This window comes from Photinus pyralis, unplaced genomic scaffold (assembly GCF_008802855.1).
Source record: "Photinus pyralis isolate 1611_PpyrPB1 unplaced genomic scaffold, Ppyr1.3 Ppyr1.4_LG10, whole genome shotgun sequence".
Lineage (NCBI taxonomy): Eukaryota > Metazoa > Arthropoda > Insecta > Coleoptera > Lampyridae > Photinus > Photinus pyralis.
The window spans coordinates 13761094-13905272 of record NW_022170250.1 but is presented as its reverse complement, the minus strand read 5'-3'; the positions used below and the strand labels follow the sequence as shown (position 1 = coordinate 13905272).

The window sequence follows — 144179 nt, the reverse complement described above, 5'->3', positions numbered from 1 at the left end:
AATGGATTAATTTATAACAGTAATTATTATTTATCACCTAGAATTTATAACACAACACAAATGCATTGAACTTGAAACCTAACTAAAAATCGCTACAATTCGCTTAGAACGCTTCGGAATGTTCTAGAATGAACACGTCATTTCCCCCGCATTCGCTCTTTATCGCCGATGACCAATCTTTCATGGAGCCTCAATGTCTATCGGGATTTCTGGAATATTCACCACAGTATACTAGTAGTAGATACCATTTTCTATTAAATGTCATACGACCATAGATAATAGCGCATTGGGAGCAAGAGAATTCGCGAAAGAATAATACGACGGTAGTTCCACGAAAGGAAAGCCGCACGGAATTCGCAGTAAATGGGGTAAATTGCTAATTAATAGGAATCCAATCTACCCTGTTATTTCTGTTGATTAATGTTCTCCCATTGGAACTAATGAAAGATGGATAAATCTCCCGAGATTAGAAATGATATAATTTTCCCCGTACCTTTAAAATTATGAACTTAACTCTCGGAGGAAGGGAAAATCCGACAACCTGGATGAAGAAAATTAACCATAAATCAAATTAGTGGCCAAGTTTAATTTTCGACCAGAAAAAAATAGGCGGATACGTCCACCGTTCTTCTGGGGTGCGTAAAGAATCGCGATGGAGCAACAGGTATTTAATATTAACCACGCAGTTTTTTCCTTAAGGATAAAATCGAACGTGCCGGTTTGACGTTTTATTACCGTAGTATATGGACTAGTAGAATCGTAATCTAAACCCTATGAATGGCACCACCCGGCTCCATATAGATCCTGTAGTTATATTCCCTAAAGTAAAGGGAACGAGGAATTGCTGAGAAGTCAATCTTTACTATTAGGCCTTTATAGGGCTCATAAGTTCTACGTAATATAGAAATTATTGAGTATACGTTTTATGGTTATCTATGTTTTCGATCGCATTTCTTACTGGTCCGCGTTTAGGAGGTATAAAAACGGACGTTTCCAATTTTATTCGTTTTACACACACACTCGCCCGTCATTTCTTGCAAGCATAGCAATTTTTCACTAAAATGTGTTCCCTCCAATTTTCCTTATCGACCAAATTCATTTAAACAAAATCCAAAGCAATTGATCAAGTAAAAATATCATCGTGCATTTTTGAGAGTAAAGATCGAATGTATGCTTTTCGAATTGTGGTTAAAATCTTAATTCAAAGCTGATCAACATTGTCCGTATGAATTTGTACCGTCTAACTAACACTTAAAAAGTAAGAAGTGTTTCGTCCCTTCAAATAACTCGAGTGCACTGGGTAGCATAACTCAAATTACGCCTAATTAATGAATAGCAGTCTCAGGGCACGCTAGTCACCCTCTAAACCGCACCTTACGGTGGCTTGAGCGCGTTTCTTCTCTAAAGTGTAGCCGCGAGAAAAGATGGGGTATTAATCTAATTTTGCTTTTGTTTTACAACCCGCGTTCGGTAAGTTCGCACTCGGCAAATAAAGTTCCGCAGGCAGCGAAGCGTAAAATTGCAGCGTAATGATTGATTTTATACAAATAGCAATAAAAAGAAAACGAGCTGGAAAGGAATTTTGCCTGATCCCCGGAAAACCGCACTCTATATTAGATTTAAAAGTTACAGTACGGCGTTTTCAGACGTTTTTAGTGCGACGGAGCTGGATTCGATCGGGTTAAATCAAAATAGCACATAAACGTTGGCATAAGTAACACCATTCTTGACACGTGAGAACGTACCCAGCATCACAATTTCAACGGAAAGTAGTATACCAGACATCGGGGCGTCAGCATGCACCATTAAGTAGATAATAGATCAGTCACCGGCGATAAGGACAGAAAGCCGATGCGGCACATTCTTTTCTTGAAATATGACACGCCTTCTGGACTCAGAGAACGTTCGGAGATTTTCTAGAAACTTTAAGTTTGCTATATAAACAAATTGAAACGTGTTTAATAGCAGTTCCAACATCGACGCCGAAGTGATTATTAGTGATCTTCAAATTTATACGTGAGAAATTTGCGTACAAGAAGTATAAATTCATTCATAATGAATTGTAAAAAAAAGATAAATATTGTAGTGATTTTTTCATGGTTTAGACAAGAAAATGCTGTACAGTGTTTTCTTGTGACGCTAGGTAAATGGCGAGAAAGTCTGAGTCGTGAGCTCAAGCAAATTAAGTGCCTGCTATGTCAGAACGATGTAATCCGATACAAGAAGGCATAACGATTCGTGGCAGATCGCGGCGCAAGCAAATGGAAATTCTTCCAAAGAATTTATTTTCCAAACGGACCTCCAACAAAGGATTCGCTTAACTAGATTTCCCCCCTTTATTCGCCCACTTCCGTATGTTGCGGATGATTTTACTTTACAATTAAATTATAGAAAACCGGTTCAAAAGCCGAATCGTATCCGGTAATGACAGTTATTCTCCCTTTCGCTGGTTTTCGTTTAATGCCACTTTAATTGTTTCCTTAGTTTTATTCGCCTTTTCCTTCGTACGGCGGCGGGGCGGTACGCGCGGGGACGATCGTCGTAAAAATTAAAAACTTCTGAAATCGTCCTTTTGTGTGTTATCAAAGGGATCGAGACCGAAAAGTATATTGTTGCCCCTTTATGATCCCCTTTTCCTGATGCCCAAACGATGACACATAACTTCGGCCTCCGTAGTGAAACTGTCAGGCCATACGCGAAAAAATGTGGAAGAGAACAATCGGGAATGAGAGTTTTTCATTTAAGTTCTACTTTTTTACGTTCATTTGCGGTTTAATTAAGGAATCCGAAATTTGCATACGTCAACGCAAAAACGTTTTTTGCGAATATTATTTCGGCATCAAGTTCTGTATGACACGAGCCGGCGAGAGTGAAGAGTTACATATTTAATGATATATCGCAGAAATGCACTAATAACTAATGCTATTATTGTGGTGAGAATATAATTGCTATTTCATTTCAGTGAACGCATCTGCGGTAATTAGAAGTAATTGCGTTTATTAAGGAAGCATATCTACCACCCTCTGGTAATAGGTACGCGAAAAGTCCTGAAAACTAAACGTGAAAAAATGTGAAAGACATCAACAGCAGTTTAAATACGTTAAGGCACAAGTACATATGCCAGCATTATCGATGCATTTAAAACTTTGTTCGTAAGATGCTCCCTATGCATCCACAACTTTTCATATTCTTTATAATGGGCTTTACTGGATTTAGATTTTGCACCTGCCAACTTTTCTTCTGCTTTTGCAACAAGCCATTGAATTATCATTTTCAACCGAAGTCAACACCTCTTCTGAGTCCATAACCTGACGTAATAACTAATAGAAACTCGCAATGTGTTAATAATACAGGAGATGTAATCAGAAGAAAAAGACAGACAGACCAGACAGACACATAGAGAACAAAAGCGATTGAAGTTGAATGATGAAATTCCAATTTGCGTAGATTTCCAGATATCTTTCTTTTCAAAACAAGACTAATAATTCGAGCACGCATAATAATCGAAGGTAGACGTAAATATTTAGAGAAGTAACGTTTTTATTTCCCGAAATCCACCCCGATAGATACAATCTCTCATGCAATATATCAAAAAATTTTATTAAGTCAATTTTCTTATAACCCAAACTCCTATATCTTTCTGTCCCTTTTTTTTTCTCTTCATCTAATATTAATAAAATCGAACTCATTTGTTATCCTGTACTCGACTTTCCTATATCGATAATACGATTCGATTTGCTCGAACGCACGTGGCTATTGTTCTACAAATGACGACGATTAAATCAATGTGTTTGACTGTACTACGGCATTATTATATTATAATTCCAATTTCACAATTACACGAACGTAATTAGTGGGAGAGCAGGCGTCGTGACATTAATTTGTGTAACGCTAATATAGAAGGTAATTGAAGCCGATTTTGTTAGACGACTCGCGGTAAATGTCAAGTCGTTTTCTTAAAGGTTTTGTGGTGTAGACAATTTTTGTCCCTTAGGAACCTTTTTCAAAGATTTGTCTTGAAGGGACTTGAAAGAAACACCAGGACGACGTAACAGTCCCCAATAGTTCTAGATTCGAAAAACAAATTAAACTTGCAATGGAGTGGTTCTTGTCTTGGCTGAAGTAAAACCTTGGCCCAAACAGGGGCGGACTGGGTAACTGCGGGACAGGTGGAATTGCATAGGTTACGGGCCATTAAAGTATTAGTGTAGTAATGATGATGGCGGGGGGGGGGGGGGGGGGTTAGCTCTGAGGTGCACCACAAAAACATTTTAGTACAAGTACTCCTTTCCGAAAATAAATTACCATACACTTTTTTTTTATTGCAGCTGACCTACATCAACCCCAATTAGAGAAACGTGTTAATAATTTATTAATAGTGCAAGAAACTAAATACAGCACATACTTATAAATTTCCAACGGGCCATTATGATCTACAGGCTAGGTGGCAATCGCCACCCCCCCCCGTGCCAGTCCGCCCCTGGGCCCAAAATCCAAGATGGCGAAGGGTACCTCAGTTCTTCTCCCCCCCCCCTCCACACACACTTAAAAATAAATACAAATCAAGGAAAGCTGGTCGATTAGTTTTTAAAACAACATTCTGGAAACTGCCTAGCTTTATCTCGGTGAGATCTTGAGGACCCACAGATTTTTTAGTTTCTACAGTCCAAAATTGATTAGAGACCATCTCTTTTAGGCCGAGCTGTGACAAATCTTTTCCTTGATTTTTTATTTCAGACCCAAATAACAGTTTGATAAGCCATATTTGAAGTACCACTACTTGGCAACCTTTAAAGCAGTATAAAGGCCGGTTCACACTATAGTTAAGGTCACCCCCCGCTCAAATCGCGGCAAAATATTGTGACATGCTACTTGAATAGGAATATTCACATTTGACTGTCAGGTCACGGTCAGAACATAATTATTAATAAGAAATTTACGCTACACGGACCGTGATCTGACCGATAATGTGAACTGATCTTAATAAGAAATTAATCTCTGCACCTACAGTAATGGCTTAATTATTCCTGAAAATGCCTCATTTGTCGACAGAGAGAGCAAGTAGAGGATAGTGACAACAGATAAGCAACTAATTAAAGGGTTAATTCTTTCAAACCGAAACAGAGCGTCTGAATTTTATTAGTAATAAACTCCGCTGCTGGAGTTTAAATACACTCGAGCGGTAGGACTTGCTAAATACACAAGTGAAAAGATGTAAAGCACGGTGCGCGCTTTACGAGATGCCTTTCATAGTGCTCCTTTTGTATTTTGTACATATTTGAATAGTAATGAGTCGAAATTTAGACGCAAGTAATTCAAAGACAAAGTTTACTTTTCCACCCCCCTCATTTTTATGTTGACACATTGTATTACGACTCCTCGTGCAGTGCACGACCCAGATTAGAATAACAAATTTCGGGAGGAATGTTAGCAAATTGAGAGATGTCGACGGCCCTCCTAAACTTACATTATTAATTAATGGAGAGGGTTGTGTACTTAGGAAGGTAAGACTTACCGTAGTATATCGCGAAGAAGTTGAGGGCGGCAAAGACTGACACTGCTGACTTCATCTTTCCTTCCGACCACCAAGGAAGCGCATTATTAAGAAAATTGTCACTCTGGTCCGACGACACTCAATTTATGACCGTCACTAATATTTTTCTCCCCCTCTCGATAGGACTAGTTAATTTGGCGTACGCGCAAGTGTATCTCCTTAGACCCTTTCGGTTAAGATTTATTTAATTATCCACTACCTGCTACGTCCAATTAATTATTTCGCAAGGTACGGGTCAAAGATTAATTTTCATTAATAGCTATAGGAGAAGGTTTACAGCTGTTTCATATGCAAGTAAGCCATTATATAAACTTCCTACGCGGAGGAAATTTATTTAATTACTAATTCTAAAGCAAAAACGGTTTATTGCCACGAACTTGGTATAATTTAATGACGTTAAGGCGCTCGTTTGGCCTGAAAACTTATACCTTCGTTCTCTTATGTGCGAACTCAACTCGTTATGGTCAAAGTGTTTGGGTTTCAAAAATGGAAAAGATAATATACTGGGTGTCGGCCTCGACAAAATGTCAACACTCGTCGATCATTAGCAATGATAAGTTACAACCTTCGTGCGCGACTCCTCTTTAAAAATTCACCAAGATTTATCGTCACTCAGTATGGAAGCATTGATAAATAAATCACTTTGCGGTTCTGTACTGCAGCAGCACGAAACTACGTTATGCAGTGTTCAGAGAATATCTTCAAAATTAAGACAGGAATTTGAAACTTGTCTCTACTGTCACTGATTAATGTATTCGTTACAGTTTTGTAACGGTAGCTTTTTGGTTGAATTTAATTTCACACAGTGTAAATATTTTTCAAACGTGGGGCGTTTCTACGGAACACTGTCGCTTACGAGGTTTCGGAAGTCTCTAGCATAATTCGGTTTAAAGTCACTAGATATAGAAAGTACCGCAATCATCCGCCATTTTTGGGCAAATTTGCTGCCAACTTAAAAAAATTGACAAATGAAATCTGAATAGCTGTCATTTTTTATAACCTAACTTCATAGTACTGTCATGTTTTATAAAAATATATTCAGATATCTCCAAACAGGTGGAACAATCCCTAATATTAAAGTTACTAGAATCTGGTAACTTCCGCCATTTTTGGGCAAAAATCTATCGTTCTCTTTCTAACACACGAGCCCAACTTTAACTCGGCTTTAATTCGGTTCTTTAATTAGCGCTATCGGGTTACACTTGCTAGTTCAGCAATACGCCCTCTTGATCAGGAGGAGATTAGTCAGCAAGATTTCTTTCGTACTTTCATGACTCTGACGATTCCAATTGGCGCAATTAGAAAAAGACATGGCGGACTTAGTTACTGCACGTGATTAGTACTTTTTGGACGAACCCTCACGACCAAAATTTGTGTTTGGAACGCAAAATATAACGCCGCGAGTTCCGGTCGTTCTCATTTAAAAAAAGTTTGAACCAAGTAAACTCTAACGTGTCGGTTTAATACACGCGCCAAAAACACGAAAATTAAAAGGACAATTTATCACTGAAGGAAGATTGTATCAAACCCAATTCTGTATCAACATTGTCACATGCAAATGGGCCGTCGTATATGAGGTACCCATTTTTCTTTGGGGTAAAATTAGACTTGAATGAGGTTTAAAACTTAATTAACTCAACTGTACTTTTTACTGTTTATGAACCCAAACAAAATTGGATTTCTTTATCGGAAATTGAGTTTTTCTAGAAAGTTATTTTCTTTCAGAATTAATCGAAGACAATTTCCGAGCCATGTAGACGTGATTTCGGTCTAAACACAAAAAATAATGACGAGACACACCCTGTATATGACAATATTTATCAAGTGTAAATCTGGTGGATGATATAAAATATAATATATAAAACGTACAGTGGGTTATTTCAAGTAGAATACCAACAAAAGCGTTGGAAGAGGACGAGATGATCTACAAAAAGTAAAACAAAAATGGATGTATCATAACCAACGCCAGTCTGACGAGCGGCAGTACAATTTTAATGCGTTTTACGTAACCCAACAGGCTGATTCATATATTCAGTATTTATAACGCGCCCGTGATTAGTTGGAGCAAGCCATAATTATTAAAGATGGCTGACTTGATTTATTAACACCATTTTATGGGGATGTTGGTCCGCCTGTACTCTCATTTCCGGCTAAACGGCCGAACCGATTGGAACCAAATTTGGTGCACATATTCATAGGCATAAAAGGGCAGAATCGCCAATGCACAGGTGTGCGGGTGGCACAGCAAATTTTATTGAGACTTAAATAGGGGTAAGTTAAACAGAAAACGTAGGATAGGTATTATACTTTTAGTATTTATCGCAAATCTTTTTATTTTCAGGTTTTAAAATTTTTTCACTACAGCAAGCAGTTAAGCTGTTAGAATGGGGCCCCTATTTAAATAGAAGAAATTAAAAACTCGGTTGTAGAAATATTTCCGAACCAGAGCATCTCGATCGGTATAAAATGGAAAAGCGTTTGCATCGCGACCCGGTAAAATGATCATTAATTAGAAACACTGATGACACCTGCGAACAAAACGAAGTACTAAAATTCCTTCTTTACGATCGAGTGCAAAACAAGCTCGCGAGAAATGTCTAAAATAGAAAATGTGTAGTTTTTTAGTTTCTGATCAATACACGTAGACGTCTCGAGCATCGGGGAGACAATCTGCTCGCGCTGGAAAGCGATTTTTATACGTTTAAGCTCGACCAATTTACGCGCAGCTCTAATTTAATTTCGTATCAAATTTTCCGTTTCGACAATAAATTTTTAAAGGGACGTGTAATGCCTTATCGCGCTCCTAACTTTCGGTGAACAAACTTTACCAAAGGAAAAGTTTATCAGATCGAGCATGTGTTCAAAGCTCAAGCTCTCTCCATTAATATTCTCTTCCCTTTAATTTACTAAATGCTCGTTAGTCTATTAGCGAATTGAGGGAGACTAGTAACTATATACGAAAACTTGGCGACCACCTCCTTACCCTGAAGCCCTAGCGACTCTAAACTCTCACATTTGCCACGTTTTCACTTAATTAACTTGAGTAATTGCGGAAAAACGCCTTTGGCTGGAACAATTTTACTTTGAACGCGTAAGGTCATGATTGTAGTCCTTGTTCTGTCCCCATGGCTCTTGATTTAGCTATCATTTAGATATCAAAATCTCTTGTAATGATACGGTATAATTAAAGCGACTGTGCAGAAATGGATACTCAAAGAACCGCTGAAAAAATTAAAGTAGCACTTTAATTTTCTGGAATTGAAGACTAAACACATTGCTTTCTGGCACGGAATACAAAAATAGTATACAATCAAGTCTTTAAAGCACGCGCAATGAGTTTAATGGCACGACGCGAAACGGAGTGCCTTTAACGTTGCAAGTGCTTTAAGGACCAATTATACACGTGTATCTTATAGTATTTTTTATTATACCTGCAGTACAAATTCAAAATAGGAAATACAATGAACTCATATTGACGTTGTACCTGAATATATGTCTAATTAAGTGGGCTGGGGGTTCGTAATTTCACGATTGCCATGGAGATGTCACGACGTCTTTGTGAATAAAACGATTTCCGTTGAAAAAGATAATACACCGTCCATTAAATCGCTTGTTGTAAAATCTAAACAAACGTTGGTAGGTGTAAAATCCAAATCCAGTAAAGCCCATTATAAAGAATATGAAAAGTTGTTTTCATGGATGAATAGGAAGTTACTTACGAATAAAGTCTTAAATGCATCGATAATGTTGGCATATATGAAGGAAATGTCAAAGGTATTTAAATCTTCCATCTTTTGGTGCATTCATTCAAAACTTCAAACAATGCTGCTATTAAAAAGTGGAACAGATTTGGAAGCATACCCTAAATTACGCTTCAACCAAAGAATAGGTACAAGCCAAAGAAATTTTGTGCATTTACAGAAAGCGACCTAAGAGGATTTTTTTATTTCACCCAGATGACAGTTTCAAAAGTCATACTTGAAATATCATTACTTAGCAACTTTAAAGCACGTGTGTTTTAAAGGCCTTTTTCGCACGCATTTGAGTGTTTAAAACGGAAATTCAGGTATAATAAAAAAGTTATTGGAGGAATTGCGATTTATTTTTGCAATCATTTTTCGTTCACGCGTGCAAATTAATACAGTAATGCAAAAAAATCTTATCGGTTCACTTGTTTTCGCAAACAAGCGCTTTAGTTTACACAATTTACAAATTTCGTGCTTCCATAATTTCGTTTAAAGACCCTTATTACAAAGAGTGTAACTTGAAAAATTGCGCTTTTTTCTCCCGACAAAGGTCCTGCACCTTGTGTGTCGCAGAAACTCGTTAGACCTCGCTAATTAACTTCCGTTTACCTATTAAAATCGCTTTCATGAATTTTCGATTGCCAACCGTTCGGCGAAAATAAAACACACGAACGAAAAGCGGGGAAAGTGGACACAAAAGTTAAATTTGCTAAAACCACGAGCGATAAATGCTAATCGTGTATTGGTTTTAGTTAGAGTTTCGCTTTTATTTGATCAATAACTTAAATTAAGTGTACACATGGACCCTTGTTCAGCACTGTTCGCAGGGGGTCATAATTTACTTATTAATTCAAAAGTTCGGTTTGTACAAAATGTTCCTGTCATCGAGGCTGCTTGTGCTCGCATTATCTACTGCTATGAATACGGGGACTCAAAACTTGAAGGCTCACATAGTAAATTACATCTTAAAGAGTGAACTGTAAAGCCTCGAAACTCTAGGAAGCTCTTAAGGGTTCTTCAAGAAAAAGTTCTTAAACGTTCACCGAGGTTCTACAACATTCCTGAGGGACGATCTTTCAATTTACCTGGAATGGAAAATTTCACTAAAACATGAAAGACTGGACGTTAGACTCAAAGATCAAATATTTATCAACCTTTTGAACAAGTCACAAAAGAGTTCCAACTGTATCATCGTAAAAGCGATCCGGTTTTCAATTTTTCTTGGAAGAAGCCTTTTTCAAGAAAGGACTGAACTGTTCATATGAAATACCCCCCTTCTCTCCAGTATGCGAAGATTTAATTTACCTTTTCCCGATAATAGGGCTTTCCCGGTAATAGGAAAAAAGTTATCGAGTTGCTGAGGGTTTTTTTTTTCTGGGAGTATAACCAAGACTCCTCGGTCTTACGCTTCTCCCCCCAAACGTTACTGCGGACACGAAGGTGCTAAGGAATAAAAAGAAAAAAGTTATCGAGTACCCCTTTGTTGAGGAGATTTTTTTGCTGGGGGTACGGGCGGGGAGGTATTCCAGACCCCCCGGCGCTACGTTTCTCTTCACAAACGTTGCTGCTAATAAGATAATTTTAGGGAAATGAGCATTGAATAGCCACCTACATTGGGAGAATAAAATGAAAATGTAGGGAAACGTAATATCGGGGGGTCAGGGGGATATGGAAGAACCCCCCCCCCAGAATACGAAGCCGAACTACTACAACGAGAGTGCTAAGGAGTAATAAGAAAAAAAGTTATCGAATGTCCCTTTGGTAAGGAATTTTTTTTGGTGGGCAGTACGGACTCGGACATATTCGATACCGCACAGACCCCCCCTTTGCTGAGTATTTTTTTGGCGGCCGGGGGTATTAGCTGGGAGGGGATATGGAATATTCCCTAGACTCCCTATCCTATATGCTTCTCCCCGTAGAAGTTGCTGCTAACACGATAATTTTGGACAAATAATGGAGAGAGAATAGAATGCAAATGTGACAGATCGTAATACAGGGGGGGGGGGGTATTGAATACCCCCCAGTAAACAAAGAATAAATTCATCCTCGACCTCTTAACAATCTCGTTGTAGTAGTCGGGAAAGTATAATAGGGAAAAGTTATCGAGTACTCCTTTGCTGAGAAGTATTTTTTCTGGGGGGGAGGGGGATTCCATACCCCCCAGACGCCCAACTCCCACGTTCTCTCCACAAATGTTTCTGCTAACACGAAATTGAAAACCACGATCCTGGGGATAATAGAATGAAAATCTGGGGAACGTAATACCGGGTGGTCTGGGGAGAATAGAGTGAAAATGTGGGGGAGCGTAATACCGAGAGGTTTTAGGGGGGTATGGAAGCCCCCCAGTATACGAAGAGCCAATTTATAACTTCCCGACTATTACAACGAGAATGCTAAGGAGTAATAGGGAAAAAGTTACCGAGTAATTCTTTGCTGAGGAGTATTTTTTTTTCTGGGGGGTATTCTATACCCCCCGATTCTCTGTTTCTCCGGAACGTTTTAGTGTTGCATCGCATCGCGATCCTGGGGAGAATAGAATGCAAATTTCTCGGGAAAGAAACATTCTAATGCCCTTTCCCGAAAACCATAACTTTTAAATATTTATAACAGCTTTTAAAGGATGGCGTCTTTTGAAAATCCTTGAAAAATTGTGGAGGTTTTTAAAGATTGTGAAAGTCTTTATACCATGATAGTTTTTTAGAGGCTTTTATGAAACCGTAGGAACTGTTGGCAACCCTTAAATACTGTTAAAAGGTTTTTAAAACTCCTGAGTGCATTGAATACCCTTAAAGTTCGTAAATGATCTTAACGATTTTTCAAGTTGTCCTTAAAAATTATTTAAGACGCTTAAGGGCCTTCAAAATTCTCTTAATAGAATGTGAGACAAAGACCAATACAGCCGTTTAAAAATTCTTAAAAGTTCGTAAAGGTTTCCAAACTTTCTTAGGGATCTTTGAAAGCGTTTTTAAGGTTCCTAAAGAAATTATTCTCTTCTCAAAATCCCACAAAAAAGGTCATCTTTTCACGGGAAGGGAAAACTTTGAGGCACTTTCAGTCTGGAAAAGCACGTGGAGGGACTGTTTGCGAAAAAGTACGAATTACTTTGGATTCTACGCACCAAAATTAATAAGAAAAAGTGTTTTCCCGAGAAATTTTGGTGTAGTCGATTTTTTGTGAAAAAGGAAGGTAATACACTGCCCTTTTTTGAGCCCCGAAGAAAAAATTGTCTCAGATCGACCCAGAAAAAAATTTTCTTATAGAATGTGGCCCGTAGAATCCATAATTTCAAACAGTTCCAAGATTGGGCTACTAGTTCAAAAGTTACAGCCCTTTGAATTTTCTTTCGAAATTGGTTTCTTTTCTAGTCTATAACTTTTGATTGAGAAGTCTGATCGAAAAAGTACGAATTGTTTTGGATTCTACGCACCAAAATTAATAAGAAAAAGTGTTTCCCGAGAAATTTTGGTGTAGTCGATTTTTGGTAAAAAAGGAAGGTTATACACTGCCTTTTTTTGAGCCCCGAAAAAAAAATTGTCTCAGATCGACCCGGAAAAAATTTTCTTATAGAATGTGGCCTGTAGAATCCATAATTTCAAACAATTCCAAGATTGGGCTACTAGTTCAAAAGTTACAGCCCTTTGAATTTTTTTTCGAAATTGGATTCTAGTCCATAACTTTTGATTGAGAAGTCCGATCGAAAAAGTACGAATTGATTTGGATTCTACGCACACAAATTAATAAAAAAAAAGTGTTTTCCCGAGAAATTTTGGTGCAGTCGATTTTTGGTGAAAAGGGAAGGTAAAACACTGCCTTTTTTTGAGCCCCGAAGAAAAAATTGTCTTATAGAATGTGGCCTGTAGAATCCATAAATCGTGTGAAGAAGTGAATTAACAAACGAGGTCAGAAGAGGGTGGGTTGTCCCCATAGCCATCCGGGATTTATTAATTAGCGGTCTTGGGAGATTTTAATTACAGTATAATCGTAAACCAATCAAGCGTGATCTACTTTCCTCCATCTCCGTCTAGGAACTTTACTTAATATTGGGCAAAATTTTGATTCTCATGACAGATGTTTATCGACATGTTTTTAGACAGCGAGAGAGAGTGGTTTCGGAAAACTTTCCCAACAACAATAAAAAAGGCGTCACCGGTATGGAAGTGCTTCCTCCAATCGAACAAACTTCGTCAACTAGCTCATTAAGTAAACCGAACGATTAAAGTTAATAAAAGGGGAGTTAGCGCCGTATAATGAGTTTGGTAAGCAAACCGATAACTGGAGACGATTAGAAAATTTACAAACTTAAACACTCTTTGTAGGTTAAACTAACGAAAACAATGCGAACGATTAAAAGACGACGGGGGACGGGTTTCTCATTTGAAAAGCAAACCTCTTCCCCCCATTTAACAAATTACGCAAGCAATTAGACTTGCGAAAACTTGGAAGTTATTAAAGCCGGTTATTGGGATAATTTGGCGCAAATTTTGAGCTTGTTTATTTTCGGTCGCGGACACGATTGAGCGAGTACACCCTCTTCGGGGTTCAAATGCAAAAGCACGCGTTTGGTACATGTTCGGCATCTTAAATTTGCAGCAGGATATTTCAAATAATTTAACTAATAGTGAATTTGTTGCTCAAAATTTATGCTAGAATGTGTTCAGGCCCTTCATTTTCCCTTTGCGACAGTTTTTTTAAAATTAAAAGGAAATGCTCAGTACCGAGTACTTTTTAGTAACAATTTGTATGGATGTGCTATGACGAAGATGGTCTTGTCATCTAACGGAGGACAATTAACGATAAATATAGTCGAATGGTTTGACAGCAACTCCTTACCTAATACAAAATATGCACATGCGCACTTAATGTGCACGATCTGTCGAGAATTCGCCGATGGGACACTACGCAACATGAAAAATAAAGAGACAAAGCAAGGTATTTTTAAAAAGCTATCGTGATTTCGAATTTCTTTACATTAATACAGCCGAAAAGACTATGAAATGTTTAAGGATAGTTGAGCTGTCACTGAAATCGGACACCTTTCGCAGCGGCCCTTTCACTTGATCCCTTCGTTGAGAAATGCAAAAATTCGATCGTTCCTCCAAAGTGAAAAAAAGCCTCTTAAGACACTTAAAGGATAAATCTTGTAAAGCGACACGGAAATGCACGTCGTGTGCACTTAATAAAATTGTCTCGTAAAAAGGAGGAATATAAAAGTTTAACATTAACAATTTAGATTCTCAATGCGCGATAAAAAAACGTTTTACAAGAACAAAACAAACACCCAATCGATTACCAATAAGTTTTACTGCAAACCTCAGGTTCCATCAAGTTAAGTTCGCAACTATAAGATAAGAACTTCAAGTGAGGGTAGTTTCGGGGATTATTCCCGATTTAAAGGGAAAGTTTACCTAATTGTATCGGACGCGAAAACTTTTTTAATATATCGCGACGGCGGTGCGCGTCCCCGGACCGGGAGTTGTACTGAGGCTGTCGCGTCCCGAGAACCGAAATTGTACTGGACGTTTCGGTGGCGCGATGCCGACGTTAACGTATCGACTGATCATGCGCCAAAAAATTATGAGATAATTTTCTCCTTTTTTATTATTTGAATAACCTGACATGTGAAAATATTTCTAAGACATGTGTTCCACTTTCTTTTTTCGAAGAAAAAGTCTTTTATATTTTGATCCTCCATTTGTTGATGACAGACGAGATAACAAAGGGGTTCTTTTCTCATATTATTTCCGATGAAAAGGAAACTTAAAAGATTATAGAGCGGACGATGTTAATATCTGAGTCTAGTACAATGGGGTTACTAATTTCAGCTCCCATAACGGAAATGTGTCAGTTTCAGTAACGCTATCTTAGACTTTCCATACTTGCAACTCCTAATGGACTAAAATGGATCGAGAGGTTATCACTAACCGCTGGAAATTGCCGTTCAATTTCGCCTTACGTTAAAAGGCATCCATACCGGATTACCTTGTTTGACTATAACACGAAAGTAAAGAATGCCCAAGTACTTGATGGTATTAACTTGTAAGGATGTGCTATGACGAAGACTCGGATTAATGAAGATGGAACTTTTTTTTTTATTCTAGGCGACAGTTTCTCAGAACTACATTAGCAGGATCGTTAGCATAGAAAATTTACCCGGAGCTTTCTTGTTTTTAATAAAATTGAAACTTCTTAGGTTTCAACTAACATCCCACAACGTTCCTGTCTACAGTAGACCTAATTTGACATAAAGTTGGCACAGAAAGACTTAATTGCCACGCGTGGTCGAAACTTACATTCGAACTTGTTGAGCTTTTGATGCGAAAGCCCCCGCTAATGTAGAAACCAAGTAAACGACAAACAAATAAATGATTGAACAGCTTTCGCACGGTGCCGATGTCGAACAACCGGCGACTTCCCCAAAAGTTTTCAGGTGTAACATTAACAATACCGACCGAGAGAGGGAATAAATGGATAATAATTGACGCCGTTCCGTGTAGGAAAATTTGTTACGCGTCCCGGTAGGTAATAATTGAAAATAGAATTGAGTTTGGCATCCTGTCACGTACCCGCTCTCGCGAGACAAATTCCCGATAGCATAATACATCCTGCACATTACCGAAATGTGTGTTTCCAATTTTGATGGATTGATGAGAACGGAGGGGTGTCTTGTGTACGAAACTTAATAACGTATAAAGGTGGGGTCTCATTTTATTCAACAAAAATTAGCAGGTTTCTTACTTGCAAAGTTTTAACGTGTTCCACTAATTGCGCAGTGAGAAGTTTCGTTATTGGGTTATCGTTCAAACGCTCTTTTTTTCATTTGCGACGTATTTAATTATTTACTAGTGCGCGAGAATTATAATGTGCAACTTTAGATTGAGTTTCAGAGTTGAAATTTACAGCTTTATTATCAAATTTAATAATACTCATATTAGGTTAGGCGCCAGCACCTACTTTGTCAAACCGACGAATCAACAAAACACCGCAGTAGATGACCAATGTATGTTCTGGACCAGGAAGTGACGTCACACCAATCTGAATCGAGGTCATGACGTCACAGCCAATCAGAGACGGGTATGCCTTGCTACGACCCTCCCTTCCAAGATCTCAAGAACCATTTTCTTACAGGTTCGTGAAGCGGTCCAACATATTTTAGAACCGGTACCAGTCCACATAGCTCTTGAACCGGATGGAAATGCTGTTGGACTAGGAGAAAAAGCTCTTGGACCGCTTCACTAACCTGTTGGACCACCTTACGAACCTGAAAGGGAGGGGCGTAGAAGGGCGGATCCGTCTCTGATTGGCTATGACGTCATGACCTCGTTTCAGGTTGGTGTGACGTCACGTCACGTCCAGAACATATATTGGTCATCTACTCCCCACCAAGTTTTGAAACAATCAACATTCATAAGGGGAGCCCGATCAGGCAGCACTTAGGCACACCAAAGACCCATTGTGCAACTAGGTTCAGAGCCCGTTTCCTCCCAATAAAGAAAAGGACCCTGTTTAGACTAATTTGCCTCACCAGATAACTGTCCCCAAGGGACCGATTTTGTCTGTGATTAAGGCGTCACAGGACAGGCCACATGCTCGGTAGTTTCTGCTTCGCCACAGAACCTGCACGTGGGCTCTCCTATAAGCCCAATGCCCCGGTTATCCCAGTGGCACCGTCGCTAACACAATGACTGAGGATGTTTTTCCGCGGCGACGACTACCAGATTGGGTTTTAGCCCCGATGAGTCACTTATAATCGTCACTACCTACACCGAAGCACGAGTCACTTTACGATCATTCAGATGTTTGTGTGGGCGTCCCCCTTTTCGCCACCTGTGGATGCGCTCGATGGGTGTATCGACCGCGCGAGCTAAATAAATAAGAATTTAGCAAGACAGGACATCACGGCGCCATGAAGTCGCTTAAAGGGTAAACTTGTTTTCGGGGAGATAGGGGTTACGAGTATTTTGGTTCTTATTGGAACGTCAAATGTAACAACGCGCCTTCCGTTAGGTACAGTTAAAAGAGACAAAAGCCTTAAGGTGAAGTAATTCTAACGAGCCAGTTTTATTCATACAGAAAAAAATCAGATTATCGCGAAATTAAGATGAAGTCATAAACGGTCGAGTCGAGTAAGACGCTGTTCCGTAGGGAGATTAAAAAGAATGTACGCGGTCAAGAGCAACCTAATTAAGCGCGCCAGACGCTTTGGAATTACCATAAAGAGCTATTGTTAAAAATTCAGTGTAGGTGTTTGCTGTCCGTGAAACCAAAAGGGTTAAAAAAAACTGCAAAATATAATAAACTGTCCATTCAGTGGTTTGTTGCAGAAGCAGAAGTAAAGTTCCTACATACAAGATTCAGTAAAGTCTATTGCAAATAGTATGAGTTGTTGGCGATGGGAATACATACAGGTACCAGCGAAATAGTTATATACAGGGCGTGCTAAGGCTAATTTCTTTGAAGGAATTTCAAAGGAATACCTTAAAGAGCGAATTCTTTTAATATTCAAATCCTTAACTTGTTTCCATACAATGAGGTTCGTATCGTATGTAAAATTATACAAATTCGGGAAAGGGAAGACCACGAGCATACTCTTCGCGCCTATTCCCATTATAAAACTATGAATTACTAAATGCGAAACGAAAACGCCGAATTAAAAGAGTACCACCGCTCTATCCTTTAATTAAATCAGGAATTAGTTTACCTAAGGAAGACGCTTTGTTAGTTTAATTACAACGACGCCTCCGGAAACCTGCATTTCTTTTATCGCCGCGAGAACGCTTTAATTTCGCCGTTTTAAAAAAGGGAGAGGCCTTTTTTAAGTCCAAAACGCACATTGAAATAATTTTATATTAAGCACCGGGCGAATGTAATAAAGTTAATCCTACGTCAACGACAGATTTTGTAATTACCCAACACTGTCAGTTACAAACTGTAGATATGCTAATCTTATGGCGCTTGGTGCACTTAAAACCTTGTTCACATTTCTTGTTGTTCGGTATCAGTCGGGCCGTTGTCACATACCCTTCTTAACCCTTACTTGTAAAACAGATAGGGTCTTTATGTAAATTTCTGAACTGCACGCGCTTTGCATTGAGTAGCACTATAATTTGTTTAATTTGTAATTGACTAACGAATCGCCTAGCTAAAAGACGTCGGCACCATTTTGAAAATCGTAGGCCAGTTTATTGAAGATGGGGTGGGGTGAAAAGTCGCCGATTAATATTCGGAATGATTTAATTATAGTAAGAGTGGGTGTAATTTTAATTTTCGCGACTGTTTTCCGACACGCTCCTCAGGATACAACTGTCTCACGCCCCAAGTGAACGTTTTGCATAAAACTTGGTTTTCGTGCTCGTCATGTCGAAATAGTTACGTGACGGATTCGGCACTGTCGCAGCTGCCGTGGAATCGATATCCATTCAAAACATAAACAATTAAAAATTGCACAAGTTTATTATTAATTGATATTTACATTCTCTGATCGGATTAAGGAAACTTTTCTAATCTAAAACAAGTTTCGAAAGAAAAACATAATTAATCTTGACAGGGATTTAAGAGGAAAAGTTGGAAAATTTATGATTGGCAAAAAATTGGTTCCTCACTTTTCCTCCCCCAACGGTAAAATAGGTAAATACTAAATACGTGCGGAAAAGCGAGGTGTAAATTGTAAAACGTGTGAGCTTACGTGAGATTTCATTTAAGCCGTGAAAGTTGTTAAATTATTGTCTAGAAGAATGTAATATACACATTTGTATGCACAATTTATTCCGAACAAGAGAGGATTTTGGATAACAAACGTTTTGGAGCAAGTGCAACGAAGGTGTTATGATCGCCGTAATAAATTCGTCGCCTTGCTTGAGGCTTTGCGGTATTATTTATTGCTTTAACTTTGTTCAAATTTATCGGTTGTGTTTGGTCATAAACGCTAAGGAATACCGGGACATACAGAATGAGTGACAGACGCATACAGGCAATCGTATTCCTTCCTTGGCTCGTTTAAGGAAATCACTACAGTATGACTGTAACATTTCCACCCCCTCCCCCCACTTTCACAACCTTGGGTGACCTCCGTAATTTGTAAAGAATGTCTACGGGGTGTCAAAATTAGAGAGTCTAATTTTCCAATAAATTACGACTGGTGGAATTGTAAAAATCCGAAGGTAATCGGTGGAATTACTGATTGCCTCTTCTGCGTCATTTGATTTCTATATCGCGTTGTCCTCCTAATCGCGTCAGGAAGTGCTCGGCTCCAGAGAGTAGCAGAAAAGAAGGGGTCGGATTTTTTGGTACTAAAATAGAAAGTCTACAGCGTGTCCGCATTATAAAAATACATGTTGCACGGGCGATTCCAAAAAGCGGGATTAGTGCGGTGGAGAGGCGACAGAAGAGCCGAGGGGTTGACATCAAAACTGCCCTTCGATCTCACACAAGAACTTTGGGGTCCGTTAACTTGGCCCCCCCACTGAGAGATTTCATAGTCGTATTATTTTGAAATGAATCCGCTCGTTATGCGCTCATATGCGCCACCGATAATAACTCTTGCGCCATTATCGTTTTTTAGAAATCCGAAAAAACATTTGGGGGGGCCAAGTGAACGTAGCCCCCCCCCAGTACGTATTTTGTCCCTTGTAACTAGGTCACCTCATACATTTGGTTATGCGCTCAATTGCGCCACTTGAATTAAAGCTAGCGCCATTACGGTTAAGCCGTGACAAATTTTCAAAAAGTGGGGGGGGGCCAACTTAACGTTTTTAAAAGTTACTTTTTTTAAACATCTTTTCATACGAAATTGTACTCTCAGGTATGCGCTGAAATGCGCCGTAAAAAGATATCTTTGCGCCATTATTGTTTTTGGTTATCCTTAAATATATTTGAGGGGGGCCAAGTGAACGGAATCCCCCATAACGCATTTTGCTACCGGTATTTGTGCCACTTGATACATCTGGTTATGAGCTCAATTGCGCCACTTGAATTAAAGCTACGCCATTACGGTTAAGCCATAAAAAATTTTTAAAAAGTGGAGGGTTTAACTTAGCGTTTTCAAAAGTTATTTCCGGAAGTGCGTCCATTTTGAAAATATTTTACATCGATTCGGCCTTCGGAGTAACTCCTAAATACAAATTTTTAAAAACCTATCTATTTTACTTTCCCAGAATCGTTTAACTAAAGATCCCAAAAAAACACCATGTAGAGTGTTTCTGAAACACTATAATGGCGCCAAGATTTTTGTTTACGGCACATTTTAGCGCATGATGAAAGGTACGATGTAGTAGAAAAAAACATGTTAAAAAACGTAACTTTTGAAAACGTTAAGTTAGCCCCCCCCCCCACTTTTTAAACATTTGTTATGGCTTAACCGTAATGGCGCTAGCTTTAATTCAAGTGGCGCAATTGAGCGCATAACCAAATGTATCAGGTGACCTAGTTACAAGGGACAAAATACGTACTGGGGGGGCTACGTTCACTTGCCCCCCCCCCAAATGTTTTTTCGGATTTCTAAAAAACGATAATGGCGCAAGAGTTATCGGTGGCGCATATGAGCGCATAACGAGCGCATTCATTTCAAAATAATACGACTATGAAATCTCTCAGTGGGGGGCCAAGTTAACGGACCCAGAACTTTGATAATTTTTTATCTTTAAGATATTCGGGCAATAACTACGGCGGGCCCAAATTCGTGGATATAATGGTTTTTCGCCATACAAATAAGGGATGAACAGGACTTTTATTGTAAAAAAGTTGAAAAGAAAGAACAGGCACACCATACGTTAGACAACGGCTAAGGGATGAATGCTACGTGTTTCTCATTAATTATTGGTCTAAAAATTATGGTTTATGACGTGAAGGCGCGGTTGTGCACAGTTTTTGAATAATTAAGCGAGGAAGTTCGATGTAAAATTCAAACTCGCCGAATGTAATTGTTACGACTGCTCTTTTTATCGATTTTATAAATAATGTATAAGAATCTGAACGAAAGGGATCGTAAGTTCTGATAGAAATTGTTAATAATAGATTCAGCGTCTGATTTACTAAGTTACTAAAATATAAAAACGAGGACGCTTATCCTTCCATTACATCCTCCGGTCGCATTTTTCGCCTACCCTTCCACCTAATACGCATTTTGACAGATTTAAGAAATTTCTTTCGTCTAAATCCCACGTTTAAAACTGTAGGTAGGTACTCGACATCAAACTGTCATTATCTTGCGATATTTTGTAATTCTAGTGCGGGAAAATCGGCATTGGCTACGGAATACAAAATGTCTCATTACAGAGAAATCCTCCCCCGCGATTTACGGTGATTTTCATGTAGGTGCGGGGTATTACAAAAACCAAAGCCAAAATCGACGATAACGATCAAACGATATACACCGCCGCTTTATTTTCGAGCTCTCCATTTATTGACGTCCCTTCTAATTAATAAATGAGCTTTTTGAATGAGGAATCCGCCATTTAACAATAATCATTGTAAAATTTGAGTTACCACTCGAACCCATTAATTGAATGTAGCGTGAAAGCACAATAAACGGCTATTAATTTTACTAATGGTTCGAATGGCGTCGATAATTAAAAGCAGAAAAAAAGAGAAACGGTGTCGGTCGTTTATAACGTGCGAACTTCAAAGCGAGTAGTATATAAATTTGAGTTCATCACATCAATTTTACTGCGCTCTTCGCAAATGGCGAGCGAACTAATATGTTGCAAATTGTACTTTATTAAAACTCTACGAGGCATTTTTTTATGCCTTATTGGTAACGTATTCGCAAGGGATGGGGAGAGTTACAAATTCCCTAGGTTTGGGTTTAATTAGTTAGTGTCACTTATTGCTGTTAGTAAACGTAAATCCCGTACGGTGGAGCGCGTCACCGAGTGACAGATAGGTGGGAGGCCACACAGACACCTGAATGATCATGACTCGTTGGGGGTAAAACCCAGATAGGTAGCGACGAAGATCATCGACCTCCCGAGTCAAGATGTTGGCGACTGTGCGAAGACTGTGTGGCACTGGCACTCTGAAGGAGGCACATCCCTAGTGTAACCAAAGTGATGCTTCCGAATGACACGGTCACCATCTTGAAGCGCCTCCAGAAGAAAAACCTGGTTTCAGGACTAGCCTATGGAGGGCGTTCTTCCGGAAGGGACAGCCAGATAGGGTCCTCCTCGCATTTGGTGTCGATAAGGTTTCCTGTTCGACAGAACTTTCAAACACACGCAGGGATCTATTTTTGACGAAAGCCACTGCTTCGGCCGGGCCAAGTAAAGGAAATGGTTTCACCGGAGCAGCGGCACCTAGTTCGGTTGCGACGAAGAGGGCTCAATCCTTCGTTAGTAACATCGAAGAGGCATCGGGATTACCACCGAGATCCTCAGAGGTCGAGAATGATGTCGACGAGCTTTTGGATCGTGTGGTAGTTCTTGGGGTCGGAACCGTCGGCATAACTAAAGGAGGGGGGACCCTAGTATGTGACCTTCTTACAGAAGCACAGTAAGGGGGTCTCACACAAAAACCTTGGGTTTACAAGGAAGGAAGAGGCGTGGGCCAGGTGAATGATTCTCTTTATAGTAAGAGGAACAGTCAGCTGAACCCTGGGACTTGCATTTATCTCGATAGACGAATATTAATGGCTGAATTTATCCTTCAGAGAAGGATACTTCAGCTGAAATGATGACAGATAGACGGAGCAAAGCCCTTTGATGGTCTGTTTAGCTATCCTTCCGTACCACTCGAAAGAGATCACCTACCAAGGAGCTGGCTGAGTGGAAACTAATGGCATATGTACAAAACGCAACGGCACGATGTTTTAAATAAATAAGGGAGCAGCCCTACCTTGGTTAAAGCAGGGAGGCGGGAGGTTATCGGACCTTCCTAGTAGCTTCAGCAATGCAGTGAAAGATTTGATTTCTTCCAAAGACATTTTTTTTCTATCAACAATTTTGCTCACCTTCTCTTGCCCTACCTGAATAGCTGAAGTAGTGTCACGCGTCGACCTTATGGGGGTTGGAGAATATGAGTGGCCTCTGATAATAAAATTGTAAGGAAAAGGAATACCGAATCTTTCTTTTTTTCCTTGGGGGGAGTAATTAATTTCAAGGAAGAATGTGTGGAACTGGGGGGTCTTGGAATAACCCCTCAAACCCCCAGGTGCTACATTTTTCTCAAAACGTTCAGTCTAAGATCCAGTGATCTGGTATGATCCTTTTCTAAATAGAGACTGCCCATAAGTGTCAAAAACACTATGTTTTCCGGGCAGAATGTGGAACCGGAGGGTCCTGGGGGGTATGGAATCCCCCCCAGCCATTCGGAGGGTATAGAATACTCCCTAGCAATTAGCTCTATCGCACGCAAATCTTATTCCGAAATAAGACTTGCGTGCGATAGAAGGAATGGCTGGGGGGTATTCCATACCCCCCAGACCCCCCGGTGCTACATTTTTCCTTGAAGCTTTGAGTCCTAAGAACTCCAGTGATCTGGTATTACAGTTCTACAGTTACATTCTTCCCCCGAAATACTTAAGCACTTGTATCAGACCTTCTAAAAGAGGGTCAATCGAATATAACACCAGATCACTGGAGTCCTTAGGAATAGAAACCAGATCCAGGTGTCCCATGTGGTCTGTCACTGTACCGCCTTGACCAGAGGCAGACCTTAGCTCCTTGGCGACAATTATCTGGAACCGGGGCGAAGGTGAAGCAACTTATTCTAAACAGGGTCCTGTCCTTTATTGAGAGGAATCGGCTCTGAACCTAGTTGCGAAAGACAATGAGTAGGCAGAATGGACCTTCGGTCCTCCTGGTCGGGTTCCCCTGATGAATGGATAGATAGAAAGTAGCGGAACACGGGGGAAGTAAGGGAACATCTAAGCCATCTGCTTCGAGATGCCTTTAAATGATTGGGTAATTAAAATTGGTTAAACGAATTTCCATTGCACTTTTTCGGCTAATGAAACTTTAAAACAAGGAGAACACTTAAAATCCCAGCTTAATTAAAAATGTTGGACGAATACAAGGTCATAACTTATTGACGCGTACTCTTTGAAACTTTGTTTGCGAAACAGAAGTTCGCGAATTTTAATAGGCTCACTTTGAAGAGGCCCCCACTTAAATAATTCGTTTTTATGTACCGTTTTAAAGCTTGATTCGCATTAATATCCATTTATTTTCGAATAAAGTCGAAAGTAAGCCCTTTGACGCTCATGCAATTTTTATCGGATCATGTAATTATTGCACGGGGCCTTACAACGAAAAACAGCAGGATTGTATATCGATTTGATATCCGATGCCGGCGAGAAGACACACACTTTTAACTCAAATATTGTTTTAATACCCTACCTTCGCTCTTTTCGAGCTTTTGAACTTGGAAACCCTCCAAATTAAATGTTTATTTACTGCCACCTCTCTGTTTACAAAAGTTCCAACTTGAAAGAGATGAACTGGGCTATTGGTGTTCTAACTGCATCCAATATAACTTCGAGGAGCGACGATTTCAAATCATTAAACAGTTCTCCCGATGTTTTTCAATGAGTGTTGGCCTAAGCTGGGAATCTGGTCCGGATACAATCGAATTCGTTTTTATTACGAACTAATTTCCCTCTCGCCCTGTTTATGGATTTTCTTCATACCCGTGTAGGGGCGGGAAATAATACCCTTACCGCACAGACACTGTCGCCACCACCAACCCAGGTGATTCGAAATTAGAGTTATTTTAGGGTGTATACTCAAATAAAACATTCTACTCTACTTGTACTGTTAATTTGAAAAGACCGAAACGAAGTGGTTATTTTAGGGTGTATACTCAAATAAAACATTCTACTCTACTTGTACTGTTAATTTGAAAAGACCGAAACGAAGTGGCTTGTAGTTTGCAGGTAAACGAAACTGATTTTTTTTAATTACTTCAAAGGAGTCTAATTACTTAAAGCATTAAATTTAAACGGCTGACTGCACGCATCGATATATACTTCCGCCAAAGGGCGCACGAATTTATTTCCACAAAGTAAACCGAAGACTCCTTTTAGTATAAAGAACCCGATGCCAATAGAAAAAGTTTAAAAAGGCGTATAATATCGTTAATATACCGAAATTTGAATACAATGTTCGAGAAGTAAGCGGATATGAATATATAATATCGTTTCATATTTTATACCCAATTTGGTGGGCTTTAAGTTATTGCAAACTTTAAGGAGGGAGAAATTTTGTTAAAGCCCAATAGCGCCCATAAAGCTTTATTTACGGAAAAACGTCACCGTGTTAATCGCTTCCCGCACGTCTCGGGGGATGAATAAAATGCACCTCTAAACTATAAAACTAAGCCACGAAGATGGAAAGACAAATGTTTGCTGTTACCTCATTTTTTTATTTTTAAAATAAAGCGTTTACGGTCGCGTGTATATTTCGAATCAACGTTTCGGAAGTAATCCACTAATGTGGCAGGTTTTTTTCACTTTTGATAGCTGCCCGAGGCTATATCTCATTAAAAGCACGATCAAATTTCGTTTTTTTCATATTTCTGCAGACATTCTCATTGTTAACGATTAACAATTGGACAAATGGTGGCAGTGACAGTAAACAAGAGGTATATGGATTTACTCTGTAGAAAAGAAACGCATCCTAAGCATGAACCTTTCCTTTGGGACGTTATGAAAAGTAAAATATTAAAAGGGATATTTAATTTTATTGGGACCACATTAACCCATAAAAATACCAACCCCCTCAGCTGACTACTAATAACAACAATTTTTTTTTTCACAATCAAGTTGGCCATGAGCCGTGATTCCCTAGAGCTTTTGTGGCTTAGTGCCAGGACCTGGGCAGTATTCGATTTTGTAAATACTTTTTAGTATTCAAATCCTTTAAAGTATTCAAATACATTGTAACTCAAATACTTTTTATCAGACTTCTCAATCAAAAAGTTATAGACTAGAAACCAATTTTCGGAAAAAAAATTCAAAAGGGCTGTAACTTTTGAACTAGTAGCCCAATCTTGGAACTGTTTGAAATTATGGACTCTCGATCTATTCGATCTCAGACAAATACGCTTTTACTCCCCTTAAATTTGTATATAACAATAGAAATATAAAAAAGCTAACCCCATCAAAGTATAACTTGATTTTTTTAAGTAGTATTAAGCCTTTTATCTAGTAAGTATACTATTTAAATTTTTGAATGTATTTGAGTGACAAGTATTCGAATACTTTGTATAGTGTATTCGAATACCTTTGATAGTATTCGAATACTTTTGAAAGTATCGAATAAATTCTAAAGTATTTGAATACTTATTTTTTAAGTATTTGAATACTTTTCAATGTATCTGTATCTGGTATTCGCTTGTGCTGGACGTAAAAGTATTTAGTATTCAAGTACCTTTGATTTGTGTAAAGTATTTACTATTTAGTATTCAAATACTTTTTGAAAGTATTCTGCCCATCTCTGCTTAGTGCGACTTTTGCATGCCTCCCACTCACTCCCCGGTCTAGTAATAAAAAATCATTCAAAATTTAGACCTAAATTGAAATTATTCCACTGCGAATCGCTTCACAAAATGGAGAATAGCCTATTTTTCCGTAGTGTTTGTAGACACTTGTCCTCAAGCCCTCGTACAAACATCGTTAGTGCTCAACTTTTTGACTATCCATTTACTTTACCAGTAGCAGAAAAAGAAAGTTTAGGATTACGGCAGCACGTTAGTTAGCATTATAGCTAGATCAACATTCATTAATTCCTCCCTTAGTATTTTAATGTTATCGCTCGGTTCCTAAACGTTATACAAGATCTGTCAAAGATACTGTCGTGCAAATCCATTTTTTGTTAGTTTATTCATTGCGTTGCGTGTAATTAAATCGCCAAAATATTAATAGAATAAATTAGAAGCGGGAAGTAATTTATTCGATGAGGTAACATATTTCTCTTTTAAGTAGGGGATATACAACTCTAAACGCTAGAACGGAAATAGGGCAGTAGGTAGGTGCCGGCTATGGGACGACAATATAATTGGAAAAGTATTTATTACGCCCTATAAATGAAAGTAAAAGAAATGTTTATATTTCAACAGTGGAAGTGATGAATAAAAATTGCTAAACACCGGCGCGTAGAAATGAAAGTTTTAACTGGAAAACAAAATTTTCGGTCATCTGTTTAGTAATTAATTGTTATTAAGCCATAACATTTTACTTTCTAAATTTTGCGTATAACTCCATTATAAGCGAATGTAAAACTCGCTCGTGCGATTATAATGTTCACGTATACAGCTTTGCTTGGTGGACCAATTTACTTCTTACGTAATTTTCTTTTGGGTTCCACATCTAAAGCCTTAATTACGACTGCTGCTTTTCGTCTAATTTACTTTACGGAATTGATATAAACAATTGTCGTGTTCTTAATAAGTTTGCGTTTGTCGACAAAACGTATTTTCAAAATGAAAGGGCTTAAAACCATTACCAAAGTTAGCAGTTTTTCTGGTTATCAGAATAACCCGGTCCATTGACAACAACACTCATTGTTACCTGCCAGAAAGCATTTCCAATGTTTAATGGAAATCCTTGTGACTGGCTGGTTTCAATTATGTTTCTACTGCACGAAATTTGGACATTTTACTAGAATGTGTCGGAGTAGGAAGTCTTGCAATAAGAACAGATGTAATCACCCTCAATTACATAATGAATCTCAAGATAATAAATCTATACCAACGGATTTAAATATGGAAGTATCCTGTCATGCTGCGTGGAAAGCAAATGAATCCAAAGTGTTGTTTAAAATACTATAGAAGGTCTATAAGGTAAACCCAAAGCTATACAGTGTGATTGATTTTGATGGTCCAAGCGTATAGCAAACAAGTGGAAGAAGCAAAAATACTTAACTTTCAATTTCTGATAAAGCTACATAATTCAAAAAAACAAGTGATATAAGAAATTAATTTTGTTAAATAGAACTGTTACTTTTTTGTGTAATATTCACAAAGAGCTTGAAATTCTCGTTACAATGATATCAAATATGTTGTAATTACCTTAGAAATTAAAGCTACAGTCATGTGTTTAGAACCAATCGCATTAGCTGTGGAACTTTAAACAAAAACAAGAAGCGAAGAAAACAAATGAAAAGCAGTTACATATAATTATAACTTAAGACAAATTTAAACACATATTGCACTTGCTTTCTATGTATTAATTATCATTGCACATTACATTACTCCTCTTAACAGTTATCATCATTTGTGTAATGATAATTTTGTTGTATTGTGGTTCTTATAAGTCGCATTGTTCATTCAACTGATTTTATGACAGACATGATAAGTGAAAAACTCTCTTTTGTTTTTGTTTAAATTTCCACTGTTACTGCGATTGATTTTAAAACATTATACTGCGGTTTTAATTTCTAAGGTAATTAACATATTTGATATCATTGTAAAGAGAATTTCAACTCCTTTTAGAATATTACAGAAAAAAGTAACCGTTCTATTAAAAAAAATTAATTTGCTCTTTTACTTTTACATCGCTTTTTTTTAAATAAGTAGCTTTATCAGAAATTGAAAGTAGTTTTGCTTTTTCCGCTATTTTCCTATCTCCAATAATAAGAGAAGTATACGCATTTGTTTTATTTTGATGTAGGATATCTAGATTAATGTTAATGGTGTGATTATAATAAATTTGTTTGAACAATTTTCTTGTATTAGGGTACTATCATGTTCTATCATCGGAAAAAGAAAAAAAATCTCTATCAAATGAGCCTAATGAAAAGGTGCACTGCCATTTAAAAAAATTCAATTGTTTTTCGTTACTCATTTGCTTTCTGATATGAAAACAACTGAATGCTGCTTTATTATGGGAAATCAAAAATCAACTTTCATGTATAAAAATTTTGCATACATTCGATATTTACCGAGATATATACTATATTCCATACATAATGGACACCTTGTATATGAATATGAGTAACCGAAGAGTGGTGTAGGGTACACATCAACCCGATAAAAACAGCACTAGTTCTCTTCACAAGAACAAGAAAGGTAAAGAGTCTTCCTCATCTTCCCCTGCTATTTCAAGAACAATTTTCAGAGTCAGTGAAATATCTAGGAATCACAGTTTGACTGGCTATCAGGAGAACATGATGGTTGAGGAGGTCTTTTCCCATCACCCACAAACATATTTCAAAGCCAAATTTCGTTTTAAATCTCTATAAATTTTGTATCAGAAGATTATAATGTGCGAGGAGGCGTTTCAGCTCCTAATACACGAACTGGCAGTCAGAAATTTCTTGTAAAATTTTGACTGGCTACCAGGAGAACGTGATGGTTGAGGAGGTCTTTCCCCATCACCCACAAACATATTTCAAAGCTAAATTTCGTTTTAAATCTCTATAAATTTTGTATCAGAAGATTATAATGTGCGAGGAGGCGTTTCAGCTCCTAATACACGAACTGGCAGTCAGAAATTTCTTGTAAAATTTTGACTGGCTACCAGGAGAACGTGATGGTTGAGGAGGTCTTTCCCCATCACCCACAAACATATTTCAAAGCTAAATTTCGTTTTAAATCTCTATAAATTTTGTATCAGAAGATTATAATGTGCGAGGAGGCGTTTCAGCTCCTAATACACGAACTGGCAGTCAGAAATTTCTTGTAAAATTTTGACTGGCTACCAGGAGAACGTGATGGTTGAGGAGGTCTTTCCCCATCACCCACAAACATATTTCAAAGCCATATTTCGTTTTAAATCTCTATAAATTTTGTATCAGAAGATTATAATGTGCGAGGAGGTGTTTCTGCTCCTACTACACGAACTGTCATTCAGAAAATTCTTGTAAAATTTTGACTGGCGACCAGGAGAACATGATAGTTGAGGAGATCTTTTCCTGTCAGCCACAAACATATTTCAAAGCCAAATTTCGTTTTAAATCTCTATAAATTTTGTATCAGAAGATTATAATGTGCGAAGAGGTGTTTATCAGCTCCTAATACACGAACTGTCAGTCAGAAAATTCTTGTAAAATTTTGACTGGATACCAAGAGAACATGATAGTTGAGGAGATCTTTTCCTATCAGCCACAAACATATTTCAAAGCCAAATTTCGTTTTAAATCTCTATAAATTTTGTATCAGAAGATTATAATGTGCGAGGAGGTGTTTCATTTCCTAATACATGAACTGCCATAGTCAGAAAATTTGTGTAAAATTTTGACTGGCTACCAGGAGAACACGATAGTTGAGGAGGTCGTTTTCCATCACCCACAAACATATTTCAAAGCCAAATTTCGTTTTAAATCTCTATAAATTGTGTATCAGAACATTATAATGTGCGAGGAGGTGTTTTAGTTCCTAATACACGAACTGCCAGTCAGAAAATTTGTGTAAAATTTTGACTGGCTACCAGGAGAACGTGATGGTTGTGGAGGTCTTTTTCTATCACCCACAAACATATTTCAAAGCCAAATTTCGTTTTAAATCTCTATAAATTTTGTATCAGAAGATTATAATGTGCGAGGAGGTGTTTCAGTTCCTAATACACGAACTGTCGGTCACAAAATTCTTGTAATATTTTGACTGGATACCAGGAGAACATGATAGTTGAGAAGGTCTTTTCCCATCACCCACAAACATATTTCAAAGTGAAATTTATTTTTAATTCTTTACAAATTTGGTATCAGGAGATTATAATGTGCGAGGAGGTGTTTTAATCTTCTAATAAACGGATTTTTCACTGTGAAATAGGGCGTTTTGGATATTGGTGAACCGTGTCTTTCAGGGAACCAGCTCCGGAAATATTTTTTAAGGAAACAAGGAAAATCCTACCCTACAATACAAGTTCAAGGGTTTTGAGAATAACTTTACTATTGACCACCAGAAGTCTCGGCATGCAGAAATTGACAAATGGGTACCTCTTCTAAGCAACTTTTGGTCCCATAAAAATGCAAATTTCACCGATGAACGTTTGCGTCACCTAATACACTATAAAGTGGAATGAAATTATTATTATTAAGTTAATTATACCGGTCGAGCGTGGATTGCATCGCGTTTCCCAATAGCAAGGAATCATGGCGTGCAAATCAACATTACAATAAAATGTGGGTCGAAGGGAATTACGCGAGTTGCTAAACAATTTATTAAATCCTCATAATCTTCAAACTTTCACCTAAAAGGTGATTTAACTTTAGGTAGCCGCGGTATCGGGCCACTTTCATACTTCGGACAAACTTATTTTGAAGGTGGGGGGGAGGGCTTCCACATTTTTTTACAGCCTCGACCGTGAAAATTGAATACGTGAATCGAAGGAAAACGAAAGTTTAGTAATTATTCGTATCTTCGGCGAGTAACTTGCTTATGTAATTTTGTGTAAGGTGACTGTTTTAAAAGGTGAGATTGTGAGTGCATTTCTTAAGTGTAAGTGTATCAGTACTTATTTAAATCTTTCTTCGGACCATTTTCTCCAAATTACAAAAACTTGCAACCCAAAAACGAGACACTCTTCAAGGTTTATTGTCCAAATATTTGACACATGAAGGTTTTCTGAGTAATTAATTGCAAATCAAAATTTATAAGTGTTATAAAACCATTACCATCCAGGGTCTTTAGCAGTTAATGTTGATTATTATTACCTTTTGCTAATTGGAATTTTATTCAATGCTTAGAATATTGGGGAAATTCTGAGTAAGATTAGATTCAGGTTTACCACAAAATTTGGTATGGTTTCTTGTCGTAATGAAACAGCAAGCCTAGTTGAAGATTAAAGATTGGTATTAGGTACATTTGAAACGTATATCGCGGCAAAGGTTTTTTTTTGAAAAGGTGGCAGTTTCACGATAGTGCCTCGCCTCTTCACTTTCCACCTAAGGATCTTGAAGGAGCCTGTGCAAAATTTAGTTCCTTAACACTTTCCAGTCGAATCTTTTAATTACACAAAAACTCGAGCAACTAATCAGCGCCTGCACTTACATAATTCGGTGCTCCTTGCGAAATCCAATTAGACAATTACGTATATGTTTAAGTTAAAGATTGGACTTGAACAAATGAAAAACCTTACATAACTTAAAATTGTGTATTAGAAAGTGGTGCGGTTTTTTTAATTTTAAGTAGCTAAAATTGCGTTATTAAAATTCAACAATTTTTTCGGATTACATAAGATTTTGGGTATACCCTTTTTCATCTTTCAAAATTCCTGTCTTGAGATGACCCACTTCTAAACAGAATATGGGGAAAAATTCCGAATTCGCCAATAATTAAATGCTTGGACACGCCGATTGGTGTTTTTATTTGCCAATATTTTTCTTATACAGGGTGGAATGTATTATTATGTTGAAAACTATCCTACCTACCCAAAATTATCAAAAATTTAACTACCAATATACGTATTTTTACATTGAGAAATGAGTTCGCATCAAGAGCCGCAAGGTTTCTCTAGTCCACCGTCGTTCCTCACGGATAATTCTCTTTGCCTTCCTAATCGCCCTAGCCACTGCGCTTGGTTTTGTGAAAGACCCTCCTGGTGGCTTTCCTGAGATTTCCTACCTCTTTATGATTATTTAGCGAGGGATTTTCGTACCCCGCAGTTTATAAAATTGTCCCATTGCCATTTCCCATGAGAGTACCAAGGGTTGGAGAACAAGAAGTTATCGAGTCCTTCTTTTCTGGATGCCTTTAAATCCTCGCTGCGTTTTTAAGTCTTCCTTTTTTGCATTCCATACCCCTACGCCCCCCAGATTCTATGTTCTATGCAATACTTCTTTGAAGAAGGGGGTCTGATCATTTTCCGGAAAACAATTATAGTGTTCTAAGGGCTAAACGTTTTGTGGGGGAAATTTTTACCGAAGGGTCTGGGGGGTACGGAATACCCCCCAGTACATGGAATGTATTCTAAGAGGTAGCGTTTTGCGGGGAAAGCTTTACGGGGTATGGAACATCCCGCGATATATAGAATGTGTCCTAACGGCTAAACGTGGGGGGAAATCTTTACCTAGAGGTCTGAGGGGTACGAAATACCCCCCAGTATATGGAATGTATTCTAAGAGGTAAACGTTTTGCGGGGGAAAGCTTTACCGGGGGGTCTGGGGGGTTAGGGAATACCCACCAGTATATAAAATGGTCCCATTGCCATTTCCAGAGTACCAAAGGTTAGAGGTTAAAACGTTATCGAGTACTTCTTTGCTGGGTGCTTTTAAATCCTCGCTGAGATTTTAAATCTACCTCTTTGCTGGGGGGTATGGCCCCCAGGCAGGGGCGGACTGGCCCGGGGGGGGGCGACTCGCCTCGTTTGTATATTTTGTTACTTTTAATTATCAGCTGCAATTTAAAAAAAAACTATATTCTAATTGATTTTTGAGAAAGGAATACTTTAAAATGAAGCAAAAAATGTTTTTGTGGTGCACCGCAGAGCCCCCCCCCCCCAACCTTCATTACACTAATACTTTAATGACCCGTAACCTTTTTTTTAGCCATCTCCGTTTTTAATCTAGTTTTCGTTAGAGCCAAATACCACTAACATATGGCTATTGTGCCTTTTCCGCGATGCCGAACTGACCTCATGCTGAATTCGCAGTTCCAACCACATAACCCTAATTAATATAACTGAATATGATCCAAATCCTCGACATCTAGTCTCCAGGCATCGAAAGTCCGTTAAAACCAATGCTCTACAGAAATTAATCGACGCAGAAAAGACGGACTTCGTTTCCACCAAGGCGTAATAATACACTTCCACAATACGCTATTCATTTTAAGAAGATAGCGGTAGAAAGCATAGGGACAGTTTGACCTTCACTGTGATTGGTTAAAACACGAGTCAGTATTACCCTGAAAAATAAAAGTGACGAATTATGTGTTTTAAAGTTTCAGTTACGAACTAAACTGTCGAATTGTCATTAGCTGTCAATTTCAAAGATCCAAGCGTGATATCGTTTGATTTATATGTATATTTTTCAAATTTTGTGCCGTTTTATATTTTTCCTGTGTGTTTCGATCTTCAAACACAGCGCCATCTACTACCTTCTTATAATGAATGCAGTATAGTCAAATAATTGATTGGAAAATCCTCTACAATTTCTATGGTAATGTGCAATACCTAATCTGCTCTACCCTTGGAAAATTTCACAACGAAATTTCGAAAAAAGTTTCAAAGCTAATTAAAATTGCTATTTAAAAATTTCCGCGGTAATGTACTCCTAAAAGGATATGTACTCAAAATCCTCGGTAAATGCAAAATTTCCTCTAGACGAAATGATCGCCGAGGCAAAATTAATGAAGCGTTTTGAACATCCTGTTTATTTGGTTCCCGAGCATTTAAATGTTCTTATTTTTCGACTTTGTTACAGGAAGCAATTTACATTAAAACTATTAATGTAAACAATAAAATGTTCTTAACAATTACATCCTTTTCGTTTTAAGTACTCAAATATATGGTTTTATTATCCGCGATACAAGGGCGATCAATAAACTTTGCATATGAGTATCGTATCGGATTAAAGTTAGATACATTTCACCTGATCCCCTATAATCCGATCGCGATTAGTGCGAGAAAACAAATTAGGGACGCAAAATACTTTTAGATCGTCTTCCTAACCGACTAATTGCGATTCGCCGGCCGCGAGCGAAATTTGCATATTCTGTTTAAAAACGAGGTTATCGGTTATTACCAAATGCGACCTCGATTTTTTTTCTCGATACGAATACTTACGCGAATCGGTTGCACAAGAAAAATGCACCGAGAGAAAGTGGCACTGAAATTCTTTCTTTCGATTTTAGAACTATGACCGGAAATGGAAAACTATTGAAAGATCGGAATCGCGTGGACGAGATGTTCGCGGATAGGACATTGCTAATCACCGGAGGCACGGGATTTATGGGCAAGGTTCTCGTCGAGAAGGTCCTAAGGACTTGTCCTAGCATTAAAAGGATCTACTTGCTCATCAGGAACAAGAAGGGGAAGAACCCGCAGGAACGACTTAAGGAGTTATTCAACAGTGCGGTGAGTCTACCCATAGGCCCATTATAATTAATAATGATTGCTCATTGAGCATTGACGCAATAAGTTAATTAGAATTAACCACTTAATTACCATCAGTATGCTTCGTTTCCTTGAAATCGTCAAAGTGCGTAACTAACACTTTATCTTTATAGAAAAACACAACTTAATTGATCCTCTACGGCAAAATTGTCTATCACAATTAATTTTACCCACGTCTAGCTATGTAATAAAATCTTAAAAGTTTGGCTATAAGTTACAAATGGTACAGCCTTCCCTTGAAGAAGGCGCCCTCCAAGAAAAATCGAAAACTGGATCGCTTTTAGTCACAAATCGAACCTTATGGTCATGTTTATTGGTTGCAGATCTTCGATCTACTCAAAAATACCGAAGTGGAAACACTAAAAAAAGTCGCAGTAATTTACGGAGATGTGCTAGAAGAAAACTTGGGCCTCTCGAAGGAGGACCGAGAAATGCTGATAAATGAAACGAACGTCGTCTATCATCTTGCCGCCACCATCAGATTCGACGATCCCTTAAAGAAAGCAGTCCTGTTGAACGTAAGGGGGACGAAGTACATGCTAGATCTTGCCAAAGAATGCAAAAATCTGATTGTGAGTGGTAAGATTCCCAAAGTTGCGATTTACCAGCAAACTTTGTAGGTTTTCAATCACGTCTCCACCGCGTACTGCCATTTAAAGGAGAAGGTGTTGTACGAAAGGGCATATCCACCTCCGGCCGATCCGCACATGATTATAAAGTTGGTCGAGTGGATGGACGAGAGAGTTATCGATTCTATAACTGACAGGTATTGGGTGCGTTGTTGAGTTTACGAGCATTAATGACATTTTTTAGGATCTTGGACGGCTATCCGAACACGTACGCGTTTACCAAAGCACTTGCGGAGGCACTCGTCGTTGACGAAATGGACAATTTACACGTGACAATTTTACGACCTCCTGTTGGTAAGTTATTTCGGAGCCGGATCTTAACATCCACGGTAGCCTTTGCCGAGGATAAATTAAATTAGCGCATTATTTTTGTTTGAGATCTTCACACAAGTTTCTCAACTTGTTTGGGTGTTTTTCAGGGAACGTGTCACTAATAACCAATGCAAATTATTTATAACTAGTTTATTGATTTTTAACCTATTATACGGCATGAACCTGAGCGCTTTTCTTGTAAAACGTAGTACCGGGTGGTCTGGGGGGTAGGGAATACCCCCATCATACAAAAATTTGATTACGTTTTCCCAAAAGCGAACATGGGGTTGTTAGGGGGAATAGAGAAAGAATTATCGAGTCTTCCCTTGGTGAGGGTTCTGCTGGGGAGTATTCCAGACCCCTCGGTGCTGCCTTTACATTTACTGTTAGCATATTCCAAAAGAAAGATTTATTAGTCTATCCTGTTCTAAAACCTAATTATGAGAGTCTCTATTTATTCCAATAACTAAACCCACAAATTTAGTTTCCTAGGCACAGATAATTTCTTTACATTCTTTACATTTCTTGTCAACGTAAAATCTTCTTTTGGTTAAACTCTTTACCGGAAAACCTTTTCCTTCCAATGATTTTCGCCCGTTTTTAATTGTAACATTTTCGGTAAACTGGCGATAAATTGACGCTTCAGAAAAATATGAACTTCGGCTAACATAAAATCCTAACGAAATCTTTTGCCGCAACTTTACATGGAACTTTTAGATCGAATTCTCTCATACTACGACGAATGTACCGAATATTCCGAAACAGATTAAAAAACAAACCCTTAAAACCCCAAAAGTTCTAACTTCACAACGAAATTTCGAAAAAAATTTAAATGTTAGACCACTTAAATGACTAAATTATGTTAACGTCAAATTTTCTCCCTCAGTGGTCCCAATATGGAAAGAGCCCATACCAGGCTGGACTGATAACATCAACGGACCGATGGGTCTTCTAATTGCCGCCGGCAAGGGCGTACTGCGAACGATGTACTGCGATTCTCAGGGATACGCCGACTTTCTTCCGGTGGATATCGCCGTCAACGCGATGTTGCTTACCTGCATGGACTCCGTCGTTCAAAAGTAAGCGGTTCGCACTAATTACCATCAGCTATGGCACCCTAAATTTCCAGGAAAAGACGTATTTACAACTGTACGTCGTCGTTCGAGTACAAAGTGTCGTGGCAAGAAATTATTGAGATAGGCAAGGGAATCGTCGCGAACCGAATACCACTAAACGGTGTCGTTTGGTATCCCGGAGGATCGATGAAGAGCTCCAGATTGCACCACTACCTTTGCGTCATCCTCTTCCATTATATTCCCGCGATTATTTTGGATTCGATTATATTTTTGTCGGGAAACAAACCAGTGTAAGTGGTTTGAATCTTCGATTTCTTGTATTGAAATGTTCGTTTTGAAGGTTGTGGAGGGGACAGCAGAGGATTACCAAAGGATTTGATATCTTTGAGTACTACGCCAACAATCAGTGGGACTTCAATAATGACTGCGCCCTCCAAGCGCGCGACTTGCTCACGGAACGCGAGCTGGAGCTGTACAAGGTGGACGGACAAGGTATGGACCTGGACGAGTACTTCTACCACTGCACGCACGCGGCTAGGCTGTACATACTTAAGGAAGGAGACGAGACTATCGCCGGTGCGAAGAGGCACATGATGATGTGAGTTCACTTTCGGTAATCATTTTGTATTAAAAGGTCTCTTTCAGAATGTGGTGTGTAGACAAGCTGTGTAAGTGCTTACTTGTACTCGGTTTCTTCTACCTCATGTATCAGTATTTTCTTAAACCGCTAATGTAGACAATTAAAGTGCTTGACCAGATCGAAACCCAGTTGCACTCGTAGATTTAAGACTTGGATAATTTGTTACACGCATTGTACAATTGTTTAATAAATTTTATTGTTTCTCCATTGCTATACTTAGAAAACTGAACTAAGCACGGTGCAGACATTTGCACACAAATTGTTTTCGTTTCCGTAACATCCAGCTACTTTTACAACCCCTCAGAGTCCAACCCGATTAAGTGGGTAGACCTGGGGCAATACGGCATCCTTTGAACCAGATTAATAATTGGTAGCACACGCATCAAACCATGATCTAATTACCCGCCTGGGATGCTTAGCTTCGCCACGAAATTGTGACTACTAAGCCCCACCACCACGACAAGGTGCATCCCACGGTGGGGGTCGTAATGTTAACAGTTGTTATAACCTGGCAGCAGATTACGGGTAGTGCGAGGCCCTTCAGGCATTAATTAACTAATTATATAAGATAGAAATTGACTGGCGCTCAACCTCATTAGTGGGAACGAAGCACGAAGATCATACCCCCAGGACGAACTACCGCTGTGGAAGATTTCAAGCTCAACCAACCCTGAGCTAGTTCTTACTCGTCCTGTCGTATTGGGTCATGATGTATTCCAATACCTCTTCAACCTCCTGCACCAAGTATCCCAGAGAAATGAGAGACATACATCCCCGTAAATTTCCTACCGCAAAACTTGGATGACCGACAGGGTAGTTGCCGTACTTGTTCACGTAAGGGTATAGTGAACAAACGTCAATGTATCTTATAGCTTCGGGGGAGGGAGATTAGGTGATTAGGAAATCAAAAACCAAATATCTTTGATCTTTAAAGAGTCCTAAGATATTATATACCTGAGATGTTAAATTATTCTTCAAAATTGACGCTTTACACCAGTAAAATAAGACAAAAAAGCCCGGTGCGATATAAAACTAAAAGGATCTGTTTCTAACAGTCCCTCCAATATAACGTAGGCATTTTGATTCGGGTTCTCACCGACTCTAATCGATTATGTATAGCTTCGTTTCTCGCATTCTAGTTCAAAGAAAAGATTTCCGTCGTATCTATTTCAAACGTTAGTTAAAAAAAAAGGGGGAAGACGATACAAGTTGTGACAGTGACAAAGGCGTGCGTTTAATAGTCAATTTTGGAACAATAGCGAATACAAAGGAGGCTGGAATTGGTATTAATTTGTGTTGCTAATTTGATTATTTCCGCGTTAACTGCGCCTGAAAGGACTGAAACAATAAATAATCGACGAAACATTTGCTCCTGGCAATTATACAGTGGCACTGCTGCAGTACGTTATATTAAATGTAGCGGAAGTAAAGGATCGCTTACACCTGCGCCTGGAACGTGTCGAAACCAACGAATTCGACTGTTCTTTGAGAGGAGTACAAGTGTAGACAACTGAGCAGAGGCTCAATCCATAAGAAGAAGAATTGAAAGGTTTTAAGTATTTTGGAGAAGCTGGAGGAAATGCTCGGGGACATTGCAGCCTAAAAGCGGCGTATTTTGTATGAGTTACCACCCTTTGCGGTTCCTTGTATTATTTTATAAGCAAAACGCAGCAATTTATATTAAGTTTTGACCTATAGAACCTAAAAAACCAGCAAAAGTTGTGTTAAAGGTGTAACGTAAATTTAATTACGTGGTTATTTACCATTATCTAATAATAATAAATTTATGACAGTCTTATTGCGTGATATACGCTACAATTTGCTTATATAGTAAACGACAATTGTTCTAGAATGATTCGGAATATTCTGGGATAATCACGTCATTTTTTCCGAAAGGTTTGCGTCACATACGCCTTCGCTCTTTATCGCCGATGACAAATTTTTCGTGGTGCCTCGATGCCTATCGGCATTTCTAGAAGATTCGCAACACTGTTCCCCGTCTCGCAACACGCAACCTTTGTAGGATTTAAATCCGATTCGACTAATTTGCTGGGTTTGTACAATTTCTTAAAGCACGCGAAGGTCGTGAGTTATACAATCTAATTTGCATAACGTAGATATAAATACAAAATGTGCGCAGCTAATTACTGTTTACCTATTGAAGTTAGTTTTCCACACGGTTACGCAAGTTGTAGTCGAATCTTAGTGTAAAAAAATTGTGGGTGGCTTTAATTGTTTAAATAGTCATCAGTTAAATTCTAAGCTGCGTCTTCCTAAATTTAACATTTTTAGTGTGCGTGTGAGGGTCGACACTTTTGAAAAAATAGTAAGTTGTATCGCAGTATATAATTAAATGACCTCGCTCTTTCCACGCTTATCTACAACAAATTGTTCTTAAAATTATTGCCATAATTGGTTATCGTACATTGAAGTGCAGACAAATGAATTAATGAAGCTCAAAAAAAGCAGTTCCTTTTTTACCAAAAACGACTGCACTAGAATTTCTCGGGAAAACACTTTTTCTTATTAATTTTGGTGCGTAGATTCGTACTTTTTCGATCGGATTTCTCAATCAAAAGTTATGGACTAGAAACCAATTTCGAAAGAAAATTCAAAGGGCTGTAACTTTTGAACTAGTCGCCCAATCTTGGAACTGTTTGAAATTATGGATTCTACAGGCCACATTCTATAAGAAAATTTTTTTCCGGGTCGATCTGAGACAATTTTTTCTTCGGGGCTCAAAAAAAGGCAGTGTATAACCTTCCTTTTTTACCAAAAATCGACTGCACCAAAATTTCTCGGGAAAACACTTTTTCTTATTAATTTTGGTGCGTAGATTCCAAAACAATTCGTACTTTTTCGATCGGATTTCTCAATCAAAAGTTATGGACTAGAATCCTATTTTGAAAGAAAATTCAAAGAGCTGTAACTTTTGAACTAGTAGCCCAATCTTGGAACTGTTTGAAATTATGGATTCTACGGGCCACATTCTATACGAAAATTTTTTTTCGGGGTCCATCTGAGACAATTTTTTCTTCGGGGCTCAAAAAAAGGCAGTGTATAAACCTTCCTTTTTTACCAAAAATCGACTGCACCCAAATTTCTCGGGAAAACACTTTTTCTTATTAATTTAGGTGCGTAGAATCGAAAACAATTCGTCCTTTTTCGATCGGATTTCTCAATCAAAAGTTATGGACTAGAAACAAATTTCGAAAGAAAATTCAAAGGGCTGTAACTTTGGAACTAGTACCCCATCTTGGAACTGTTTGAAATTATGGATTCTACAGGCCACATTCTATAAGAAAAATTTTTTTCCGGATCGATCAGAGACAATTTCATTTTCGCGGCTCAAAAAAAGGCAGTGTATAACCTTCCTTTTTTACCAAAAATCGACTGCACCAAAATTTCTCGGGAAAACACTTTTTCTTACTAATTTTGGGGCGTAGAATCCAAAACAATTCGTACTTTTTCGATCGGACTGCTCAATCAAAAGTTAAGGACTAGAAACAAATTTCGAAAGAAAATTCAAAGGGTTGTAACTTTGGAACTAGTAGCCTAATCTTGGAACTGTTTGAAATTATGGATTCTACGGGCCACATTCTATAAGGAAATTTTTTTTCTGGGTCGATCTGAGACAATTTTTTCTTCGGGGCTCAAAAAAAGGCAGTGTATAACCTTCCTTTTTTACCAAAAATCGACTGCACCAAAATTTCTCGGGAAAACACTTTTTCTTATTAATTTTGGTGCGTAGAATCGAAAACAATTCGTACTTTTTCGATAGACTTCTCAATCAAAAGTTATAGACTAGAAACCAATTTCGAAAGAAAATTCAAAGGGCTGTAACTTTTGAACTAGCAGCCCAATCTTGGAACTGTTTGAAATTATGGATTCTACGGGCCACATTCTATAAGAAAATTTTTTTTCCGGATCGATCTGAGACAATTTTTTTTTCGGGGCTCAAAAAAAGGCAGTGTATAACCTTCCTTTTTTACCAAAAATCGACTGCACCAAAATTTCTCGGGAAAACACTTTTTCTTATTAATTTTGGTGCGTAGATTCCAAAACAATTCGTACTTTTTCGATCAGACTTCTCAATCAAAAGTTATGTACTAGAAACCAATTTCGAAAGAAAATTCAAAGAGCTGTAACTTTTGAACTAGCAGCCCAATCTTGGAACTGTTTGAAATTATGGATTCTACGGGCCACATTCATTTTAGAGTTACCACACAGTCCAGACAATTAAACTCGATACAATGTCAAGATAATCGTTATGAATTAACACACATCTCTACCTTGCAGTTTCTTCGGTTAACTAATGAAAAAAAAGGTGCTCGTTCTTCTACTTTCTCAAAAATGTGCAGCGATGAAGCACAGATCATTAATCATGGCAAGATTTTACACAATTCAACTTGTCTATACATCATTTACGACCGATTGCATCATCATCATTTAAATCATTAGCACATTACTATGTAATGGTTGCAAAAAATATGGGAAACGGTACGTCGTTGACAACGGAATTTGCAGAATTTGCTGACACTGACCTAGAATTCCTTCCTTTAATATCAGTTCGCGTGTCGACCGATTCACACGTGCAGGAAAAAGGTGAGCTAATTTTTTTGTGTGTTCAAGAATTATGGCGGAAAACGAAAATCGCAATCGGGTCGACGAGATGTTTAACAACAAGACGGTGCTGGTCAGTGGAGGTACCGGGTATATGGGGAAGGTTCTCATCGAGAAGATCCTGAGAACGTGCCCAAGTGTAAAGAGGATCTACACGCTTGTAAGGAAAAAGAAGGGGAAGGATCCGCAGGATCGACTCAAAGAAATTTTCAACAGTGTGGTGAGTCCCATACCAAAAATCTTTGACGGGGTGTAATTGAAATTAGATTTTCGACCTGGTGAAAAATACCGTCGGCGAGGAGGTGTTAAAGAAAGTCGTGGTCATTTCCGGAGATGTGCTAGAGGAAAGCTTGGGTCTGTCGAGAGAAGATCGAGCAACTCTGAGAAACGAAACGAATATAATCTACCACTTGGCCGCCACGATTAGGTTCAACGATACTTTAACAAATTCAGTCCTGCTGAACGTCAGAGGAACGAGGTACATGCTAGATTTTGCTAAAGAATGCAAGGATCTAATTGTAAGTTGCTACTTTGGAGAACTTTTGGCATTAGACCAGATTTGTAGGTTTTCCATCACGTATCCACCGCTTACACGTATCCAAAGGAGAAGGTTTTGCACGACAAGCTGTATCCTCCCCCCGCCGATCCTCACATGTTCATAAAGCTTGTCGAATGGATGGACCCAGGAGCTGTCGATTCTATAAGTCAGACGTAAGTGGAGAATTGCCTTTATTGTTAAGCAGATGGGATTTTGTAGACTTTTAAATGGGTACCCGAACAATTACGTGTTTAGCAAAGCACTTGCTGAGGGACTCGTCAATGACGAAATGGATAAGCTACCAGTCATCATTTCGCGACCTTCTATTGGTAAACATAAACCCACACAAAGCTATAAGGAAGTAGCGCGAGCATACTTCTTGTGCTCTTGTTTCTTTCGATTCCTGCCCTATCTGTGTACCAAATTTTGAGCTCATATCTCGTAAAAAAAATGTATAGGTAAATGGTTAATACATCTATAGCAATTATTTTGGAATGTACAGGGTGTCTCATTGTTACGGTGTAAATAAATAACTTTTTTTTAAATTGGACACCCTGTATATTTTTAATTGCTTCGATGTCATTTGTTAAACTCTACATTGAAAGCTTTTTTCTATGATTTTTTGTCAATCTTACAATTTTTTTCCGAAATAATTCCCAATAAACGAGCCTTGTTTTTTGAATTTGAGCAATAATGAGCAAACATGCGTACAGGGTACGACCCTTGTATCTTCTTAATGCTATTAAAAAGTAATAAAGGCATCATGTGCTCTGTTTGAGTCAAATTTTAAATGGTAAAATAAAAAAATATTTGCTCGCTTAAGAGGATCTGGGAGGAAACCCTCAGATCCCCATCTGAGGGTTTCCTCCCAGATCCTCCCGTGCCGAAGGATGCCTCGATCCTTCCACTCGCCCCAATTGTTTAGCCTTTCGAGCCGCTGCCTCCACAGCTAAATCTCCATGATCAAAGTTGGCGTGGTTTTCATGGTTCCAATAACTCCCAGTCGCTGAACCTTTCCTAGTTGCTCCCTGTAGGCCACCATACAAGTGCACCGTACAGTATTATTGCCATTATAATTCGTATAAGTTGGGTCTAAGAGGCGGTGCTAACTGTCTTATTGCCGTTCCAGTGGGAAGATACTAATTTGGTAGCCTCGTCTAGTTCGGCTTGGTACCCACTGCTTTGTCGTCCCTCGCACAGATTACAGCCGCCTCGATCATGTGCTTCGTACCTCAAACAAGATTCTTCATTGTTGTTTGTGAGTTGTTGTGGCTTAAGCTTAGTACCTTGTGTTTGTAATTCTGGCGGTCTGGCTATGGTGCTTACGGTGCAGAATATATACAGGGTGTTTTTTTGGGAGCTTTCTGGGAAAGTAAAATCCGTAGGTTTTTGAAAATTTGTACTTAGGAGTTACTCTGAAGGCCGAATCTATGTAAAATATTTTCAAAATGTCCGCACTTCCTGAAACACCGGAAGTAGATAGTAATTCCGCTATTTTACATGGCAACCCCTATTTTTTATTGCATTTTTTGATTTTACGTGAAATTTCAGTTCTTTTGATACCCATATGTCGATATCTGCCATTTATGGTTTTTAAGTTATTTTGACTTTAAGAAAAAAAATGGCGGATGCAGATGGTACCTTGATAATTGATTATTTGAAAAAGGTTATAGTCATGGCAACCCATTTTTATCAGTGCATAGAGAATGAATAGGGCTTTCTTTTAGTGTACTTAAAAAAAAGTTAAGTTGCGTACAACCGCACCTATGGAGATCCAAATTTAAGAAACTTCAAAGTCTATAAACTCAGTTTTTTTAAATGGAATGACCATGTTCTTAATATTGCATGAGATAGAGAATCGAAATTGGCATATTTTAATATTACATGTTCCTATAGCTATCTTTAAAAGTTTCTGAATTATTCCCATTTCATTGAATTGATCTCGGAATTTTTTTTCGCATTTTCTTTTTAGTAGTTGGCCATGATTTTATAACAATCGAATTTTAAACAAATCAAGGAAAGGATTCTTTAATACCATTGATTCTAGTTCTAGTCTAAATAATTCATTAATAAATAACTCATTTATTAAGGATATAGGACGGAAAATTTTTGAAAAATCTAAACAGTCGTTCAACTGAATTTCTTAAACAACTTATAAGTCTGGAAATTAAGAGAGGTAATGCGATATCTGTTCTAGCAACAATTCCATACCAAAAATGTTTCAACGAAGTTTTTTGTATTTTGCATTGAATTTATTTTGTTAATCTTGCATTTGCAATTCAATTCATTCTCTTAAATATTCTCTTGTAGAGCTTTGTATCACTTGTGCTTCAACGGTTTGTAGTGCATTAGGGGTACAAAATTTCCAAAATTCACGCGCCGCGATTCTGCCCATTTCACCATAAATAACAATTAAATTCAAAAATAGGTGAAACCACTGGGAGTCATTTTTCGATTTTTGAAAAACTTATGTTAACCTATAACAGTGGGTGTTGGATTAGTGTCACTAGATTTGTTTAAAATTCAATTGTTATAGAATCATGGCCGACTACTAAAAAGAAAATCCGAAAAAAATATTGTCAATTCAATAAAATGGGAATAAGTCAGAAACTGTTAAAGATATCTATAGGAACATGTATTGTCCAAATATGCCCATTTCGATTCTCTATCTCATGGAATAGTAAGAACATGGTCATTCCATTAAAAAAAACTGAGTTTTTAGTCTTTGAAGTTTCATAAATTTGGATATCCATAGGGGCGGTCGTACGCAACTTAACTTTTTTTTAAGTGCACTAAAAGAAAACCATATTCATTCTCTATGCACTGATAAAAATAGGTTGCCATGACTACAACCGTTTTCAAGTAATCAATTATCAAGGTACCATCTGCATCCGCCATTTTTTTCTTAAAGTCAAAATAACTTAAAAACCATAAATGGTAGATATAGACATATGGGTATCAAAAGAAGTGAAATTTCACGTAGAATCCAAAAATGCAATAAAAAATAGGGGTTGCCATTTAAAATAACGAAGTTACTATCTACTTCCGGTGTTTCCGGAAGTGCGGCCATTTTGAAAATATTTTACATCGATTCGGCCTTCAGAGTAACTCCTAAGTACAAATTTTCAAAAACCTACCTATTTCACTTTCCCAGAAACTTTTAACTAAAGCTCCCAAAAAAACACCCTGCACAGGGTGCCCAATTTGTATGGAATATAGTCCCATCAAAAGAAGATTTTTTTCTCATCTAATGATATGCGAATTAGTTTACTTTCAGGTGTATTTCTCATTACTTTATCAACAATTCGGCAATAAATCCAATTAGCAACCCCCCCCCCCCCCAGGGTGCACCCATAACTTCGGGTGATCCAGAACCTCGGGATTTCTTCTCAATTCTGGAGTACTTTCCTCCGATTTGAGACGCTTGGTCCCTGACGTCGGGTTGCCCTTCTCAACCAACGACCCGGACACAGCCTTAGGGCTCTCTTGCGAATAGCGAATAAAGCCCTGCGTTGCAGCCCTCTCCTCTTTGGAGGAGCCTGCCCTATACATTAATTTCCCACATATTCTTGGTGGACCACCTTAAATTGGACGCGCACTCCCTCTCATTCAAAATAAAATTTCCTTCCACAGTGATCCCAGTATGGCAAGAACCTGTACCGGGGTGGACCGACAACATCAACGGTCCTACTGGTCTTTTAGTTGCAGCGGGCAAAGGCGTACTACGAACGATGTACTGCGATTCTCAAGGATACGCGGATTTTATTCCCGTTGACATCGCGGTCAACGCTTTACTGGTTACCACCTTGGACTTCATCCTCCGCGGGTATGCTCAGAGCATGTCACCAAGACCGCCGACTGACATAATTCCTTGCAGGCAAAGACGCGTCTACAACTGCACGTCGTCAACGGTCAAAGTAACGTGGGAGGAGATCATTGAAAGAGGAAGAAAACTGGTCGAGAAGCGATTACCATTCAACGGCGTCGTTTGGTATCCCGGCGGATCGATGAAACGTTCCAAATTGCACCACCAAATAAGCGTCATCCTCTTCCATTACATTCCCGCTATTATTCTAGACTCGCTTATCTTCCTGTCGGGGAACAAACCAGTGTAAATGATCGGGAACGAAACGTTCCTGGGATAATAGTAAAATGTTTGTTGCGCAGATTGTGGAAGATCCAGCAGAGGATCACGAGGGGTTCCGACATGTTGGAGTATTACGCAAACAATCGGTGGGAGTTCAAGCGTGACGGTTTGCTGGCCGTGCGTGATTCGCTGACTCAACGCGAGATGGAGCTTTATAAGTTGAACGAGCAAGGTATGGATTTGGACGAGTATTTGTACAATTGCACGCACGCGGCCAGGTTGTACATGTTCAACGAGGGGGATGAGACGATTCCCGCTGCGAAAAGGCACATGGCGATGTGAGTATTCTATAAATTGCGCCGACTTATACTGAGCGATCCATTTCAGAATGTTGTTCGTGGACAGATTGTGCAAGTTTCTACTCGTCATTGGATCTTTTTATCTATTGTATCAGTGTTTTATTGGACGGTGACAATTAAATTAAGATGAATGCTTTTGAATCTTAACAGAACCAACAGAATTAAATAGTACTGTTGAAGATATCAGCGAAAAGAGTGTCTTTCTAAGGGTTTTCCTCTTTAATCAAAAATTCAGAGGACCAAGCTTGATCTCGCTGCTCCCCTGCCACAAAAAGAGTTTCTGAGTTGACGTAACACCAAAGAGTAACCCTATTTGGTAACACCCTGGGGTAACTGGCTTGCCCTGAGATAGCAAAGCGTTGCCTTCTTTGGTTGACTGAAAGCTGAACATCAAAAATATAATCGGAAATTAAAGTACTCGGCCCCGAGGGGGCCTCGCACTTCAATATTTCCTCGCCAGTAATATATCGTTTTATGTAAATAACTATTTCTTCATTGCAAATTTAAATTTTTTTAGTCTTCTGTAAGTAGGTATACACGGTGTCCATTTTTCGAGTGCCACTATGGGGATCTCGCTTATCTTAATAGTTAGAAACTTGGTTTAATTAGGGCAAAGTTGCGAATTTTCGTGCTGAATGATAATCTAAAAATAAATTTATAATATCTTCAATAGTTTTGAAAATATGGCAAAAAATCGAAAATTTCTGATTGTCATTTTTAATTTTTTCATGATAAACTAGTCGTACTAGACATTTCTAATTAACACATTATTCAGACACTTTTTAATGGAGATTTCGAATATGGCATCCCGTTTTTAATAACTTTCAAGACGACGGAGAAACACGTGACAACTTTAGTTTTTTTTATGGGCGCCGTTTTGGACCGACATTTTGAGATTAGGTCATTTTTCTCTTTACAACGGTATATCACACATGGTGGTTCAGTGTCACATTTTTTCTAAAAATACAATTTTCATTTTCTGCGAAGAATGCTATGCAAAAACAAAACATTCTTTTGTTGTGTAACAAAATGTTGACTTATTTCAAGCAGTGTCATTTATGTTTGTGCTAGTTTTATTGCTAAAATATTATTTATTCTTATGTATTTTGTTCTAATTTGAATTACAATTTTCTTGCAAAAAGAAGGTTCAATTCTGTTCATATGAAAATCGAATTTTCTCAACACATCTAGTTCCCTGATGCCAACGCTGCAACCGGACATATGCATCAAACTGTCAAACTTTTGTTCACAATAAAAGAACGTTTTGTTTTTCCAAAGCACTCTTCCCAAAAAATTAAAAATTGTATTTTAGGAAAAATGTGATACTGAACCACCATGTGTGATATATCGTCGTAAAGAGAAAAAAAGACGTAATCTTAAAATCTCAAAATTAAAAATGGCGCCCATAAGAAAAACTAAAGTTGCCACGTGTTTCTCTGTCATCTTAAAAGTTATTTAAAACGAGATGTCACATTCGAAATCTCCATTGAAAAGTGTTCGAATAATGTGTTAATTAGACATGTCTAGTACGACTAGTTTATAATGAAAAAATTGAAAACGAAAATCAGAAAGTTTCGTTTTTTTGCGATATTTTCAGAACTATTGATGGTATTTTAAATTTCTTTTCAGATGGTTATTCAGCAGGGAAATTCGCAACTTTGCCTACATTTAACATACTTTATATCTCTTAAGGTAAGCGAGATCCCCATAGTGGCACTCGAAAAATGGACACCGTGTATGCAGTGTGGAAAAGCCAAAGGGGAGAAGTTCATTATTTCGGTTCTGTACATATAAAATCTTGAAACAAATCAAATTTAAATTATAAATTGACACTCTTTAACGTGAAAATGTGATTCCTACCTTCAACCCGTTTCGAGTGACAGATACCCCCCCACCCCCTCTAATTTATTTAGCGTATCAGGCGTCTTTTGTATGCTAACTTTTACTCTAGCGACGGCAAATTAATTTCGTGTCACTATCGCACAAAATGCGTCAGCTGGTGTCTCTTCCACACAGCGGTGAAGGATCAATCTGAATGGAGAATGAAAGTTTTCGGCATTGAGGAAAAGGACCAGGCTAACCTAATCGCCGGAGAGGGGGGGGGGGCTGAGTTATGGGTTTCCCTCTCTAAATGTGAGAGTCGAACCTGTGCTGGGGAATACGTCTGTAGGACCACCACTACAACACCAGCAGCCGCTACAGGAGCAACTGCAAGAAGCTACGGAAGCATCACCGCCCAGGCAACATGTGGCCAGTGCTCTAGAGTTAGTAACTCACCCGGTCCGATCGTACAAACTTCTCCTTGGAGAAAGACTCGGAGAGCATCCTTTCGTTGGACGCCACTTGAGTTCTGCCGACTTACAGGACAAAGTAGATCTTGTAGACATGTCCTCTGAGGACTCTATAACCATCCCTGGTGGTGGAGGGCAGGAAAAGTCAGTTGGGCCAACTGTTCAATAAGGCAAAGAAGAGCAAAGCTACAGTAAAATGATTGGGCGGTTGCCAGTCAGATGGTGGATGTAGCGAGGGTGACCTGGGCGGTGAAATCGTTCTCAGCATGCAGAGTACCAGAATTGGAGGGCATAATACCAGCCCTTCTGCAATGGAGACTGGTTGTTGTTGTCAGATACCTAGTGAGAATACAGGGTGTCCATTATGTATGGAATATAGTATACAGGGTGGCCATTTGAAAACGAAACAGAGCCTATTATGGGAACCTCAAAACATTTACGAAAAAATCCTCGGACTCGTCAATTTTTGATTCAAGGGGAACCATTTTTTTGCTAGTTTCGCCCCCCTAGCGGGGGTGACGACCGCCCCCAAAATTTTAAATCGAATGGGGGTCGAGTGATACCTTTTTTTGAAGGTATTTTTATGTGGATTATAACCCTTAACTTTTAAATGGCTACTAATTTGCCTAGCCGAAACAGGAGCTAATAAAAGTTATAAAAACGTGTCAACATTTTCTTATGAAAAAAAAATGTTTGTAAATGTATTAGTTAAATAACAAAAATTAATACAACAATAAATACAAAAAATGTTGTTCTCCTACATTCTGAACCGTACTTTTTGTTGTTTTTTTTTCTTTTTAATACCTGTAGGTGGCTATGCCAATTCTGCAACGGAAATCTTAGTTATTGTTGATAGCGTTATTATAGCAACATTTTGAAGTTTAATAGTGATTGTCAATTGTTCTTGTCAAATCATAGTAGTGAAAAATAGCACTTTAAAGTTATTTAGTTGCAAAATCGGTATATTGAACTGAGATAATGGTTTATTCAAATTCTAGTTCATAACATTTGATTGAGACGTCCGATCGAAAAAGTACGAATTGTTTTAGAGTCTACGCACCAAAATTAATAAGAAAAAATGTTTTCCCGAGAAATTTTGGTGCAGTCGATTTTTGGTAAAAAAGGAAGGTTATACACTGCCTTTTTTTGAGCCCCGAAAAAAAAATTGTCTCAGATCGACCCGGAAAAAAAAATTTTCTTATAGAATGTGGCCTGTAGAATCCATAATTTCAAACAGTTCCAAGATTGGGCTACTAGTTAAAAAGTTACAGCCCTTTGAATTTTCTTTCGAAATTGGTTTCTAGTCTATAACTTTTGATTGAGAAGTCTGATCGAAAAAGTACGAATTGTTTAGGATTCTACGCACCAAAATTAATAAGAAAAAGTGTTTTCCCGAGAAATTTTGGTGCAGTCGATTTTTGGTAAAAAAGGAAGGTTTATAATACACTGCCTTTTTTTGAGGCCCGCAAAAAAATTGTCTCAGATCGACCCGAAAAAAATTTTTCTTATAGAATGTGGCCTGTAGAATCCATAATTTCAAACAGTTCCAAGATTGGGCTTCTAGTTCAAAAGTTACAGCCCTTTGAATTTTCTTTCGAAATTGGTTTCTAGTCAGGGGCGGGCCAGGTGGAATTGCATAGGTTACGGGCCATTAAAGTATTAGTGTAGTAATGAAGGTGGCGGGGGGGTAGCTCTGCGGTGCACCACAAAAACATTTTTTGCTTCATTTTAAGGTACTCCTTTTTCGGAAATCAATTACAATACAGTTTTTTTTAAATTGCAGCTGATAATTAAAAGTAACAAAATATACAATCCAAACGAGGCGCGTCGCCTATCATTGTATTTCAGCACTTTCATGCTACGCCAAAAAATGATAAATTCATTGTAAAACACTTCAATTAAAACAGAATTTTTTAATTTTTTAACAACCTAACATCAACTCCAATTAGAGAAACGTGTTAATAATTTATTAATAGTGCAAGAAACTAAATACAGCACATACTTATACATTTCCAACGGGCCATTATGACGTACAGGCCAGGTGGTAATCGCCACCCGCCCCCCCGGGTCAGTCCGCCCCTGTATTCACTTGCTGAAAGAGTTGAAATAAATGATCCTTTTTCTATTGGGCTGATTCAAATCCCAGAATATTTCGTGAGGTGCATACACAACATCCCGAAAAATTAAATGTTTGGGCTGGCATTTTTGGTAACCATATCCTAGGCCCCTTCTTTTTACCTGGCAATCTAACAGGAGAGATGTACCTGGAGTTATTAGAAAATACGATTCATCCAGCATTAGTGGAGATACTAGAAAATAACAACGAGTACTTGGAAAATCGTCTAGTTTTTCAGCAAGATGGTGCGCCACCCCACTATGCTCGTCAATATTTGGACCAAACGTTTCCAGGACAATGGATTGGAAGAAGAGGAGCTATTGAATGGCCTCCTCGTTCCCCGGACTTAAGTCCGTTAGGTTTTTTTTATGGAAGCATTTAAAAACTAAAATGTATGCTAGTCAGCCAACATCGTTAGACAACTTGCGACAAAGAATAATTGATGAATGTCGTCAAATCACCCCAGGAGTTTTGCAAAAAGTACGGGAAAGGTTTGAACAAAACCTGTATTATTGTGTGGAAGTCGAAGGCCAACATTTTCAACATTTACTTGATTGATTTTAGCTTTAAGCGCTTAAAATAAAATTGATTTAAATCTTAAGAGTTATAATCTACATAAAAATACCTTTAAAATAAGGTATCACTGTCACCCCCGCTATGGCTATGCCCCCAGGGGGGCGAAACTAGCAAAAAAATGGTTCCTCCTTGGATCAAAAATTGACGGGTCCGAGGATTTTTTCGTAAATGTTTTGAGGTTCCCAAAATAGGCTCTGTTTCGTTTTCAAATGGCCACCCTGTTATATCTCGGTAAATATCGATTGTAGACAAAATTTTTCTATAAAAAAGTTGTTTAACATTATATTTCCCATAATAAGGCCAGCATTCCACTGTTTTTACTTCAGAAAACAAGTGAATAACGGAAAACAATTGAATTTTTTTAATTAGCGATGCACACGTTCCCTAGGCTCATTTGATAGACATTTTTTTTTCTCTTTTCAATGACGTAACACGTTAGCACCCGTGTAGAAAAAATTAATTTTTATTTCAAGCTTTTTGTGATAGGTAGGTTTAATAGGAAACGTAAGTATACGTTCATTTGTTTTATTTTAATGTAGGATATCTGGATTAATGTTATTGATCTAGATATAATAAATTTTTTTGAAAAATTTTCTTCAATAAGAGTACTAACATGTTATGATCGAAAAGAGAAAAAAATCTCTATCAAATGAGCACTGCCGTTTAAACAAATTCAATTGTTTTTCGTTACTCATTTATTTTCTAAAATAAAAACAACTGAATGCTGCCTTATTCATATGGAAAAAATGTATACATTCGATATTTACCGAAATATATACTATATAGAGCTATTTACTAAGAAGTAGACATAGGACGTTTCCCTTTTACTTTTAAATGACAAAATCTCTTTTGAAGGGGCATAATTTTATGCAATCAAAATAAAGATCTGGCTGCCATATTAATTAATTTGAACACTGTTCCTTTGGCTCCCGTATTTCTATTTTCGTTCGCGTGCGACGTATTCGACTGAAGAAAAAGTTGATATTTGTCAATTGCCGGTAACAGTTTAAGGAGCGTAAGAGATTTATTTTCTGTGAAGTCAAAGTAACACTATTCAAATGAATCAATATGACTGCCAGATCTTTATTTGTTTTAAGAAGTTATTTAGGTTGCATAAAATTAGGCGCCCTCCCGAAGAGATTTTGTCATTTAAAAGCAGACATAGAAAAACTATATACTTACCTAAATCCCTATGTCTACTTCTCCCTCCCTCCTCTCGCCCCTTACAACATGACTTTTAAAAAGGGACCGTTATTAATTTAGTTGTGCTTATTAAAATATTGTTATTGACGTCGTCAAGGAAAAGGCAGAATATTCATAATTGGTATTTTATTAGCAATCTATCACACCGCAAGTTAATGGAAGTGCGCCACTCAATGTTTTAGTTGGGGAAAAGTTTCTTTCGTTTAATTACAACGTCCCGTTTTTAATTATTGCGCAAAGTGTGGCAGTCCGAATTAGTAACGGACGATAGGTCGGCAAGTGCGGGAGGTTTTCAGAATTCCAGACGAAATTAAATTAAAGCGGTGTATGAGGTCTAAACAAGTTCATTATACAAAAATATAAATATTCATGAGTATTTCTGATAGCCGGCCGTCTAGGAGACTTGTTAGCGCGAAATTTTACATAATTTTATGCTCGATCCCCATTAAACCATTAAAAGGGATATTTTTATGTCATCAACTGTAGTTGAATGAACGAATTTTTTAAGGTGACTAAAGAGACGCTTTTCAAAACGAGTCTCATTTGTATGCCAGCCTCTTGCTAATTTTATTTTACACATTCCCATCAGACGGGAATATTCGATCCGTTTTCCGATACACTTCATATGTTATTCAGACGTGTCACCGCTGTCATAACTTTCAGCGCACACTTTTCTTCCAGTTTCCTCTTCTCGTTACATAAGGAGCTACCTAGACGGGTTTCGATAAATTCGACTGTTGGTAGAACTTGGATATTTGATGTCATTTGCACAACTTAACATAATGTAGTTACCCTACCAGCAGGTTCACAAATGCCGGGGAGGTCTAGAAGCCGTCGACGACTTCGTAAACAAAATAAAAGTTTCTCGTGAAAATTCCAGACTGTGTATACCACCCTTAAGGACGAATTTTGACGTATTTTGCTGCCACTAATGCCTGATGCTGTAATCTGTATGGTGGAGCGAGGTCAATACTTCACCCTCCTCTAATATTCGAGAATCTTTAAGTATGGACATGAAATTTATTGGCTTGGGAGCCCTTTAAGGGGGTTGATTTTTTTTAAATTTATTTAGCTACTGGGGATTAGGATGATGTTGCCATTAGCAGGTCGGTTTCGAAAAAATTGAGAAACCCGAGGGAAAGAAGGCTTTATAGTCTCCACAGTCAATAAACTACCAAGCCAGGGGGTCCGTTAACTTGGCCCCCCCCACTGAGAGATTTGATAGTCGTATTATTTTGAAATGAATGCGCTCGTTATGCGCTCATATGCGCCACCGATAATAACTCTTGCGCCATTATCGTTTTTTAGAAATCCGAAAAAACATTTGGGGGGGCCAAGTGAACGTAGCCCCCCCCCCCAGTACGTATTTTGTCCCTTGTAACTAGGTCACCTGATACATTTGGTTATGCGCTCAATTGCGCCACTTGAATTAAAGCTAGCGCCATTACGGTTAAGCCGTGACAAATTTTCAAAAAGTGGGGGGGGCCAACTTAACGTTTTTAAAAGTTACTTTTTTTTAACAACATCTTTTCATACGAAATTGTACTCTCAGGTATGCGCTGAAATGCGCCGTAAAAAGATATCTTTGCGCCATTATTGTTTTTTGGTTATCCTTAAATATATTTGGGGGGGGGGGCAAGTGAACGGAATCCCCCATAACGCATTTTGCTACCGGTATTTGTGCCACTTGATACATCTGGTTATGAGCTCAATTGTGCCACTTGAATTAAAGCTAGCGCCATTACGGTTAAGCCATAAAAAATTTTTAAAAAGTGGGGGGGGGGCTAACTTAACTACTTTAACCTGACCTATCACCTCCTCACAAATTATATTTTCCTGTTACTAGATTTATCACCTAACCTAACTAGGACTCTAGCCTAACCTCACTAATACTTTAACCTGACCTATCACCTCCTCACAAATTATATTCTCCTGTTACAAGAAATCTCATCTAACCTAACTAGCACTCTAACCTAACCTTTGATCACCACCTCGCACATTATGTTCTCCTGATACAAGATTTCTCACCTAACCTATTGAAATTTAGTTTAAAGTATTAGTGAGGTTAGGTTAGAATGTTAGTTAGGCCAGGTGAAAAATCTTGTATCAAGAGAACATAATGTGCGAAGAGATGATTGAAGGTTAGGTTATAGTGCTGTTTGTGTTAGGATCAAGAGAATAGGAGATGATCAAAGGTTAGGTTAAAGTATGAGTGAGGTTAGGTTAAGTGAGAAATCTCGTATCAGGGGAATATAATGTGCGAGGAGGTGATTAAAGGTTAGAATTTTTGATTCACACATTCGATTTTCAATTTCCTTGTCAATTTGGGTTCTACAGGCCAACATGTAAAAGAATCGCCGTATTGTGTTTGTGAGGGTCGCTTCAGTATGTCAAAAGTTAAAGGTAAAAAATTGTCTCTTCAAAATCTTCTCAAAATCAGTATTTCGGAAACAAATTTAACTGTAGTTTCTGATCTCGTGGTTTACTTTTTAAAATTTTGGCCAAATTCTATATGAATAAGTTTTTTTTCACGGAGAGCGACTCTCGTCTCTACAAAAGGCCTGTAAACCTACAGAAACCGATTTTGTGGAAGGCGGTAGCAATCAACTCAGAAACGTTTGATGGATGTTCGAATGTAATGATAGTAATTTAGATACTAGTAAGTAGGTTAACAAGATTTTATTCAGTCTGGTTAAAAATAATAGACTACAGTGACATCTGCTATCCGCATTTAATGGCGCACTAAACTTAATCAAGCGTAAAATTAATTCATTCAAAGCGCCACGCCATCCAGTACAAAACTCTCCATCTCCCTAACGTATAATTTTTAACTCCATCAAGTTTATCCAAAGTAATTGGCGTAGTGTTTGGATAGGATGTTGGCATAATGCATTTCGGGTAGACCACACGCGGTGAGCAAGATTTATCGTACCCTTCTCGGCGACGTCCTTAAGGTGGCCAACTGTACGAAAGCAGATGTATATGTAGGTGTGATTTACAGGCAGCCTGCATCGCTATCGTATTTTCACAGCTACCCCTACTTTACTGGATTGGCCTATTTATGTGCGCGATATAGTATATATGTATTTTCGAAAAGCTATAACGAAGTGCGGAAATCCCATTTCCGGTTAAATTGAAATCGATCGAAATTACTTTACAAGAATAAAAAAAAAAGGTCGCGACAGTTGCAGGGGCGCGTCACGATTAAGCTTACGCATTCTTATGTTGCGATAACAAAAGCACCTGTAGATATCTGCGATTACCAACCCCTACGCAATCGAATGTTAGAACAATGCGCGAGTAGGCGTCTGCCGGCACTAGGTTAAGGGTTAATCACGCACCGGTTAGATGGCGTGTAAAGCGCCGAAAGAGCTTGACCCCATAAAAATAGTAAGCAGGCTGACCGTCAATTAAAACTCCCCTCCTTGAGAAGGTTAACGAATTATCCTCGCTACGTGTACCCGGACCCAATTAGCAAAACTTTTCGTAAATAATTAAACGCGTACTCGCCGCCCCATTCGTTTGCAAATTCCCAAACCGAGTAATTAGATTCGAAATTCGTATGACATTTATCCCCCGGAGAGACACCATTACATTTTGGTTTAATACCAAAACTTTTGAACACTTGCGTGACGTGTAATTTGTAAGCGAGTATTGGAAAATTACGTCGAACAAAGTGATGGGTTTTTCCCTATCCGAGAGCAGCTATTCCCGATGGAGCTCGTTTCCACTTTTCATTTCGATTGTCACTTTCTGATCGCATTAAGAAAAGTTATCATAATTTTTTGTTTGTTGCAACACCATGATTTTCGACAATATTTTGATGTTACTAACCTTTATGGAACCTGTAAGATTGCGTGTAAAATCTCGGTTCATAAATTAAAAAACTAAACGCGTTGATAGAACTGTAGATATTCCTCTTAAATCCTAAAAGCTCAACCAATAATGCGTAAAAAACATTGATCTTCCCCATTCAATGCGTGGCACAACACATTTTACACTGAAATAGAAAAAGTGCCCTGTATTATTTACGTCTTTGATACCAGAAGCGAGCAAATGGAAAGAGATGTTTGTTACTCATTATTGACTAACGAATAAAATTGTTAATCGGTTCATGTAACTGACAGTGCACGTGTTTAGTTCTCTGTTCCCGACTTCTAAGCAATTAAGTGAATAGTTAATGGGAATAATTACAATAATATAATCAGTACTCATTTACCGGCAATTATTCATCGGAAACAAACAACTTGTTTACTCGGAGAATTTAAGCAGGTCTGACAATATAATTTACTTACCGCCTTACCTTACACAATGGCGGAAATGTTCTCATTATGCGTCCTAATTAACTCCACTTCTTTAACATATATCGATTCGCCTTGCTTTAGGTAAATATAAAGAAGATTCGCGCCCCCCCTCCCTCATTCCTTTGCGACTTCATTAACGTATAAAGCACGCAAAAGAAGTGTACAAAAAAAACTTTGTTGGTAGGTTTCGTATCGACCTTTTTTAAACTCGATTTAAATGTACTGCATTATTACATTGTAAGGTAGCTGTGTCTTTCTCGCTCATTTCCAGTAATAGAGGCCTTTGTAGTCCATTGGGAACGGATACGTCGCTCTTGAATTCGCGCAGGAAGATTGTTTCAAATTTTGTTTCCCTTCTTAACCGATATAGATATTTTTTTGAAAAAGAGAGACGCATTACTAGTCGTTAATGCAATTTTAAGGGTGTGGATGATGCAGAGGTAGGATGTCAATTAATTGTTATTGAAGTTTTAAAAACAACTGACTAGTATTTTTTATCTAACACTAAGGGCCTCTTCACACTAAGTGATTTAGCCGCGCTGCTGAGAGCGGAGTCGCCTTACAGACGAACTGACGGACGGACAAAACGCAAACAATAGTGCATTTTTTTAAATTATTCTTTTTGTTTAACAAATAGAACGTTTTTTTGAACTTTGTGTGGGGATTGCCTATTGCAGCGGTCGCGACGTGCCTCCAGGCAACGCTGCTTAACCGCCTAGGGTGAAGGGGCCCTTAGATGTCGTTATTGACGAATTCCGATCCATTGTCGGACCGTATTCGCCTGATCTTTCGTCCACGTCTGGTTTTCAATCAATGCCTTGATGCTCAGAAATGCAACGGTGACGGCCGATTCTTTGGAGGGCACCAGGGCAGGAGATAAGCGACCTAGAAACCGCGACCACAGGGGCGGAGGTCTTGAAAGATATTATAAGAGTGGTGCCGGAGGCAAGATGCCTATTAAAAATCTCCTAAAATTGGAGAGGGAACAACATGTAGCTTATGTATCCCTGAACAACTTCAGAAATTAGGACACCTACAAGTAGGCCTAACATCGTACAGAATCAGGATTACAGAAAATGCGACCGATGCTGAGAGATTGGACACCAGGTAGGTAAATGTAAAGTATGTGGCCAGGAGCCGTATGTGCTACAACTGTGATGGAAGGGACTATATGCGGAAGCGTGCGAGAAGGAGATGATGTGCTTCCTCTGCAACGAGGTTAAAGAAGGAAGCGGAGTAGGCCACAGTCATACAACTATAGCAAATTAAGAGAGAAAGCAAATAACACGGACTGGTACGATAATAAAGAGAAAGAGAGGGCTTTTCTCATTACCCACCAACATATTTCAAAGCAAAATTTCGTTTTAAATCTTTATAAAATGTGCGAGGAGATGTTTCAGCTCCTAATACACGAACTGTCAGTCAGAAAATTCTTGAAAAATTTTATTCTGGCTACCAGGAGAACATAATAGTTGAGGATTACTTTTCCCAACATCCACATTTCGAAGCCAAATTTCGTTTTAAATCTTTAATAATTTGGTATCAGGAAATTATAATGCGCAAGGAGGTGTTTCAGCTCCTAATACACGAACTGTCAGTCAGAAAATTCGTGTAAAATTTTGTTCTAGTCACCAGGAGAACATGATGGTTTAGGATGTCTCTTCCCATCACCCTCACACATATTTCAAAGCAAAATTTCGTTTTAATCCTTTGCTAATTTGGTATCAGGAGACTATAAAGTGCGAGGAGGTATTTCAGCTCCTAATACAGCAACTGTCAGTCAGAAAATTCTTGTAAAATTTTGTTCTGGCTACGTGGAGAACATAATGGTTGAGGAGGTCCCATCACCCACAAAAATAATTCCTTGAAGCCAAGTTTCGTTTTAAATCTTTTCCAATTTGGCATCAGGGGGTTATAATCAGAGTTGGACTGGGTCAAGCATAGAGTGACCCAGTGACCCGGTGACCCAGTTCGTTTACTGACCCAGTGATCCGGTGACCCAGTGACCCAGCTTGACCCGGTGACCCACCTTGACCCAGTGACCCATCTTGACCCAGCTTTACTCGGTGACCCATCTTGACCCGGTGGCCCAGTTTACACCGTTGACCCCTAGGTTGATCCAGTTGAATCCGGTGACCCAGTAATTAAATTATTGTTAGGTACTGGGTCACTGGGTCAAATTGGGTCGCTGGGTCACTGGGTCAAACTGGGTCACTGGGTCTAACTGAAGAGAGTATGACGTGACCCAGCGACCCAGTGACCCAGTTTAATTAGGTGACCCAAGTGACCCAGTTGACCCAGTGACCCAGTCCAACTCTGGTTATAATGTGCGAGGAGGTGTTTCAGCTCCTAATACACGAAGTGCCAATCTGAAAATTCTTATAAAATTTTGACTGGCTACCAGGAGAACATAATGGTTGAGGAGGTCTTTTCCCATCACCCACAAACATATTTTAAAGCAAAATTTCGTTTTAAATCTTTACAAAATGTGCGAGGAGATGTTTCAACTCCTAATACACGAATTGTCAGTCAGAAAATTTTTATAAAATTTTGTTCTGGCTTCCAGAAGAACATGATGGTTGAGGAGGCCTTTTCCCATCACCCACACACATATTTCAACGCAAAATTTCGTTTTAAATCTTGACTAATTTGGCACCAGGAGATTATAATGTGCGAGGAGGTGTTTCAGCTCCTAGTACACAAAGTGCCAATCAAAAAATTCTTATAACATTTTGTTCTGGCTACCAGGAGAACATAATGGTTGAGGAGCTCTTTTCCCATCACCCACAAACATATTTTAAAGCAAAATTTCGTTTTAAATCTTGACTAATTTGGCACCAGGAGATTCTAATGTGCGAGGAGGTGTTTCAGCTCCTAGTACACAAAGTGCCAATCAAAAAATTCTTATAAAATTTTGTTCTGGCTACCAGGAGAACATGATGGTTGACGAAGTCTTTTCCCATCATCAACAAACATATTTCAAAGCAAAATTTCGTTTTAAATCTTTACAAAATGTGCCAGTCAGAAAATTCTTGTTATATACCATTTCAGTAGAATTATTTTTTAAGGGTTCCGGCATCGGTTCCGGTTCCTGTTCCAGTCTTTTTTTGGTTTTTAAGGGTTGCAAAGTAAATAAATAATACACAAAATTAAAATACATTTTGCATAAACACATTTTTTAAACGCCACTGAAATTTAGTAACCATTACTGCCCTTAAATTTTGTTTAAGGAACGCTCCTCAATAGTAATGAATCGTTTTGAGGGTTGAAACTTTTTTAGATATTTTTTCAAACCTGTCGAATGTGTAGAAGCGACCAGCAAGTTTGAGCACAATAACTGAAAAAACGAAATCTAATCTAATGGTAATGGCGTAACTAAAATCCGCTGGACGTGATAGCTCTTTATTAGAAAGGCGTTGAGCTGCGATTCCCTGAAAAGGTTTTTCACTACTTCCATATACGCCACTCTACATTAAGCAAAACCCATATCGATTCCCATTTTACACAATGTATCAGTGCAGCTCGAGAATAAGGATAATAAAACTTCAGTGAGGGATTTTGTTCCATTTCCGTTACAGCTAACCTACTAGAAGTTTTGAAAGTTTGTTAGTAATCGCATTAGTTACCGGACCTCCCGAGGGATTATGCGACCTGCTGTAGTTTATTGCAGTTCCACACTTCCATCAAACAGACACGTTTAATCAGATTGTACGCAGATTACTCTAAAAAACTTTTTCAATTCAACTTTGCTAAGTAGGGTTTATTAGTAGTTGGTGAATACTGATTAAGATAAATTTTCCCTTTTATCTCATTCTCTTTCTATCCACGCCCGATACATATAACGTTTCCAAATTAGCTTTCCTTGCAGCAAACTTTCCCGTTTTGATCGAAACATTTTTGCGGTCGCTCATTAAGTGCCCTTCTTCAGTGCTCGTGATTAGGGACAACCGAGTGTCAAATTTTTAATCCTAATTTACATTCCCACACTATCGGTACACCCGATCTCGACAACGTAACTGAAAATGAGGTGACGGACTGACGTCCCCGGATTACGTTTTGTACATTGCCGACAGTTAAATTTAAAACCACAAGATTTATAATTTCACATTTGTAATTAATCTGCCAGATATAATCCGGATCTCGAGCACGTTAATAAGGTCCAACGGCTTATTTATCAGCAACCCCATTTTTGTTTCCCGTTACTTTTGAGTTTTAGGATAATAACGTACGCCAGGCTCGATGATCGATACTTTTTGTGCTGACTTTAGGCTTTCAAAACTTCCGTAACCCACAAATTAATAACTCAACTTCCGACGAAATTCGCTCGAAATTCGTAAGAAACGAATCGACAAAAACAATGAGATCACTACAACAGTTTACTATGGGGTTTTATCTCCGACCGTCACATTTTTACTTATATATTCTACCCTTAAAATGTGAAAGTATATGCATTATTCCGGAAGAAATAAAAAGTCCTCTGACTCCCGGAATCATTCCGGAAATCCGGTGAGTGGTTGTGCGACATCACTTCCATTCCCGATTTGTTTTAGCAAAGTCGTTTCATATAATGACGCAATCTTTTGCAGACAGCTCTTCGGGATGTAATGCGAACTACACTGGCAACAGCGATTTCGCTTTTTTCTTTCCTGAATGCTAAACGATTACCGGTTTTTTTCCTGTATTTAACAGTTTCGGTAATTCCACATCCACATTTTTATCGCACTGTTACCTCTTTAGGGCATTTAAACTGTATACGACATAGCTACCGGTTCTTACAATATTTGTACGTAGATGCTACCAACTCATATGGTTACGGGATGAGTTAGTAATTAAAGTTTTTTACATATTTACGGACGGTTGTCGTAAATCACCCTGTATAATAGAGATCTTTTGCTACAGTTGCTCTGCCAATTTAATTTATATCGACGTACAGCAGGCGAAAATGTTATAGTGGACAAACTGAAAACTTGACATGAAATACAATTTATCCGCATCCCGGATCCTTTTTTTATTTATATTTAAAGCAGTTATAAAAAGAGATAAATTCTTGTACTTTTTACGGTTTGGGGTTACGGCAGTTAACTTTACTAATTAGAGTTAGGTTACCTGTACTTTATAGTATAAAACGAGTTATATAGCTCTCTGGGGAAGGAAGTGAAGCACCTGCATGTTGTATTGACATCAAAATACATTACCGGGCTCTAAAACGACCTTAGTGTAAACGCCTCCGTAAAACGCCCTTAACATTTTATTCTCGCTCTAAAACGTAGAAAAAGAAACCAACCCTTAATTATAATTGGTATTAAGAAACTTGAGCAATAAACGCAACTCTCTCGTTGCCTACGTTCGAGATATTGAGGTTAATTATAGTGAGCGCGTACCTGCGTTCGGATAGTCGGATGTGAAATGGGCTTAAGGTGAGTTATGGTACTTCCCAAAGATAATAAAGGGAAATCGGCCGCTGAAAAAGTGTAAGGATCTGCTCGGTGACAATTGAAAATGGGAACATCAACCGCGGATCAGCCGTAATTCAGTACTTGGCCACGAGGAGTCGCTACGAGTAGGCGTGATAACGAAAAGTTTAATAACTGTCAAACTTTCCGATATCTCATAATTTCTTAACTTTTTTTTTCAACTTAAACGATTTCCATTGTCAAAAATGATCGTTAAATTCTTGTAGTAGTCAGGAACTTATCCCTTTTGCAACACTTTTCATAAACTTGCAAGGTTCACCCTTGGGAGCGCGATATCGTACATCTTTTGTAACTTTCTAAAAGCCACACATATTTTCTTGTTGGTTTTTATCTTTTTTACGATCAATCTTCTTAATAAAGAGTGTATAGTGCTCTTTTTCATTTCTAATTGAGATAATTAAAGTAGCAAAATATTTCGCCGTGGAAATGATTCTGTAATGAGAGAAAACAGTAATTCTTTAAACACGGATTAAGCAAGATACATCCGAAGAATAGAATAAGAAAATTTTTTTTCCGGATCGATCAGACAATTTTTTTTCGCGGCTCATAAAAAGGCAGTGTATTACCTTTCTTTTTTACCAAATATCGACCGCGCCAAAATTTCTCGGGAAAACACTTTTTCTTACCAATTTAGGTGCGTAGAAAGCTAAACAATTCGTAATTTTTCGATCGGACTTCTCAATCAATAGTTATGGACTAGAAACCAATTTCGAAAGAAAATTCAAAGGGCTGTAACTTTTGAGCTAGTAGCCCAATCTTGGAACTGTTTGAAATTATGGTTTCTACAGGCCACATTCTATAAGATAATTTTTTTTCGGGGTCGATCTGAGACAATTTTTTTTTCGTGGCTCAAAAAAAGGCAGTGTATAAACATGTGCTAAAGCAAGCTGCAGAACGTACGTCTGCCCCGCAATGAACAGTTGGTTGCCTATCCTATCTTGATAACAGGCGTTTATAGTAAAATCTACGTTACGCGCGGTCTAGTTATAGCAAGTCGCTGGTAATAGCTGATCGTCCAGCATCCCGTGAAAACACCGACGATCTTCTTATTTCTTCGGTCTAATATACACTAGAAAGGTCCGTGAAAGTTTCAGAGATAAGTACTTAGGCAACTCCTGAAAATACATGTCTTCTCAGAACCTTCGTGAAGAGTCTTTTCAGGGCGACCAAAGGCTGTTTTAGGCTGTTTCAGAGCCTTGTAGATAAAGCTCGTTATAGTCTTTTTCTAGACTTTTGTAGATTGGCCTAGCTCCGGAAATAATTCAGAGGATTCCTCCTACAGAGTCCTTTTCCTTTTAAAAGGGTCCTTAATATAGCTTTATATTTATTTATATTCTACGTTATTTTTTGTTCCTTTGTTGATAGTTTCTAGTCAAGTGCTTTTACTCGAAAGCTTCCAAAAGGACATAAAGTACTGTTTAAAGGCTTTCCCGGGCAATGAAAAACTTTCCTAAACTGAAGCTTTTTAGTTGGTTGCCTAATGTGATCCTTGGGTTTGCTCCTTCAGTCAAAAAGAAGAAAGAAGTGCACAGTATTACTAAACATCCTGTTCTTGTAACTAAAAGGAACAAAGCGCGCTGTCTGTCTGTCTATAATCCACTCCCGATGTCTGTTTCTTAATTAAAGCAGGATACCGCGTCGTGTTTAACTATGTGTCTGCCAACCCAATAAATTGTACTCATTTATGCAGGTTGCCAAAAGCAGTCCTGCATCGCAGTACGTCACCGCCGCCGCAAGTTTTAATATATATGGCTCGGCCATGTTACTCCGACTGAAATTACGTTCTGAATAAACTTTTAAACGAGAAGGAGAAAGAAAAAAAGAAATAAATACTTCAGCTTTAGTTTGAAGAAATTTTGTGGCGCGTGAACACTAAAACTGTCACATAAAGTGACAAAAAGAAGAGATACGCCCCGCGGCGAGTACCGAATGTTTTATGCGAGTGCAAATATTGCGCCGCCGTGCAGTTGAAAATTATCACTCACTTCAATAACGTGCCCGTATTTAATTGCGAAAATAACAAATGTGGACAGGGACATTAATTTTCCGGTCTCTGGTCGCGTTGTGAACTGCTTGTCCTAACTCGACAGACAAGCCAAATTCTCCCACATTTTCCTACGGCGCGGTGTCCCGCTAAGCCGAATAAATTACACCAGTGTACATCTGGAATGGATGCTATGTATGCCCATTAACGAACGATTTAATCTCCCAAAAATTATTTTTCACTTAGAGCGGATGCGTTGGGGGATACCGAATGGGCGGAGGTGTTCGTTCCCATTAAGGTGGGCAATTAGAGCTACCGGCAATTATTAATTTTATAAGTGGTAGTATTTCAATGCGGACGCCGATATTGGGATTATTGGCAATTAAAAGGAAAATAACCGCCGTTTCCGGAACTATTTCTATAAAATTTCTGCGTCTGGGGTTTCCATCACTTCCCCCGCCCGAAAGTCAACAACGTACCTATATTAAAAAACTTTATTGGTTTTCTTTTCTACTTTGTGAAGTAATAGTTGAAATACTTTAAAATGTGTCCTCATAATCTGCCGGTATATGTACGAGTCGAGTCCGGGTCGGCGACGAAGAAAAGTGTTACCATTCTCCTTATCGTCGACGAGCGATATGATCTTAAACTACTAATGGAGTTGCATTCACGTTCCATTGTTATTAATTACAGCAATTTTGCTCCGGGCATAATAAAGATCAATACGCGATTAAATTCGATCTTGATTGTCGCAGTCAAAGCAATTTAATAAAACGTCGAATGGTGTGCATTAAGTAGTGACCTGAATCGAGCCAATATTAAATCTTCAGGCGATTAGATCAGTATGGCCGAGTTAAGCGTAATAAGCGTTGTATCTTACAAGCAGCAAAAGGGAGGGGATGTCACTCCCTTACCTACTAGTTCGTGATTCGTACGTTCTTCTATACAAAAGCCTAAAAGCCACTCTCATTATAGACTTTCATTTACGGCGGACATCTTGGGAACCGAAGGTGATATTAGGTTCAATAGATGCCGCTCTCGGTTAGCATTGAGGTGTTAGCGGAGACATCACTTCAATATGCTTACACTAGAACATGCGCGTGTCAAAGCGGTAACATTACATTTGACATGGTACTGGCTATGCCCAGTTTGAATTTCATGCAATTCGGTTCATAACTATAACGGAGATGTCAAAAGGGCCTTATTATTTCTTCGCCTACATTGTCAATTTACGAATTCACATCTACAAATCTACCCAATGTCACTCAAGCGTCTCTAATCGTAGCCGTGTCCGCCTATGATACCCCCAATATGGATCGACGTGTGATTTCTCTGAAAATTGGAGATGGAATAGACCGCCACCAGTGTTTCTCCCTGGGCAAATCTTCTCTGCACTTTTGGCCCTCCTCTCTCACTTTCTGCATTTATCTCGTCCTCTTGTTCAGTCTACAGGGGGGCCACACCCGCCCAAACGCGATGGAACGTTTCGTCGCTGCCGTTTTATTCGTAGAGATTGTGACTGTTCTTTTGCGACCTTGTCGGTTCCCTTCAGAACTCCAAGCACCGCCTCTTCTACGTCTTTGCCCTTCACGGGCTGAATTTTGTCTCTGAGGCGGAAGACCTTTTTCTCACCGCCATTTCCCTACCATCATGTCTCTTATCTCGATTAGTTCAGTGTGTTCAATGTCCGTTTTTGGTTTTCCGGATGACTTTGATCGCCCCTTCTAACCTTTAGTAGTTCTCCGTATGTCCTACCCTCTTCTTGGACTAGGATACTAACTTCGGTACTACTGGAGGCTTCCTTAGGGTCCGGCCTCCCCAGGAAGTGACACTTTTGTTGTTGGGGATGTATCCAGACCACTTCGCTACCACTACGTGTTCAGTTTCAGTTCCCCTTCAGCTTCTTAGGAATGTCTTGGTGCAACAAACTGCAATTTCACTGTCTGATAATAATTTTAATTATTAAAACAGTACTCTCAGTAGGTAAGTGATCTAAAGCGAGGGAGATCGTGTTCTCCTCTTAAAAATCGAATTCAACTGCCCCTTTTCCGACAGAATTTACTCCCACTCTTTCAAATAACTCAAAACATACATTTCCTTTCAAAAGTTAGTCTCGTTTCGAGAATTGCAACACGAACTAATGGCATAATCCTGCTATTCATTCGATTGCATGTATTTCACCTACGCCAATACCGCGACAAAATCGATGAAACCCTTCAAACTTTTCGAGCTTCTTTTCCGTTTATAATTAATATGCGATAATGTGGGGGGGGGGGGCCTTCTAAATCTGCCGATATACATAATTCGGAAGAGCCCCATTTTTAAACCTGCAAACGGCAGAATGAATTTCGGGGGTGGCGAAAGTAGAAACTAATGACATAGAAAATGGAATCTTTCAGTTCATTTGTTTTAGCGTGAATTTCCTGGGTCAACTGTCGATACTTCGAAAATTAGAGACGGGTTCAGATTGCCTCTCTCATTTTCGACTAATGTGACAATCAATTATTTAATATTTTGAAACGCGAAGCTAAACAGACAACGCGCGATAGAGCTCATGAAATATTGTAGAGGCGAAATAGCGACGCCATCGATCCGAAATTGTTTAAACTAATTGTTCGAGACGTCAATCGGAAATGTGGCCCTTTGTCTTGACGAAGGGTGACTTAAATTAATTAGTCGATGATGTTTACAGAGGACTTTCAGACCTTTTTAGAGAGGTTTGCATAAAGGATTTGAAGAGAAAGAAGTACAGAGTAGTTAATTGAATACGCGTCTTTGTTACGAACGAAAAAATTCGACGTTTAATTAGAAAACCGCGACAAAAACGTGTACTTCATTTACTTTAAAATGTAGATTTCACTTGACCATATAATTAGATACGAATTTCGTGTCATTGAAATTGAAACTAGATTTAAAGTGCGCTTTATGCAAAGAAAGTGACTTTAAATCCCATAAACGGGGAGATTTCGGGGATGTTTGAACATGTACGTCGTGATGTGAAATAACAGTGCCACTGTGGCGCATAAAACCGAGAATTCCATCGTCTGAGCCGGCCGGTTCTTCAGAAAGGGTGTTCATAAATTTGGTGATTATACATTGCTGTATCAAGACACCAATTATTTAATTTTACAGTCTTCTCTTAAAAGCTAAACGATTTAAATGAATAAGACAAAATGAAATCGCGCCCCTCCTCCATTTGTTTTACTTTAATTAAACGAACCAAACGTATTAAACGAAATTGCTTTCAGTTTATCGTTTGTGTTTGGAGTAATTGAGTTAATTTGCAGAAATATGGTTTTCATTCACTTCGTTAGCTAATGCATCGAGTTGAGGTGAAACGGATTCTGTTCATTTTAATAGTAGGTCAATGTAGCGAAAGTTTGCACCTTATGCATTTCTTTTTAAAAGCTTCTAAATCAATTTACGTGCTTTTCTCAGTTTACAAGAGGTTATAGGATTTCCATTCGCAAAGTTGGTATATAAGTATGAATTTATTAAACTAACTACCAGGAGAGATTAATTGCAACCTCAAAGCATTTAATCATACTAAATGTTTGCTTAAAGGTCCCTATTACAATAAATTTCGTACGGGGTTAGTGATAGGGATACAGATTTAAGCGTTTCGATTTTAATAAGTACGTTATGCCTTTTATTACCTGTACTTGGAGTTTTTGTGCACATCCAATCTACCTACATCAAATTTTTTCCCTCTTGGAATATCACGCCTACTCTTTGACCTATTGTGCGTGCCCCAGTAGCTTACTTCGAGAGAGGCACTTTGTTAAAAAATCTGAGGATTCTTTCTGGCTGAAACTCCCTGATCTGCTGAGGTGCTGTGGCAGCCTCGCCCAGGTCTTGTAATCTCTGTAGTCGCTGTAGAGTGACAGCCTCACACCAGCAGATGATGTGTTCCGCTGCCTCTTCCTCCTCGAATTACACGCGACATGTGTTGTTCTCGGCTACGCACGGACCTGGACCGAACCGAAAAATAACCGAAAACTGGACCGAAACCGTTATTCCTTCAGAAATGGAAACTATTATTTACTTCGGTTCTTTTCAGTCTTTACTTTTGATTGAGAAGTCTGATCGAAAAAGTACATTATACATTGCCTTTTTTTGAGCCACGAAATAGTATATTAAGATACAAGTGTATAATCAAGTCTTTAAAGCACGCGCAACGAGTTTAAGGGCACGACGCAAAGCGGCGAGTGCCTTTAACGTTGCAAGTGCTTTAAAGATCAATTATACACGTGTATCTTATAGTATTTTTTATTATACCTGCAGTATAATTTAAAAATAGGAAATACAATGAAGTCATATTGACGTTATACTCGAATACATGTCTAATTAAGTGGGCTTGGTGTTCGTAATTTCACGATTGCCATGGAAATGTCACTTGACGTTTGCTTATAAAAATCATCGTCTTTGACAATTAAACGGTTTCCGTTGAAAAAGATAATACACCGTCCATTCAATCGATTGTTTTAAAATCTAAACAAACGTTGGTATAGGTGTAAAATCCAACTCCAGTAAAGCCTATTATAAAGAATATGAAAAGTTCTTTCCATGGATGAATAGGAAGTTACCTACGAATACAGTTTTAAATGCATCCATAATGCTGGCATATATGAAGGAAATGTCAAAGGTATTTAAATCTTCTATATTTTGGTGCATTCATTCAAAACTTTAAAGCAATGCTGCAATTAAAAAGTGGAACAAATTTGGAAGCATACCCTAAATTACGCGCGTTTGTGAAAGCTTCAACCAAAGGATAGGTACAAAAGCCAAAGAGATGTTCTGCATTTACAGAAAGCGACCTAAGAGGATTTTTTTATTTCATCCAGATGACAGTTTCAAAAGTCATACTTGAAGTATCGTTACTTAGCAACTTAGCAACTTTAAAGCACGTGTGTTTTAAAGGCCCTTTTTCGCACGCATTTGAGTGTTTAAAACGGAGATTGTGATTCAGGTATAATAAAAAAAAAATTGTCTCTGATCGATCCGGAAAAAAAATGTTCTTATAGAATGTGGCCTGTCGAATCCATAATTTCAAACAGTTCCAAGATTGGGCTACTAGTTCAAAAGTTACAGCCCTTTGAATTTTCCTTCGAAATTGGTTTCTAGTCCATAACTTTTGATTGAGAAGTCCGATCGAAAAAGTACGAATTGTTTTGGATTCTACGCCCCAAAATTAGTAAGAAAAAGTGTTTTCCCGAAAAATTTTGGTGCAGTCGATTTTTGGTAAAAAAGGAAGGTTTATTCTAAATTTTAGTAGCAAACAAAGATAACATTTAGAATTTATTGGTATTTTATTTGATCTAAACTGCCTTACTCTAGTCCTAATTCGATTTATATGTGTAATTTGGTGGTGAACACGCATGGGAAAATATACTCTTAAAACTAAAGATGTAAGTAGTAAGATATCATTATTTAGCGGATTTTGATTCAATATATGCCTATCCAAAGACCCAAATGGGCTGTAACTGTTTTACTATTTTTCTTGTAAAAAAACCTGAAATATACTTAGTACCAGTAAGAACTTAGTTACGTCTATACCTAATAGGCAAATAGGTACTGCCGCTATCTTGCTGGTAAAGGATGTCGAATAATAGTTCTACGTTATTTTAAGTGAATGGGAAAGTCGGAAACGCTCGGTATTGCATCACTGTTTAACACCTTCGGCGGTACCTTTCTAAAATAGGCTTCACTCCCCGCAAATGCACTATGGTGGGAGTACATTTTTCTCTTCAAGTGGCTCTGATCCATTGGCCCTTTAAACTTTTATCCGTTGGAAATCTGCATATTGTTTAAAATTGTATCTAGAGAGTACATGTTGATACGCACAAGTTTGTTGGTTTATTCTCAACAGAAATTTATCTGTTTACTAATTCGTGCTAATCACGAGAATGATTAATGAACGGAACATCTAAAATAAGAGCTTATTTCATTATATTGCACACCATCTTTGCGATTTTTGCCCCGCCGTGCATTGTGTGTTGCATACTGTGTCGACAACACCTTAGATACGTTAAGCTCAGTCTAGTTATAGCAAGTCTCTGGCTATTACCTACCCAACATTGGGCTTATAGGGGAGCCCAAACTGCCGAGAAAGCGGTAACTTCCCCAGCAGCTCGAAAAAATTATACGCGTAATTATAACCAAAAACTATTAATCAACCGAAACTTCATTTTAACGTCAATCGTGCTTTTTTCCAAAATGTCACTGTCATCTTTTTTCTGTGACACTCCCCCCGTCGACTACTCGCGATAACGGGAGGGTGGGCGAATCAAAGAGCGTAAAGGTACCGCAGTGTTTGCTCTTGTTGCATCTGCTCTTTTTGGACTAATTCATTTATTTATTGTCCCTCTCTTGTTCTGGGCCTTAAACAGGCTTTCGCCCAATTACAGAGTGACCCTCATAATGCTTTTTAGAGACACCCCTGGAGAAGGTCTTAAGTTGTTCTATACTACTCCGGTATTTACTTTACGAATTAGGAAAACCTAATTCGGAGTAGCCGGCAAAGAAATTCCCATCTCTGCCACAGATGAAAAATTCTTACCTCAGCCCGGGTTCGAACACCCGACCTCTCGGCTATGTAGCTCAACGCTCTACCACTGAGCTACACAGTCGGAAATCGGTACGTTAGGCTCATCAAGAGGCGGAATCAAGTTGTAATCCCAATCTCAACGTTTATTTATCCTTGTCCAATAAGTTCTTTAACGACTCTAATAACTTTTAATTGCTGCTGTTTCATTTCATTCCGAGTTTTACCGTATCGTCATTCCGCATTTGAACGGCGAAGAACTTCTGCGGTTTGGTACGTTCCCCTAATTTTATTTTGAACCCTATTCTCATACATTGACAGCTTTACGAAGAGGTTGCTTAGTCTAGATCGTATAAAATACACATAGGATTTCTGCGTATATTTTTTCCGCATAGAGATTGTCGAAAAGAGAGAGGAGAAGAGATAAAAACGTCAAACTAAAATTTATTTAATCCGGTGTCAGGCGAATAACGTAACAGTCAGATTTGACCAAGACTAATCTATTGCGTCCGAAAAGGTGGATAAAAGCCGACCTTTGGAAAACGGTAACCCGAATATAAATTAGGTTCACGTCATTAATTTATATCGGAATAGTCTAAATAACGGATTGGATGTACGAAAAGGAAAATGGAAAAAATTCTTATCACTACAGCATAACGTTTGTTTTACAAAATAACTCGCATTGCGGCGATTCTAATTAGTATGCAATTGAAATATGATCGCGTGTTGTAACGCGAGAAACATTTTATAATTGCATTTTTTTTTCGAGGAAGTTTGAGCTGAAATGAATAAAAAGTGTCGACCCGTTCAGAACTAAATTTGTGCGAAAATTGGTAAACAACATGAACAAGAGCACATAAAGAACGCTGCATATTATAGTAGTGGCGCATGCTCTGATTCCGAAAGTCCTCGGAAAATATGGCTAGCATCGTTTCAGGATCCTAGTTATCTGCGGAAAACGCACCGTGTGGGAAACTCCGCGAGTGAGTGCGCGTCCTTTGTTCAAACTTCACCAGCACGTAACGCATTCCATTATTAAAAATTGTAATTATCTTTTTATTTTCTTTTTATTAACGTTGTGTACTAGTTGAATGGAAGGGAGCTTATTGTGAGTTTTCAACACTTTCGTTTCCGCCAATCACTGAAACGATTTCTACAATTATGAAGTTTACTAGCTGAGCTTGATAGACGTAACTAACTTATACGGGTCGTCTATGCGCCTAAATTTCCCCAAAACAAAACAATCCCGTACCTTTGCGACAATGCAATTAACTCGTGTGCACGACAAATCTTCAGCTACGTCGGGAAACTAATTTATTATTATTATGTGCACTGAATTTGTCACTTTTAAACCGAATTCTAAATCAAAGCAACAATTCGCAGGAAGTTTGTTTACAATCAGTCTAAGAGCTCGAGCTAAAAGTAAACGTTGTTTCGAAATGTTTGATTTTGCTTCAACCGAACGTTTCGTGCTTTACTATGATTAAATAGTGCACTAGACAACCTGAAAACGGTTGTAAGATGGCAACGATTTTCCGCCGTGATTCAACTTGACGCTCTCATATTCGGAGTACAACGGCCCCTTTACGGCCTATTCTTGGCGATACCTTAGCGATGTTGTGCGAGGGTAATGGTAGACGCCTTTATAAACGCTTAGAATATTTGACGTTATTCTTTTTCGTGCATGGTTCGCTGCGCAGCGGCGCGTTAGAAATATGATACTGTTAAATTAAATTGTCACGTCCATTTAAAAAGTATTTCCATTTTTTAGTGAATAAATGTAATTTCGCTATCCAGGCAATCATTCCTGCATTGTACTGTACATAACCATTGTACGTCCGTATCCTAGAAATATAAAAACCAAAAAAGTGGACTCGGTGATCCCAAAGAATTACAAAATCGACGTCGGTTTTTACACCTATCATTGGTCTGCTCGCGCATATTTTATTACTTAAACTACTTACTGGAAATAACTTACTTCTTAAAGAGATCATTTAAATAAAAATAACTTGTCTCTCACGAAAACAACTAAACAAGAGGTAGGTACTAAATCACTTGCGGCGAGTCCGTAGCAGGCTGTTGATAGCTAGATCAAAATTTACGTGGCGTTATGAAAAACGAAAGGATTTCGAAATAAATCGTATCGAACTCGCGAGCCACCTCATATATACAAATTTGCGGCAACTCCTTCCATAAATTTTCATTTCAAGGAGGCATACTCTGACGCGACTAACTCGTACGGCCGCCCATATAACTCCGACCTCGCAAATAAATGCCGTCATCAAGAGTCGTTTGATAAGAAAAATAAAAAGGGCGGTCAGAAAAAGAACGTTATTAAAGGTTAAATGGGGATTGATAGAGTACGTTTAAGTTGGACCTCTCCGATAACAGAGAGACAAAGCAAATGCAGTTATTTTCCGTGGGGTCTCGGTAATTGCGTTGACGGTTGATAAATAACGATACGTTAGGCTTTTTTAAACGTAAATTCACAGATCACGCCGTGCATAAATGCTTCATTTAATTAGCTTGTTGAACCAGCCATGTAAATTACTGTTTTACGAAATAAAAAATTCAGTAACCCGACGCCGCTTTCGAGGGAGCGCTGCAAGTTAATTTTCGAGTATTGGTTGAATGAGAGCGTTAATCGAGTAGAAATGAAGTATTGAACATGTTTTTGAATTTCATTTTTAACGCAATAGCCTGATTAAAAGGGGATTGAAGTAATTATAAAGTTAATGCGATTGTGACCCATAAATAAGAAGAGCGCCCAAGTTAAGAATCGTTGCAGCGTAAGGTTTAGTTTGAGTGCCGTTTGTTTTCCTACTTTATAATCTACCAACTTCACCGAACAATTCATAACTTGGAGAATCATTACTGCTCTTAATGTTCTAGATAGAAGATGTTGCAATATTTCAGCCGTAGATGAGATGTGTTGCACTTTCAATTAGAGGAAGGCGAGCATATAAAGTACACTCGAGAACGTTTAACATTTAATAACGCGATTGTCAAGTATAGCCACTTCATAATGGCATTGTTGTTGACGGTTGAATGCCTTCTCGTTAAATTTATAAGCAATTATACTTTGACGTGCAGGTACATTACGACCATTACGTTATTCTTCAGAACATTATGAAGTCGATGTAGATCTGGTAAGGACAGCCTGTGTGGGGCTCATTTTAAACAAGCACTGATCAGGATGAACGAGCGAAGTAAAGGTTTGTACCTTGTTTGATTCCTCTGAGGAAAGAGGTTCCAAAGGCTTATCATTGTGAAAAAATTCCTGTCGAAAGAAACAAACTGCCTTAGGATGCCTTCAGGGAAGAAATGGGCGCTAAACCAAATTATAAAAGTCATGCATTTAATCAAGGGAGCAGAATATTAATAATTGGAATGTCGTAGTCCAATACCTACCAATTAACAACGCTGTAAGGATTTTGAAATTGGCTTCCCTAGGCTGCTGTCCAGACGTCAAACTGGTAACGAGTTAATTTACCGTAACGATGGAGCTGCCTGTATTTTTAATTCATCTCAAAGAAGAAAAGCGGGAATGTTCCATTTCGTCAGTGGCGTGGTAATATTTAACTAAGCTGAAGGAGCGAGTATAGCAGTTACAAAGAAAATCGCCCCTGGAGATGAGTTGTAAAATTAATTTCTTTTCTTGTACTCGCTCTTAATTAATGAAGTTAAACGAAACATCGAAACGAACAGAAAAAAAGACTTACTAATTAATTTTAGAGTTGCCGGAGTTTATGAATTTTCGGGAGGTAGGTAACGCTAATTCGTCTCCTCTAAGATTCTAACGAAGCGCCTCGTCCTGTCAGTATCATTATTACCGAGACATCGGAGTAGATGTACTCAATTATCTTGATGTTGGTATTCATTACAATATTAATGATGGAAATTTCGAAGCGACGTTACAATGCAACCGCGACGCTCTTCACACACACTCGTCCTTACGCCGCCGCTGTAATCAATCAATTTTCGAAAATTTACTTTAAGGCGGATGCGCGCCACTTTCAAAGTGGAACGCGTTTTATGTATGTAGATGAAGTGTCTCTTTGTTTTGTAATAATCCCGTTTATTCTGGGCATATCTAACAACCCGACCGTCGAGAATTGAGGATTTCGGTTTATTGTTTCCTCTATATCATCGATAGACGGGGGTCTTCATTAATCAAGGGCATTACCATATGAATAACAAGTGATCCATTTATACCGGAAGTATATTTAGCATTGATTACGCACTAAAATTTGTTCTCAGTTTTATCAAATAGTACGTACACATTCTATAAGAAAATTTTTTTCCCGGTCGATCTGAGGCTTTTTTTTTCGGGGCTCAAAAAAAGGCATATAACCTTCCTTCTTTACCAAAAATCGAATGCACCAAAATTTCTCGGGAAAACACTTTTTCTTATTAATTTTGGTGCGTAGCATCCAAAACAATTCGTACTTTTTCAATCAGACTGCTCAATCAAAAGTTAGACTAGAAACCAATTTCGAAAAAAAATTCAAAGGGCCGTAACTTTTGAACTAGTAGCCCAATCTTAGAACTGTTTGAAATTATGGATTCTACGGGCCACATTCTATAAGAAAATTTTTTTTCCGGGTCGATCAGAGACAATTTTTTTTCGAGGCAAAAAAACGGCAGTGTATAACCTTCCTTTTTTCCAAAAATCGACTGCACCAAAATTTCTCGGGAAAACACTTTTTCTTATTAATTTTGGTGCGTAGAATCCAAAACAATTCGTACTTTTTCGATCAGACTTCTCAATCAAAAGTTATAGACTAGAAACCAATTTCGAAAAAAAATTCAAAGGGCTGTAACTTTTGAAATAGTAGCCCAATCTTGGAACTGTTTGAAATTATGGATTCTACAGGCCACATTCTACAAGAAATTTTTTTTTCTGGATCGATCTGAAACAATTTTTTTTTCGTCGCTCAAAAAAAGGCAGTGTATTACCTTCCTTTTTTACCAAAAATGGACTGCACCAAAATTTCTCGGGAAAACACTTTTTCTTATTCATTTTGATGCGTAGAATCCAAAACAATTCGTACTTTTTCGATCAGACTTCTCAATCAAAAGTTAGACTAGAAACCATCAAATTCGAAAAAAAATTCAAAGGGCTGTAACTTTCGAAATAGTAGCCCAATCTTGGAACTGTTTGAAATTATTTATTCTACGGGTCTCATTTAGTGAATGCAATACCGGGATCCCGGGATCCCGAAATACCGGGATCCCGCAGCATTTTTGCGGAATTAATCCCGCACATAAATGGAGCGGGATCCCGCGGGATTGGCGGGACTGAGGAATTTGTCGACCAAGTGGACGACTCTGTTTACTTTGTTAATGAAACGCATAACGGAGAAGTTATTTTTCATATAATTGTTAAACTTTTTTCGTTAAAAATGTACTATGATTTTTGAGGCACTTTAGAAGTTCACCTTTTTGTGCTCACAGGTGAGGTTTTTTTGAGTCCTAAGTTAGGCCGAAGGTACTTTTTTGTTAAATATTGTGATAATTAGCGACTTATTTTAATGCAGAATTTAACCGCACAGAATTGCTTAGTTGCCAATTTATTTAAAATTTTGCGGGAACCCGCAAATATCGGGATTCAAGCAAAAAGAACGATTTTGCCAAGGGATCTTGAACAGCGACCTTTGCACTTTGAACGTTGACAAGTCTTTGAACTTTGCACGGCGAGCAACCTTTGGACTTTGAACGATGAGCAACTTTTGAACTTCTTCGTCAGGAAGTTAGATAACTTTGACGGCACCCGAATTTAGTTGATTTAAAATATCGCTTCCTTTGGTTATGAGTGCTCGGCATACGCTATCTATGACAATATTTTTCGATACTTTATAATCGCTGAGTAAAGTTCAAGGCGCAAAGTACTTTCCAAGGTCATTATTTGCAGTCACCCTCCCCACTTGCGGTTTGGGTCGTGACCTGGTTTTGGGGTGCCAGATCGTTTCCTGAGATTACCTCGGCGAAAAAGTCGTGACCTTGGTAACGAGGGTTTCCCAGTTGCATAAGAGTGACCTTGCAAGGCCGTGCTCTGGGATTTTCCAGGCGAAAATACTGGTCAGGTGTACAACCGTGGTGCGGTTAGATTTTAAATTAATTATAATTTGGATGATTCCTCTAACATTTCTTCAGAACTAGAGACGGCTCTGAAAAAACGCCAGAGAGCTCTGCAAACCTTTAAATTACAGTTTTATTTGCTGTTCTCAGTGGAACAGGAGACGTTATATCTTGTAAGCCCAATTTCCATCCACCTATGTTACCCTTGCGCGATTTTTACGTGTTACTTTTTATTACGAGAACAGTTTCCGTTTGTCGACCGATAACTTCTAATGCTACACTAGTATCAATTATGCTTTTGCATGTTATAATTTGGGAGGCCTTCGGGTGACTCGCATTAAACTAAAGCTCAGTTTAACAAGCTTAACTGTGGCGAAATTGTTATGGAGGGTTAATACTAATTCCATCAATTTGTTGAACCTCGAATCGTATTACATTCGTGACTTTATTATTCATGGCGTCTCGACGGAAATTAACGAATTCATTAAAAGCGGCGGCGGCGGTGACGAAACAGGCTAAAGTAGTACCGCGATAGTGTACTACCGAAAAGAAGTTTATTCGCGATATTGTAATTAGAGAAGACTTCATTAAAATGGAACATAAAAAGATTGCGGTACAAAAACGGGGCGCGCTCGAGGTTTTTCCAGCGTCATAGCGAAGCTTTGATTTACTTTGAATTTAATTTGCACAACACGTTTCCCACCCGACTCTCCTTCTCTCTCCGTAGACAGTTTTATTTACTTTCGGGGGGGTAAATTACAATTAATTCTAAATTGAGAAACGGTGGGCTTTAGGTCGAACCTTTGTTTACAGCGGTACGTTGCCGTAACTGTCATTTATTAAAATTTACACCTCGTAATTTTGTTAAATATCCCGCATATCCTATCAAAGTGCACTTTTCGAGAGGCGATATGCTAATTTTGGACTCGCGAAAACGTCGGAAAAATGTAGGTTAATCGATGGGCAGATTTCTTTCTCCTCACCTGAACAAATTGCGACGTTTCTAATTAAGAATACATCATTAGTATTCCGATTTTAATTAAATTTTAGTTAGAACAAACACAAAGAAACCCAAAAATTGTAAAATATACGTTTCCAAGGATTATATTTAATAAAACGCCCCATCATCATCAGTGTAATTATTTAATTTAAGGGTCTGTACGCACAGTTTCAAAACAATTTCAATCCTTTAAACCATCAAACGAAATTAATTATTAAATTAAATCTCGCCTTTGGTATACACGCTCGACTCCCCCTGCAAACAACATTGTTGGTCGAACATGAATTGTTTGATAATCGAACTAATCCATAAAAGATTGGGGCGGTCAAAGTTCCGAAGTTATCTAATTAGAGACCGAAAGAAAAATTTTGGCAAATTTTTTCCGACGGCCGTTTTGCGTATACGAGCAACAACGAAAAAAACTAATATAAGTTCTCTTCTCATTTTTCAGAGGCGTACGTGATTTACGCATACATCAAAGACCACTTGTTACGTTGATTTATTCCGAAAACCTCGACCGCAAACAAAGCCCCAGAAAAACAGGGCGCAGTCGAATTTGCCGGAGGGTGTGCGGGTGGTGCGAAAATGTGGACGAATCCTTGACTTTCGACTGTAAAATGTGACGTAGCGACAATTAGATAACTGCAGGTGGTTTACGTTGATAAGCGAAATGTGGCTCACAAAGAAGAGTAAATCTGCTATTCTCGGCGTTCTAGCGCTGCTAGTCAACTCGCTGTTGGCGTATCAAGGTAAGTCCATGCGAAATTGTATTTTTCCGCACACCTCACGAAATGGGTTTAGAGCGTAGAATGACATGATTTTGCAATCAAAATTGGGCGTTTATCTTTCGCTGCCGGATATTGATTAAGCGGTTAAACGCGTAATTCTTACAGAATATCTACGTGACGTTTAGTAAATGCAAACTTCGTGGCGTTCTCTTTTTAGAATGAGAAAATGCCATCACTGTACCATTTAAATCAGGTTCATTTCCATTGTTTCAAAAGCCGAAAAGCTGTACGTCGCAAAATGCACGTCGGCCAACGCGATTAAGAATAAATTTAATTTGACATTTTTATCTTTTTACTAAATGGAAATGTGCTCTTTGTAACGCCATTACACACGAAGTAGTTGAACAAATTAGACGCTTCTCGAGGAGACCTTTTTACTCTCGCACTCTTAATTCCGTTCGTAAGGGAGAGCACTAAATTCCCATTTTCCCACCAGCAAGACGTTGTTGAGATGTAACGTTAAGTGCTTATTAACATGTTTCTGCTTCTTATTGAAGCCCGACGAAAGGTGAAATGTTCGGCATGTGTGAAACCGTTAATCAAGTGAACTGTCACGTGTAGATAATGTATCAGGTGTCTCGAGACGTAGGTATCGGTCTCCGGAGGGTTGTGTTACCTAATCTTGTAAACCGCAACGTTGCACTGTTTAATATTTTAGGTGTTCTTTGCCATTGGCAGTTACATGTTCTGTGTGAAATCGTCCGCAAATTGATACATTGCACTAATTGCTGTCTGTTTAAGACAAGGCACTCGAATGGCACAAACAATTTCAAGAAAAACATTTCTAAACTTGAGAAGTTTGTTGATACCGAGCCACTGTTTGTAATTAAACTCTCACAACAATAAGAAGATTATTACTGTTTGAGAACTTGAAAGACGCACACTTGGCTTAACAAACTTATTTTATGTGCACCTTCACTCAAAGTTGCAAGCGTAATCTTTACTTTTAATACATAAACTTATTACAGTACAATAATTAAAATCGCGCAGGAATTGCTGAAAGGAAAAATGGAGGTATGTACAGGTTGGCCAACTAAGAATGCGAGGTACTGTATCTGGGGACCTATGCATCGTAGAGGCTTGCGGCAAAAAAAAAGCTATTACTAAAACGGCCAACGTGGAAACCATTTTCGAATTTCTAAAATGGCCGCTAGGGAGCGCAACTGCAATCTTGAATTTAAAGTCACTAATATAGAAAGTTCCGCAATCCATTGGGCTCGTGTGTTAGAGAGAGAACGCATAATTTTTGACCAAAAATGGCGGAAGTTACCAGATTCTAGTAACTTTAATGTTAGGGATTGTTCCACCTGTTTGGAGATATCTGTATATATTTTTATAAAACATGACAGTACTATGAAGTTAGGTTATAAAAAATGACAGCTATTCAGATTTTATTTGTCAATTTTTTTAAGTTGGCAGGAAATTTGACCAAAAATGGCGGATGATTGCGGTACTTTCTATATCCAGTGACTTTACTTGAATCTAATAAAGTGATGATTCTGTGAATTTCGCTAAATTAACTGAGCAAAAATCCCTGGTCTGAACCTTTTCTGCTTCTAGGTGATGGAGATTTTTTCCCATTGAAAAAACTTTTGCACTAATTCGAGGTCACGCCAAGAAAATAATAAAGATGAGAGACCATGAGCAACATTTAGAGGGGCGCGTCATCACCATTGCAATCTGTTTTTAGGGAGAATTTAAGGTGCAAACAATGACGTGAAATGAAGTGAGACAGCAAAGTTATGAACATTTTTGCAATTACAGAAAACATTCTAATACTGCACATGATGCGCAGAGAACAATTTTCTTGGGTTGGAAACGTTCTAGACGTGACTTTGGACTTGGACACTTTTGGAGATGAATTTCCTACAGTGAATGTGGTCATAGGAAAACTTTAAAATTGAATGCACCATCGGCGAAGGTTTTCAATCTCAATATCTGCGATCGACATTTTCTGGACGTTAATTTCTCTTTGGAGCAAGTTCTTAACCGGCGAGGGGCGAGTATTCTAACAGGGGAAATCGGTGGCGAATTTCCGAAATCGATTTTGTCTACTGAATGCAAAAGAAACACGAAGTATATTCCAACTAAGAGTGAATCGGTTAAATTGCTGAGAAAGTTTCCATTTTAATATCGAACAGGCAAATCTAAACTGTAATTAAACACATAATGTTGTCAGTAAACAATTATTTTGTAAGTTTCTTCACGCGTAATGAGTACCAAAATTGGTATGAATCTGAAGTTAAAAGATTTATTTCAGGAAAAACGGTATTTCTGGTTTCCTTTCGTTTTTTTCGCGAATAAATCTAAAACATGACAGCATCGATCGATTTTTTCAAAACATTCCCTAATTCTTAATTGTTTTTCTCGCAAAGCGTGCACGCAAGCTAAATCGAGATTAGAATAAATAGATCATTAATCATAATAAGTTTCTAACACCCCGGATAACAAAGGGTTAACGGAAGTTTTGATAGGTTCTGAGTTAGCCCGAGGATATTTCGGGAGGGCGGCCAAGTATTAGCGATGTAATTTAATACTTTGCTTAATGATGTCCCAGAAAAAAGTTTCAACATACTTTACCATCTAAATGTCTTTTGTGTTTAGCGAACACTAAATTTCATTCCGGGCCGCCGGGAGCCATTATAAAAATTGAAATGTTTTTTAACACGGTTTTCAACTAAAACAAATTGTTAGAAACATTTTAGCGTAATTAAAAAAGTAGCCCTCAATTTGTGTCAACACAATTGCTTTACACCCCTTTTACGTAAACGCGATTATTTTCAATCCTCTTTTAAAAAGCGGATGTAAACAAAAATCTTAATAAACTTCGAGTTTGCACGAAAATTGTATTGTACGCCCCGACGGATTCCAATGAAAATGTGGAAATTAAAGTGGCGATTTTAAGCGTCGGAATTAACTGGGGAAAAATTGCAGTTTTTGAAAAAAAAATAGGCCAATTGAATTTTGGGTAAAACGTTTAGATTCGGTGAAAAAATGTATACGGTAAATTATTCGGAAATGGTCTCTAGGAATCCGTTTAACTACACATGACAAAAGGAAGGATTTTGAAAGAAAATGATCGACCTTAACGTTTTCGAAAATTATAAACGGTGGTTGTTTCAACCCGCTGTGTTATCTAAATGTTTGATGTAAAAGATACAGAAATACTCGTTAGGCATTGTAAACATTCTCGGATTAAAGTTTTCTGCCTACGTTTTCCACCATTATTTTAAGGAAATCCTATAGCACATCTAAGCACTTCGATTAACTTCCTTTATATTCCTTGCACGTGCCCTTAATGGTCTGTTAGAAAATACGAATCCAGAATTTAATATAACGAACAACCATAAACAACGAGAATGTTCACCATGTGGCTTGCTTTTACACCTATTACCGACTAATTCATACTTAATTTAATGAATGTTCCTTCCGCGTCCGCTCATAACAAAAAAAAACCGATCGAAAGTTATTGGAAGAGTCGGCGAGGTAAACGTCATGTTATTAGGGAGAGAAGAAATAACGTAAATCGTAGAAAAGTTGGCGAAGACAATCACCGAAGGAATTCTACTGTGAATTTCAATTTGGTCACTACAACGACATTTATGCGGCAAATCCCCGCTGCTATGTCCAATACTAAAACCTGCAGCAGTCACCACTTTGCACCAAAATCCTCTGTCGTTATTATTCCCAAGACGATCTCCTCTGCACACCGGCTGCTACGAAATTTACCTGTTATGCAGCAGAGACTAAACTGCATTTCGATGCTAGTGGCGAAACAATTAACTATTCTTTATCTGCTTCAATTCATTACCGGGTTATACAAGTTCTCTCCGCCCGAAGCTATATAAGCGTAAGTTTGGCTTGTAAAACTTAAGGTTTCCGCACTGTAACTGTTTCAGAAACATTAAACTTTGGTACTTGAGCGGTCAATTCAAGATACATTTATACTATCGCCGAGCCATAATAGTTGATAACGTCTAAGATTTACAGGCATTATTCTATTAGTGGATCTGCTGACTGCCAATTAAATCGCTGTATCGGGGCCGTTCAAGAAATACGATTCACGTAAAACATTATGTGGTGTAGCACCATCTTGTTACAAAGTAATGTTGGGTAAATATCGATCTGGACCGTAATTAACCTGTACGTTAACGTGTAAACGTCCCACACGCTGATAAAAAGTTTTAATGCCGCCCGAGACCGGCCATTCACTAAAACGCGTTTATCTGCAAAGTTTTCACGATGCGAAATTGGAATCATTGAGTTGGCGTTATCTCGAACTGACGTTAGGATAGTACAACAGGAGCACGACATTCCTTTTGACGTTCCACCGATTACATTTTAATATAATTTCTTTCCCTTTCTCCTTCAGGAAAAACAGATGTGCATAAAAGATCAGTCGCGAAAACTTCGCTTCCACTCAATGTTCATCCCGATAGAATAGGGAATAATATAGACGGCGTATACTGGCACTAAGAGATAAGACCGCAAAATTCGAATACGAAATGAGAAATTGCATTCACTCGGAAAGCTTTATTTCATACATGAATTCAGGCTAATGTAAATATTCTATTCTATGTCAGTTCTTTTATGTCAAGTTACAAGTTACAAACAATCAAACCGTTGTTTTTGTTATTAAATTTAATCAGATGGAAAGATACATACCTAAACGGTTCAGCTCATGCAACAGAAACAGAAATGGTGTCATTCATTCCATCACTTACCGTTAAAATAAGGGCTTTGGAAGTTTTTTTTTTACTCAAAGTGCTCATCAAACTCTAGCCAACTTTTAGAAATTACTGCTGATAGCCGATTAGCCGCACGTTACGTTATAAAAAAAATAGGCCCCACTATTGGGAATCTGAGGGGTGGCACCTTACCACGCGCGTACCCAGGTGGCGGTTAGGGGAACGGCCTAAGCGAAGTGACGCATAAGTTAATTCTAGGGATAAGGATGTTCGTCTCCATGAAACAGTGACAGCATCGCGGACCAGCTACCCTGGCTGTCGTGTCGCAGCCAAGGGCTCGCGCGGGGTTAAACGGCGCCACCGTCCGTTAACCATGTCGGAGCTTTGTCCATTGAGGCGGTTTCGTGTCATCACCGAGAGGGAGTGCTGACCAGGTATCGGTCGACCGATTAAGGTCGGATCTAGCGAAATTATATCCGTGGAAGGGGGCGAAACTTCGATTTGTTAAAGCGAAGAACCCCCCAAAATCAGTAAGGGGCTCAACTAGAATCGGAGAACATCCTGAAAGCGATCCAAATGCAAAGCGCTGGAGTTACAACCAGCAGTTGGTGTGTGGTAGACAAGAAGAACGACCCCAAGGGACAAACTCTGATTGCCCTTGCGGACAAAACTTCCTGGGACAAGATGGGGGCCACTTGCAATCGTCGACTCTACGTGAACTTCACCAGGGCGACGTTCAAACTCATCTCCAAGACGAAGGTCGAGGACGGGGAGGTATGGTATGCGAAGAGGCAACAGCAGTTGAGTCCGATTTTACCACTTTATTCATGGTAAAAGTAGCATAAATTAGTCTGAACTAAAGTCACTAGATATAGAAAGTACCGCAATCATCCGCCATTTTTGTGCAAATTTGCTGCCAAAAATTGACAAATAAAATCTGAATAGCTGTCATTTTTTATAACCTAACTTCATAGTACTGTCATGCTTTATAAAAATATATACAGATATCTCCAAACAGGTGGAACAATCCCTAACATTAAAGTTACTAGAATCTGGTAACTTCCGCCATTTTTGGGCAAAAATCATGCGTTCTCTCTCTAACACACGAGCCCAATGGATTGCGGTACTTTCTATATTTAGTGACTTTAGTCTGAACCACAGTAGGGCGACATCTACAGAGTTTATGGCGAGGAAGACCACACTTACCAATGTGAAGCATTGACAAAGGAACGCCTATTTAGAAATAAAAAAAGTTAGACAAGAGGAAGTAACGAGGATTTGCCCTATTAAAATCCAGGTCTTTATTAAAGATACAGGTAACCTTGCAGGGTAGACAATACCGGGGAGCACAATAGACCAAAAGGTCGCAGGGACCACTCCTACCACTATACTAAAAATAATGAGTTTGGTAAGGTACATTTCCATGCAATACCTACAGAATGAATAAGTTCGTAGGAAGACCGACATGTGGGAGAATTCTTGATATCCATTTTGAGTTTCTTTTCTTCTTCAACGGTAGGTATTATTCGATCCGTCAGTGATTAGTTCGCAACGCACGCGATTTGTTTGAAAACTTTAAGTGCCTGCGCATTGTTTATCTACTTTTTTTTATACTGAGGTGCGGAGTTGGAAAAATTAAAAATGTGAGTGCGATTAATCGACAATTCGTTTATTTTAAATATAAGAGAAAACGTGGAATGGACCTACATTGAGCGAGCATTGTATAGAACAGAACGTATTGGATTATTCGGCATCACATTATCTAGTCCTCTAAGTAATGTGGTTGGTTAATTGTTACCACGGGAAATGTTCATAAGCAAATAGAGCAATATGCTGCATAACCTGTCGTAATTAATTATTACAGATTAGAGAAACATTACGAAACGGCAGTAATCAATCGCATTCCGAATATGCCCGACTAATTATTACGTGGGCATGGCGCCTCGTATCAATCATATACGTTGCATATGTACAAAATTTCAAAGCACCCCTCCATCTCCCCAGCCCGTTCGGAAAAAGCGCTGTATATTAATCAAGTACGCTACATAAACCGCGCCGCAAACATGTTTTATGTATTAGCGAGGATACCGATGGACGACGAATTTATCATATATCGGCGGTGACATGACGTATTGGCGAAAATTTCTCTCGTTTAGAGTATTTCAGGTTTGTAAAGGTGTCGAGGGTTATAAATTTGAGTCGGAAAAGAAAAACGTGGAAATATATCGGTAAACGTTTTTATTGTTTGGGAAGTCGAAAGTGGTTGCCTCCTGGCGAGGACCACATTCGCTCCCTTACTTGTTCTACAGTTGTCGCATCAGGGTGAAAATTGCAAATAATGTCGATTTCATCCTGCTCGAAATACTACTCCCATTTCGCCAATCTGAATTATTATAAGAATCGAATCCGTAGTTCAACCACACGACAACATGAATTCTTTAATGTTTTTTATTAAACGTTTATGTTTAAAACACTGGATCTATGGTTGAATCTACTAATCTGACATTGCGGCCTCAGTTCACCTACCAGAATAAACTCAAAATTGAAAGTTTCTCTCAATGAAAAAATATTTAAATGCATACTCTACGTTTCTGGCACGGTTCTTGTAATAACAGCCTCAGATTGTAACGGGAGCCCGTCGAAGCATTTTCTTTATAGTTTTATGCATATTATTTTGGTAGTACATTTTTCTGTATACACTGTGTGCGAAATAATGAAGGCCGTGACGGGTAAAAAAACCCTCACGTGTGATTCGAGTGCTGTAGTGCCACAAGGGTTTCATATAGGACCTCTGTTGGGGATTAATACCGTATGATGGTACGCTAAGATTACAACACGAAAATAAGAAGAGAAAGTGATTGGTTTCGCGGAGGACTCGATTGAGATGAATGCCCAGCGAGCCACTATATTAGTAGAGAGAGGAAAGGGGTAAACTTTACCCCGTTATAGACGCAAACGGGGCAGCCTATAAAAGATTTCCCAAACCTCGAAAAAAAGGCCCATCAATTCAAACGGAACTACTAGATTGAATTTTGACGATCAAGAGGACCCTTTAACAGCTGCAAGCTGTATCGATAAACTAAAGGCCCTACATAACACCTTACGTACTATCATTTATTCATGTCGCACTTTCAACCAAACAAGTGTGACCAACACCGCCGCCGCCGGGGTCATAAATTCATACGTGCAATTAGTTACAGTAAACCGCCGGTTTTATTTTGCACTCGGTAAACGCAATAGAAAAATATTAATTTCATTTATTTTCAGACACAATAAATCAATTTACTTTCATTAAAAAGCCCAAACGTAAAATTGCTAGTGCCGCTGATTTATAATTATCGACCATACGCGCGCGACAAACATCCCTTTCTAATTAAAGAAAATTCGTTTTCATTCCGTTACAATTACAAGAAAATTTACATTCGGAACTCGAAAAGAAAAAAAAATGGCCGCCAATTAGATAATTAAAGATGAATATTTTATAAACCTTTTTCAAATTCATGGAAATGAAATTTATTTCAATTTGCCGCCGTCTGAAAGTAATTTTTCTTCGTTTTTCACTTTGAAAATTGACGTCGAAAATGTCGGACTTTATGCAGCAGAAATTTAGCATGTAAATGAATTTTAATGAATCCTCGTTTAATTTAATTAATTACGTTATGTTGATTGTAATTGGTCACGACATTTGCGTGCGAAAAAATGCGCACGAATTATTTTCGCTTAATGAGTGGTGTGCGTTTGGGGGTTGTGTTAGTAAAACGTGCGATCTACCGCCCCTTAATTTCCTACACCTCGTGTCACATACTACGTGTTCATGGAAGGGCGAGGAACATCTTCTATCGGAAAATTGTTGATAAATAACCGCAGTCACAAGTGGCTAAAGCGTGTTTTACACTGTTAAAAATAGAATGAAAGATGCCCTTTATTAATGTAAAAATTCTTCGCTGATGATGACAGCTTTGCTGTTGAAACGCGTACGTTTGGTTATAATATTATTGTGGTTTATTGGTACTTTTTGCAATGTTTTTACGAAGGCATAAGGGTGGAATTTTACAAAAAAAGTGGACCATATACAAAACTGTTTCGAAAAGGGGCCCATTTGCTACATCCAACTATTTACCCCCACCTCCGCAACTCCGTAGAGTAACATACGTGTTGTCGTGAGCAGGGGCGGACTGGCACGGGGGGGGTGAGTGGCGATTGCCACCTAGCCTGTAGATCATAATGGCCCGTTGGAAATTTATAAGTATGTGCTGTATTTAGTTTCTTGCACTATTAATAAATTATTAACACGTTTCTCTAATTGGGGTTGATGTTAGGTTGTTAAAAAATTCTGTTTTAATTGAAGTGTTTTACAATGAATTTATCATTTTTTGTCGTAGTATTTTGAAAGTGCTGAAATACAATGATAGGCGACGCACCTCGTGTGGATTGTATATTTTGTTACTTTTAATGATCAGCTGCAATTTAAAAAAAACTGTATAGTAATTGATTTTCGAGAAAGGAGTACTTTAAAATGTTTTTGTGGTGCACCTCAGAGCTACCCCCCTCCGCCAGCACCTTCATTACTACACTAATACTTTAATGGCCCGTAAGTACCCAGTCCGTCCCTGTGTATATACCTTCCTTTTTTACCAAAATTCGACTACACCAAAATTTCTCGGGAAAACACTTTTTCTTATTAATTTGGGTGCGTAGAATCCAAAACAATTCGTACTTTTTCGATCAGGCTTCTCAATCAAAAGTTATATGTAGACTAGAAACCAATTTCGAAAAAAAATTAAAAGGGCTGTAACTTTTGAACTAGTAGCCCAATCTTGGAACTGTTTGAAATTATGGATTATGGATTATGGCACTGGCCCGGGGGGGGGGGGGGGCGATTGCCACCTGGCCTGTAGATCATAATGGCCCGTCGGAAATGTATAAGTATGTGCTGTATTTAAGTTTCTTGCACTATTAATAAATTATTAATAACACGTTTCTCTAATTGGGGTTGATGTTATGTCAGCCCCCCCCCCCCCGCCACCATCATTACTACACTAATACTTTAATGGCCCGTAACCTATGCAATTCCACCTGGCCCGCAGTTACCCAGTCCGCCCCTGGTCGTGAGGAAATTCAAAATGTTAAATGGAGTTTATTCAACATAAAATGACCACCTATTTTGTATGGAATAGCAGTCTATGTACAGGATGGTCTAAGATGGCAGTTCATAAATTACACACTAAAGCATTTATGTGATCACATTGATCCCAGCAATAATGAATAATAATAATAATAATAATAATAATACACATTTGTAATGTGACGATTACGCGGACCCTAGTTTCATATGAGGGTGGCTGTTGGTTCAAATAGAATATACTATTGTTCTATTCTTCTACATGGGTCTGTAGTTTTATAGTAGACCGTATCGTCGTGGAATACATTTTCCGTTTATCATTACCAAAGCTTAATCTCCCACAAAGCCCTCGTCGACGAATGTTGTCTTAAGCTTGAGCGAGTAGGTTATATTTATTATTTTAGGAAAAACTTGTACCTTTGAGGTGTTTATACTTCATAGTAACAAAAAGCTTCCCTTCTCAGTTCCGAAAGGTAATCAAAACTTTTCCTTAGGGATTTTTCCGACCGTATCTTAGGATAATATGTTTTATCGTTTAGAGAGAACAAACTCCGCCGCAAATATAAAGCGATAAAACTGAAATTTGTATTTCGCATTAAGATATTCGTTTTTATAGGTCGGTTTTCGCCAAAGAAAGAAGGCAGACGCAGGGTGATATCATAGATCAAATACGTGAACGTATTATCTACACGGCGGCGGGCCCTTCAAATTCCATTCGGGGTTCTACGCACACTATGCGATTATTACGGTTCAAGTAGCTTTATTTTCTAAGTAAGTAAGATTGCTGTAATTACCCTACACGGTCGGGTTAAATTGAATTTCGACGCTCTAAATTTCCGAGTCTTTCTTCAATGAGTATACCTACCCTTTGTCAAATTGATGCTCAACAAGAATAACGGAGATGTTTGCTTGTAATTTGAAGAAGTGTAACCCATTTCAATTAATATGCAGTTGAAAGATTAAACTTCTCCGAGGCAATTTGTTAAGGGATGTTTGAGTTTTGTAAATCAATTGTTGAAGTTATCCCGTACTTTTTGATAAAAAATCAGAAATTACGGTAAAGTGAGTTATATTTTTCACAGGTACCCACCCTAGCCACCATATCTTAAGATTAGTCTACTGTGCTGTAACCAGTAAGCAGCAAGTACTATATTAAGTGTAAAGATCAATTATAGACATGTTTCTTATAATATTTTTTATTATACCTGCAATATAATTTAAAAATAAACTAAAAAGTCATATTGACGTTATACTCGAATACATGTCTAATTGGGTGGACTGTTTATCTTAATCCTATGATTGCCATGGTGTCAGTCACTGAACGTTTGCTTATAAAAATCACCGTCTTTGTCAATAAAATGACTTGAATTGAAGAGAATGCTGCACAGTTCATTCAATGGCTTGTTGCAAAAGCAGAAGAAAAGTTGGTAGGGGCAAAATCCAAATCCAGTACAAAGAATATGAAAAGTTGTTTTCGTGGATTAATAGAAAGCATCTTACGAGTAATGTCTTAAATGCATCGATAATGCTGCATATTATGCATGCTCTAAAAATTTGGGGGAGAACATGGCAGTGAGAGTTTTTTTTTGGAGTACTAGCAATTTAGGTTTCGGTTCATTTTCCTAACTTTAGTATGCTTAACACTTGTATTACTAACCCTCACAGGCTTTCAGCATTTCTGCATTACTTAATCCCGCTCTGATTTCATAAGTCTGCAATTGCTGTATACCTACTCACAGCATTTTCACATGAAGGCGTAATAATAATAATAATAATAGTCGCGATAATCCGGTTTAAATTATAACATTTCTTCGGGTGCCGATGAAAAACATGTTTATAAGAAAATTCGCATCCGATTGTTAACGCGAATTCACTTTACACAAAACTAATTAAAATCCGGCTCCGGAACAAAGCTCAACGCGGATAGTGGAAATTCTTCTCAACAAAAGAGCGACGAACTGAAAATATTTATGTAATATCGTCTTCATTGCTCATGAATATATTTTAGTAAATGTCTTGTATTTCAGTTAAGATATCTTTATTACGGTTTTCCGACATTACTTTAATTAAATTATACGACGAGGAGTACAAACTGTTAATAAAATCGTGTTGTTCCAAAAAGCCCTAAAGTCAGTCGGTTCGTAGCAGAGCAGATAGCGCTCTCTCTTCTCCTTCTAAATGTAATTTTAAAGCACAGGGAACGGTTCATTTAGATCTATTATATATGTATATTTTCGCTGCTGGAATTAATATTTATGATTATGTTATCATCATCGGCTTTAGTGTAATGTTCTACTGTGTTTCATAAAGCATTTCGAATCGTTTACAATTTGAAAATTTCACTATATGCCTGGCTATTGAGACTAAATTCCCTTCTTGCCTCAACTGGCCGAACAGGAATAATTTTATTGTAGACGTTTTGAATTTCCCGCTAAATCTAATATTTTTAAGTTGGCATTCGAGATACTCGCTCTTAAATTTGTAACCGCACCAATGGATACACTTCATCTAGATTTTGTGAGCCGGTATACCATCCTGCTAAAACTATCATTCACCGGTATTATTGTAGAGCTCAAAAAGTGGCAATGAGACAGTGTTTTTTTTGTATCTGTTCAAAATTTAAAAAATTTCAAAGAAATTGTCAAATTTCATTTCCCCTTTAGATGCAAATTTTTCTCTTGGTACGCCATTACTTTTTGACTACGTGTATACCTGCTAAAGAGATTAGTGTTATGGCTTTATCATAATTATCTTTCGAGTGGTTCTCTCTTTCTCTTTGATGTCTTGGTTTCTACTGATCTATTTTTAAATACGAATTTGTACGTGCACTATTCTTAAGATGGAATTTCTGTTATGATAATCTCTTCTGAACTAGGTTCCAAAATACGCGGTTAATTCAGCTGCTTTGTTTTTTACGATATTACTACGAGTGACTACGGTATTTGATTGATGGATTTTCACTACGTCTAATAAACTCAAGAGCAAATTTTCAAAAGTATTAAATTAATCGACAATATTTCTACTAGTTCAGAAAAGTTCAAAAAAACTACCCTCACACTACTTGGAGGCCCTAGCCCGTACAATTATGGCTTTAACTGGCGCTATGTCAGCAGAACATAAAACAAGATGTTATAGGAAAAGCAAAATGGTGATACTAGGAAAACTTTACCCCCATATATGGGGAATGCAAAGATGACGCTAGCGTTAACATAGCACCCCCGAAAACGGAGCCAGCAGAGTTATAGTTCGTGGTATTCCAAGTGAACAAATTTACTGAGCAGAAGGGATGATATCTGGGCCAAGAACTTGAGAACAGGAGAAGTTTAGTTTAATCTGAATTTTCACGTGTAAATAGAAAAGGCGATCAATACAGTTTAGGGTGTAAATTTAAGAACAACACTGTAGTACCTATACAGACGTTATAATGGGGTTAGGACATGAAGCAACAGTTAAATGCGGTAGCCTCAAACGGACGATTCACACTTCAATCAATAACATGGTGGTAACATTAGTCCATTTCGGGGCGAACTGCGATTTAGACTGTAAATTGCAGGATGGGCTCGCGTGCCCGATCAAAGCTCAATAGCTCGCGCATTACCGTCAAACTTCACGACTTAAAAAATTTATTATTTATGCAAACAAGCGCACAAAAAGAATACTAAACGGCGTAATTAAAATTCGAAACAGGTTCAAACGCGATAAATCAAGAAAATTATACACGCGGCGCCTCCCTTGTAAAACTTAATCCATCTAAACATGCATAATTAGTTTAAGCTTAGATAAACAAGAGGGAAAAATATATGGCCGCCATACATCTCTTTTCGCCCCCACCCCTAACGATATTATCGCACTTCAACCCAGAAATTTAGTCGGCAAATTCGCTTTAGCAAGGCGTATGTGGGTCGGTGTGAGTGATTTATTCCCTGATTTGAGCATCGATTCCGTTTCTCTTTTATTCGTTTTTTTTTTTTCGTAAAATGTTATGTTTCGCTTCAACTGTTAATTAATTTTTCAGGTTTTCTGAAGTCCCTTACATACGCAAAACGGAAAAGGACGAAAGAAAAATATGTGGCGATCCCGTCAGTGGGTGCTGATAACAGGGGACAGTAAAATAATAAACTTTAGTTTAATCAAGATGAAGAAGGTTTTGTAGTTGGCTTGAGCTTTCACTGTTTGAACTACAAGTTGGCAGTAATTAATGATCTAAGCGAAACATGCAACTTTCTTAATGCTCTCCTTATTACTATCAATTGTCGGCATATAAAATGGATGTCAGGGTGACGTATACAAAATTATTAATCATTTCGGTACGATCAAACTTTAATTAACCCTTTCTCAAATGTATGTTCCTACATGTCACTCCAGCGAAGCGGATAGAAAATATCTTTCTGGTCTCTGCTACCCGTAGCAAGCCACTCTTTTCATAGATCTCGTAGTAATTCATATACCGGGTGATTCATTAGAAGTGATGACAGATTGAATTTCCCGCAAATCAAAAAAATTATGAAGTTGGTACTAACTGATGATCATTTATTTAATTGCAGTGGTGTATCATCATGCTTTCAGTAAATCGTTTACTTATTTATAATCTACAAATACTGCTTCTGTTTTGCCACAACACTAGACACAGTTACGTTTCTTACATATTTTAGTGCATCAACTCTAAAAATGGTTCAAAATGGAAAAAGTAATAAACCGCAAGTGCCACACAACAATTAACGGCGACACTGGTTTCTTAAATGACAGTCATGACAGATCAAAATTACTAACGAAATTCAAACCGTCAATTTAATAATGCAAAAAACACTAAAACTTTACGCGCGAAATTCAAGCGATCATCACTTCTAATGAATCACCCGGTACTTCGCACTTTGATTTGGGAAAATTCTTATTAATTATAATTCAAATGTGATCTTACATACGTTAAATAAAAACAAAGAGTATATCTCCATACATTAATATTAACTAAAGTTGTTTAACTCTTGCGGTTACTTGAAACGGATAAAATTACGCACTTCAATTTGACTTTCAAATAGCGAGTAATCGTATTCAACGAACTTGTAAGTGTAATTCCTATTTCCATATTTAAATTTAATATTGACCATTAAGTTGTGGGGTTTTATTAAATTCGGCGATATTTAAAAACTAATTTTGCGCTTCAGGTGGGTTAATTACAAACGAAAACGCTCGCAACGCACGATTCGAGTGAAACATCAAATCATTTTGGCTAATCCGAAAATTCACACAAATCCCAACCACTTGTTTTACGTACATTTAAACTTTTTAACCGAAAACTACTTCACCCTCTTTCACTTTTTGCCCCCCGGGGTCATTCCCTTAAAAATTTTAAATGATAAGTGGTACCGAGTAATAGCTTGTTTCGAAGTCCTTTATTTTGACGTTTGATTTTTTAAAATCGTTAGTTTTCGAGAAAATCAGAATAATATCGGCGATATACCTATTTTTGACTTTTTTTAATGGTACGCCCTGTATATTTATATATTATTTGGTAGGAAATAATTTTTGCTTTAAAAAAGTTTCATAGGTTATACCTTGATATTAAAGGAAATATTAAAATAGCTTTACTCGAAATTCAAGCTGGCTATGAAAACCAAATTATTGAGTTACGAATCATTTTAATTTATAAATGTGCATCAAATTATTGTCATACTGGTAACACTATAAAAATTGTCGTATTGAGCATTTTAAACAAATGTTGATTCACAGTATTATTAATTTTATTATTTAACTCGTTCACAACTTGTCTTATTCTAGCTTTATTTCATCAAGTGTAATGTGCGTAACATTAACTTTGTTTTTGATGGCACCCCACAGAATGAAATCTATAATCTATAATTAAATTATTTTAATATTTTCTTTAATATCTCGAATTCTGTTAAGTTTAGAAGGTATAACTTTTTTAAAGCAAAAATTATCTCCTACGAAATAGTATCAAAATATATAGGGTGTACACTTTAAAAAAGTCAAAACTAGGTATATATCTCGGAAAATAATTAAAATGTGTTTTCTGATTTACATTAATTTATGTAAAAAAACACTAAACATTTTTTGTATCTTTAATAACTTTCGATAAAAATGGCTTTCCCTAGTTCCGTTTACACCCTGTATCGACCGAGACCGAGAGCGAACATCAGCTGTGCGTAGAACTTCGGTAGAGGTTACCGTAATAAACATATACAGGGTGCCCATTGTGTATGGAATATACAGGGTGTCCCTAAAAGGTCTGTACAACGCGCTACCATGGGTTCTTGGTATCAAAATAGGACGATTTAACCCAACTTACCTCTATCCAAAAGTGCTTCGGTAAGGCGCTATCTACCGCCAAAGATTTAAAAAAAAATCGTTATTTTTATTTTATCGGAAAATGGTTTTGCCGATTAAAATGAAATTCGGGATGTGAATGTCTAATGTAAAAAGGGTCTTTGTGATATCATCGTTTTGATTGTAGTTGCTATGTAGGTGGTAAAATACTGACCATCCACATCTGAAGAGGTCTAAAACTTTTTAACTACTATTTTGACGGTTCTGAATTTTTAGACACTGATAGACAGTTTACTTGCAAGCATTTTTTGTCTCTTGATGAATATCGCTATCTGTGATGGTTTACGAAAAAAAAAAAATTTAGGCATGATGAATGGCATGCACCATACATGCGATTGTTCCTCAAAAACCATAAGTGCAAGCAAGAAGTAGGCTATGACGATTTGGAAACCTGTGAGTATACTCCCTAACGCATTGGCGACCATTTCCACGACAGTATCCAAACACTAATAGCATATCAGTTAACTCTGCGTTACTGTATTGAAAGGCCATATTACAATTTTAACAATGAAATTTTAAGTCTTCAAGCAAAACGTAAATTGTTCAAGTTTAAGAAACAACAAACAAACGTTACGCCACTCTAAGGTTTCACAGCCATCTTCTGATTTTTTGAGGAACAATCGCTTGTATATATCATGCCTAAATTTTTTTTTTTTTTCGTAAACCATCACAGATAGCGATATTCATCAAGAGACAAAAAATGCTTGCAAGTAAACTGTCTATCAGTGTCTAAAAATTCAGAACCGTCAAAATAGTAGTTAAAAAGTTTTAGACCTCTTCAGATGTGGATGGTCAGTATTTTACCACCTACATAGCAACTACAATCAAAACGATGATATCACAAAGACCCTTTTTACATTAGACATTCACATCCCGAATTTCATTTTAATCGGCAAAACCATTTTCCGATAAAATAAAAATAACGATTTTTTTTTTAAATCTTTGGCGGTAGATAGCGCCTTACCGAAGCACTTTTGGATAGAGGTAAGTTGGGTTAAATCGTCCTATTTTGATACCAAGAACCCCTGGTAGCGCGTTGTACAGACCTTTTAGGGACACCCTGTATATTACCTCGGTAAATATCGAATATATGCAAAAATTCTCTATATGAAAGTTATTTAACATTTTATTTCCCATAATAAGGCAGTATTCAGTTGTTTTGATTTCAGAAAACAAATGAGTAACGAAAAACAATTGAATTTTTGAAATAGGGATTGCACCCTTTCATTATAGCCTCATTTGATAGACTTTTTTTTTTCGATGATGACCCTTATACCAAAAAATTTTTTATATTACATCAATAACATTAATCTAGACATCCTACATCAAAATAAAACAAATGAATGTGTGCGTTTCTTATTAAACCTTGCAGACAACACGAAATTAGCAATAATCACTGTAGCAATTTCTCCCAGAATACTTAGACATTCATTGCAAGCTTTCCGTGATAGGATAGTGCCTTGCAGTTAACAATAAAAATATTTTGAAGTTTAAAGTTCAACGTTTAATAAGAAACGTACAAATTCATTTTGTTTTATTTTGATGTAAGATGTCTAGATTAATGTTATTGATGTAGGTAATAATAATTTTTTTTTTTTTCTTGTACTAGGGTACGGGTACCAACATGTTACGTCATTGAAAAGAAAAAAAAAATCTCTATCAAATGAGACACATGAAAGGGTGTACTGCCATTTAAAAAAATTCAATTGTTTTTCGTTATTGATTTGTTTTCTAAAATAAAAACAAGTGAATGCTGCCTTATTATGGGGAATAAAACGTTAAACAACTTTCATATAGAAAAGAAAAGAAAGAAGGCAGTGGTAGGGTGTTCGTCGGGCACGAGCCTACCCTAGGAATTGCTCCCTCCGTTGTTAGGGCCCGGATAAAAGACTGGGGGTGCAAAGTTTGGGTGTTTTGATGAGAGATGATCGTTTTGTTCCTACCTGTCACGCATCTCTTTGACATACTTAGTTATTCCACCATGTATATACTCTGTATAAAAAGTGGTAAGTTCGTTTGTAACCAGTAGAGCATATTAATTAGGGCACATAATTAATTCTTAATGAATCACAAATTATTTTTTTGAATATCTGCAACTAACAGAGCATCCAATAGCTCCAAAACTAAAGGTCCTAAATTAGCACCTAAGTATATGCTGTATAGATTGCTAGGTTCATTCACAAATGTGAAAATTGGTGATGTGGTTTACGAGTAATGGTGGAAACTACGAAGGGTTTCTCATCCCGCATTACGTCTGCGAATCACGAAGGTTAATCACGACAAATGAATAACGAAAAGTTGGATTATGAAAAGATTTCCCGCAGGTACCCGTGACATTTTATAGGATCGTTGACGATTGTATAATTTAGAATTCTCGAGTTCACGGTATTCCCTACATTTTGATTATCCGTCTTTTATCCACCTGCTAAATTGGATCGCTAATCTTCTTGTTATCGGGCTTGTCTCAGGGCGAACAAAGGGGCTTGCGGAAAAATACCGATACCCGTAAATTTCGGTATTTGACTAGAAATGATCAACGTCGTCCGGTTCCTAATTAAGGGTTCGTTAGGGAATCCCGCAAGCTTAAGACGTAGCCCTGCATCTCGAACAATGATTTACTGTCGGAGGTCCATGACTAATCGTATTAGTTGGCAACCCCGTAAAAATAATGGCGCCCCCGAATTGCTCTAATTGCGTGCGGACGGAAAAAATTAATAATTTACCCCAATATATCGTTCTTTTATACTTTTACCGACACGTGAGCCGCTCACGAATTGGGCCCACTCTAATTGACCCATTGTTATAAGATACTCAATTAATGCCCTATTGTTTCCACAATTTGCTTGGACGCGCCGAATTTGGAAAACCAAGACCGGGCAGCGTCGGCCATATTTAACTTGCGATTTGAAGTTAGGGTCTCAGGTGGTATTACTAAGGAGATTACCGCTGAAAGAAGCTTCGTAAGTATCTTTAGACACGTACAGAGTATACTAAAGCCTGACCTTTAGTATGTCCCTTGAATTATTTATTATTGGAATTATCTTAAATTATTCCAGGGATCGTTACACATTCTACAGTCGGGGATCAAGTCTGTGTTGAGTTTGAATAAACAACTGACGGCAGATGCGCGTTCGCCCTACATAATGAATTTTTCTCCAAGTTTCTTTAATTATTTATTTCCATTTAAAGTATCGATTTGTTATGGTTCGGGCGCAGGGAAACGGGGTGGAATCATAACTGAAAAACCCTGTGCATTAATTCTCGTTAATCCGATGCGTTTTTAAGCGCATAACTAATGGCTTTGTAATGGGGGATTACGAGTAAATCCTCGATGAAAACGTCTATACTTTCCGGCTTGATTGGAAAAATCTCTATTAAACCGAATACAATGACAATTAAGGAACATCCTTCCCATCATCTGAAGTCTGAAGTTTGGCCTTAGAACAGAATGCAACTATTTCGCCCTTTAATTGTTAACTAAGTGGTTCTTGTGTTGAATTCGACTATTCCATCCGTGCAAGTTGGCAATAAGATTCTGTGAAAAAATTGCAGTAATCGAAATAAGTAGATGAGCAACGGTGCTCCTTTTAAAGACCGAACATACAACATCGCATGTTACACGAGCTAATTTTTTTCAATTGCACTCTTTCTTAATTGGTCCTTATTAAGAAAATGGCTAAGGACTCCACCTAACGTTTTCTATCTCCTGAACTTGTTCGTGCTCGGCGAGCACAACTGGAAATTCTATTAGCATAATTAAAAGAGGTTGCTTTGCACAATACCTATGTAGTTACTGAACCGTACCATTTTCGATGGAGAGAGAAAAGAAAATTTCGATTAATGCTGCACAGGGTACCATTATTACTTCAACAAAAGGTAATAAAGTAGATGAAACAATCTTATTCTTTTTCACACTTCAATGCGGAAATCCTGGATTTGGGAGTGATTGATATCGAATTTAATGGGAGCAATGCGTGACAGGGCGAATTGTGGAGCTAAATTAAAATAATTTTCTTGATGGAGCTCTCAAGGCAATAAGTGCATTTTTATTTAAGTAAAGTTGACCTTATGCGGCTATGAAAATCGATTTACTCGTCAGAACTTTGCGGACCAACAACACATTGTTCTGAAACAAGACTGATGATGGAGGTCTAATTGCCTTTATTTGGTTTGAGTTAAAAATAAAAAGGACGCATACTTTGATGCAACTAATCTGTACGTACTCACTATGAGCAAAGACTTTTTTCGTCTGGAATCAATGCCAAAAACACGTGAAAGGTGTAGCAAATGCGTTGACGTGCGTTTAAATTAAAAAAGGTTAGGTAATAGAAAGTTTAAGAACCTAAACGCTTATTAAAATATCTTTTTCAGCAGCAAAAGCATAATTAGCCAACTTTCCCAGTTTGCTTAATTATATTTATGAAACCAACGAACAGTGTTGAGAGCTTAAGTTAACTTTTGTAATTATATTTTTACCCGCGCTTTAATAACCACTTTTCAGTAGTATATTATTTACGGGTTTTATTAACATGACTTTATCTGTGTTCCGTCTAGATCCAACGGATAGTAATGATGGCAACCTTTTTGTTTGCACGTTGGCATGCGCTGACAAAAAACAGATTAAAACTTAAAAGTTCGTCCCGATTACGATATTAATTAAAAAAAGTTCATACCGCATCCGATCGATTCATTCGTTACCTTTTAATTTATTGCGACAAGACTAAACTTTTGCAAAAATGACGGCAATCGTTCCATTAAAACTTTTAAGAGTCTCTCGGTAATTAAACGTGTATATCTGCTCGCGTTAATTTGGCGAGACTTTGTGGCTTTAAAACAGACGCACGGCAATTTGGACGTACGAGAAGTGATAAATTCGATCAAGGAAGGAGAACGAAGTACGAGAGAGTCCATTATGCCTCTTGAGAGATTTCTCCCGACAATCGTTCTAGTTGCTAAACATCTTCTTATCCCCAAGTTACCTTTAAACCTTTTGTATTTAAAGTAATGTATTCGAGCCCCTCTAACTTTATTATTTAGTACTCCTGCATCGTAGCCGTATAGCCCGATAAAGTCCTCGGTTAAGCCGTTCTTTAAGCGTCTTTGCCGTTAGATAACAAATTTTATTCGGCCGGAATTAGTTTACAATTCTCTCATCGCTAAAAGGTGCCGTTTGGTAAATTTTGTATAACAAAACAATTCTACCGTAGTACCGTAATACCGTAATACCGTAAGCGTCCCCCTATACACGGTGTCCATTTTTCGAGTGCCACTATGGGGATCTCGCTTACCTTAAGAGATAAAAAGTTGGTTAAATGGGGGCAAAGTTGCGAATTTGCCTGCTGAATAACCATTTGAAAAGAAATTTAAAATATCATCAATAGTTCTGAAAATATCGCAAAAAAACGATACTTTCTGATTTTCGATTTTAATTTTTTCATGATAAACTAGTCGTACTAGACATTTCTAATTAACACATTATTTGAACACTTTTCAATGGAGATTTTTCGAATGTGACATCTCGTTTTAAATAACTTTTAAGATGACAGAGAAACACGTGGCAACTTTAGTCTTTCTTGTGGGCGCCATTTTTAATTTTGAGATTTTAAGATTACGTCTTTTTTTCTCTTTACGACGATATATCACACATGGTGGTTCAGTATCACATTTTTCCTAAAATACAATTTTTAATTTTTTGGGAAGTGCTTTGGAAAAACAAAACGTTCTTTTATTGTGAACAAAAGTTTGACAGTTTGATGCATATGTCCGGTTGCAGCGTTGGCATCAGGGAACTAGATGTGTTGAGAAAATTCGATTTTCATATGAACAGAATTGAACCTTCGTTTTGCAAGAAATTTATAATTCAACTTAGAACAAAATACACAAGAATAAATAATATTTTAGCGATAAAACTAGCACAAACGTAAATGACACTGTTTGAAATAAGTCAACATTTTTTTCACAACAAAAGAACGTTTTGTTTTTCCAAAGCACTCTTCTCAAAAAATGGAAAATTGTATTTTTAGGAAAAATGTGATACTGAACCAGTATGTGTGATATATCGTTGTAAAGAGAAAAAAAGACCTAATCTCAAAATGTCAAAATCCAAAACGGCGCCCATAAAAATAACTAAAGTTGCCACGTGTTTCTCCGTTATCTTGAAAGTTATTAAAAACGGGATAGCATATTCGAAATCTCCATTAAAAAGTGTCTGAATAATGTGTTAATTAGAAATGTCTTTTCAGATTATTATTCAACACAAAAATTCGCAACTTTGCCCTCATTTAACCAAATGTCTATCTCTGTCTATCCCCATAGTGGCACTCGAAAAATGGACACCGTGACAAGGCGCTTTTAGGATAAACTGTTAGTGTCGCTCTGACCTCTGAGAAATTAAAAAAAAACAATTCTAAGAGAAGGCCTGGTGGAATAAGATAGTATAAGCGAGAACACGAGAAGAAAAACGACATATACTAGGATAGCAAAGTGCAAAAACGCAGAAAGAACAGCACAGGACGGATAAAGGAGAAGACAGAAAGGCGTCCGTCCGTAGTTTGTGGGCTACAGGTGGTTTGGTCCGGTGTGGGTACCTATTCTTTTAATAATGCGTGGTATTTGGTTTTTTTCGTTGCGAACCTAATACTATGCGATCAAAAATGAGTTGCTGTCGAGTCACCTTTGGAATTTTTGTTTAGGTAGGAAATCGTATTTTAACTTGAACTTCCAAAGGCGACTCGACAGCAACTCATTTTTGATCGCCCGTTGCTTCCTATTTCGTTAACTGCTTGCCTGACCTTTTCCTGACTAAATAACACTGGAGGGGTGGACTAAAGAGCGTTACTGGGCCTTGATCTGCTAGAGAAAATTTTTCAAAAAAATTTATTACGATTACATCAATAACATTAATCCTGCATCAAAATAAAACAAATGAATGTAGGATGTAGGATATCTAGATTAATGTTATATTGATATAATTATAGTAAATTGTTTTGAAAAATTTCTATCAAATAATGAGACTAATGAAAGGGTGTATTCCTATTTCAAAAATTTCAATTGTTTTTCGTTACTCATTTGTTTTCTGAAATCAAAACAACTCAATGTTGCCTTATTATGGGAAATAAAATGTTAAATAACTTTCATATAGCAAAATTTTGTATACAGTCGATATTTATCAAGATATATAGTATATTCCATACATAATGGGCACCCTGTATAATGAGTTTGAATATTGTGATTGCAAAGAGCTGGAGAGTACGCGAGGTCAGAAGTAGAGCAGAAGGTAGGAAAAAGTACAATATGGCAGCAAATGGTGAGAAAGCGCAAAAGGGGTTAGGAAGTGTAACGGGAGCCCGATAGTTTAGTTAATTTATTCGGTTTTTCGCGACATTTAAGGTTCTTTGTTTGAGAAGTAGTTTTTTAGTAGTTATGATTAAATACTTAATCCGTAAATAATTATTATCGACCTATAAAGTTAAACTCGAACGCTTTTACAATAGTGTCGTAGTAAATGTCTAAATTCTTAAACGCAGATACCCTAAAGCTTCATCTTTTAGTTTGTAAACGTGTCAGAATTTGTAATCTTGTATCTTCTGAAAAAAATGGTACACAAAATTAATTAAAAAATCTCTGGTACGTAGAGCTTTTGTGTATCACCAGTCACGTTACCGGAGTTTTTTCGCCGGCGAAATCCCAGGGCCCGCCCTTGTACCACAAACCACTGGTCCGCCTTACCCTAGATACAAACCACACGGGACGTTAGCTAAAGTAAAAACCAACTTTACCTTAGCCAAGGTGCAAACCACACACAGCTAGGACACGAACCAATTTTACTTTAGGGGAGATCCCCCCACCAAGGGCACGGGTTAACAGTACAAAGCAAGGTCATTAGTTAGGCCTTTGTTTTCTCGAATTGCATTCATTTTAAAGGAATACTTTCTATTTTCTGTTAGTATTCGACCGTCTGCAGACGCTGTTACATTAGGGCATTACTACCAGTTTTGTCTGTTTGTTCTATCACGGGTGAATATTTTTGTGAACTTTAAAGGTGAGCCCTACCGATCCTTCTTCACTCGGATTATTTAACTTATGCCATGTGGAATCAGAGGTTTCATTTTGGCATTCCAACGCCAATATTATCAACTATTTATCCGATTTTTATTTTCATATAAAATTTATTTGGCCTCTTTTTGTTGTAAGAGGCAAGAAAGTGAATTGATAAAAATTGTGAAAGATAGAAGGCCCTCTGGACTTCGTCTACGTCTTCAGAGCTTAATGGCGATAAGCTGAAGTTTTATAAGCAACCACAACACAAGAAAAGATACATAATTTACACGTTTTCACAATCGAATTAAAATTACTATTCACCGTTCACCTGACAGCGATAAATCCCTAAAATCAGACGGACAAAGACGACGTCGGGCGTCGCGAAGTACATGACTAAATATAAAAAAGAAAGATATTTGGTGTTAAGGGCGAGACGAAATAATATTTAGAGCGCAAATGTTAGCTCCGGTTTCGAACAAATTTGGGGCGGCATTATAAAATATTTTGCTTCTCCCGGGGCACGTAAAGAATGGGCATCGATATTCCGATTTAACTGTAAGAAAGAACTACCGCTAAAACCGTTTTGCTGAATAGAAACTTTCTGCGAACATGTCTACGGGTGTTCCATTGAAACGCTCTCGAAAACTTAAAATGGAGGTGTACAACGTCACTGCCAAAAAGAATTATTTCCTCTTTCGAATTTAAAATGTTCACTAACTACTGGACTAAATGCCGGAAGTTTCGCAATTTTTCTTAACTTTTCCAATTAGAGAGGAGGGTATTAAAAAATTGCTAATTTTATTTTTCCTTAAACATAAAGGTACCTATACATTCGGTTCCTTCTTGCTGTGCATATAGTTTCGAAAACTTTTAACGAACGCATATTTCTCTTGTCAACTTTTAAAAATGTTACTCGCGTACATTTCGTATTGGTTTTTCTCTTGTTTTCTCGAGAAAATTTGCCAATATTGTTAAACTGAAATTGACATACGAGAACATAATAATAAAAACACGAAGCCGCTTTGTTCTTGCGTCTTTTATTTTAACGTATAGGTTCATCGTCTTCGAGATTCGATAACTATCTACCATTATATTAAAATTGGCCCTCAGTTCAATGACTTTCTCTGAACAGACAAAGTTTCTTAAAATATTGCTTGTACAATTTGGATTTTGGAATATACGAATCGCTTTATTATTGGTTTACTCGAATACAAATGCTCCGTACCTTCAGCACTAGCACAAGATTCAATTTTGGGTCGTGTTACGTTCGTTTCGCTCGTAATTTAAATTCAGCATTCTTACGCCATCTAGGCCATCTTCTTTGTAATCCACTAGTTTAGATGTAAGCTATTCCTGTAGTAAATTTGTTATTACCTTAGTATAGATATTAGCGTAGTTCTTTGTTTCGCCGACCGAAGTCGTGCAGATGTTTGTCATTGCTTCTTAAGTTATATTGCACATACAAATGCATGGTTAAGTGGAATCGGCAGAAGCCAAATTGGTATTCCGATATCCAGTCAGGGTCGATAATTCGTGGCACGAGCTTCTCAAGGAGTTTGGAAATAACTTCTAGTAGACTTATGGGGCGGTAGGAAGTCCAAGTGCAGGAGGGAGATTTCGTATTGGAGGGGATGAAGTTAGGAGCCTCCGTTAACAACTCGACACTAACCACGATCATCCATTGAACCTAATGTGTCCTTTGGTTCTCAAGATGTCAGCAATAAAAGAGACATGTAATGATAGAGGTTGAATTCCAACGCTTTTTGGTCTGGAATTTAATGTTTATGATAATGAAAATACGAATCGCTTTATCCCTAATTATTTACCGTTTGCCGTATTTGTGCTGAATATCCGAATCGAAAATGGAACAAGTTTTCAGCCGCGGGAAATGAAAAATATTTTGTTAACCTGTTTTTCTCAACGACTAAATGCGAAACACAAAGGCCGTAGTTTAAAATCGGGGTAGAAGCGAAACAAATTTAGTGGATATATTTTACATACGCTACAGCATGAATTCAGACACGTATCCGTTTGACAACAGTCAGCAAACCGCCCTTTTTATGTCGTAAAAGCTAATAGCGTAATTTTTCTTTAAGCTTTACGTCTTCGGATTCGCCTTGTTTACACGTCCCGCCTAATACCAGTTGAAGTGCTCGATTTAATTGAAAATTTCCTTTATTAAATCATTCCGCGTATCTTACCCATAGTTTCTATGGACTTTACGATGTTTAGGTAAGTGGGGACTTTCGTCTCCGGAAAAAGCTTTTATAGGTTATGGTCGACATTTTGTGTCAAAATACGGTCGCGCAAGTTGAAATTTTCCTCACAGATGGGTTTTAAATAATTTATACGTGGCCTCGTTCCCTATCGAGTGTCGCGGTAAACCACAAACATTTTGTGAATATTACCTAACGTGATTTTATCAGATTGATTTGACAGTTTTTTAGTAATAATGCGAGTAACATGTTTCCGATTCGCTTCGAAATCATCCATACCATGTACAGTCTTTGACAAAAGTAATGATCGCAGTATAGGTAAATCGTGCAGCATACGCAACCAACATTTGAATATATTGGAAATGCAACCCAACAAATTAAGGTACTTGAAGAAACAGACGGCACCCGATGTTATGCGTATGTATGTTGCTTATGCTGCAGAGTTTACCTATTAGGTGATCATTACTTTTGTCAATGAGCGTACAGGTATGGTGTAAAAAATGGATTGAATCAGATTCAACTCTCGTTAAAGTTCTAGCGGATTTATTGGTTGAATTTTCGTCATATCGTGATTCAAATGAATTAAGTAAAGTATGGACACATTTTTGTTTTCAATGTACTATTCAACCGCTCGACCACAGAAGCTTTTACGTCGGATACGAGTTATATAATAATTTATCTCTTTTTTAATTGTTTTACGCGTACTGCAATAAATTCTTTTACTTTATCAGTTTGTATATTTTCAGGTGTATTGCCACATTCTTCAAAAATGGATGAAAACGCCTCAATTATAGAATTTGCGGTTTTTGCGGTGGTGACGATGAATAATGACGAGAACCAAAAGGACAAATGAGTCATAGCTTTGTTTGACACAAAACCAATTATGCCATGGTTTGGTAGTTGTCCAAGAAACACATTGTTCAAAGACTTACGTTGTACACCAGCGGGAATACTTTTACATTTGATCTAGTAATAGGGTACTTTGCTGCAGTGGTTTCTAATGCTTTTGTATGCGCGAGAAGGACTACAGGATTAATTTTCATTCTTCTAACCAGCAAACTGACATCCACAATTTTCACTTTGTACGTTAAACCAGCAGAAGCCATTAAACTAAAGGAGGTCGAACAAATTTTACTTTCATTTCAACACCATTTGTGAGGAACTTTTCACATGACCAATTATTTCCACCATTTTGCCGAGTTTTTTTGGTATTTTGACGAATGTTATCGGCTGTTGATGTATCCATTCGCTTTGGAGTATCATTATGACAATAACGAACACTCCCGATGTATGTAATTCTTTTTTACTTCATACACTGGTTAGACTAATCTGTACGGCCAAGTTATGCGTATTTATGTTTCTAAAAACACTTAGTAGGTAACCAAAACGATAACCTCCGGCGAAAGTGTTCCATTTATAAAATTACCAATTAGTGTTATGACAAAGTGCAGATTGCCATTTAAGAGAACGCAAGCTTATCTGTAAACAGACAGGCTTAAAACAAAGCCCGTAATTAAATGGCAATTAAAAGGGCTAATACCTTTCGCAGTGTGCTTAATTACCGATTCTGTTACTGCTACTACTAGATTAAATACCACTTACCTATACTATATTTGTAATGAATACAAAGTGCCGCGGGGTTATTACCCAAACTCGTTATTAAATATTACCCCGAATCACGTGCTACACGCTGCATAAATTTTTGATACCCGTAAAAGGATTGAATTATTGATTAGTGCCGTAGAAAGTTTTGTAGTTTGAGATAAGGGGGAGAAACGCGCGAATTGTGAACAACTAAAGGCATGATTTCATTAGGTATCGAATTCCGTTGTTGGCAGTTGGGAGAGGAAATTTTAACGCTCGCTGTCTTTAATAACTTTCGCTCAAACTTCCAGAAATTACTATAATACATGCTATCCAAATTAAAGTTCCCGTTTGGAACTGATTTTGATAGTAAAATCGAGCAGTGCACCTATTTACATACAATTTTCTTTAATTATTCTACTGAAATGCAAAAGAAAAATCATTTGAAACGATAGCACTTGTCTCATATTTCGGTAGGAGCACCCTCAATTGTAAAAATTCTACTTATTTAATTCATTCATCCACTCCACCCGTAATTCTAAAGAATTAAAACCAGTACTAACAGCCTATTTCATTGTAAGGATAATCCGTACGGGCGCGCTATGTTATTTAAAGAAAAAAAGTGAAGAATTACACAATCGAAAAATAAAAACAATGCAATATTTACAATAACCGCCAAAGTTATCAGGCTGCCGATAAAATGCCATTTGATGTAGTAATTACTTACACTGATCCATTTCCCCCACTAATCGAATTGCAAATTGAACGCAACGTTTCCATAGATAAGCGACGGCGGGTAAAAAGGGAGATGAAATATTACATAAACGATATCGCAATTTTTTTATTAAAATATCGACATGGAAATGCGACTTATCATTTTAGACCATATAAATCTTTCCCGAGCGAAATTATTACCTTATAACAACAGCTTGCGAATGTGGCGAAGAACGTAACAGAAAATTGTGTAATCAAACTGCTCCGAATTTATAGGAGGGTGTCAATATTTTAAAACAAACCCCCGCGCTTTTAAAGCGCACCTAACCTCAAATATGTTTGTTTTAGGTGAGTGAACATACCAAATTTTGTATTTGTACAGTTATGGTAATTCCGGCCGAACGTAAACGGTATTTACGGCATCGTAAATTTTATTTTAAATTGTTTTTAAGTCCAAATCTAAAATATTTGCGTAGAATTTATGTTCCGTCGATTATATCATGGTGATGTAAATTACATCCATGGAATTTATATTTTGGAAAACGAGTCGATATTATTAAGGGATGCGACTCTTTCTCTATCATCTATTTAAACGCTATTGCGTAAACGACAGTGTACGAGCTGTTAAATTTAATTCCGCTTTTGCATTACCTGCTCGTGACAGCATTATTTTGCCTCGAACAAAGACTTTTTAGACTTCTTACAAATGTTGACGTAAATTGGTGATTACACGTCAACATCTCTCTTTCGTCGACTTCTTTCAAAACTCGTTTTTTCTAAATACTCCCACTGTATTTTAATCAAAGAATGGAAAACGTCGACACATTTTCTTTCACGTCTCTGAGTAATTTCGTGTGACATCCCGTTTTATTAATAATGCTCTCCGGTTTCTTATAAAAATAAAAGTGATGGCACGTGAAATGAGAGATCGGAGCTCGAATTTGACAGGATACCTCACTGTCAGTAAGTGTCTTGTTTCGTTAAGATTTGGCAAATAAGTTTTATTACGATTCTCGTGAATGATGTACAGTACAACTAAATATTTAGATAGTTTATGATACCGTGAGAAGGTCCGAGTAGGTATTTGGGCTCTTTGTGCCCTGACGGACAATTCTGCGCCTCTGTTTGTTTCACCAGATTTCGAATCTACTATTGTGTAGACAATAAATTATGGTTTGTTTCTAAAGGTATCTTTTGGTAGGGCTATGAAACCAAGATGTACTGACAGTCCAGGTTCTACATACCTACTTGCAGTTCAGAAATCCCATGAAAATGATGTTAGTTTCAGTACACTCTGTTTTGGGGAGAGACATACACTCATTAATTCATGTTTCAAGAGATTTTAATGGCCTCAAAATGTATTTAAAAGTTTTAAATGGTGTTCAAGAGCTTTGAAGGGTCGATAAGTCCTTTAAATATTCTACTTAAGAACTACTGAAAACCTTCAAGGATTTCCACGAACCTTAAGTTTCGCATATTGAAGAGCTTTTATGAACTTTTATAGCTTCTAAGTGCCTTTAAAGGTATCCTTTGAAGAGCTTTTAACGGTTTCTAAAGGTATTTTAATCAAGATTGTACTATAGGCTTTAAGAATTATCAAGAGCCATTACGATTTTTCGGAGCCTTACAGACGCTGTAAGAGCCTCTCATTGGTTGTTAGTGCTTTAATTTCAGTATCGTGAAGAACCTTTGAGAACCTATACGGCTATGATCTCTAAATGCAAATAAAAACCTTTAAAAGTCTTTAGCACCTTTAAACGGGGGCTTTCAAAGCACCTCGAGATATTGCCCAATCTTCGAACTGTTTGAAATTATGGATTCTACAGACCAGATTCTATAAGAAAATTTTTTTTCCGGGTCGATCTGAGACAATTTTTCTTTTGTGGCTCAAAAAAAGGCAGTGTATTACCTTCCTTTTTTACCAAAAATCGACTGCACCAAAATTTCTCGGGAAAACACTTTTTCTTATTAATTTTGGTGCGTAGAATCCAGAACAATTCGTACTTTTTCTATCAGACTTCTCAATCAAAAGTTATAGACCAATTTAAAAAAAAAATTCAAAGGGCTGTAACTTTTGAACTAGTAGCCCAATCTTGGAACTGTTTGAAATTATGGATCCTACAGGCCACTTTAGCTCGTTTTTCAAAAAAAAAAAACAAAAGATGTAACTTATTAGTTTCAATTTTTTCACTGCTGAACTCAAAATATATAATTGGAAGGTGTAAGTTGAGAAATGTGATAGAATATATCAACGTGGCAAAATGTGAACATTTTTGCAGCGTGCTGATTCTAATAAATGCGAATCTCATTACTAAGAGAAGCCAAACCCAACATAAAACCAGAGGACAACTGCCGTTGGTATGATTTTCTCCCCCATCTGTAAGCTGAATTATACTAGAATGAACATGCGAAAGGATAAACCTGCGGTGAATGTTGACAAATGTTGAAAATCTGCGTGATCCTTGCAAAGGACGAGGGGTTTTAAGTTGATTTGCAACTGATATTAATGCCGACACGTTATGTTAACCACGAGGAATAGGTGACAAAAAACAAGTTTATCCCGAACTTCCCATTTTACTGTTTTTATTTACACTCCCTCCCGACCTCTCGTAAATCGGTCGGTTCCTTTGTAAGACGAGAGAAAAAACCCCTCATCGATTTCTGTTAATTACACAAAAGCGCGGTGTTAACATCGGGTACAAATTTAGCGCTCAGTTTATCTTCTCCATCTTTTCAGCTTTCGTAAAACGGAAACTGGGTTAATTAATAATCAGGGGGTAAAACACGAAATGTCTCAATGGAGAGTTAGTTCCTGCTTCGTGCTAATGTAAAAATTTTCAAAGTTAAATAAATTTTCGTTAGTTAGACGGGGGCAGTTTTGCGGAGGAGGACGAGAGTAAATTGTATGCGCGCACCGGCTGCATCAGTGTTTGATTGTTACACATAAAACGGCTGCGACAACTCGTGTCTGAAAATCTTCGTACTTGATTGCTATTCACGTTCGTAGGGATCATCCCTTTAGATAAATTTTCATGACAAAAGAGATTAAGTAAATTACCGGTTCAACACTTGAGCTATAAATTATTTATGCTTAAAACGCGTCTCTTTAGGATAAAAAAAAGGGGGATAGCCGCCTTCATCTAAGAATTTCAAGTTAAATTTACATCATGAGCTGACCGTACAGGTTTATTACATCGAAAATCACACTCAGTTCAAATATATACAAGAGTTGATTTTAGTGAAGGCTCTGAATTGTAATAGAGAACTTGGACAAAGAATTATTACGCCATTTCCGTGTCATGTGTAAAACATTACAAATATAATATGGTAGAAATGTACATTTTTGTTGTGCTAATGTTCCGTAAAAGAGTCTCGTCCGAAATTGTGTTTCTCCCTCTATCTCCCACGAGTTTGAACGTCAGCTCTTATTAAATTACTTTAAATATTATAAAACGTAATTGACTACCCGGCACATTGCACCAAAAACGGTTCATTTAACTTCTTATCTAATTACACACCACTGCGCAGAATAAGCTACGTGAGCGGAAAAATAATAAAAGACTATATTATAGTGAGGGAAGGGGAATCCGTAAATGAGTAAAACTGCATTACGCGAGAGCGCCGATGTGAATTCTTATTGCCTATTCAATCAAAGGTTTTAGTTCCAATCTCACGGGAAAACAACTACGTTTTATTTCTAATAATTCCAAGCGTTATTGGACGATTGTGGAAATTGTTCCGACTACTATATTACAATGTTGCATTTGAAAATCAAATTGGTATTACGAGGGACAGCCTGTATAGGAGTTCGTACATGCGCTCTGGATCCCAAATTGCGACCTTCAATAAGAAGTCGAGGTGTAATTAATTTTACATTTGAATTAAATTCAATACGCAAAATATGGCTCTAAAAGGGACGGTCGTATATATTTTTCACTTAGAATGACATACATTAAAAAGTCAAAACAAAGGCGTTTAAATATGCATACGTAAGGGTTGCTTGGTTTCCATTTTCAACACATTTCCGTGACAAGGGTTGAGTATACGTTAGAAAAATTTGTTAGACAAAACGAGGGGCGTTTTATTTAACCCAGTGGTCGGTTTAAGTGTTGCTTGGTGCAAAATTGCTGTTTGTTAAGATTTATGGATACTTGTCAGATTATGAGAGAGTGTCGCTCGAGGGGTGGTTCCTTGCGAGCACTTACACGAATAAAGCATAGATAAGTGAATTGATGTTAAAAGTTATAAAAGTACATCAAATTGGCTTTTGTTACTTAGCAGCCGAATATGCGAACGCACATAAATGCCAACCCTTTTCCCAAACTACCCGTAAACAGGGTGTACTTTATGACGCTTACATTTGGTTACGACCCATTCGCTAACAGCACACAAACTGCTTGTTATAGCTTGGTTATAATACGAAAAGCTTAACAACGTGGACATATTGTCGCCGTTTCTTTTTCTAAACAAACTATAGCGAAGTAGCGTAAAAAATAAACCCTTTTTTCCCTCGAAGCGGCGCGACATGGGAAATATCCGGCGATAATTTTCGACGCAACTTTTCCGTAAAGGTAAACACGCTCCGCTTTTTCCTTTTTCTTGTTGATTCCCTGCATGAATACGAGATGTTTGCTCACCCCTTTAAACCCACCGAATCGTAAATTATAGTTTTCAAAGACTTCCAAATTAAATTACGCCAAAAGAAAGCCTTCTGCTCAAATATTCTTTTAATACATCCGAGCGGAAGGGCACACCGGCGCTAGCAACTTTTTTAATTTAATAACAAGAAAAAGTTACCACTTTCGACCACTCTTAATTAAAGAGGCAAAAAGTGGACGATAAACCGTCCACTCTTGTTAGAAGTGCGCAATATGAGACCACAAATCTTTAGTGTTCATAAAATGGGGGATGACAATAAACTACGTCGTCCCTCCTCGAGTTGGCCAACGGCATTATTAGAGACAGCGTGTGTGTATTCTCTACATCCGTCGATTGCTCCGATAAAACTTTAGCTTCGAATGGCTTTAAATTTACTTTATGTTGACCGACGGGGATCGAGGAAAATGCAATGACGATCGATTACTTACGGATGATAGCTAAATTACACCCATAACATTTTGTATGTTACGACTAGACTCGTATGTCGAGTATGCTATCACCTCCACCTCACAGATTATACTTATAATTCACCCCTAAATTTTCATTTGGAAAGATCATCCAATACATGACGACACCTGAGCTGGGGAAGGATATTCAACATGGTAATGTAAAGCTTTGTCTTTAAAATGCATCCAACAACTCCTTGTCCCACTCTTTAAAAATTATGGGCAAAGATACCCTCCGCTCCGATTCTATTACAAAATCGTATCAAAAGTTGTTAATAGAACTGGGAAACTAATCCCCCCCCCCCTTCCCGCGACGTCTGGGGTTCGTGCATGAGGGGATCTTCCGCTTACGTAAGCGGTTTTTCGGAGCAAGGTAGTGGTCGGGGGGTTTCCCGACGAATGCATATTTTAAGAGATAGTTTTACCATGCAATAATGCCATAATGTCCTGGATTCTGGATTACGATAGGACGATAGGAGGGTGGACCGGGTCCACGCGTACCTAGGCCTCAAATTCGGGCTCTTTGTACAACCTCCCTAACTAGAGTCGGTCGATGGATATATCGTCCACATAGGTATCTCAGCAAACCGCTAACACTCCAATGGTAATATCCGAAAATATGATAGAATGTTCATTTCCTGGGTGGGTATTCGGAGGGGAGAAAATAATACGGGGGGGGGGGGCCTAATCCCCCGTCCCCCCCCCCAGCATATACGACGCGACGGTTGACATTTTCAAAAGAGTCCCAGCACATCCCTACCAAATGCGAGGATTCGATACTCCTTCCCTTGTTACCGTAATCTCCAGTGGGGGCAAGACCACATTCACATAAAATTCTCACTCTAACAGGATTGTATATATTTGAAATCTGTCAATATATTTATGTCAACTCTAACAAGATGGTTAAAAGTAAGGATATACATCAATACAATATCCGAGGTAATGATAATCTTCGACCACATTTCACTAAGACAAAAATTGGAATCAATTCACCCTCCAATCTGGGAATTAAGATCTATAACCATTTACCTCACATAATACGTAACTGTAGGCAATTATCAATCTTTAAAGAAAAATTATATTTGTTTCTAGTTGACAAATGTCACTATGATATAAGTGAATATTTTACTGTTTAATGTAACTTGTTTGTCGCTATTTAATGTGTAATTTGTTTTTTACCTATATAATACTAAATGTACCTACTCGTAATTTAAATATTTGTTGACAATTTCCACACAAACTAGTTTGTCTATGGAATAAAATACTATTATTATTATTACTATTATTATTATTCTAGGTGGGGCTCAACACCACCTGGCCGTATGGTGGCCACTGCCATTGAGGCGACAGAGGAGGCTGATTAGGCTAAATAGCTATCTAAAATAATTAATTTTGAAAAAAAATTAGTTACCGGTTCAATCCGGGTTTTTCATGCAGGTGATATAATTAGAAATTGGGGAAAAATAATTAAAACAGATGAATTTTTCCGCAGACGAAATCTCGGGGGTTGAAAAGGGTGGAAAGCGGTGTTTTACAATTAGTGGCAAAACTATTAATTTTAGGCGAAAGTCTTCAATTTAAAAGTAATAGAGAATTTAAAAAAACCCAAATTTTCCAAGAAAAAACTGCGAAAAAAATCGTGGGGCTTTGAAATTAAGAGCAAACATAGCTTGTTTTATGATAAAAATGAGACAATTTTTTTGAGCCCGCAAAGTTAAGCCGTTTCCGAGATTTTCGAAAAAAAACTTTTTCAGAGGGATGAAAAATCTATTTTTTTTATCGTACAGAGCTGCGCCAGGCAGCAAAATTTTCGTAAACAATTGTTTAACCTTTTATTTCACTCTTTAATTTGATTTCGTGTTACTGTTGATTATTCCTGTTCGTATTGTCTTTTATCTTTCAATCTGTTCATTCATCATTTCACTATACTTAGTAAGTAGTTATTCTAAAATAATTTTATTTTCTTTCGCTGTTTTGCTCTGTACAAATATTCTCTGTTTTGTCATGGTGTAGATGGAAGAGCAGCGTTTTGCTGAATCTATGCCATGAGGTTCTAAAAAAAATTTTTTTTTTTTGGAATAAATATGATTATTATTATTATTATTATTACTTATATTTTAATAATCAAAAATAACGAATATTACTCCAATAGAAAAATTTCAAGAAAATCGCCAAAAACTGGGAAAACAGTTTCAAGATATATACACGGTCATGATAAATAGCTTGTTTTGCAACTAAATTAACGTGTTGGCTCCGCACTAATAAAGATTTTTCGATATCTGTCTTCTCTCTTCTCTTTAATGTTGCTAAAATATGTTCTTTTGTTTCGTTGGGCTGAACTGCTTCAATTAAAACATCTTTATTATTTCCTTTTTCTGAATTTTTACCGCAATAAAAGCAATCCGAAGTAAAATAGAATTCTTTTGCTTCCTGAACAATTTGTATTTGTTCCTTGCTGGGGCAGACTTATCCACGGTTTTTGATTTACCAAGCTTATGACATTCTTCAATAGCATGACCCGTATATTTACAGTAAGAACAGTTTCCACCGAGTTTGAGTTAAACGTTCGCTAAAAGTCGTGACTTTATCTCGCGGTACTGTCTCGGGTATTTTACGATTAAGGAGACCGTATACCATGTCCAGCTGAGTACGGATCTGCGAAATCCATCACTCTATCGACCTCAACCTGTCGTTCGTCTCCCCACCGCGGGACAAGAATAAAACTGTAAAAGGGCTTATGCTCAACTATTGATCTGAGGGTGTAAGATTATAACCCTCAAAAACACCCCTTATTTGAGATAATAGCAAGAACGCAGATTTTTATTTTATAAACTTAGGTCGCCTGTTGATCACCTTTAGTTACGTTTCAATCGATGACGCTAATTTCAATCACTGCAGCGATGGAGAAATTTTCCCTAATTCCTTTAAGCCGGCGGCAATATAATTTATATTGATTCTCGTCGTCGCCGAGGAATTTTTAAACGGCAACGGAGTACATTACTTTCCGATTACCGTGAGAGAAGCGTTTCATCCTTGAGGACATTAGAAACTCATCCAATTTTATGATGTTACGATAAAATTACAAATAAGAAGAACACCTGCTCCGTTGAAAGTTCACATCCGTAGGAAATGAATTTTCTCCCTCGTATATAAATTTATAAAGAAAGGCGTACATCAAATGAAAAATACACATCTATGCTTTCAACATCGAAATCCCAGCAGATATTTTATGTACACATGAAAATAATAATCGGAAAACCGCTTTTCAATAACCGCGAATTTGAAACGCTCTCCTTCTTTTCTCTTTAACAAAGTAAAAACCCCCGAGGGCGGTGCGTAAATGTTAATTTAATGCGAGGCATATTTGTGGTAAGTGCGATTGCCGAGCTTCCCGTGCCACCTTGGTTCACTTTCATTGTTGTTATTATGAGATTACTTTGAAGGATGCATAAATAAGTGGGAGAGGAAGCTAAGTGAATCTTAATATTTTATGCCGGTGCTTTGCGAAACTTTCCGTGATTAAATTAGGCAGGCAGCAAACTTTGCTAATTTGACTAACAACAGGTAAGGTGGCATGAGCCGAAAAATTTCTCTTAATCGGTCAGGGTTCGAACCGCCGGCCGCTAGGATGTGACCCTGACCTAACGTGCCGGGGGCTAATTTGAAAAAAAAAAGTGTTTCGTGTGAGAATTGTGCATAATTTCTGGGCGCACGAACGGCGTTAGTCGATACGTAGAGGTCGCCGCGTCTATCTCGGGGTAATATACAAACATCTGCACTGTTACCCCCGATATATACGAAAACGTGCTCGGGCGAATGTGCCCAGTAAATCTTGCGAAGATACAAGATGTTTGCACAACTACAGCCCGTTCAGACGTTTACCTACCTCGCTCAGGCAACGAGAAAGTACGCATCAACAAATACGCCCGAGGGTGGGTTTGTATTGTACGTTTTGCCCTTTTTTCTCTCTGTGTCAACAGACAAAACGTGAAATACGGTATAATAAATGGGAAGCGCTTGTTTTATCTTTTCAAAAGGGGGTTTTGTAAACAGCTTGCAGACACTTTGTCGTGAATTTACATCGAGTTCGTAGGTACTAGGTGAAAAAGCTAGGTGGTAGGAAATCTCGCAAAGAGCCTGCATCGATGCTAGATTTATTGTTTTTGAAAAATAGCTTTTGCGACCCATCTGCACGACCTCACCGCCGCCCTCACTCGTCGGCGGTAGTGCAACCTGAAGGCCTGCAAGTGTCGCAGAGCACGACATTGTTAAAGAAAGACGCAACATGGACATGGGACCCGGAATAAGAAGCCGTCTTTAAAGTACTTAAGAAGTTTCTAACCAGCTCGCTGATATTACGACAAGCTTCGTTCGTTATCAATACAGACGCCACAGCCATCATAAGGAGCGCACAAATTTATACTGTAGGAAAACAATCGTTTCTAGAGAGCGCTATATGTAAGGTACTGCAATTTTTTCGTGATTTGTATAAAAATAACGATCGGTTCTCTTTGAGAAATTGCGTAAAAGAAATTGTTCATAAATCACCTCGAGGCCGAAATTATTTTAGTACTCTAAGTTTATTAAGCAACCACACACCAGTTTCTTTTGTACTGCACTTCAAAATTGCATTGAAAAAATGCTTTTAATAATAAGAACTTCCAGTAACAATTTTAAGAATTCTAACACCTTACGGACATGAAAATTTGTTAGTATTTCGGGTCATTGCGATATTCCTTAATTATAAATTAAAACACTGTATTGCATATTATTACGATTTGATGCATTTTAATAGGCTCTGCGATGCACCACAAAAACATTTTTTTGCTTCATTTTAGTACTCCTTTTTCGGAAATCAATTACAATACAGTTTTTTTTTTAAATTGCAGCTGATAATTAAAACTTTTGATTGAGACGTCCGATCGAAAAAGTACGAATTGTTTTGGATTCTACGCACCAAAATTAATAAGAAAAAGTGTTTTCCCGAGAAATGTTGGTGCAGTCGATTTTTGGTAAAAAAGGAAGGTTATACACTGCCTTTTTTTTGAGCCCCGAATAGAAAATTGTCTCAGATCTACCCGGAAAAATTTTTTTTTATAGAATGTGGCCTGTAGAATCCATAATTTCAAACAGTTCCAAGATTGGGCTACTAGTTCAAAAGTTACAGCCCTTTGAATTTTCTTACGAAATTGGTTTCTAGTCCATAACTTTTGATTGAGAAGTCCGATCGAAAAAGTACGAATTGTTTTGGATTCTACGCACCAAAATTAATAAGAAAAAGTGTTTTTCCGAGAAATTTTGGTGCAGTCGATTTTTGGTAAAAAAGGAAGGTTATACACTGCCTTTTTTTGAGGCCCTCAAAAAAAATTGTCTCAGATCGACCCGGAAAAAATTTTTTCTTATAGAATGTGGCCTGTAGAATCCATAATTTCAAACAGTTCCAAGATTGGGCTACTAGTTCAAAAGTTACAGCCCTTTGAATTTTCTTACGAAATTGGTTTCTAGTCAGGGGCGGGCCAGGTGAAATTGCATAGGTTACGGGCCATTGAAGTATTAGTGTAGTAATGAAGGTGGCGCAGGGGTAGCTCTGCGGTGCACCACAAAAACATTTTTTGCTTCATTTTAAAGTACTCCTTTTTCGGAAATCAATTACAATACAGGTTTTTTTTTAAATTGCAGCTGATAATAATTATATTATTATATAATTAATTTTAATTATTAAAAGTAACAAAATATACAAACCAAACGAGGCGCGTCGCCTATCATTGTATTTCATCACTTTCATGCTACGACAAAAAATGATAAATTCATTGTACAACACTTCAATTAAAACAGAATTTTTTAATTTTTTAACAACCTAACATCCACCCCAATTAGAGAAACGTGTTAATAACTTATTAATAGTGCAAGAAACTAAATACAGCACATACTTATAAATTTCCAACGGGCCATTATGACGTACAGGCCAGGTGGCAATCGCCACCCGCCCCCCCGGGCCAGTCCGCCCCTGACTGTAATGTAGAATTCAATAAATTCGAAATTGGTACGTTAAAATTGTTGCATCTCCGTATTTAACGTTATCATTAGCACTCGTTTAATTACACTTTTTACTGTCCCGTTTTAATTTCCTCGGCAATTAAAAATTCGAACTCCGTTTCCAATTAGAGTAATTAATTTTTGCACGTACGACTCTCTGAAACTGCCCCCTTGTGCTTTTCAGCACAAATCAACGGAACTTTTATATTTGATTTACGGTCAATATACATAACTCAATATTCTTTGCCGGCACAAATTTGATTTACTTGGCAAGCACAAAATTCGAAACGACGGACAAAATTAAGTCGCTTCAAGAAATCCCCCGCTAACGCACAATATCTCATCGATAATAATTTATTGTCGCAATGGCGTGCGACACAGTAATTAATATTTCATCAAATTTAATATTCTAAAAGCATCGAAATTCATAATAACGGTTAATAACAGTTTCGGTGTTTTATTAAAAGTGTCCTTTGTTACAGATGATTGGCCAGCGGCCCGACTGACATCAGATGGACCCGCATTTTTAACACCCATACATAATTTGACCGTTAACGTCGGAAGGGAGGCCGTTCTGTCGTGCTCCGTTGGAAATTTAGGCAGATATAAGGTTAGTTTATGAATACTTTTTTTCTAATTTATCAGAAACCCCTGGAGGAGGTTTCTGCTAGTACTTTAAGGTTTGCGATTAAACAGTTAATTAAGTGTTTTCATATCTCAACCGTACAGGTTAGCAGCGTCTAGAAGAGCCTTTATTTTTTTGGGTGATTGTCGTTTTACAAATTTGCATTTATACATTTTTTGAAATGAATTAATAATACTACAAAGCGGAAAATGCCGCACAGTATTTAGTCTGTGTTAAGTGCTCGCGTAACACCAAAACAATATATTAATACAATTCAATTTAAACAATTCATTAGGAAAGAATTATGAGGGTGGCAATTCGATTAATGTCGAGTGGAGATGTGTTTTTGCGGGGCAGCTGACACGGAACAGAGTGCGGTTAGTTCGGTCGGTACAATTTTCGCGTTGTAACAAATATCGACGCGTAAAAACTGAAAATTACATAAATTGTTAAGCATTAATCATATGCCGGGCGTTATTTATGTTTGCTAATCTACTGTAACAAACAGTTGTTAAATGCGGCAAGGGGGGTAAAATGGCCTACATCGCGCCGAATATAATGTGTAACGCGGCGGGTGGTACAACTGTCATTTTCCAACCCTATAATAAAGATAATTGTTTGATTTTATCACGAAAAAAAAAAGTTTTGATGTATGCTTTTGAAGCTTCGTTTACGTTCACAATGGACTCGATTTAGCTCGAATTAATCAATTTGGCCGTTTCCAAAGAAACCATCTCAAGAATCCTTACATCTACTATCTGTGTTCTATTCTTTCTTCGGCCCACGCAAACATTTATCTCCGTGTGGGAAATTAAAAATTATTTTTGTCTGATATATATATATACACGAACATGTTTATTGAAAGATAACAGTGCCATTAGGAAAGCGAAACACTTGAAGTAGTTTTTCTACTATTAAATCCAAAATTAGACAAAGCACCTTATAGGAGCGCACAAAATATTGTCACAGTCTCAAAGCTCCATCTAGAATTTGAACGAGCGAACAAGGTATAAAAACAAATTAACTCGTGCAATCCATAGGAAAAGAGGAAAAATTCACTTCCAACATTCCGATTTAACTTCGGAAACCGACAGATAAATAAACAGAGGAGAATACAATAAGAGGCGAAAGATAATCCAATTATTTAGAAAATGTTGTTATTTTAACCGCAAACTCTCTCCAATGCCCCATTAAAGTAAAGGCCCTTCAAAAACGCACTCAGTCTAGTCAAGTATCATTTATTAATTACGATTAAAGGTGGTAGGATGGGGTTGGAAAATTCACAAAGCGGTAGTTAAACGTGAAATTTCTCACTTCGAAGCTTTAACGAGATTCCTAATGGCGAGTGTACCTATTATTGTTAATGTTATTGTCTTTTTTAGTTACTCCCTATTCAGATGGCGAAGTTTTAGTAACTAATACCGCATCGGAAAGAAGAAATACTTCAACTTTAATCGCCACCGGAGTGAATTGACAAGTTAGAAATTAAATTCGGAAAACTTTTTCGAAGGAAAAGTTTCGATTCCATACTTTTTAGGAAGATAAATTTTTGTTATTGCTATCGTCTTTGACTCGTATTGGCATGAGATAAGAATAGTTCCTTGCGCATCTAGCTTTTCTTGATTTATCTTTTATTTTAACGTGACGAAAGTGTTTGTATCGTCCCTCGACCGAAAATTATTCGACCCGTTTGTTGAATATGCATAATGCGTTAAAAATCGATTGAATGTTTATCTTCAGACCCACCAATCCTTGTGAGCCAACAAAATCAGTCATTGCAATTTGTATGTCTAGGCGAGCTGTTAAAGTCTCTTAAAAGCCCTTAGGATCTTAAAGCTCTTCGAAAGCTTGACTTTTAAATTTTGAAAGACTCAAAAATCACCCGAACAGCTCCCTCGTTAACTTCCTCCGCTTATTTAAGCGATTGACACCTCCACTCTATTTTCCCGTGACCGGCGAACAACGAACAACTAGACAACAACAAAAAAGAGGTTGTTCTTAATATCTAAAATACTGTTAGTATCTCATGAACAAGTGAGTGACTTAATGCTGAGCCGGCAACTGCAACTGCATGACAAATTTGATTCTTTGAATTTCCACCAAGAATTTGGAAAACCATTTCAACCCGATAAAGTTTGATAAGCGCTCTCTGTGAATTTCTACGAAGTAAATTAGGCCTACCATTACAATAGTAAAAGTATCAAATATTAAAGGAGTGGCTTTTGTACTTGTAAAGTTATGAGGTTCGTAAATCATAAAATTTTTGAAAAGTAACTCGACTGCGAGAAACAAAGATGTAAATCTCTAGTAGGTGGAGGATTTCGGTGCAGTAAAACACAAAGTGGTATAACTTATTCAGGAGATTGCAGAATGAACTGTCGTTTCGGCAAAAGATCGTGTCGTAAAACAAATTGCAAACAAAATAAAAATAATGAATTGCAGTTTGTTCGTATCAACACACCGACTTCTCTTTCCACCCCTCGCCCTTTTCGCCGGCAAATTGGAACTGAATAAAGAAATTGAACTTGTGAAAAAGTATGAACCTTTTCGTACAAATGTAGTCGAATGAATGAATACGAATGGTTTGCTCGAACGCTTTTCGCGAGGTCATAAATCACGATACAGGCAAGAGGAATTCCTTCTACGTTGTTATAAAGCAGAAACCATTGTAACCTTAAGTGAATTTCTTTGTACCTCTGTTATTTCTTTGTACTTGTCCTTGGTACATTGTTGGAAAGAAATATGAGGTATTTTTCATCATCCCGGAATCTCAACGGAAGGAAACATAAATTAAACATCACTTAGGATACACAAACACATACACCCACACTAATGAAATTATGTTCGCATTTTCCACAGATTCGCTTCATTTTTCTCTTCCTCCCTTCCATTTTGTACTTCTTGTCGACACCGCGCGCTTTGTGTAAAGTAAAATAATTTAGTGTGTGAAAGGAAAGCGGGGGATGCGTCGCCTAAATGAAAATATTTCAATTTTAAATTTGTGCGAGACGAAAAGGTGAATTAATAAGGCGGCCGAAATCTGCATTTTATCTTAGAAGAATTCGCCCTATCGTAATTAATGTAATTCCCTGTAATCCCTTTGGAAGAATCGCTAATTAACTTGCTCGGTCTTAAAAATCCAATATGGCGCCCATAAGAAATGAGAAAGTAGTAGCCTGTAACTTCTACATCTAGCATGCTATGAAAATTTTGATAACAGATTCTCCCAAAAAAAGTAAAGAAGGTGCCAACGGGAACCGTCCATCTCCGGCCGTTTAAGCTATTAGGGAAAATGAAAACAGAATTTGACATTTTCAGTCACGAATTTAAACCACCCTGTACAAGTATTAGTGATGCCGAATGTTCCCCAACCCCTTATTGTAGGGCATTGATTTTTGGAAATTAATTTTCGTAGTGGTACTTGGGTCATTTAGTAGTGAAATTAGTATTCCTTCCACTGAAGATCACTTGAATTTAATAATAAATCGACTTTAAATCGGGAATTTCATTTGCTAAGAAAATAACGTAACACATTTTACAAAAATGGACTAAGAATTGGAGATCTGGCTGCAATGCTTTTGGATTTGGATTTTTGAAGTGTACAAACCCCGAGCTATATTCCATACATTTGCAATTGAAGCTTGTCAACAGTGGAATTTGAACTAAATCTCAATACCGCATCTGCAATCAATGGAAAATAAAAGGAGACGCGCTCCATTATTTAGATGTAAAGCCCATTGACAGTTTATTGAAAAGAGCGCACGTTTTATAATTTTTTTCGTTAACAGCTTTAGTATGATTTCGTAATTATTTCCTCAACGCGGTGGTATACAAGCGAAGTGAATTTCGTATTCAAGAGGTTTTCAACCCTTGGAAAATGGCTCGGTTTTCTAAGGTCATCAATTTGGTATAATTAAATGCTTCGTTAGAAAATCAATTTAACTTTGCAATTAACTCGAAACAAAAGGGAAATAATTTTGCATTTCCGTTATCAAAACTCGACTCGAAAATGGGGTCGGTGTTAAGAGCTCCCGAACTATTAGTTTTGAAAATATCTAGTAAAACCTTTCAAGCCGAGTTTGAATGCTTTTAACGTGATACAAGATAAGATGTTTTCAGGTAGTTTGTAGATAAACCGGTAATTGAGTTTGTCAAAACGTTTCCATAGTAGTAGGGGCCAGATTACAGTTGAGCGAGATTTGCAAAGGATCGAAACACGACAGATAGTTATCAGGATATCTCAACCCTCGTCTCAATTTTCTCTTTAATCGATACACATTTTAGGGCACACACTAAATGATGCTCTATCTAGAGAATGTTTGAGGGGAAAATACAATTTATAATACAACATCTGGTAAGATTTCGACTCGTTGAGAGTAAAGGGGAAGAAAACATGAAAGCGATGTTTCATTATAATTGTAGTGTATCAGGCAGTTTTAATAATAGCTCTTCTCCTTTGTTTTGCAGGTGGCATGGGTGAGAGCAGAAGATCAAACGGTACTTAGTTTGAATTCCAAAGTCGTCACGCATAATTCCCGTATAAGTGTTAGTCACGACAGCCAGCATACGTGGCAATTACGAATACGTCAATTAAAGGAATCCGATCGCGGTTGTTACATGTGCCAAATTAACACGAGCGTTCTCAAGACTCAGGAGGGATGCATTGACGTTAATGGTAAGTTACGCCTGTCGTATTTTTTCACTCTGGATATGTCTACAACGCAGAAGCAGTTGGTACATAAGACTATAACATAAATATATTAATTCCATTCGACAGTGACAAATGGCTTAAACACTCGAAAGGAATGTGTACAGAAACAAATCAAAAATCTAATTAACAACCCCATTATGCTCCATAATAACCTACTCTTAATCAGGTTTCATTATCACTCATTGCTCAACCGTACGGATTTGTTTCGTTAGCATTATAATTTGCGTTAATGACTAAGAAGGTTCATAGAATGCAAAGCTGTACACGTAATGAGGCAGCATTTGCTCCCAATTAACGGTAACAAATTATCTTACGAAATGAATCCATTAGACGACATAAATGTCCGAATATCTTCCCCTTTTGCGCTCGTTTTAAAGAAGTTTCGCCCTAAAAGTTGCGAAAAGTAATGCAATTACCTATTTTGTAGCCGAATTCCCTTTTGAAAGGGATCTTCGTCTCACAACTTACATAATGTACTATATCCGCCCTTATCCTTCAATTAAAAATGTTTTGAGACGAACAAAATTTGCTACAATTTGAAAATTCCGGCGATAAAATTTCGGCGCATATGTTTGGAAAAAGGAACCTGTAATGCGTGTATTCGGAAGAGAAAAAAAAAACAATTTCCAATAAATATAAATTCTAACAAAAACCATGCGCCTCCAAATTGCAGGTTGTAAAATTTTATAGCCTGCGTAACGGGACGTGGAATAGCGAGAAATTGGATATTTTATAGAAATATCCAATGTTTAACAACGTTGATTCAATAAAATAAATTAACTTACAATTTACCGTGTACAGGTGATCCGATACCGGATATGACGTTTATTTTTTCTTTTGATATCGCGTTGCCGCGGCTATACTCGAAAAGCAATGAAATTGCAATGGAAGTGTGTTCGTTCCGAGCTATTGTAAGGCGAATCTGCTGGAAATAGTGTCACGTTTCCAATGAGGGCGCTCATTACGCCATTCAAATTGTTCTCGCTGTGCCTGAAACATTTTCCCTTCAGAACTGTTCCGTTCCAATTTATTAAATAGAGAAATCTCTCTTAAAAATCACAGATTAGGGCATCACAAGTATAGTTTAGGAGATTAGCGCATATTAACCGTCTTCTAGTCCCATTTTAGAGCCTGTATAGATTTGTAGAAGCCTTTAAGAGATCTTCAAATTATATCAGAGAGACACTCTGGAATCCTCTAAGGTCTTTTAGACCTTTCAAATCATTTATAGAAAATTTTAGAGCAGTTGGTAGCTTTTCAAGACCTTTATGAGCCTTTAAGAGCCTTAGCCATCAATAGTCCAGCTTTTAAGAATCTTGCAAAAAGTGCCTGCTAAAGGTTTAGAAGCCCTTAATTGTATTTAAAACCCGGTTACACTCTCTGCAGAACCAGTTCGTCTTGCCAGCTCGACCTCGCGCCACGCTCCACCACAGAAAACCCTGCATCCACGCTCACTCCGACGACAGCTCTCGCCGCGTGCACTTCGGCTACCATTTTGTACATATTGGAAATATACTCCATAAAATGCAACAGTATTTTATTTAGCGTCGCTCGCTAAACATCTCTTCACCTTTTTCACACATAATGAAGCTTCTATGAAAACTCAACACAAGCCACAAAATTTGTCAGAATTCAATTTATGATTTTGATTTCGGTTAATGAACAAAGCTAAATCGTGGAGAACACATAAATAGGGTACTTATTTAAAGATGATAAGCTGATAAAGCAACTGTGCGTAACAGAGACATTAATTTTCAATTTCATACACGAACAATTTGTCTGAAAGGGCATTTTTATCTTTCAGCAGTAGTGCTATCGTATATCCAGATGTTACCGAGATCATAAATTACATATGACGCTTTTAAAAGCTTAAACTTTTAATACGTCATTCTGCTCGTCTTCATTCCACGATAATGTAAGTCCTTTCACACTGTATCTTTTTACATAATAATTTAATAAAAAGAGCACCATTGACGTTGATGTATGGGATACATTTTTCTCCAGATGCCTCCACCAGAGGATGCTAACTGCGTTATTGATTCGTGTAATACACGAGGTACGAGAAATTTATGGTTATAAAACTTAGCTGCTCGCAGTGCTCACTTTTATTGCTCTCGATAATAAAATGATAATAAACCGAGTGATTTTATATCGACGTACTAAATGGCATATTACCAAATACCAAAACACTTTTCAAATTTTATAGGTTAGATTAGGACGTCACCGTCATCGATCCGTATCGATTTCCCCTGCCCGAGAGCAAGAAAAAAAAACGAAACGGGGGTAATTGCTAGCAAATTTCCACACCGGCGCAAAAAGTGCGGTTTTTAAGGCGCGAAACGATTAATCACTTATTCTTTTTAGGAGTTCGCGCGCCGTTCCCTTCGTACGCATAAAAATGTCAAAACGTGGTATCATTACGTAATTTTTAAACCCTCAAGGATTAAGATTGCCCCCCATAAAACATTTATAAATACTTTATCGTAGGGTTTTTTTTACCGCGCACTAGGAAGGCAAAGTCAATCCAATATATCAGGTACGTTTTTTATTCTGCTGTTGGTTACTTTAATACGAACCACCTGCTTTCTTTTCGTTTTATGTGCAAAGTGGGCCAGGTTATAAATTGGTATTTGTGCAATATACAGTTCATCACCGGTAATCGACTGGGCAATATCGGGTGGATTTATACTTAGATGCAACTAACTCATACGGATTTTTATTGGTGATGAAAAGGATGGATTGACTAAATTTTGCCTGATCGATTTAATGAATTTGTTCAAGATGCGAAGCGCGCTTTGTTCTAACCCAAACCATTCTTGGATTTTATTCCAATTTGAAATTCATTTTGCCGCATAAATGCGCCAAATGCGTAACGGTTTTGATAACAAAGTCGGCATTTTCCTTTGGATAACTCGTAATTAGTGAAAAGCCAAGTAGGGACAGTATGTTTTTTAGGTTCGGTAGGTATTGTTAGTTTGGTGCCAATGCCCTCGCATAATAATTTTAATACACTTAACACTTGAGACTTACATGCCCTGTATATAAATGAATTCTCGCGTGGAAATCCTACAGGTGTAGCTTAGTTTACATAGGGGGGATGCTCAAAGTATTAGGGAGAAACCACGAAATTCGGTATGAAATGTGAAAATACCGAACGGAATTACTCAAACCGACGAGAAATTTGCCATTTCGAACAAGAAAGAGCGGATACAAATATTACCCGCATTCACATTTTAAATAAGAAAAATTTACATTTCCTGTACTTATAATGAAAAACTCACAACTCAATTTGGGGTTAGTTGAAAAGCGACACCCGAACAACGTCAAGCGAAATATTTTATTCCGTAGGAAATTTTTTCTATTTCAATTTAAAAGTTTGTAAAAGTATAATGATACGCGTTTCTCCATCGCGGAATGCAACGTAATAAATATTCATAATCTTATTTTGTGTAACAACAAAGGAAAAGGGAATTGTGAGTGGAATTAGTTACATGTATATTGTAAACTCTTAAATAAAATCTTTCGCTCCTATAATATTTCATTTCGAGCTCACATTTTTATGTGACGTCCCCTTTCTTTATGAGACTTGTTTAGCAAAATGAGTTTAGTTCATAACATCGTTACATACTACATCTTTGAAATCGTAAATCAGGTTGGACGGTAATTCAAAACGTTCCCTTTTAAAGTTTGAGTAAGTAGGAGATTGTTATTCTAATTTTCTTTATCGTTTTACATGATGGATGTAGACAGAGGATGCGATAGCGAAATCGAGTTATGAATCGTTTGCATTTATCCCCAACGAGAGCTACAAGAAACGTGAGTGGCGTCGGTCTTATCGCATATCGGGCAACGGCGGGAATCGATTGGAATCCTGTTGAATTTTAGTATCAAACGTCTAAAATTGCAAAGCTAGACAAGGATTTGAGTGTCGAACAAAACGTTTGAAAACGGAAACAATTTGCTCTACCAAAATGGCGCATATCTACACCTTTTTTATTTTTTGGACGACGATGGTATCATGATAGCTTTTACAACTTATTGGAAATCTTCTATAATAGTTGAACATGCCTAGTAGTCTATGAAGAGCGTGGACGGTGGTTAGTAACGATAAGTCCATGCGAATGGCTTAACACCCTCGCAAGGGATGTCCATTCCAAGGAAACCAACCAACTTGCATTTGGCGAGGGCATTTCATGGAACGCTCACGCGAGATTACCTGGCACAAGGAGCTGATAATAATAAAAAGCCATGAAGCTGAAGGATTATTTAATTGGAGTTTAATTCCACATTTATGACTGCGCGAAAAAATAGCACTTGCCTCATTTTGTGACTGAAAATTAGCTAAGTCTACAGCCCAATTTGGTAGCAGGGATGAGATACTTTTCTGGTTCAGCTCTTAGGTAACAAGAGTAGGCTTAACACAAACAATTCATTTTCTATAACAATTCAGACAAAATAAATAAATTTGTGACCATCAGTCATTATTAACGTAAATAAATGTGCTCATTCAGTATAAATTATAACGAGTGTTTCAAATTATTCTGACCAAATCGCCTGTGTTTGGCATTGTGGTCCTTTTTTTATATATAAACCCATCCGATAATCGCTTCTTATTTGTCTCCGCGCTCGTATTAATATCGTAATCTACGAAATTAATGTCATACGGAATTTAAGTTGAAATTTAATTGTCTCGTCGCAAAACAGACATTCACTTTAATTTTTTAATTACCCCAGATTAAGTACTGAAAAGGGCACGTCTTTCCAGAAAGCTCCCTTTGTATATCCGAAATTATACGAGACCAAGACTTTTATTCGTTTTAGTATAAGCGGCGGTTGTGCCTAATTTGCATAATACCCTCCCTTGTGTATGTATGAAAATGCAATTACGCAACGTAGTAAATAATGCGGGATTTGGAATATTTGTAAATTATTAACCTAAGTCCTTAAGTTTGGACACGCCGCGCCGCTTGCATTTATCTGACGTTATAAACTTGTACGGTGATTCGATGCTTTCGGGGATTTTTAATTGGGCCTGTAATCGTTTACTGCAAACCAAAGAAAATATCACTTCGCAACTAATACTTGGAGACGTGACCTTTCGCCTTTTATGGCATTTATGGAAACGTTCATTCAGACTTGATCGGCTTAGAGCTTTTAGCAATTACTGGAGCTTCAGTCAAAGATAATTAAGTAAAAGATTTTCCGCCAATACGAAAGTTTTGCTCCCTCGAGACGCACATAAATCATGACAGGCTTTAGACGACCTGAGAGAATTGCAACCGAAAAACGCATATATGATAATATTTTATATCGTGTGCGAAAAGCTCGTTCCTCTGCATTTATATTTGTTCATAAAAACCACCGGTCCTACGTTAACGTTGAGGGTTTTAAATCATTCAAGATTAAATGCGCCCGAGAGCTTTATTGTAAATTCCTCGTTTCAGTTTAAAAGGAGTGCACACGGAGGAACCTTTTTGAAACGCAACTTTATTGACTAGAAGAATAAGTAATTGCGTCTCCGCAAGATTCGCGTCGTAAAAATCGTCGGGAGGAATCTTTCTCCTCTCGACTAAAAATAATTACACTCAAGTTTGCATGTCTTTTGTCGGGACAAACTGGCGATATGAATTTTTATTGTCCTCGGCGCGCGTTTTGTCTAAGTTGCCGTTGCGGTCAAAATCCTTACAAAGTTGAATGTTCGACAGCGTTAAACTCTAAAGAACCGCTGAAAAGGGGAAGATTGAATCAGTGTGGCTCCCGGTGTGGCCCGAAAATATGAGTGCCGCTTTCAAATTTTAGCCATTAAAGAAACACAAGACCAACCATGCTATTAACAAACCATAATGGACAAATTTATGCTTCTGCTCAATCCAAATGGTGAAGTAGCGGATCTTGTAGTTAATTACATGTACGATGGTCATTACAAGATGGAAGCAGTTCATATTGCGTTGAAGTTCTTTAATGCGGCAGTACTAAAATGCGACTTTATAAATGAATTAGCTTAGAACTCGCACATTTCCAATTTCCTTAATGTATGTGGGAGCCTTCGAGGCGCTTTTCGTGCCTGGTGACATCGTGAACTATTGTTCCATTTAGGCGAAGTTAATAAATTATTTTGTACGCCATCTTTGGTAGTTTGTATAAATTTGCGAACGTGTGTCTAACCTCAAAAAACGAGCGTCCATAAAAAATTCAGATTCGAGTAAAAGTTTCGTTTACTTTTGTTCCAGTTCCGCCAGATATAGTGAACGACGACACTAGCGGCGATTTATCCGTTCTGGAAGGGGAAAATACGACGCTTTGGTGTAAGGCAGTTGGACATCCATCACCACGTATCGCATGGAGGCGCGAAGACGGTCATCCCATTACAATTCGTAAAGGGCACAAGGAAATCGTGGAAGGTGGGTACCCATTATACAAATTATTATTTAATTCACTTTTAGTATTCATGAAACGTGCCGCCATTACTTTTATGGCTTTTCGTAGGTAATATTTCTTTTTCAATGTAAAAAACATTTTTCAACAATGAGCTTCTAACAGGGCACGTACCTATACTCCACTTCGGATATTACTTTAGTCTCGCATTTATCAGAAAAAGCTTTTACACGTTCATTTTTTAAACTAGACATGAAAAATGATTCGCGCGATGTGCAACGCTAACATTGTACCACCAACACACACCTGTGAGCTAATGGCGGGAGCTTTCTGGGAAAGAAATGGAACCACCGTAAATCAAAGCATGGCATCTTGAAAAATTATGCTTTAATATTTATTTCGTTTGGGATTTATTACTCTGGCGAATGCAGTTTAGAATACCTCGCCATCTGACGGCGTGAAACTAAACAATGGTCTCGCATATGTCATGCCATCTCTCTGCAGGCTTGTGAAGGACCAATATTGTCACAGTACCACAGTGATACTTATCCTTGAAATGTTTAGCCAAGTAAAATTTCCGCCCTCGAGATAAATGCAAATCGTTAACGAGTGGTTAGATTTCCGGACACGAAATGAAAGGAAATCAGCATCCGCGCACGCCAAATCTAACACGAGGAACGTAGAAGGAGATAAGATTTCGCGTATTTTCTTTACATACAAATCTGTTACTTATTTTTTATCATCGTATAATCATTTCGCCCCCATCGCGGCATCAAAATAACCTAATACTTATGCATGAAATGTACCGATAGGAAGATGAAATATCGCTTTGAGATCGGCTTAGCTCCTTCAAGGCCTACTACAATACCTATAAATTATTCAGTCGATCATACATAACATCCGTTAAAGTGAGATTACTCCGAACCACCCCGGATCCTTTTTTTATAGCTCCTTATTACCCAATCTAGTTTAAATGCATGGGTAATTATGAACATTAGGGAACAATTTTAGGAAGATGCTTGCTTTTTGTTGGTCTAATTGAAATTTTATCAGCAGAGCGGCATCGCGTTGCAACGGCGTGTTAATTGCTTTAAGTGTGGTATTCCATTACGGTTTAGATATGGAATGTATTAAATTTAGGGATTGAGTTGCAAACATAGGCTCTATTTAGTAACGTGTATAGTATGACGTGAAGGTAAGGTTTGTATTTCGAAGTTGGTGGTTTTGGTGAGATAAGTTATCGGGAGCCGCGCTAGATTGAAGGGAGATGAAGATAGAGGTAAAATAGCGATAAAGAGTGAATGAGACAAGGGATAGCGTAGGTTTTTATTAAAATAAGAGCTAAATAAAGGGTGTCAAATTATAGGAGATTAAGCGATTTAGTCGGAAAACATGTAAAAAGTAATGGAAACATTGATTGAAGAAAGGGGAATAAGTGCAAATGGATAACATGAAAGAGAAGATTACAGATGAAATTGGAGGATCAAGAGGGAAGAAGAAGAAATGGCAAGAGCAATCGCGTAAGAAAAAAGAAGAACGGATAGAAAGGATGGTAATACTAGAAGCAAATGAGAGAAAAGACAGAAAAAAAAGGACTGATCTATCGATAAAAAGAGTAAAGATGGAAAAAGGAAAAGAGAAAGAAAGCACATATAAATGATCAAAAAAACCTACAAGTTGAGGTGAACATAGAAAAGGCGAGAACAAAATTGAAGTAGGGGGTACATAATGGGGGATGGATGAGGATGATTTTAGAAAAAAAGGAAGAAACACAAACGTTTTCATTTTTTTTTAGTTTTGTACAAACGGCGCATCGCCACATTCGGTATTCAATTGTATCGGATTTTTATGAAAAGTGTTTGCCAAATCGCGACTGATTGGAATGTCCAACGAAGAATTACGTTAACATGTTAATCGTGACACCCTGTATATGGCGTAAGTTCCGGACTTATTGTAATATTTAGTTTTTCAGAGCGATCGAGCCAAATAAAACCAATAATCGCAGCACCCTCAAAGTTACAAAGGAGGGCGGTTATACCAATGTTCCAAAAACTAAATTAATTTTCAATAGAGATTAGTGATGTGGATTGTAAAATAACGATTTGTAAGTTACATAAAAAACGGTTATATTACGCGTAACTTACAAGAGGCCGGTTTTTTTATGTAATTTATGTCTTTTATGAAACTTACGTAACACGTTTTTAATTTAAAAAACCGTAATTTTTGTAAGTTACATAACTATTTGATACATTTTGATCGGTACTACCAACGTAAACGATCGACCGTTGAATTTAGTTTGGTTTAATGAAGATGAGACTTTTGATTTTTGGTAAAAAAAAAAAAGAAATTGTCTCAGATCGACCCGGAAAAGAAATTTTCTTATAGTATGTAACCTGTAGAATCATAATTTCAAACAGTTCCAAGATTGGGCTACTAGTTCAAAAGTTACAGCCTTTTGAATTTTTTTTCGAAATTGGTTTCTAGTCTATAACATTTGATTGAGATGTCTGATCGAAAAAGTAAGAATCGATTTGGATTCTACGCACCCAAATTAATAAGAAAAAGTGTTTTCCCGAGAAATTTTGATGTAGTCAAATTTTGGTAAAAAAAAGGAAGGTTATACACTGCCTTTTTTTGAGCCCCGAAAAAAAATTGTCTTAGATCGAGCCGGAAAAAAATTTTCTTATAGAATGTGGCCTGTAGAATCCATAATTTCAAACAGTTCCAAGATTGGGCTACTAGTTCACAAGTTACAGCCCTTTGAATTTTTTTTCGAAATTGGTTTCTATAGAGATACATATTTCTAAAACATTATCTCTTGTTTCAGTTGACATCTATAATGGAAGCAACCTTCATTTTTGGCGGTTGGATCGAAAACAAATGGGAGCTTACTTGTGCATCGCAAGCAACGATGTACCACCAGCTGTGAGCAAAAGGATCGCCCTAAGTGTCAACTGTAAGTGATATAATGAACAAAAAATCTGCAGCGTTTCATTTGTCAAATTAGCAAACGCCAAGACGTCAGCGATAATTAACCAAATTGCCCCCGACATAAATCTCGGTCTGTAACAAAACCGATTTACGTCGGTACGAGGAGGTGCACCCGATCCATTACAAAATTTATCAGCCCCGATCAAGCTTTACAAGGTTAGAACGTGGAAATGTGCTCGTTACGAACTGATAAACTTGTTAGCAACTTTTCTGCAAAACGACAAACTTGTAGGATGGGTACTGGAATGAAGGGCGACCCCCTTAACTGATCGCAACTTTGAAGACGAAAGTCAATGGACAGACAACGGATTAGCAACTTTAATACAGAATGTATTGCAAAGCTTCCCTCCCTATATTTATTGTCAAACTTTCTGCGAGAGCCTTACACTCTCTGAGCTTTAGTTTTATTTATTGCGGTCTGTTGTTGTATATTTATCGTATCGGAGATGAGGGAAGTTTCGAAAAAGTGCTCTAAAACTAAAAGTCTGCACTCCACTATCTGCCGCTGTCTCTACTTTTCCACGAGCCTTGGCATTTGAACGTGAATAATGAGTTGGTACTTTGGGTCACCTTATTCCTATAGTCATTTCGTTTTCAACCACCATTTTGAAACTGTGAACCCCGTTGAGTTTCACTTTACATTTTAGATTTTTTTTTTTATTGCCTTTATTTTATAGTGGGCGGAGTGTTAGCAATTTGCTACTCTTCCCACTCAACCCACTATACAATCACAAACAGCCATGCCTTACCTGGGATTCGAACCCAGGACCCTTGTAGCCAAAGTTAGAGCTTCTAACGTAAGCTCTTCTGAGCTACGCAGGTCGGCAAAATTTCCTGGCGGAAGCGCTGAAAAAATGTTATATAAGTCGACAAGGACGAACGGACGGACCCTGTTGAATATAATTGCCCCGAATTTGCAAAACCGTAATGCTTGAGCATATTATTTTTCTGTGCAGTTCCCAGATGGCGCGACTGAAATGCGTCACGGGCGTAATTTGGAGAAAGAACATTTGTCTTTATAAAAAATGCAAATATAATTTTCTTAAGAGCGCGAAAATTTCCCTCTTAAATTAATTTATGTAATTTATTTTAGTTGCTCCCGTTATTAAAGTGCCCAATCAACTTTTGGGAGCTCCACTGAATACCGATGTACAGCTGGAGTGCTACGTCGAGGCCTTTCCCAACACTATCAATTATTGGCTGAAGAACCGGGGCGAAATGCTTTTGAACGGGTAAGCTCAAAGAATTCAATTTTACCCACCTATGCCTGCCATGCTTGTCTACTAAATAAGAGCTCGATGACAGCTAGCAACGACGTGAATATTTGTCTTCCGCTCCCGCTTAATTTATCGCACACGTAAATCAAAGCTCTTTGTAACATTTTCCGGCGACGACGACGCTACCGTCAGCGTCATCTTCGAAATGGAATTGTTTTTTTTTTGTTGACAAAGGAAAAAGCTTTTTAAGTAAAACAATTTCGCGTTTATCGAATTTTCGAAGTGGGGTTTCCGATCGGGCACGCGGCGGCGGCGGTTTCCTTACTGTCAAAAAGCGAAATTCGTAAATGATTAATACGAAATTCTTTGTTGTAAATATTTGGAATAACGAAATGAGAATAGGATCAAACGGAAAATTGTTGCGCGAGTTACTTCCACGCCGAAGGAGTAATGGCGATGGTTTACAATCGAAACGTGCCTTGAGGAAAATTCGCGAAAAACTAAATCACTTTTTGATGTATTGTAACGCTCTCGTTTTTTTCGTCGCCCCTTCCTTGCAAGCTTCAAATGACCCGTGTGTAAATATTAGAAAATGGCGTTGGAACGTGTCAAATAACCGTACGGTTTTCCTATATACATTTTCATTTTTAACAAATCGCCGAAACGTTTTCGTTCGCCATTTGTTAGTTTTCGTTTCTTTTCTTTAATTTTTCTTATTGTTTCCACAATCAATATTTTCTTTCAATATAGTAATAGCAATCTCATTCATTATTTCAAATATTCTAACATTAGAAGTGGCATTGAAAAGCTCAACGCTATGGCATACAGGGTGCTCATTATGTATGGAATATAGTATATATCTCGGTCAATATCGAATGTATACAACATTTTTCTATATGAAAGTTGTTTAACATTTTATTGCCCGTAATAAGGCAGCATTCAGTTGTTTTCAGAAAACAAATGACTAACGAAAAACAATTGAATTTTTTTAATAGGATGTCAGCATCATTGTTCTTGTCAAGGCCCTTTTGATTTCCGTACAGCAGCAAAGTGCTGATATATTTCCCAATGCTCACTGTTAACTGACCTTTTAAATTGACTCGCCGATAAGCAAATTTTGGAAAGACCCGATTCCTAATTAATAACAAAAACGGTACTGCCTATTATATGAAAGCGATTGACTACAACAGTTGGGAACAATTTCCTTACATGACAATAGACACATTTCTATACGAGAACTGGGGTTGGGAGTAATTTGGAGCAACATTAAATATCGAATCTCATTTCTCTTGCCGCCGTTCCCGAAGCTTCAGATTGATCAGGTAACTTTTCTCTTTGAATCGACGAAACTACCGAAAAGAAATAAAAAAGTTTTAGTAACGTGTATTGATTTATCTCCTAAGTGTTCGCTTTGTTGACCTCTGATCTAATTCCGAAATTCGTTGACGGGGGACCGAAAAGGGAAATTGGGCAAGCCCATCGTGTAAGTGAAAGATTGATCCATCACCGCCGTTTTGCAATTATTTCCAATTCAGGAGTAAATTTCGGTGCATTAGATGATAAATGATGACAAACTTACGTGGTCGATGAAACGGAACCGAAAACATGCAAACATGCATCAAGCTGCTGAGACATGATGAAGTGTATAGCACAAATTGAATACATTTTATCAACTGTAAAATTTTATCTGCGTACACATAGAAGCCTCGGTATATCGACGACATAATCCTTGGGAAAAGTTCGGAAATTCGCGTGCGCGCCTGCATTTTTCTCGAAAAGAAAAAGGATAACACGTCTATAGTCGTATGCAATATTTATAAATTACATTTAATGGAAATACCACTGAAAGTGTTCAAAGTTAGATTAATGACCCGTTTGGGAACAATTCAAAGCACCTTTTTATTGTGAGGTGAAACACTGAATGCATTCCATTTGTGGGTTTACGACAGTTACAACTTGACGCGTTTTTTCTGTGAAGTACTATTGATCAAGATCTACCCTTCACCCCCCCTCATTTTGTTTTCCAAGTCCTTTTCCATTAAAAAAAATTAATCCACTTCAAAAATTTACGTTAATAAACCCATAAGGATCCGTCCACACATATTATATTATATTATATTGATCGTCGTCGTATATATATATATGTCGTAAAACCTGATCCATAATATGCTATTGAAGTCTATTTTCCACTGAAGTATGCGAATCTAAAAGAAATATGGAGGTCTCCCTGGAAATTCGAGATATTCCTCGAAGGAAAACTTAGATGAAAAGAAGCTTGCCTGGATGTGTATACTGCTATATTTTCTTTGGGGCCTAGTTTTCTTAAAGGGCGAATTTTTATATTCTAAAGTGGGAAATTAAACTTACAGCAATGCGTTTAGAGCAAATCGCGGTAGCTGTGGAAATTTAAACAAACGCATAAAATTTACAACAGGAAGCGAAGAAAACAAATGAAAAGCAGTTACATATAATTATAACTTAAGACAAATTTAAACATATTGCACTTGCTTTCTATGTATTATCATTACACATTACATTCCACCTCTTAACACATCATAATTTGTGTAATTATTATTTTGTTGCATTGTGGTTCTTATAAGTTGCATTGTTCACTCAACTGATTTTATGACAGACGTGACAAGTGAAAAACTCTCTTTTGTTTTTGTTTAAATTTCCACAGTTACTGCGATTGGTTTTAAAAACAGTACTTACCTATACTGTTGCTTTAATTTCTAAGGTAATTATAAGATATGTGATATAATTGTAAAGAGCTCTTTAAGAATATAGCAGAAAAAAGTAACCATTCTATTTATGTTTTCTGATGCTCTTGTTTTTATATCACTTGTTTTTTTCAATAGGTTTTATCAGAAATTGAAAGCAGATTAGTTTTTCTGCTTATGCTATTTTCCTATATCTAATATGAAATATAATTGAATAATGATTTGGGGTGAATTAAGTTGTTACCTCTGAATTGGTCAAAATATTGTGACTCATTTTGGCTCTTCTCTTTTTCTCTGATCAAAATGCTATAATTTTGTATACGTTGCACACCAATTGACAATTTTGAACTTGTCAGAAACAAGAAGCAAAAAAATAGCATTTTGATGCGTGCACGAATTTTTTTTTCACAGAATTTTGGTGATTTGAAAAGGTGAGGTGCCAATTTAATTTAACCCTCCCCCCTGATTTGCGTTAGAAGGCGCACTTAAAGCTGTCGCCTCGATGCTCAAGGTGCATAATTTAAATGTAGCCGACGTCTTGTTAAGATGGATTTTCGTTTTTCCCTTTTCAGGACACGTTACGCAATAAGAGAGCAGCGAAAAGGATACAGAGTATACATGTCACTTATTGTTCGTTCGTTCTCCACAAAGGACGTCGGAACCTACAATTGCGTGTCAACGAATTCATTAGGACGAGCCGAAGGAACGCTACGTTTGTACGGTAGGTCTTTTTACATTATTATTATTATTATTATTGACGTTGTTCGTTTTGAAAACGCCAACTAATCGAATTAATTGAACTCCCCCTAATTGTGCTGACTAAGTGGATGATTTATGGCACTAAGCCTTTTTAAATTATTGTTCGACGTTTTGTGTCAATTACTCCCACACTTTGGAGATTAGTTTATTAAAACGCGTTTATACACCATTAACGAGCTTTCCGAAAATTTGATGTAGGCGAGCTTGTATAGGTTAACAAGTTCTAATTTAGCTTTAGGTACTCTCGTGTGGCTTTGGGGTTGAAATCTTGGTACATATATTATTGACTATTAGCAATGCGAAAAGTTTCTTACTACCAGACTTCGTTTATTCGTAATTCATCTGAAACATGTTCAATTTTTATTTGCCATTTGAATCTAGGAGTCAAGTACTACTTCAACAAACAATGAAATATTTAAAGAAGCGTTTACACGGATCAAGTTCAGGGGCGGACTGGCACGGGGGGCGGGTGGCGATTGCCACCTAGCCTGTAGATCATAATGGCCCCTTGAAAATTTATAAGTATGTGCTGTATTTAGTTTCTTGCACTATTAATAAATTATTATCACGTTTCTCTAATTGGGGTTGATGTTAGGTTGTTAAAAAATTATGTTTTAATTGAAGTGTTTTACAATGAATTTATCATTTTTTGTCGTAGTATTTTGAAAGTGCTGAAATACAATGATAGGCGACGCACCTCGTGTGGATTGTATATTTTGTTACTTTTAATTATCAGCTGCAATTAAAAAAAAAAACTGTATGGTAATTGATTTTCGAGAAAGGAGTACTTTAAAATGTTTTTGTGGTGCACCTCAGAGCTACCCCCCCCCCCCCGGCGCCTTCATTACTACACTAATACTTTAATGGATACACCCTGGCCTGTAGATCATAATGGCCCGTTGGAAATGTTAAGTATGTGCTGTATTTAGTTCTGCACTATTAATAAATTATTAACACGTTCTCTAATTGGGGTTGATGTAAGGTTAGCTGAATTTAAAAAAAAAAACTGTATGGTAAATTTATTTCGAGAAAGAAGTCTTGTACTAAAATGTTTTTTTGTGGTGCACCTCAAAGCTACCCCCCCCCCCCCCCGGCACCTTCATTACTACACTAATACTTTAATGGCCCGTAACCTATGCAATTCCACTGGCCCGCAGTTACCCAGTCCGCCCCTGGTCAAGTTCATTCAAGCTTGCTTGATCAAGTAAACTTAGGTCAAGCAACTTGACCAATGTAAACGTCAGTTTATGTATGTACTCTCGAGGCCCATAGGAATATATCCGGATATCTGTGGAGTTTTACAATAGCCCAACAACAAAGCACGATGGCCTGCACAATATACTCACCACCTACACGTGGAAGACACTCATATTACACCAAACTCACTAATACTTCTGATCTCTACCTCTACTTAGCATCTTCTACGACCGTGACCAGAACGCAATCCCTTAAGACCCTTGCATCCATCTGTGCAGAATCGCCCATACTTGACCAGCTTGCCACAGTTATCAAATAAGGATTGCGTTGACATGGTCATCACAAAATATCGCTCTTGCATTCAATTGAAACAATAAATAGTTCTTCACAAGGAGGGCAAAAACAAATTCCAAATAGTTTCGTATTATAGGCTACCTCCCCCAAAGTACCAAAATTTGCCTTTCTTCAATTTGTTTCTCGTTTTTCGATGTTTTAATTGTTTTTTGCCCTTAAACCGAGGTTCACAACGTTTCGGCGATGTTTATTTATTTATTTGGGGGGAAAATAACAATATTGTGCGAAATTTCTATTCCATATTTGAACGTCTAATTCGTTGTGAATGGTAATCGTTTTCCATTAAAATCTCTGTATTTGGTATTGATTGATACATACCTGCCTTATATTTCCTGCAACAATTAAAATCACCGTGTTTACGTAAAGCCCGTAATTCTATCCCAACCCCTCGAACACGTATACCTCTTTGTATTTACTCAATTGAAACTCACCCCGGTACGAACAGACGAACAAGCGCGGAGAGCAAAAACTGCGCGAACAAAAAGACAAAGCTGGAAAAGCTTTCTTTTTCGTATTATATTAAATTTACAGAGAGATTAGTAAAAAAAACTCCTCCCCAGCTTTTCACGTAATCATACCATATGGCGTTTTTCCCAATGGGATTTTGTACGTAGGTGCCTACTGGTGAAAAATCAATCGAACATTTTATAAATCAACACACTACTTTTACGCCCCTTTCAATTTAATTCCACCGCATTCGGGTTATTAGATTCATTTTCCGTGCGCGCTGCGGAATTTGATAAATATTTGCGTTCCCATCCCATCATTCCATTTCGAGTAGCGATTTTGTTTTACCGGACTTGTTCAACATTTTATATTACTAACAAAACGCGATGGAAGATATCTCTTAATCAGGGGGAGAAAGTGCTTTTTTCCCCGATCTGACAAACTGTACCTATGTGGAAACTGGAAACACGCACACTTTTTGTTTGACCAAAAGTAGAACAGGGCACCTTATCCCTCCCCGGTGAGACACCTTATCCCCCCCCTCTCTGTTTCAGGTAGTGGTGTTAGTCAGGGGGATGTCTCAGTTTTCGTGGCCTGGAATTTCCCCGTTGAAAAAACCCCGAACTATTTTCAAAGCGTTCAATCAAAACCAAAAAAAGACACTGTACTTACATATAAAGTTCACAAAAAAAGATTCACCGGCGAAAGAATGCACAGATAATAATTATAATACCATTATAGTCGCGTAAGCTTTAAGAGATGATGAGAGGTTAATAAAACAACCCACCGAGCCAAAAAACCACTTCCTTTCCTTCTTCCCTTTGCTTGTTAGTGCAAGTTGAGGTTTTAACTGACAATAACTACGATTTGTGTATTTCAGAAATCAAAGTCAGCCACGCAGGAACGCACGAGTACGTGAACGGAGTCGGAGGTGAGTATATTTACTTATGAAAGCGAAACTTTTTATTAATTAGCATGGGTTTATACAGTCATTATCATTAGTTCACTATTATTACATCATTACGAAATAGCCAATAGGAACAAAGGTTTATTGTGCGTCGCCAACCAACGAAACCATACCTTTGTTTCTATTGGGTATTTCTTAATGATCTAATGATAATGATTGTGGTTATACATAAACCCACCATTAATCTGACAAAACTTACTATTCAACTGACAGATGTATGTGTCAATTAGTGCTAATTGATAGATAGCTGTGTCAATTAGTCAATTTCTACGCTTTCGTACCGACTAATGCCCGTCATTTTTAGGCATCGCCGAATCGGCCAGAAGTCACATATCAAGAGACACAAACGGAAAGTCACCCCTGTGCATACAGCAGGTGCAGTTCCTCATCACGATCGCATGCATCGTAATCAATCCTCGGTGACATTTTATAATTTAAAGCGACAAAGGGCGAACGCGACGAATTTGGATTTTAGTAATATAATTAATTGTGACAAAAAAAAATTATAAATAAGTAAAGCGGAGTGCTGTAAATAATGGGCTTCGGGAGAATTAAGGTTCGAATTATTTACGGGAGAGGTTTTTAATAAATATAAATGTGCTACTAAGGATTCGTTACGTTTGGGGTGTTGGTTTTTATTACAGAAGTTAGATGAAGGAATCTGTGTTTCTGGTTTACTCTCAATCCATACATAGGTGAAAAAGGTCTGTGATTATTTACTTGTAAGTTTAGTTTGTAAATAAAATTTTATGTACGTAAGGTGTTGTGGCACCTGATGGCGTTTTTTTTTTAAAAAAGCAAAAATAATTCATAATTATAAACTTGTGCGACATCCTGCAGTGGTTTGGAAAATATTTCTTCATATCGGTGTGATTTCTGCAACAAGAGTTGAGATATCTTGTCATAGAGAGCAGCAGTGCACAGACCGGAAATCGATACAGCAAACGAAAGTGCCCTTTTATTAATTGTAAACTTGATTAGGCAAGGAACAACCTCATCATTGTTATTTATTATACAAGATGATAGAGAGATATTTTAACCATTGAGTGAAACAACTTTTGCGAGATGGATAGTTTCCCTTTATCTAAGAATTCTGTAGGTATTTAATTTACACGTCCATTATCGCAAGCTTAAATTTTCACGTCATTTCCATGGAAACAACATTGAATTCTGTTCTGAACTTCATTTTATATCGTGCTCTGTGTCCTATTTTTAATAAGAATGACATATGATGTCATTAGAATGGACAATGGTTTATTTCATTTTATCTACCGCTGACGGGGTGGTAGGTATGTGTTCCTCTCACACATTACCCTAGTGGCTGACGCGTGCTTTGTTTCCTTCATGCCATGTAGTATGCTAACCCAACGATTTGCTGTGATCATTACATCATAGGTAGGTTTAAATTTAGTGATCACACAACAGATAGGTTCAGCTAGCTTAGTTTCTATACTTCGAATATTTATATCCAGTAAAGTAGGTTGCTCATATTATTTTCTTTCTAGATAGTCATTGAAGATTAGCAGGTCGGAAAAGTCCCGTAGAGGCATAATTAAACAATTTAGTTATATTTTAGTTTCGAATAGATTCTGTTTCGGTTTATATTCAAGTAATAAAGAAAGCTACAAATATTACTTTGGGATTTTTCATCTCACCCTTCCGCGTGACTTTTTAGAAGGGGAAACGCTGTGCGCGCCATCTGGAGGATACCAGGGTAGGTTACGTTTGGCATCTTGTTTTGAATGGCGATCACGAAATCATCCCTCCATAAAAGTTTGTTGTTATTTTGTGTTTTATATGCGTGATTTTAATATTTTTTGTATAATTTCCATTTTCTATTTTTCTAAATAAACGATTTGTTGGACAATGCAAATAGCTTTATTTTCTTTGGCAACATTTTCCAGAATCATCGGAGGATGTATTGGGGGTGTCTAGATCGAAATGTCTGTAGGTTGTTGACTATTTCTGGAGTGAAGTCAGGAGAAACTGGAGATGCCAAGCTTATGACAAATAAAGAAAAGAAAATGTGTTATCGTCATTCGCATGGATGCGCAGACTTTAAT

At 37.6% G+C, this 144179-nt stretch overlaps 3 protein-coding genes across 6 annotated transcripts; all 3 read left to right on the top strand.

The window, feature by feature from the left end:
• The first annotated feature begins 31415 nt into the window (after nt 1–31415).
• On the top strand, nt 31416–38145 carry LOC116161487 (putative fatty acyl-CoA reductase CG5065). Of its 2 annotated transcripts, none has more exons than XM_031474842.1 (9): nt 31416–31638; nt 35020–35242; nt 35605–35853; nt 35902–36047; nt 36095–36204; nt 37109–37301; nt 37352–37588; nt 37639–37896; nt 37944–38145. In XM_031474842.1, exons 2-9 carry the CDS (start codon nt 35024–35026, stop codon nt 38032–38034), a joined length of 1503 nt encoding a protein of 500 aa, XP_031330702.1. In that variant the 5' UTR covers nt 31416–31638; nt 35020–35023; the 3' UTR covers nt 38035–38145. The 2 variants fall into 2 exon arrangements, with proteins under 2 accessions (XP_031330702.1, XP_031330701.1); XM_031474841.1 differs by having other exon boundaries at nt 31418–31665.
• A 1935-nt stretch (nt 38146–40080) lies between these two features.
• On the top strand, nt 40081–47692 carry LOC116161488 (fatty acyl-CoA reductase 1-like). Of its 3 annotated transcripts, XM_031474845.1 has the most exons (10): nt 40081–40264; nt 42238–42438; nt 42571–42781; nt 42828–43079; nt 43127–43272; nt 43319–43428; nt 46733–46925; nt 46977–47210; nt 47267–47524; nt 47574–47692. In XM_031474845.1, the coding sequence occupies exons 3-10, from the start codon at nt 42575–42577 to the stop codon at nt 47656–47658; spliced, it is 1485 nt and encodes a 494-aa protein (XP_031330705.1). In that variant the 5' UTR covers nt 40081–40264; nt 42238–42438; nt 42571–42574; the 3' UTR covers nt 47659–47692. The 3 variants fall into 3 exon arrangements, with proteins under 3 accessions (XP_031330705.1, XP_031330703.1, XP_031330704.1); XM_031474843.1 differs by lacking the exon at nt 42238–42438; XM_031474844.1 differs by lacking the exons at nt 40081–40264; nt 42238–42438 and having other exon boundaries at nt 42453–42781.
• Nucleotides 47693–72988: 25296 nt separating this feature from the next.
• LOC116161721 (lachesin-like) lies at nt 72989–143080 on the top strand. The gene is made up of 10 exons (XM_031475176.1): nt 72989–73081; nt 79570–79867; nt 120236–120363; nt 124846–125053; nt 131320–131490; nt 134292–134420; nt 135549–135687; nt 138965–139113; nt 142030–142080; nt 142421–143080. Exons 2-10 carry the CDS (start codon nt 79789–79791, stop codon nt 142537–142539), a joined length of 1173 nt encoding a protein of 390 aa, XP_031331036.1. The 5' UTR covers nt 72989–73081; nt 79570–79788; the 3' UTR covers nt 142540–143080.
• Nucleotides 143081–144179: the final 1099 nt, after the last annotated feature.

What these genes read in the sequence shown, in the direction of transcription:
- LOC116161487 (XM_031474842.1), top strand. Translation starts at nt 35,024, where the DNA reads ATGACCGGAAATGGAAAACTATTGAAAGATCGGAATCGCGTGGACGAG. An exon ending in ATCGATTCTATAACTGACAG is followed by an intron (nt 36,048 to 36,094) that starts GTATTGGGTGCG and finishes GACATTTTTTAG; the next exon opens with GATCTTGGACGGCTATCCGA. An exon ending in ATGGACTCCGTCGTTCAAAA is followed by an intron (nt 37,302 to 37,351) that starts GTAAGCGGTTCG and finishes CTAAATTTCCAG; the next exon opens with GAAAAGACGTATTTACAACT.
- LOC116161721 (XM_031475176.1), top strand. Translation starts at nt 79,789, where the DNA reads ATGTGGCTCACAAAGAAGAGTAAATCTGCTATTCTCGGCGTTCTAGCG. An exon ending in GAAATTTAGGCAGATATAAG is followed by an intron (nt 120,364 to 124,845) that starts GTTAGTTTATGA and finishes TTTGTTTTGCAG; the next exon opens with GTGGCATGGGTGAGAGCAGA. An exon ending in GATCGCCCTAAGTGTCAACT is followed by an intron (nt 134,421 to 135,548) that starts GTAAGTGATATA and finishes AATTTATTTTAG; the next exon opens with TTGCTCCCGTTATTAAAGTG.
- LOC116161488 (XM_031474843.1), top strand. Translation starts at nt 42,575, where the DNA reads ATGGCGGAAAACGAAAATCGCAATCGGGTCGACGAGATGTTTAACAAC. An exon ending in AAGAAATTTTCAACAGTGTG is followed by an intron (nt 42,782 to 42,827) that starts GTGAGTCCCATA and finishes AATTGAAATTAG; the next exon opens with ATTTTCGACCTGGTGAAAAA. An exon ending in GTCGATTCTATAAGTCAGAC is followed by an intron (nt 43,273 to 43,318) that starts GTAAGTGGAGAA and finishes GGGATTTTGTAG; the next exon opens with ACTTTTAAATGGGTACCCGA.